This window comes from Arachis ipaensis, chromosome B8, assembly GCF_059453495.1.
Source record: "Arachis ipaensis isolate K30076 ecotype BB chromosome B8, ASM5945349v1, whole genome shotgun sequence".
In the NCBI taxonomy this organism is placed as follows: domain Eukaryota; kingdom Viridiplantae; phylum Streptophyta; class Magnoliopsida; order Fabales; family Fabaceae; genus Arachis; species Arachis ipaensis.
Window position 1 is genome coordinate 68,425,673 of NC_142443.1, and position 112,896 is coordinate 68,538,568.

The following is a 112,896-nucleotide window of genomic DNA, read 5'->3' on the forward strand; positions in this document are numbered from 1 at the left end:
TGGGTATCTGTATATTCTGTTAGCGGTTGACTACGTGTCAAAGTAGGTAGAAGCAATACCTACCCGCCTTGATGACACCAATACCGTCATTTTTTTATTAGAAATAACATTGTATGCCGTTACGGGTCACCACGAGCAATTGTGAGCGACCAAGGATCCCACTTTTGTAACAGGAAAGTAGGGGCATTGCTCAAGCGCTATGGGGTATTGCATAAGGTTGCCACTGCTTATCACCCACAAACTAACGGACAAGCAAAAGTGTCCAACCAAGAGATTAAGAGAATTTTAGAGAAAGTGGTGAATCCGCAGAGAAAGGATTGGAGCTTCCGGTTGGGAGATGCACTATAGACGTATAGGACGGCCTACAAGACTCCGTTGGGGATGAGTCCCTTCCGGATCGTCTATGGTAAGGCATGCCACCTTCCGGTGAAGATTGAGCATAAAGCCTATTGGGCGATAAAGTAGTGTAACATGGATTTCACCAAGGCGGGTGTGGCCAGGAAATTACAACTAGAGGAGCTCGAGTGTTTGAGGATGGAGGCATATGAGAATGCCCGGATCTACAAGGAAAGGACTAAAGCCTTTCATGATCATCACATCCGATGGAAGGATTTTCAAGTAGGTGATGAGGTTCTCCTCTACAACTCGGGGCTTCGATTCATGCCTGGCAAGCTCCGTTTTAGATGGGAAGGACCATTCAAGGTGAAGGAGATAAAGCCCTATGGAGTAGTGGAATTGTTTGACCCTCAAAGCGACACAACTTTCAAAGTGAATGGACATAGAGTGAAGAAGTACCACGGCTACAAGTCACCAAGGGAAGTGGAAGTGCTCCTACTTGAGGATGCACCAAAAGGAGAGGAAGCTTGAGCGAATGACCGTCCAACTTAAGGACATTAAAGAAAAGTGCTTGGTGGGAGGCACCCCACCGTGGTAAGATCTTCCTTGTGTATACTTTCTTGTTTCTAGCTTTAGATTCTTGTGAATTTTGTGATTTCTTGATGTTGTTGATTGCTTAGGAATGATAGTTTTGTTAATCTTGTTGAATTACTAGGATGTTCATATAGATTTCATCATTCTTGGTATGGATGAATTATTGAAGTTAGAGAAAATGCTTTGTTTTGAATAACGCATGAATTTGTGAGTGTTTTCTTGGCTATCTAGCCTAAATACCTGCTAAGAGTGTGTTAGAATACCTTTTTTCTATGTTAAAAAAAAAAAGAGAAAAGGGGGCATCCGTGCGTGAGCGTACTGTGTGCGCGCGCGCCGGTGCATTTCACACTCCTGGTACAAAAACCCGAGAGTTGTGCCTACCTTGTGCTTATTTCGTGCCAGGCACCCACGCGCACGCGTGCGTGACGCCTGCGCACCCTCGCAAATTCGCTATCGACGCGCAAGCGCACTGTGCGCGCGCGTCGTGTGTGTATTCTGAATTCTCTGGTACAAAAACCAGAGAGTTGTGCCAAACTTGGGCCTATTCTGTGCCCGCGACCTGACGCGCAGGCGTACTTGACACGTCCGCGCACTGTGCACGTCTGCGCCGCCTGTGCTGCATGCCAACTCTGGTACAAAAAATCTGAGAGTTAAGCCTACTTTGTGCCAACTCTGTGCCAGGAGCACCACTGCCTTCACGCGTACGCGCCCTTGACGCGTACGCACCCCTCGCTCAACCCTCATCGACGCGCAAGCGCACTGTGCGCGCGCGCGTCGATTGCTCGACCCAGTTTTAAAACTGGTGCGCCCTGCTTCTTCCTTTCTTTCACCTCTTTTCTACTTCTCTTTCTTCTTTCTTCCATCACCTCTTCTCCTTTCTCCCCCTTCCATACTCCACCACCACCATCTCCGGCCACTCACTGGCAACCACTACCACCCCCGATGGCACTACATCCCTTCTCTCTCTTTCTCATTTTTCACAAAAACTCCACCTCGTTCTGTTCTACCCCTCTCAAGGTTTTACTTCTTCTACATCTCATCTCTTGCTCTCTTTCCATAATCCCTTCTTCTAGTTGCATGTTTTTTATTGTTAATTCTCTTAATTTCTCTTTTAGTTGCATGATTACACTACTTGCTTTTTGCTTGTTTACTTTTTCTTTTTCTTGTTCTTTTCCATGGATGTTGAACTTGAGTTTAATTTGCTTTGATAGATCTTCTTGTTAGCTTCCATTATCTTTATAAGTAGGTGATGTTGTGTGATGATTGATATTTCATTTTAGGATTCTAATTGGTTGAGTATCTCATATTTGCTCATTGCTTGATAACTACATGCCAAGTGTTCGAGGAAATACACGAATGCCATTTTGGTTTATTTTGATCGTACACATTCAATTTGGTGCTTCCTCCTCATGCACTTGATCTCTTCTAAGTGTATTGAGTCCACTTTGCTTTATGCTTGCCAATTAGATACTCATTAAACATGACTTGCTCTTTGTTATGGATGCTTGAGATTATTCTTCTCATGCCATATTGAATGCTTTACTCACTCTTGCATCCCATGCCAAGTATTGTGACCCATGCCTCTATAATCATTTTGTTGCACAATTTCTTTTGGGCACTATTTTTCACTTGCATATTTTTGTTGAGATGATTCTTTGGGTTTAATGTTCTCCCTTTTCCCTTCCATTTTCAGGATGGCCACCAAGAAAGGCAAGGCAAAAATTCCAAGGAAACCAGCCACCAAGAGGGTGATGACATGTCACCATGTCATGTTTTTCTATGCTTTTTCATACAAGAAATTGATGATTTGTGCTTAAATATTGAATGATTTTGTACTTAATTGGTATATTTCTTTGATCTTTTAATTTTATAAATCTTGTAGGAAATAAGAAGAAAAATAAGCAAAGAAGCACAAAATAAGCTAAAAAGGAGAAAAAGTAGAGCTTTGGGTCACACTTTGAAGTTGAAGCACACTTTGGAGCCTTAGGCCACGCTTTTAAAAGCGTGGCCCATGACCAAATTAAAGGAGATTGGCAATCAGCACTCAAAGCTCAGTTCATGGGGAGAACCCAGCTTTATCGTGATGCAAAATGAGCTTGGAAGCAAAATTTTCGCTAAGTTAAAATTTGGGCGCTCACAGCATGACCATGCCTCCTTCAAAGGGCCATAACTTGAGCTACAGACGTCCAATTGATGTGTTTCTAATTGCATTGAAAAGCTGACATTCAAAGCTTTCTAACAATATATGGCAATTCATATTTGGCACAAAATTAAGGCACAAGTGAAAGGCATCTTTAAGGACCAAAAATAAGCAAAAATAAACCAAAGTGCAACCACCAAGATTCGAAGGGGGAGACACAAGGAAACCAAGGAAGTAGCGCTCACTTGGAGAGCTTTATCGGGCTCCCACACAAGAAAATGCAAAGGAAAATGTTTGCTAGTGAAGCCACAAGGATTTGAACCAGGGAGCTTGAGGGGCGCTACCCTTTAGTTATTCTCCAAAATTGAAGCTGAAATGCCTCCACCAAGGCTCGAAGGTGAGCCTCACTTGCAATAAAATAGCGCTCAGCTCTTGCCACCAACTGAGCGCTACCCTGGTGCTAATTGTCACGCATAAAAAGGGCCAAGGAAATAGGCACCAAAGCTCAGCTCTCCCCATGAACCGAGCCTTGTCCTGGGAGTGTCACCCATGGCCAAATTTTTGGTCCAAAAATCAAATTTAATTCAATCCTTCACCAATTTAAAAAGTCCATGGACATCACTTAGAGGCACAAGACACAGAGAAGCTAGATTAGAAATTTTATTTTGTAATTTATTTTTAATTTCATTTTCATTTTTATTTTGTAGAAAAGCCCTATATAAGGCATCATTTTTATTTTTGTAAGGAGGTTGGCTCCAATAGGGAGCAAGGAGAATAGAGAGCTCACTTTTACATCTTAACTTGAATTAGAGAATTGAAGGAATTCTGTTTCAATTCTCACTCTGAACTCTCTTTGTTCTTCTTCTAGATAATTCAAATTTCATTTGCTATTTTAAATCTTCTTCTTCTGAAACTTTAGCTTTTCTATTTTGGATCTTGAATTGCGGTTGAAGAGCTCCATTGATTCAAATTCTGAGAATCATCTTCCACTCTTCCTCTCAATTGATCTAAAGATTGGGTTTTAATCTTCTCTGCTATTTTTAAACCTCATTTTCTTCTGCAAATTGCTTTCTGTTTGATCAAGGAAGAAATTGAGATCTAGATCTACTTTCTAGTCTCATTGATCTCTTGAGATCTTTAATTTCTCTTTTAAATTTCACAATTGAGCTAAATTTACTTTCTGTTCTATTTCTTCAAGTAATTTTCCATATCTGTTTAGATCTTTTGCAATTTATCTCCATTTCTACTTCTCTGATTGATTGCACTTTACATTTTCTTGTTGAATTTTTATTCCCAGCACCCAATTCCTTTTACTTTTCATGCAATTTAATTCTTCTGCAATTGTTCTAAGTTCTGCTTACTGCTTCCTTTAAATTTCCTACACCCAATCCCCTTTACATTTGATTTAATTTACATTTCTTGTCATTTAAGTTTTTGTCAATTTACATTTCTTGCTCTTTAAGTTTTCTACCCATTTACATTCTGTCATTTACAATTCTTGTGAAGTTACTTTCTGTTGGCTACATTTCATCCAATTTCACTTCAATGTTAGCTTGACTAAACTAATCACCCACTAAAGTTGCTTGATCCATCAATCCCTGTGGGATCGACCTCACTCTAAGTGAGTTTTACTACTTGATGCAACCCGGTACACTTGCCGGTGAGTTTTAGGTGTTGGAATTTCGATTCCAACCCATCAGAGGGCACCACAAAAGTCAACCTCCAAGGCGCACCCTACACTAGGAGCCAAACCCCTATCTAAGAAGGCGAAGGCATTCGCTCTTATTGATGAAAAAGAGAAGAGCAAACTGGCAAAAGATTCTTCAAGGTTCCCCAACCGCTTCTGTGAACTTGTGTTTCCCACCATGGTTGAGAGAAACTATCATGCCGAGCATCTACTCACCCCACCGGACAAGGTTGCTCATTGTATCCTACCCCGCATTGAGTGGCGAGGATGGGAGTTTCTTTTGAGAAAGCCACAAGAGGTCAACCTCTCGTGGGTGGTAGAATTCTACAGTAACTACCATCTCTCCTCTCTTCAATCGGTATACGTACGCCGGAAGCAAGTCCCAATTTCAGAAGAGGCTATTCAGTAAGTGCTTAATGTTCTACCGATACCAAGCGACATGGATGGCTACCAAGAGGTCTTAGGTTAGCGGGATGAGTGTGGGTTTGATTGGGACTCGATTCTTTGAATCATTGCTGAACCAGAGACATTTTGGACCCAAGGTCGACTCCGGATGTGGCCCAAGTGCATTGACGCACGTTCCCTCACTGTAGAAGCTAGAGCTTGGACCCAGATCCTATCCCATTATGTGCTACCTAGTAACCACATGTCGTCCTTCATGGCGGATCTTGCCTTGTTTGTTTGGTGTGTTCTCACGGAGAGACCGGTGAACATTCCACTTCTTATCAAGCAAGCAATGGGTCAAGTCCACGCCCGGGGTAATTTGCCATTTCCAGCATTGGTGTCTGATTTAGTCACTACTGCAGGTGTTCCTTGGGAGACCATGGACGCGAAAGCTATGATTCCGGCTAAGGGCGATGTTGTCCCAACCGGAAGATACTTACAGCTTCCTATGAACACCAAAAGCCTCGACATAGCCCCTCGGCCTACTATTCCTTCCATATCATCATCACCACCACCACAAAGATCCACCAATCAACGGATTGAAGATCTACACCGGAAGATTGATAGATATGAGCGGCGCAACCAATGCCGGTACACTTACATCAAGAAGCTTTTGCGTTGTGTTACCCCTAGCATGGAGGAACCCGAAATATTCACGACCACCTCGAACCCAAGTGACGAGAGCTCTGATGAAAGGGATAGTGATGGTTCCGATCCCAACCACCCTTTGCGTATTGTTAGTAGCACGGAGGACCGTGCTAATTTCTAAGTGTGGGGAGGTCGTTCGACCGATCTCCATGGGTAACAATCTCTTTCTTTCAACACCCATGGATTTATCTTTTGTTTAGTAGTTAATACATTGCATGTGTAGTTAGTCTTTCTTGCATGATAGTTAGTCCCTATAGAATTACTTGGTCAAAAATAATGACTTGACTTCTTCCCCAAGAAACTATATTTACGGGGTACCCTACCGATTTTGAAAAAAAATTTTGCGATAAACTTGCTTAAAGAATGTATTTTGGAACATAGTGGTTGAGCTAAGAATACAAGCATGTAAGTTTTGAGCCTATTGTGTGGTTATATCTTCTAACCACTATTTCCCATTCTTGTGTGCATTACTCTCTCGCTATGATTGTAATCCTTGCTTTGTTTGATTCTATATGTCCATTACTTTGTGTATGAATGCATTTACATGATTGAGGTCATCATTTAAATAGTCACTTTTCCCAAACGGCCTTAACCCTTTTATCTACCATTGCTAACCAATTTTGCACCCATGATAAAACCTTTTCGTTCTTAATTAGAGCACATCAACCAACCTAAGTGAAAAACAATGAATGTCCCTGGATTTGGATCCTTGATTAGCTTAGGTGAGTGAGGGTGTGTATCATTCAAATAGGAGGGTGTGCTTGGGAACTTGGGTAAATGTAAAGGTGTGTATTTGTAGTTGTAATTGAAAATTTTGAGAATTGGAAACATACTCATGTATTAATGATTGAACCAGATGCACTGACACTTTTGTACCTAAAACCCCAAAAAAGGGGACAAACGAATATATATATATATATATATATATATATATATATATATATATATATATATATATATAAGGATGAAAGAAAAAGAATGTAAGAAAAAGAAATAGAAAAGTAGAAGAAACAAAAGTATGGAAAACAATAAAAAAAAAAGGGGGACAAAAATGCCCCAAAGTAGAGCAATAATAACAATGCATATGGGATGTGAATTCAAAAGAATGCATGAGTATGAGAAAAAGTGAAACCCATGGGTAGCTAGGTATTGTATTAGAATTGTATAGGGTGTTTATGTGCTTAGTGAGATCTTAGGTTAATCAAGGATTCAAATTTCAAGCTCAATTGACCATATACATCCCTACCTTTACCCTAGCCCCATTACAACCCATGAATAAGACCTCATGATACTTGTATGCATGCATTAAGTAATCGTTGATTGTTAGATGAAAGACAAATCTTGGAAAGCATGATTAGGAGAGGATTGAGTGACGAACCCTATACACTTGAGCGAATAGAGCGGATACACTTCCAGTGAGGGTTCGATGCTCAACTCCTTGTTCCCGGTTTTCACAAGCGTTCATCTAGCAAGTTATACGCACTTCATATGGATGTTCAAATTGGTAGGAATTATGGACTATATGTCATTTTCACCCTATATGCTCATATGTGTTCTTTGAGGATAGTTTTACCTTTGACTAAGTAGGTAGATGCTTTTACATTAGTTGTTGCATACATTCATTTAGGAAATTTGCACTTCATGAACCCTTTCTTACAATGGTCTTTGGTCTTTTTATTTTTAGCATGAGGACATGGTTGGTTTAAGTGTGGGAAGATTTGATAAACCCCAATTTTGTGGTTTATATTGAGTGGAATTTGAGAGGTTTTGTCAATGTTTTTCACACTTATTCACAAGAATTGCATGATTTTGTGTTCTCTTCCTAATATTGCTTCATGATGAAAAACATGCTTCTTTTGCCTTAGAATTGCTATATTTTGATCCTCTTTTATTGCTATTCGATGCCGTGACGTGTTTGTTGAGTGATTTCAGAATTTATAGGGAAAGAATGGCCTAGAAGAGAGAAAGAAAGCATGCACAAGTGGAAGGAACATGAAGATTTGGATTTTGGGAATTTTAGCATGGGCGCGCACGTGAACCTCGCGCGCATGCATGGGTGCAAACAGCTGGAAGCGGCGTGCGAAGATCGACGCGCGTGCGTACATGGCGCGCACGCGTGGATCGCAAAATCAATCGGCGCGCACGCGTGCATGGCGCGTACGCGCGACAAGCTGCACGTGATCTCATTAAAGGAAATCGTGCCTGGCGATTTCTGAGGCTGAAGAGGCCCAAATTCAAGCTAGTTCTGCATGGAAAAGACCCAAGGATGCTAGGGGAAAAGAGGGGATCATTCATTCACACTTAGACACAATTTTTAGCTGGTTTTTGGTTTTTGGTTCTTCTAGAGAGAGAAATCCTTGTTCATCTCTAGATCTAGTTTGATTTGATCTTCCCTTGTTGAATTATGAATTGGATTTTGTTAATTACTAGTTTTGATTACTTAATTTTGAATTCCTTAGTATAATTTTGCTTAGATCTTGTGTTAGATTTATGGTTTCTTGTCACTTGTCATTTTCTACCTATTTTGTGAATCTTATGGATCTTGAATTGTTAATATTACATTGATGATTTCCATGGTTAATTGTGTTGTTTGAGTGATTTTACATTGATAATTGTTAGTGGGTACTTGTTAATTTCAATTTAATTGCATTTTGAATATGTCCTTTAGTAATGCTTACCATGTGTTTGATGAAATGTTTCCTTTGATTATGGAGTAGTTTTCTTTACTCTTGGCCTAGGCTAAGAGAATTGAGTGACCTTGAGTCATTGGGTCTCATTGAATTGGTGATTTGAGAACCCTTGGTGATCAATTTGACACCCATTGACACTAACCCACTACTAATTTAATTAGTAGATAGGTTGGGACTTATGGGTTGATGTGATCAAACCTATTTGACGTACTTCAAGCTTAGGAGTAGACATTACATACTTTAGGCTTTTGGGAAGTAGACTTAATGGGTTGGTACCTCATAATTATCAATATTTGGTATGTAGACAAGGATGGCGATCTCAATTCCCATGCCTAGCCAAGAGTTGCTTTTATTATTCATATTTGAAAACCAAAATTTCAATTGCTTAACTCTAGTTATAGTTACTTGTTAGTTTGAGAGTAGAATTATATTACTTGTCCTCTTATTAGTTTGAATTGCTCATATCTTACTTTAGCCACTTGAGTTAGTTTTTTGCATCTTAAGATTTCTTGTTTGATTGAGTTTTTTAGTTTAATTTCTTGCTCATGACTTCCAACCCCGGAATTCTAACCAATGTTAAGGCACATGTTTGCTCGTTCCTTGTGAGACGACCCAAGGTTTGAATACTTCGGTTACTTTTATTGGGGTTGAACTTGTGACAACCAATTCCTTTCAAGTTTGATCGGGAGTTATTAGTTGGTTTGGAGCTATGTTCACAACGAAGTTCTATTTCTATTAAGAGAAATTCTAAACCAACAATAACCAACACATCAAACTCATGGATAAATTTGTTAAGAATCTAGAAATTTCTTACTCAAACACTCTTCCCTAATTTCAAAATTTAAAGTTTTAATTTTGAAAGATTTAGGTGGTTTTGATGTTCTAGGGTCGAATTAGCTCGTGGATAGTTTAGGGCTTTCTCCATTTGACTCGTCGATAACGGTAAGAAAATCCTAACCCTTGTGAATTGGTGATTCAGTGAGCTCAATGTTGATTATTGAGATATTGTATGAATTAGATCGTGTATCTTGTTAAATTGCAGTTAAATTAGTGGACATTGGAAGCTTGGAATTGAATCCTGGGAGCTGAAAATTCAATTGGTGAGGAGTTGGAGCATTGGAGCTTGAGAAATGGTGGAAAATTCAGGTGTTCTGAGCTTAGGGAGGAATCGGGCAAGGTATGGTTTTGGTTTCTCGTAGATAATATATAATATTTTGTGAAAATATAGGCTAGATAACCCTAGGATAAGTTGAAAATGTGGGAATATGTTAATGCTAGTAACCTTGATGGAAATGTGAAATTATATTGTGCATGAGTTGATTAGTGATGATTTTGTTGAGTTGGTTGTAGGAATTGTGTTAATTAATATTGTTGATGGGAGTTTATGAATAATTATTGATGAATGTGAGTATTGATGATAAAAGATTGAGGATTGGTTGAGTTTTGTGTGTGTATATATATATATATATATATATATATATATATATATATATATATATATATATATATATATGTGTGTGTGTGTGTGTGTGTGTATGTTGAATAATGAATGAATTAAGAGTTGGAAATGATTTTGATATTGTAACTAGTTTAGCGTATTGGAAATGCTTTGAAAAAGGTTTGAAAGGTGGTTTGGTTGGGACCCTTGAGGGCGGCAGAAGTCCAACTTTTAGAGGAGATGCTGCCAAAAGTTTTATGAAAATAGGAGGCTTCCTTTGAAGTGGTTATTTAGAAAGATTTGGATTTTTAAGGATTTTATAATTTGATTTAGAGTTATTAAGAAAAGATTATGTTTTGATTTTGCTTTATTTAGAAAAGAATGAATTGTGTTTGGAGTATAAATTGTTGATGAACAATATGGGAATATGGGAGGTGTGATAATAAGAAATAAAGGATATTGAGAATTAATTTTTCAGTCTAATTGTTGAAATGATTAAGTTTTTTGTTTTATCGAGAAAAGTATTATGTATGAATTTGATTTATCAAGTAAATGATATATGTGTGACCGAGTAAGAGGTAGTGGCGTTGTCCACATGCTCCGGGAAAGAGATGAGAAAGAAGAATTATGAGAGTTGAGTTTGATTATGAAGTGCTGAATGCTGAGGTTAAATGAATGAACTTGAATTGAAATTGTTTTGTGAGGATCGTGGTTATTTACTGCCCACCAGATTTTAAAGAGAATTGTTTTGTGGGGATCGTGGTTATTTACTGCCAATGTGTGTGCTATTTTCCAATTGAAAACGTCTGTGGGGATCGAGGTGGTTTATCTCCCGCAGATGGTGGGGATCGTGGTGGTTTACTGCTCACCAGATGAGAATCGTGGTACTGTACCGCTTGCCAGTTTTCAAGATGATGATGTCCGGTTTAGCTACCGGACATATCGGGTTGGCTTTCTAACTGACAGACGAGACTCATCAGCCATAGGACAAATATACATCATATGCATATGTGTGTTTTGTTTGATTGTGCATTAATTGGGCTTGCATATGTGATTATTATACTTACCTGCTAAATTTGCTATCTACTGTACCTGTATCCTACTTGTGTTTGCTTTGTCTATATTGTTTGTCTGTGCACCAGAGTTTTGGAGGATTGAAGGAAGGCAAAAATTAGGGCTTAAGTTAGAATGGAATTTGAAATAGGAACTTTAGATAACCTACCTTATTTATGGTTTTCATTTTATAAACTTTAACATTTAAATCTGAGTGTCGGAGTTCTAGGACTGCCTTTGGCTTTCCTGGAACCTTGTATCTTATGTACAACGCACCTTTACCATATTGAGAACCCCTGATTCTCATTCTATACATATATTGTGGTTTTCAAATGCAGGACACGAGGAACTATACTGAGCATTTTGGAGACTCTTGAAAGCGAAGAACTATCTTGGGACTTGGTTTTTGTATTTGGTTTATGTTTATATATGTGTATAGATTCTCCATCTTGTATATATTATATTTTGTCCCTCTTAGAGGTCAACTTGGAGAAACACGATTTAGATTTTTCTATTAGTTTATTTTTTGGGTTGTATATATATATATATTCAAGCCAACGTTTACTTCGCAGGTTGAGTCTTAATCTAGATTATATAACTGTTGGTTGGTACTCTATTTTTTTATATATTTGGCTTCTGATTTTCTATATAAGTTTTCTATCTTTCCGTTTCTCGTGAGTATTGTACCTTCGATTTTGTTTTCGTCGTACCCCTTTTCTTTCAAGGCTCCCAGATATATTATCCTTGTTTTGCACACATATTTTTGCTTTTAGAGGTTGTAGCGCCTCGCCACCTGTGTTTTACATCCTAGGTATAAAGCTCTATGTGGTAGGGTGTTAAATTTTGGTATCAGAGCAGTTCATTCCTGTAGAGCCTGGAGAACTAACAGACTATGCTTCTGAGCATACTCTGGCTGTGTGTATATGCTAGTTAGGATGTTTACTTGACATATATAGCATAGATTTTCATGAGCATACTTTTGGAGAATTGAAGTACTAGACTTGAGATATTGAGACTGATCACCTTAATATCAATTTTTCGTTGTGGACAAGATCCAAAGGGCTTCTTGTGGACGGGAGTGGATGATTTTAGGGCTACTACTATACGAGCTACTACTGAAGGGGATGGAGCGGATAGCTTAGGAATTGTGATGGAGGCGGTGATGGATTAGGTACTGGAGACAACAAGGATTAGAACTTGTGCAGCTAAACAAATGCTTGATAGCGTTTAGTTAGAGAGATAAAAGGATTCAAGGAATGTTCTGGCAGAGTAGACAAGTGATTAAGTTCTTCGTGGCTTATAATCAGAGTGGCGCTGCGGAAGCGCGGCGATTTTGGTGGTTCTAGAACTGTAGTGATGGGAGGAAGAGGTCGTGGGATATGAGAATGATTCTAGGATTGACATAGGAATGAGGAATAGAGAGTGTGAATGTGTGGTTTAGGTCATAACAGATTGACTCAGACTAAGAGATTGAGGAATTGTTTAGTGTTTGAGACAGCTGAGAAAGAATTGAGATTGATTTCATTTAGAGAGAACCCTTGAAGACTAAGGAAGTTTGTAGTCGTTGAGAAAGAGCCAAACGAAGTTAAAAGTGAAACAAATGGGTATCACTTAGACTTCAATTGGAAATAGGGTGCCAAATTGATGTTGGAGAATGGCAAAATGAATGGTAAGAGGTCAGTTGAATCTGAGGGAGCATATATGAAGATTTGAGAGCTAATTTTCGAGGGCAAAAATTTTTGTTAGGGGTGTAGGATGTAAACCCTGAGTAATTAGTAAATAATTAACTAATAAATTATTTATTATTTAAAGAAATTAGAAAATTAAATTTTATAGTTTAGAAAGGAAGAAATATATAAAATATGAATTTTGACACAAATTTTAAAGCTTTTGGCCTAAAATTGGACCAAACGGGCCGAACCAGTTAGACCGGACTCAAACCAGGCCCAAGGCCCATTATATAAAAACCAAGACTTGCACTCTTCTACCCCAAATGGCCTGAAACACATTGATGGAGGGAGCAATCAGCGTTGAACCCTAACCCTTCCACTTTCAATTTCAATCGTCCATAACTTTCAATCTGGAGCTCCGATTGACGAGCCATCAGCGGCTACGTGTTCGACTCGGAATTCTCTGCAAAATTAATACATCAATTTGGTTAAAATTTAGAAATTTCTTACTCAGCCACTCTTTCCTAATTTCGAAATTTAAAGTTTAAATTTTGAGAGATTTAGGTGGTTTTGATGTTCTAGGGTCGAATTAGCTCGTGGATAGTGTAAGGATTTGTAAATTTGACTCGTGGATAATGGTAAGGAAATCCTAACCCTTGTGAATTGATAATTTAGTGAGCTCAATGTCGATTATTTTGATATTGTATGAATTAGATCGTGTATCTTGTTGAATTGGAGTTAAATTGGTGGACATTGGAAGCTTGGAATTGAATCCTGAAAGCAGGAAATTCAATTGGTGAGGAGTTAGAGTATTGGAGCTTGAGGAATGGTGGATAATTCAGGTGTTTTAGGCTTAGAGAGGAATTGGCCAAAGTATGATTTTGGTTTCTCGTAGAAAATATATAATGTTTTGTGAAAATATAGGCTAGATGACCATAGGATAGGTTGGAAACATGGGAAAATGTTAGTAACTTTGATGAAAATGTGAAAGTATATTGTGAATGAGTTGATGAATGATGATTTTGTTGAGTTGCTTGTAGGAATTATGTTAATTAATATCGTTGATGGGAGTTGATGAATGATTATTGATGAATGTGAGTATTGATGATGAAAGATTAAGGATTGGTTTAGTTTTGTATGTGTGTGTGTGTGTGTGTGTGTGTGTGTGTGTGTGTGTGTGTGTATGTGTGTGTATGTGTGTGTGTGTTGAATAATGAATGAATAGCGAGTTGGAAATGATTTTGATATTGGAATTGGTTTGACTTATTGGAAATGGTTTGAAAAGGGTTTGAAAGGTGGTTTGGTTGGGACCCTTGAAGGGTGGCAGAAGTCCAAGTTTTAGAGGAGATGCTGCCAATAATTTTATGAAAATAGGAGGCTTCTTTTGAAATGGTTATTTAGAAAGATTTGGACTTTTAAGGATTTTATCATTTGATTTTGAGTTATTAAGAAAAGGATTATATTTTGAGTTTGCTTTATTTAGAAAAGAATGAATTGTGTTTTGAGTATGAATTGTTAATGAATGATATGGGAGGTGTGATAATAAGGAATGAAGGATGATGAGAATTGATTTTTTAGTCTAATTGTTGAAATGTTTAAGTTTTGAGTTTTATCGAGAAAAGTATTATGTTTGAATTTAATTTATCAAGTTAATGAGATATGTGTGACCGGGTAAGAGGTAACGGCATTGTCCACATGCTCCGGGAAAGAGATGAAAAAGAAGAATGATGAGAGTTGAGTTTGATTATGAAGTGATGAATGCTGAGGTTATATGAATGAACTTGATTTGAAATTGTTTTGTGGGGATCATGGTTATTTACCGCCCACCAGGTTTTAAAGAAAGTTGTTTTGTGGGGATCATGGTTATTTACCGGCCACGTGTGTGCTAATTTTCAATTGAAAACGTCTGTGGGGATCGAGGTGGTTTACTGCCCGTAAATGGTGGGGATCGTGGTGGTTTACCGCTCACCATGAGGATCGTGATACTGTACCGCTCACTAGTTTTCAAGAGAACGATGTCCGGTTTAGGTACTGGACATGTCGGGTTGGCTTTATAACCGACAGATGAGACTCATCAGCCATAGGACAAACATACATCATATGCATATGTGTGTTTTATTTGATTGTGCATTAACTGGGCTTGCCTATGTGATTATTATGCTTACCTACTATATTTGTTATCTACTGTATCTGAATCCTACTTGTGTTTGCTCTGTCTGTATTATTTGTCTGTGCACTGGAGTTTTGGCGGATTGGAGGAAGGCAAAAATTAGGGCTTAAGTTAGAAAGGAATTAGAAATAAGAACCTTAGATAACCTACCCGATTTATGGTTTTCAATTTATAAACTTTAAGATTTAAATCTGAGTGTCGGAGTTCTAGGACTGTCTTTGGCTTTCCCAGGACCTTATATCTTATGTACGTGGGCACCTTTACCATACTAAGAACCCCCGATTCTCAATCCATACATATATTGTGGTTTTCATATGCAGGACACGAGGCACCATACTGAGCATTTTGGAGACTCTTGAAAGCGAAGAACTATCTTGGGACTTGGTTTTTGTATTTGTTTTATGTTTATATATGTGTATAGATTCTCCATCTTGTATATATTATGTTTTTTCCCTCTTAGAGGTCGACTTGGTGAAACACGATTATATTTTTCTGTTGGTTTATTTTTGGGGTTGTATATATATATATATTCTAGCCGACCTTTCCTTCACAGGTCGAGTCTACATCTGGATTATATAACTGTCAGTTAGTACTCTATTTTTTTTATATATCTGTCTTATGATTTTCTATATAAGTTTTCTATCTTTTCGTTTGTCGTGAGCGTTGTACCTTCGATTTTGTTTTCGTCGTACCCCTTTTCTTTCAAGGCTCCCAGACATATTGTCCTTGTTTTGTACATATATTTTTTCCTTTTAGAGGTCGTAGCACCTCGCCACCTGTGTTTTACATACTAGGTATAAAGCTCTGTGTGTAGGGTGTTAAATTATGGTATCAGAGTAGTTCATTCCCGTAGAGCCTGGCGAATGGACTGACTATGCTTCTGAGCATACTCTAGCTGTGTGTATATGCTATCTAGGATGTCTGCTTGACATATATAGCATAGATTTTCATGAAAGGAATTTGGAGAATTGAAGCACTAGATTTGAGATATTAAGACTGATCAACTTAATATCAATTGTTCGGTGTGGACAAGATCCAAAGGGTGTCTCATGGACGCGAACGAGGTGATAAGGATGATATTAGGGCTACTGCTGAAGGGGATGGAGCGGATAGCTTAGGAATTGTGATGGAGCCGGTGATGGATTAGGTGGTGGAGACAACCAAGGATTAGAACTCGTGCAGCTGAACAAATGGTTGATAGCGTTTAGTTAGAGAGATAAAGAGATTCAAGTAATGATCTGGCAGAGTAGACAAGTGATTAAGTTCTTAGTGGCTTATAATCAGAGTGGCGCTGCGGAAGTGCGGTGATTTTGGTGGTTCTAGAACTGTAGTGATTGGAAGAAGAAGTCGTGGAATATAAGAATGTATGCATAGTAAACGAAATTAAGGAACGGGTCCACCTTAGTGAGGGTGGCGTCTTCCTCTTCTTGAAGAACCAATGGTACTCTTGAGCTCCTCTATGTCTCTTCCTTGTCTTTGTTGCTCCTCCCTCATAGCTCTTTGATCTTCTCTAATCTCATGGAGAATGATGGAGTGCTCTTGGTGTTCCATCCTTAGTTGTCCCATGTTGGAACTTAATTCTCCTAGGAAGTTGTTGATTTGCTCCCAATAGTTTTGTGGAGGGAAGTGCATCCCTTGAGGTATCTCAGGGATTTCATGGTGAATAATTTCCTCATGCTCTAGTTGAGGTCCATGATCTCTTGTTTGCTCCATCCTTTTCTTAGTGATGGGCTTGTCCTCATCAAAGAGGACATCTCCCTCTATGTCAATTCTAGCCGAATTGCACAGGTGGCAAATGAGGTGAGGAAAGGCTAACCTTGCCAAAGTAGAGGACTTGTCAGCCACCTTGTAGAGTTCTTGAGGTATGATCTCATGAACTTTCACTTCCTCCCCAATCATGATACTATGGATCATGATGGCCCGGTCTACAGTAACTTCAGACCGGTTGCTAGTAGGAATAATTGAGTGTTGAATGAACTCCAACCATCCTCTAGCTACAGGCTTAAGGTCCGGTCTTCTCAATTGAACCGGTTTGCCTCTTGAGTCAACTTTCCGTTGAGCTCCTTCTACACATATGTCCATGAGGACTTGGTCCAATCTTTGATCAAAGTTGACCCTTCTAGTGTAGGGGCGTACATTTTCTTGCATCATTGGCAAGTTGAACGCCAACCTTACATTTTCCGGACTGAAATCTAGGTATTTCCCCTGAACCATGGTAAGCCAATTCTTTGGATTCGGGTTCATACTTTAATCATGGTTCCTAGTGATCCATGCGTTAGCATAGAACTCTTGAACCATTAAGATCCCGACTTGTTGAATAGGATTAGAGAGAACTTCCCATCCTCTTCTTCTAATCTCTTGTCGGATCTCCGGATATTCGCTCTTTTTGAGCTTAAAAGGGACCTCAGGGATCACCTTTTTCTTGGCCACAACTTCATAGAAGTGGTCTTGATGGACCTTTGAGATGAATCTCTCCATCTCCCATGACTCAGAGGTGGAAGCAATTGCCTTCCCTTTCCTCTTTCTTGAGGTTTCTCTGGCCTTAGGTGCCATTAATGGTTATGGAAAAATAAAAAGCAATACTTTTACCACACCAAACTTAAAAGGTTTGCTCGTCCTCGAGCAAAAGAAGAAAGAAAGTGGTAGAGGAAGAAGAAGAATGGAGGAGATGGAGGGAGAAGGTGTATTCGGCCAAAGGGGAGGAGTGGTGGTTGTAATGTGTGAAAATGGGGTAGTGTTGAGGGGTTTATATAGGGGTGGGGGGAGGTTAGGTTTCGGCCATTAGGGTTGGGTTTGGGAGGGAAAAGAATTTGAATTTTAGAGGTAGGTGGGGTTTATGGGGAAGAGTGGATGGATGTGAGTGGTTAAGGGTATTTGGGGAAGAGGTATGAAAAGGTGTGAAGAGGAGAGAAGAAGAGGTGGGGTAGCTGGGGATCCTGTGGGGTCCACAGATCCTGAGGTGTCAAGGATTTCTCATCCCTGCACCATTTAGGCGTGCAAAACGCCCTTAGAATGCATGTCTGGCGTTAAACGCCAGCTTGCTGCCTGTTTTTGGTGTTAAACGCCCAAATGTAGCCTGTTTCTGGCGTTTAACGCCAGGTTGATGCTTGTTTCTGGCGTTTAAATGCCAGAATGCTCTTCCTCCAGGGTGTGCTATTTTCAATGCTGTTTTTCATTCTGTTTTTGATTTTTCAGTAGTTTTTGTGACTCCACATGATCATCAACCTAAAAAACATAAAATAGCAATGGAAAATAGATACATATAATTAGATAACATTGGGTTGCCTCCCAACAAGCACTTCTTTAATGTCAATAGCTTGACAGTGAGCTCTCATGGAGCCTCACAGATGTTCAGAGCAATGTTGGGACCTCCCAACACCAAACTTAGAGTTTGAATGTGGGGGTTCAACACCAAACTTAGAGTTTGACTGTGGGGGCTTTGGTTGACTCTGCAGTGAGAGAAGCTTTTCATGCTTCCTCTCCATGGTTACAGAAGGAGAACCTTGAGTTTTAAATACAAGGTAGTCCTCATTCAGTTGAAGGACCAACTCTCCTCTGTCCACATCAATCACAGCTTTTGCTGTGGCTAGGAAGGGTCTTCCAAGGATGATGGATTCATCCTCATCCTTCTCGGTGTCTAGGATTATGAAATCAGCAGGGATGTAAATGCCTTCAACCTTTACTAACACGTCTTCTACTAATCTATAGGCCTGTTTCATGGATTTGTCTGCCATCTCTAATGAGAACTTGGCAGCCTGTACCTCAAAGATTCCCAGTTTCTCCATTACAGAGAGTGGCATGTGATTTATCCCTGACCCAAGGTCACACAGAGCCTTTTCAAAGGTCATGGTGCCTATTGTACAAGGTATGAAGAACTTTCCGGGATCCTGTTTCTTTTGAGGCAAAGTGTGCTGAACCCAGATATTTAGTTCATTAATGAGCATTGGAGGCTCATCCTCCCAAGTCTTATTACCAAATAGCTTGGCATTCAGCTTCATGATTGCTCCTAAATACTGGGCAACTTGCCCTTGAACAATGTCTTCATCTTCTTCAGAAGATGAATAGTCATCAGAGCTCATGAATGGTAAAAGGAGGTTCAATGGAATCTCTATGGTCTCTAGATGAGCCTCGGATTCCTTTGGTTCCTCAAAGGGAAACTCCTTATTGGTCAGTGAACGTCCCAGGAGGTCTTCCTCACTAGGATTCATGTCCTTCTCTTCCTTTCTGGGTTCGGCCATGATGGTCAAATCAATGGCCTTGCACACTCTCTTTGGATTTTCTTCTGTATTGCTTGGGAGAGTACTAAGAGGAGTTTCAGTGACTCTTTTACTCAGCTGGCCCACTTGTGCCTCCAAATTTCTAATGGAGGATCTTGTTTCATTCATGAAACTTAAAGTGGCCTTAGATAGATCAGAGACTATATTTGCTAAGCTAGATGGATTTTGCTCAGAATTCTCTGTCTGTTGCTGAGTAGATGATGGAAAAGGCTTGCTATTGCTAAACATGTTTCTTTCACCATTATTAAAGCCTTGTTGAGGCTTTTGTTGATCCTTCCATGAGAAATTTGGATGATTTCTCCATGAGGGATTATAGGTGTTTCCATAGGGTTCACCCATGTAATTCACCTCTGCCATTGCAGGGTTCTCAGGATCATAAGCTTCTTCTTCAGAAGATGCCTCTTTAGTACTGTTGGATGTAGCTTGTAATCCATTCAGACTCTGAGAAATCATATTGACTTGCTGAGTCAATATTTTGTTCTGAGCCAATATGGCATTCAGAGTATCAATTTCAAGAACTCCCTTCCTCTGAGGCGTCCTATTACTCATAGGATTCCTTTCAGAAGTGTACATGAACTGGTTATTTGCAACCATGTCAATGAGTTTCTAAGCTTCTGCAGGTGTTTTCTTTAGGTGAATGGATCCACCTGCAGAATGGTCCAATGACATCTTTGATAATTCAGACAGACCATCATAGAATATATCCAGGATGGTCCATTTTGAAAGCATGTCAGAAGGACACTTTTTGGTCAGTTGCTTGTATCTCTCCCAAGCTTCATAGAGGGATTCACCTTCTTTCTGTTTGAGAGTTTGAACATCCACTCTAAGCTTTCTAAGCTTTTGAGGAGGAAAGAACTTGGCTAAGAAAGCCGTGACCAGCTTATCCCAAGAGTTCAGGCTATCTTTAGGTTGAGAGTCCAACCATATTCTAGCTCTGTCTCTTATAGCAAACGGGAAAAGCATAAGCCTGTAGACCTCGGGATCAACCCCATTGGTCTTAACAGTATCACAGATTTGCAAGAATTCAGTTAAGAACTGAAAGGATCTTCTGATGGAAGTCCATGAAGCTTGCAATTCTGTTGCATCAGAGAAACTAATTGAGGCTTTAGCTCAAAATTGTTTGCTCCAATAGTAGGGATTGAGATGCTTCTTCCATGTAAGTTGGAATTTGGTGCAGTAAAGTCACCAAGCATCCTCCTTGCATCTCCACCATTATTTTTATTTTCGGCCATGTCTCCTTCTTTTCCGAAAATTTCTGTCAGATTTTCTCCAGAGAGTTATGCTTTAGCTTCCCTTAGCTTCCTCTTCAGAGTCCTTTCAGGTTCAGAATCAGCTTCAACAAGAATGTTCTTATCCTTGTTCCTGCTCATATGAAAAAGAAGAGAACAGAAAATAATAGGGATCCTCTTTGCCACAGTAGAGATGTTCCTTTATGTGAGTAGAAAAGAAGAAAAATAATTCGAACACAGAAAGAGGGGGAGGGTTCGAATTTTTAAGAAGAAGAGAAGTGTTAGTAGATAAATAAAATAATTAAAAAGAGATGAGGGGGAGAGTTCAAAAATTAAACAAAATAAAAATAAAAATTAAAGTTAGAATTCGAAAATTTTAAGAAGAAAAACGAAATTAAATTAAATTAAATTTTAAAACAATTAGTTAATTAAAAAGAAATTTTGAAAAAGAGGTTAGTGATTTTCGAAAACAAGAGAGAGAAAAGTAATTAGGTGGTTTTGAAAAAGATAAGAATTAAACAAAAAGATAGGATTAATTTGAAAAAGATGATATGATTGAAATAGTGAACTTTTAAAATCAAACAAAAAGTTAAGTGGTTAATTGAAAAAAGATTTGAAAATCAAATTTGAAAGGGTGAGAAGTTAAGAAAGATTTTGAAATTGATTTTGAAAAAGATATGATTGAAATTTGATTTGAAAAAGATTTAAAAAGAAAATTAAAAAGATTTGATTTTTGAAAATTAAAGTTGATTACTTGACTAACAAGAAACTAAAAGATAGGATTTTAAAATTTAAAGAATGAACCTTTCTTAATAGGCAAGTAACAACTTGAGATTTTTGAATCAAAATATTAAAAGTTAGTATTAATTTCGAAAATATGAGATAAAAATAAGAAAAAAAATTTTGAAAATCAATTTGAAATTTTCGACAATATGAAAGAAAAAAAGATTTGATTTTTGAAAAAGATTTGAAAAAGATAGAATTTTTAAATTGAAAATTTGACTTGATTCATAAGAAACAATTAAATTTTAAAAACTTTTTGACTAAGTCAAACCAAATTTTCGAAAATTTATGAGAGAAAAAGGGAAAGATATTTTTTTTTTATTTTTGAATTTCTAATGAAGAAAGAGAAAAACAATAAAAGACACAAGACATAAAAATTATGAATCAAAACAAGAAAAATATGCAAGAACACTTTGAATGTCAAGATGAACACCAAGAACACTTTGAATATCAAGATGAACACCAAGAACTTATTTTTGAAAATTTTTAAGAGAAGACACACATGCAAGACACCAAACTTAGAAATTTTTAATGTTGAGATACTAACAAATTAAAAATGCATATGAGAAACAAGAAAAGATGCAAAACATGAAAATGCAAAGATCAAACAAGGGAAATCATCAAGAACAACTTGAAGAATATGATGAACACCATGCATGAATTTTTTTTTCGAAAATTTTTTTAGTGAAAATTAAAAATATGCAATTGACACCAAACTTAAAAATTGACACAAGACTCAAACAAGAGACATCAAATTTTTTGTTTTTATGATTTTATTAAATTTTTTTTTGTATTTTTTCAAAAATTATTTTGGGAAGAACGAAAAAGAAGAAATTTTTTTTGTATTTTTCAAAAATAAGAAATAAAAAGCTTAAAATTAAAATAAAATTACCTAATCTGAGCAACAAGATGAACCGTCAGTTGTCCAAACTCGAACAATCCTCGGCAACGGCGCCAAAAATTTGGTGCACGAAATCGTAATCGTTCATTCTTTGGTAACGGCGCTAAAAACTTAATACGCACGTTCTTAATCTTAGTTCTTCTTCACAATCTCGCACAACTAACCAGCAAGTGCACTGGGTCGTCCAAGTAATAAACCTTACGTGAGTAAGGGTCGATCCCATGGAGATTGTCGGCTTGAAGCAAGCTATGGTCACCTTGTAAATCTCAGTCAGGCAGATTCAAATGGTTAGAGAGTTTTAATAATTAAAATACAAATAAAACGTAAGATAGAATAGAGATACTTATGTAATTCATTGGTGAGAATTTCAGATAAGCGTATGGAGATGTTTAGTTCCTTCTGAATCTCTGCTTTCCTACTGCCTTCATCCAATCTTTCATACTCCTTTCCATGGCAAGCTGTATGTTGAGCATCACCGTTGTCAATGGCTACATCCCGTCCTCTCAGTGAAAATGGTCCAAAATGCGCTGTCACCGCACGGCTAATCATCTGTCGGTTCTCGATCATACTGGAATAGGATTTAGTAATCCTTTTGCGTCTGTCACTACGCCCAGCACTCGCGAGTTTGAAGCTCGTCACAGCCATCCCTTCCCAGATCCTACTCGGAATACCACAGACAAGGTTTAGACTTTCCGGATCACAGGAATGGCCATCCATGGGTTCTAACTTATACCACGAAGATTCTAATAGTACTTTGCATTAATTCATGAGGAACAGCAGAGCGCCACACCTTAATCTATGGTGTGTAGAAACTCTACCGTTGAAAATACATAAGTGAAAATAGGGTAGACATGGATGAGTGGCCAGCCTCCCATGGAGGTCTCAGAATGTAAAAGTTACATAATGTGTTCCCGAGATCAGCTCCAAATACAATAGTAAAAAGTTCTATTTATACTAACTTAGTTACTAAGGTTACAGAAATAAGTAACTGATGCAGAAATCCACTTCCGGGCCCACTTGGTGTGTGCTTGGGCTGAGCATTGAAGCTTCCACGTGTAGAGGTCTTCCTTGGAGTTAAATGCCAGTTTGTAAACTGTTTCTGGCGTTTAACTCCAGAATAGGGCAGAGAGTTGGCGTTAAATGCCAGTATGCGTCATCTAAACTCGGGCAAAGTATGAACTATTATATATTGCTCAAAAGCCCTGGATGTCTACTTTTCAAAGCAATTGAGAGCGCGCCATTTGGACTCTTGTAGCTCCAAAAAATCTACTTTGAGTGCAGGGAGGTCAGAATCCAACAGCATCTGCAGTCCTTCTTCAGCCTTTGAATCAGATTTTTGCTCAAGTCCCTCAATTTCAGCCAGAAATTACATGAAATCACAGAAAAATACACAAACTCATAGTAAAGTCCAGAAATATGATTTTTATTTAAAAACTAATAAAATATGCTAAAAACTAACTAAATCATACTAAAAACTATGTAAAAACAATGCCAAAAAGCGTATAAATTATCCACTCATCATTTGGCTTATTGGAAATGATTTGAAAAGGGTTTGAAAGGTGGTTTGGTTGGTACCCTTGAAAGGTGGCAGAAGTCCAACTTTTAGAGGAGATGCTCCTAAAAATTTTATGAAAATAGGAGGCTTCGTTTGAAGTGGTTATTTAGAAAGATTTGGATTTTTAAGGATTTTATAATTTGATTTTGAGTTATTAAGAAAAGGATTATATTTTGACTTTGCTTTATTTAGAAAAGAATGAATTGTGTTTTGAGTATGAATTGTTGATGAACGATATGAGAGGTGCGATAATAAGGAATGGAGGATGTTGAGGATTGATTTTTTAGTCTAATTGTTGAAATGTTTAAGTTTTGAGTTTTATCGAGAAAAGTATTATGTTTGAATTTGATTTATCAAGTTAATGAGATATGTGTGACCGGGTAAGAGGTAGTGGCGTTATTCCCATGTTCGGGAAAGAGATGAAAAAGAAAAATGATGAGAGTTGAGTTTGATTATGAAGTGCTGCATGCTGAGGTTATATGAATGAACTTGATTTGAAATTGTTTTGTGGGGTTCGTGGTTATTTACCGCCCACCAGATTTTAAAGAGAATTGTTTTGTGGGGATCGTGGTTATTTACCGCCCGCATGTGTGCTATTTTTCAATTCAAAACGTTTGTAGGGATCGAGGTGGTTTACCGCCCACAGATGGTGGGGATCGTGGTGGTATACCCCTCACCAGGTGAGGATCATGGTGTTGTACCGGACGTGTCGAGTTGGCTTTGTACTCGACAGTTGATACTCATCAGCCATAGGACAGAAATACATCATATCCATATGTGTGTTTTGTTTGATTGTGCATTAATTGGGCTTGCCTATGTGATTATTATGCTTACCTGCTATATTTGCTACATGCAGTATCTGTATCCTACTTGTGTTTATTTTTTCTATATTGCTTGTTTGTGAACCGAAGTTTTGGAGGACTAGAAGAAGGTGGAAATTAGGGCTTAAGTTAGAAAGGAATTAGAAATAAGAACCTTAGATAACCTACCCTATTTATGGTTTTCAATTTATAAACTTTAAGATTTAAATCTGAGTATCGGAGTTCTAAGACTGCCTTTGTCTTTCCTGGGACCTTATATCTAACATACGTGGGCACCTTTATCATGCTGAGAACTCACGATTCTCATTCCATACATATATTGTGGTTTTCAGATGCAGGACGCGAGGCACCATAATGAGCATTTTGGAGACTCTTGAAAGCAAAGAACTATCTTGGGACTTGGTTTTTGTACTTGGTTTATGTTTATATATGTCTATAGATTCTCCATCTTGTATATATTAAGTTTTGTCTTTCTTAGAGGTCGACTTGGAGAAACACGATTTATATTTTTCTGTTGGTTTATTTTCGGGGTTGTATATATATATATTCTAGCCAACCTTCGTTTCGCAGGTCGAGTCTAGATCTTGATTATATAACTGTCAGTTGGTACTCTATTTTTTTATATATCTGTCTTCTGATTTTCTATATAAGTTTTCTATCTTTCTGTTTCTCGTGAGCATTGTACCTTCGATTTTGTTTTCGTCATACCCCTTTTCTTTCAAGGCTCCCAGTTTTTAAGAGGACGATGTCCGGGTCAGCTACCGGACATGTCGGGTTGGCTTTATAACAGACAGTTGATACTCATCAGCCATAGGACAGACATACATCATATGCATATGTGTGTTTTGTTTGATTGTGCATTAATTGGGCTTGCCTATGTCATTATTATGCTTACCTGCTATATTTGCTATATGTTGTATCTGTATCCTACTTGTATTTGCTTTATCTGTATTGCTTGTTTGTGCACCGGAGTTTTGGAGGATTGGAGGAAGGTGGAAATTAGGGTTTAACTTAGAAAGGAATTAGAAATAAGAACCTTAGATAACCTACCCTATTTATGGTTTTCAATTTATAAACATTAAGATCTAAATCTGAGTGTCGAAGTTCTAGGACTGCCTTTGGCTTTCCCGGGACCTTTTATCTTATGTACGTGGGCACCTTTACCATACTGAGAACCCCCGATTCTCATTACATACATATATTGTGGTTTTCAAATGTAGGACGCGAGGCACCATACTGTGCATTTTGGAGACTCTTGAAAGCGAAGAACTATCTTGGGACTTGGTTTTTGTATTTGGTTTATGTTTATATATGTGTATAGATTCTCCATCTTGTCATATTATGTTTTGTCCCTCTTACAGGTCGACTTAGAGAAACACGATTTATATTTTTCTGTTGGTTTATTTTTAGGGTTGTATATATATATATATATACCACTTGTTAAGAATCTTGTAAAGGCTCAGGTAAAGGTTCAGGTGGTACTGCTTGTAAATGTTGCATCATTTGGACGTTTACTACTTGTATTCGTGACTATATCTCTTGCAAAGCGATCATACTTTGTCTATGAAGATAATGCATTCTTCTAACATGATGAATACGTTTATTCTTAATACTTTTCTTAACATTTTTTATTGATTTCATGTGTTTAATATGTTGTAGCAACTTTTTGGTTCTGACTATTTTCATGTTTATCTTCTTTATTTCTACTATTAATTCTGAATATTCAGTTGTTAACCTTCTTATTTTCATTGCTATTGCCATCATTCTTATTTTCATTTGTCTTCTAACAAGCTTCAAAGAAATAAGCCTTTTTTGAAACTCTTTCATGTTATAAGAATAGAAATAATAACTAGGAGAATAAATAAATTATAAGAAAAGAAAGAACAAGATAGTAAGCTTACAGAAATGAACTTGTACTCTTATTGCTTGTAAAGTTGATACAATCTTGGAGATGATTACAAATATTTAGAGAATTTATGAAGTAAGAAGATATAGAAGTAGAGAGAGCTTCGGAGCTTTCAAGTTTTTGATGTCTTGGAATGAATGAGGCCTTTGGTATTTATAGACCTCAAATGATTACTATTCGGTTACTATTTGCCGATAGTATTGTTTGCTTTTACTGTTTGCCGACATTTACTGTTTTGCCGACATGTACTGTTTGCTTTTACTGTTTGCCGACATTTACTCTTTGCTTTTTTTTACAGAGATCATTTTCCTTTTTTGTTTAAGTGAGCTTTTTATCTTGAGCTCATCTATTTGTTCTTATTGTTATAAAATTTCAGAAGGGTCTTGTGAATCTTGAAAATAATGAGCCGGACTGGATTGGACTTCTTCGTCTTCTTTGTCTTCTCCGAGTGGTACGGACTGGATTGCTTGTAGTGAGTTCTGGATATCTTCCTCTGATGTTGCTGCCGCTAGAGCTGCCATAATTTGTCGCTTCTGAGCTAAGAATTGGGTCTCTTTTCTATAGGCTATTTATTCATTAGTAGTGCTTGAAGCTTTTATTGCTGGACACTTTTGTGAGGTCGACAACCATTGGTCAATAGCTGCTTTCCTTAGCAAGTTTATGTCATATTTGTTCCACCATTTTATCTTTATTATTCTTACTAAGTATTGTATACTTGGGTATTCTTCATAAGCTGATGAATCATACTCCCAGGTCATAATCCAGCTTATTTCCATGGCTGCTATAAATGAAATAAATTTGTATTCTTGTAAAAATTATGAATTGCTTTTAAAATATTCATAAGCCAGGCTTGCTTCTTTTGGGAAAAAGGCTTCTACGGGTCCAAAGGTTTGGAACCATGATTAGAACCATTTGGGAAATTGTAGCGATATCCCTTTCCTAAACCAAATGAACCAGGAATGGGGACTTGGTGATAGGAATAATGTATGATTCTATGCCTCTTGGTAGTCATAATAAGTGTAACTCTGAGGTTCAAATTTTAATGAGAAGCTCTTAGACTGATATGGGGGTAATTCCCACTCTTGTAAAGATAATATTTTCATGATTTTTTTTAACAAATGGGCTGTTAGGTATTGAGATCTCTATAATGTGTTAATTCAATGCATCCGGTGTCTACTAATAAAAATTCATAAAATTTTTGGGGTTTTTGTGGGTTAACAGGAATATAATGAAAAGTGTTTGGGGAAATGGTTTTGTATAGGGTTTTTATATCTTTTTTGAACCACTCTTTTTTTATGGCTAATATTCTGATAGGATTAGGTTTTTCATAATATGGAAACTGTTCTTTCAAGGGTTAAGTGTTATAAAGATCAGATGGTTGTAGTAATGTGAATTTATTATTAGTAGTAATTAAAGAGCTCTTAGAAGGCGATGATGATGATTATGCTTTTACAACCTATGACATAGTCATAAGTCTTAATGATAATTTTTTGCTGGTACAGGAGTAATTGGTAATTTTCTTTCTTTTATTTGGTCAAAAGGTTGACCATAATCTTCACTGGAGGCTGGCTTTTGATCCATTCTTTCCCTGCAAAAATTCTCTAGTAAGAAAGCCAGGAAGTGAATTTAGTTCGTCTTTTATATGTTAAATGGTAAAATCGAAACATGATAGAATAGCCTGCCATCTTGCAAATATTTGTTTTGAAACTAGATTTTTGATATCATTTTTCAAAACGCTTGGGCCTGCTTTGCAATCAGTTCTTATTATAAATGTCTTATTAAATAAATCTTTTTGAAATTTTGAAACACGTAATACTATGGCAAGTATTTCTTTTTTAACCGTTGCATAATTCTTTTGAGCCTGATTCCAAATTTCTGAATGATATTTTAGTATTTGTTCTTTTGAGCTATTAGGAGGTATTTATTTAAGAATTCCTCCATATCCTAATTCTGATGCATCTGTTTCTACAATTAATTTGGCTAATGGATCTAGTATACTTATACAAGGTATTTCTTTTATCGCATTTTTTATTTTTATTATTATAGAAGTCATTTCTTCTGTCCATGGAGGTGGATTTTTTCTTAATCTCTTATAAAGAGATTCGCATGTGACTCTTATTCCAGGTAAGAATTCTGCTACATAATTTAAACATCCTAAAAATCCTTGCAACTGTTTTTTGTCAATTATTTCATTTGAAAATTTATCGGCAAATTCAATGGCTCTTTTGATAGGTACTATAGTTTCCTGATAAATTTCATATCCTAAAATCTTACTTTAGTTATAAAAATTTTCATTTTCTTTTCTGATAAAACTAATCCTTGTTCTTTTATAATATTCATAAATTTTTCCAGATCATATATATGCTGATTTATTCCTTTTGAATATACTAATACGTCATCAAGATATACTATAATAAATTCTATATGCGGGTAAAATATATTATTTATTATTTCTTGGAACTCGCTTGGAGCATTTTTTAATCCTTGGGACATTACATTCCATTCATAATGTCCAAAAAGTACTATAAAAGCTGTCTTATATCTATCTTCCTCTTTTACTGTAATCTGACAATATCCTGATTTCAAATCAAATTTTGAAAAGATATTTTTTTTATTTAATCTTTTAATTAAATCTCTTTTATTTGGTAAGGGATATCTAATCTATTTTAGTACTTTATTAAGAGGTTTATAATTGATGACTAATCTGGGAGCACCTCTTTCTATTTCAGATACTTTCATCACATAGAAGCATGTACAGTTCCATGGTGATTCTGAAGGCCTTATTAGTCCCTTATCTAAATATTCTTCTATATTTCTTTTACAATATTATAGATATTCTTTATTCATATATATTGGTTTTTCTTTTGTTGGTATATCTTTTTCATTAAACCCATCTTCATATGGTAAAGATATTTCTTGTAATTTTCTATGATGAAAATCCTTGGGGTTTAGGCTACATAGTTCTTTTTTAATATTTTCTTCAATTCCTTTTATTTTATTTTGTATTTCAGGATTTTGTAATTGTTCTTCTATTCTTTTGTATATAACTTCTTGATTTAAATAGTTAATTTGTCTTGTTTTTCTTTCTATAACATTAATTTGGATTGGTAGGTGTTGTAAAGTTTTTTCTTGGTTCTTATAGTTAATTTGTTTTGTTTCCCTTTCTATAACATTAACTTGGGTAGATAGATGTTGTAACATATTAAGTTCATGTTGTTTGGTTTAGTGAGAAATTCAAAATGAACAGGATGATTTGAAATGCGTAAACAAGTTATTCTGTCTATATCGACATTAAAGGGATATAATAATATAGTAAAAGGATTTCCTAATATGACTTGATGAGATATATTTCTTGCCAAAAAGAATGTAGTGAAAAAACATACTCGATTTTTACAAATTTTTGCTTTGGATATTTTATAGTCTATAGTCATTCTGTCATTTTCTGCTTTTAAAACTTTTTCCGTAGTTTTTTCATAATATTTTGTAGGTATTAACCCTTCTTGCATACAATTAACATCAGCTCCTGAATCTACCATAGCTATGAAATCAAATTTTTCTTCCGCTACAATTAAGGTTATCGTAGTGAACCACTTTTGGTTTACTAATAAAGTTAATATATTTATGTAATTTTATGGACCCATGTTAATATAATTCTCTGGAATTATTATGTTACTAGTCCCTTCTGTTTTAATACTATTTTGCAAAGTTTGTTCTTGGATTTTTATTATATTTTCTCCTTCTATTTTTAGTAATCTATAGTCCATATTAATATTTTATTATTTTAATTCTGAAACTTCTCTTTTTAACTTTTTTATCTCCTTTTTAAGAGAATTAAGAGAGACTTCTTCTTGTGGGTACTTAAACCGATTATAAATTTCTTTTATTTCTATTTGTGTTATTTCTTGCTTACTTTCTTCTTCTTTTTTAACTAATTCAGCAAATTGATTTATGAACTCATCTCTCAATGGGGTGTTGATGAGCGGATATTTTATACGCTTTTTGGGGTTAAATTCATGTAGTTTTTAGGATGTTTTAGTGAAGTTTCTAGTTTATTTTCATTAGTTTCTAGGAAAAATTCATATTTCTGGACTTTACTATGAGTTTGTGTATTTTTCTGTAATTTCAAGTATTTTCTGGCTGAAATTGAGGGAGCTGAGCAAAAATCTGATTCGGGCTGAAAAGGACTGCTGATGCTATTGGATTCTGACCTCTCTGCACTTGCAATGGATTTTCTGGAGCTACAGAAGTCCAATTGGCGCGCTTCTAATTGCGTTGGAAAGTAGACATCCAGGGCTTTCCAGAAATATATAATAGTCCATACTTTGCTTAAAGATAAATGACGTAAACTGGCTTCGTGTTGAACTATGGCGTCTAGCACCAGAAACAGGTTACAAGTTGGAGTTCAATGCCAGAAACAGGTTACAACCTGGCGTTGAATGCCCAAAACAGCCCAGGCACGTGAGAAGCTTAAGTCTCAGCCCTAGCACACACCAAGTAGACCCCAGAAGTGGATTTCTACACTATCTATCATAGTTTACTCATTTTCTGTAAACCTAGGTTACTAGTTTAGTATTTAAACAACTTTTAGAGATTTATTTTGGATCTCATGACAATTTTAAATCTGAACTTTGTACTCTTTGATGGCATGAGTCTCTAAACTCCATTGTTCGGGGTGAGGAGCTCTGCTTTGTCTCGATGAATTAATGCAAGTATTTCTATTTTCTATTTAAATACGCTTGTTCCGTTCTAAGATGTTCATTCGCGCTTCATTATGATGAAGGTGATGATCCGTGACACTCATCACCATTCTCAATCCATGAACGTGTGCCTGACAACCACCTCCGTTCTACATTAGATTGAATGAGTATCTCTTAGATTCCTTAATCAGAATCTTTGTGGTATAAGCTAGAATCCATTGGCAGCATTCATGAGAATCCGAAAAGTCTAAACCTTGTCTGTGGTATTCCGAGTAGGATTCAGGGATTGGATAGCTATGACGAGCTTCAAACTCGCGAGTGCTGGGCGTAGTGACAGACGCAAAAGGATAGTAAATCTTATTCCGGTATGATCGAGAACCTACAGATGATTAGCCGTGCGATAACAGCGCACCTGGACCATTTTCACTGAGAGGACGGATGGTAGCCATTGACAATGGTGATCCACCAACACACAGCTTGCCATAGGAGGAACGTGCGTGTGTGAACAAGAAGACAGAGGAAAGCAGAGATTCAGAAGACAAAGCATCTCCAAAACTCCAACATATTCTCCATTACTGCATAACAAGTAACCTTTAATTCATGCTCTCTTGTTCATTTGCAAGTCAACTGATAACCATAAATTAATATCCTGACTAAGAGTTGCAAGATAACCATAGCTTGCTTCAGACCAACAATCTCCGTGGGATCGACCCTTACTCACGTAAGGTATTACTTGGACGACCCAGTGCACTTGCTGGTTAGTGGTACGAGTTATGAAGAATTGTGATTCACAATTCGTGCACCAAGTTTTTGGCGCCGTTGCCGGAGATTGTTCGAGTTTGGACAACTGACGGTTTATTTTGTTGCTTAGATTAGGAAAAAAAATTTCTTTTAAAATTTTTCGAAATTTGTGTTCTTTGTTCATTCTTCATCTTCAAGTTGTTCTTGTTTATTTTTCTTGTTTGACCTTTAGTTTTTCTTATTCTGTTTCTTTTCTTGTTTTTCTTGTGCCTTTTCAAAACTTTAGTTTTCGAAAAAAAAAAAAATTTTTCCATTCTTAGTTATTTAAAAATACTTCTTCAAAACAAGTGTTACATTTACAGCCCAATTGGCTAGAGCGTTAGTCTATGTTCTTGGTAATTAGGTATATTCTTTTCAAAATCTTCGTTTTCAAAAATAATTTTTCTATTAAATCTTGTGCCAAACTTTAAGTTTGGTGTTTTCTTGTTGATTTTTCTTTGGTTTTCGAAAATTTTATTTTGGTTTTCTAAAAATTTTAAGTTTGGTGTTCTACCTTCATGTTCTTGTTGTTCTTGTGATTCTTCGAAGTGTCCTTGAGTATTCCTTGTGTTTTGATCTTAAAATTTTTAAGTTTGGTGTTCCTTAGTGTTTTCCCTCCAAAATTTTCGAAAACAAGGAGCATTAGATCTAAAAATTTTAAGTTGTGTGTCTTTTATGTATTTTTCTCTTTCATCATAAAATTCAAAAAATCAAAAAAATATCTTTTCTTCATTCCATTCATAATTTTCGAAAAATTAGCATTAAATTAGTCATCAAATTTAAAAATCATATCTTTTTCAAATCATATCTTTTCCAATCAAATCCTTTCAATCATATCTTTTTCAAAACTTCCTAACCATTTTTCTTCTTTCTCTCTCTTCATTTTTCGAAAATCTTCACCCATCTTTATTTATTTTATTTTAGTTTATTTTATTTTTGAAATAAATAAATAAAGATATTTTTTCTCTATTTTACATCATCTCCCTTTCTCCATCATGGATCTAAGTGGAAATGAACAGTCCAGAAGGACTCTGGGGTCATATGCTAACCCCACTACTGCTTCATATGGGAGTAGTATCAGTATACCCTCCATTGGAGTCAGTAGCTTTGAGCTAAATCCTCAGCTCATTATCATGGTGCAGCAAAGTTGCCAGTATTCCGGTCTTCCACAGGAAGAACCTACAGAGTTTCTGGCACAGTTTTTACAAATTGCTGACACAGTCCATGATAAGGAAGTAGATCAGGATGTCTACAGACTATTACTGTTTCCATTTGCTGTAAAAGACCAAGCTAAGAGGTGGTTAAATAACCAACCTAAGGCTAGCATAAGGACATGGAAACAGCTGTCAGAAAAATTCCTGAATCAATATTTCCCTCCAAAAAGGATGACACAGCTAAGGCTGGACATCCAAGGCTTTAAACAAGGAGATAATGAATCTCTTTATGACGCATGGGAGAGATACAGAGAGATGCTAAGAAAGTGCCCCTCTGAAATATTTTCAGAGTGGGTTCAGTTAGACATCTTCTATTATGGGCTTACAGAAAGGGCTCAGATTTCTCTAGATTACTCAGCTGGTGGATCTATCCACATGAGAAAGACAATTGAAGAAGCTCAAGAGCTCATTGATACAGTTGCCAGAAATAAGCATATGTACCTAAGCAGTGAACCTTCCATGAAAGAAGAGGCTAGAACAGTGACTGCTGAACTTAGTCCTGCAGAACAAGCTACTGAATTCAATCAGCAATTGGATTTTCTAACAAAACAGTTAGCCGAATTCAAGGAGAGACTACAAGAGACAAGAATGGCTAATATAAATATGGAAGAATGCCAAGCAGTTCAATTGAGAAGTGGGAAAACATTATATGCCCCACCTCAAGGTAGCAGGAAGCCAAGAAATGAGCAAACTACCCAAAATCCATCTGAGGATAGTAAGAGCCCGGAGAGGAATAATTCTGGCAATCAAACGCCAGAAATTGGGTGGAAAGCTGGCGTTGAACGCCCAAACCATGCTCAGTCCTGGCGTTCAACGCCAGAAACAAGCAAGGAATTGGCGTTGAACGCCCAAAAGAAGCACAGTCTTGGCGTTCAGACGCCAGGAACAGGTGAGGAGTTGGCGTCCAACATCACTCCAGCTTCTAACCCTGGCATTCAAATGCCAGTGAGGGATCAGACATACACAAGTGCTGATAACAACCCCTCTAAAAAGGCTTCTCCAACCACCTCTGTAGGAAATAAACATGCAGCAACTAAGGTTGAAGAATATAAAGCCAAGATACCTTATCCTCAAAAACTCCGCCAAGAGGAGCAGGATAAGCAATTTGCTCGCTTTGCAGATTATCTCGGGACTCTTGAAATAAAGATTCCGTTTGCAGAGGCACTTAAGCAAATACCTTCTTATGCCAAGTTCATGAAAGAGATCTTGAGTCATAAGAAGGATTGGAGAGAAACTGAAAGAGTTCTCCTCACTGAAGAATGCAGTGCAGTCATTCTGAAAAGCTTTCCAGAAAAGCTTAAAGATCTCGGAAGCTTTCTGATACTATGCATATTAGAGGGTAATTGCACCAAGAGAGCCTTATGTGATCTTGGGGCAAGCATCAACCTAATACCTGCATCAACTATCAGAAAGCTTGGTTTAACTGAAGAAGTTAAACCAACCCGGATATGTCTCCAACTTGCTGATGGCTCCATTAAATACCCATCAGGCGTGATTGAGGACATGATTGTCAGGGTTGGGCCATTCGCCTTTCTCACTGATTTTGTAGTGCTGGAAATGGAGGAGCACAATAGTGCTACTCTCATTCTAGGAAGACCTTTCCTAGCAACTGGATGAACTCTCATTGATGTCCAAAAGGGAGAAGTCACCCTGAGAGTCAATGAGGATGAGTTTAAGTTGAATGCTGTCAATGCCATGCAGCATCCAGACACACCAAAAGACTGCATGAAAGTTGATCTTATTGACTCTTTGGTAGAGGAGATCAACATGGCTGAGAGTCTCGAATCAGAGTTGGAAGATATCTTTAAAGATGTTCAGCCTGATCTTGAGGATTCAGAGGAATTGAAAGAGCCTCTGAAATTTCCTCAGGAAGAGGAGAAACCTCCTAAACCCGAGTTCAAACCATTACCACCATCCCTGAAATATACATTTCTGGGAGAAGGTGACACTTTTCCAGTGATCATAAGCTCTACTTTAAATCCGCTGGAAGAGGAAGCACTAATTCAAGTGCTAAGGACACACAAGACAGCTCATGGGTGGTCCATAGGTGACCTTAAGGGCATAAGCCTAGCTAGATGCATGCACAATATCTTATTGGAGGACAATGCTAAGCCAGTGGTTCAACCACAGAGGCGGCTAAATCCAGCCATGAAGAAAGTGATACAGAAAGAGGTCACCAAATTACTGGAGGCTGGGATTATTTATCCTATTTCTGATAGCCCCTGGGTGAGCCCTGTCCAAGTTGTCCCCAAAAAAGGAGGCATGACAGTGGTTCATAATGAAAAAAATGAACTGGTTCCTACAAGAACAGTTACAGGGTGGCGCATGTGTATTGACTACAGAAGGCTCAATACAGCCACCAGAAATGATCATTTTCCTTTACCATTCATAGACCAGATGCTAGAAAGACTAGCAGGTCATGATTATTACTATTTTTTGGATGGTTATTCAGGCTACAACCAAATTGCAGTAGATCCCCAGGATCAAGAGAAAACAGCATTCACATGTCCATCTGGAGTGATTGCTTACAGAAGGATGCCATTTGGGTTGTGTAATGCGCCTGCAACCTTTCAGAGATGCATGCTCTCTATTTTCTCTGATATGGTGGAAAAATTTCTGGAAGTCTTCATGGATGGCTTCTCAGTATATGGAGACTCATTCAGCTCCTGCCTTGACCATTTAGCACTTGTTCTGAAAAGATGCCAAGAGACCAACCTGGTTTTAAACTGGGAAAAATGTCATTTTATGCTGACTAAAGGGATTGTCCTTGGGCATAAGATTTCGAACAAAGGAATAGAGGTGGATCAAGCTAAAATAGAGGTAATTAAAAAATTACCACCACCTGCCAATGTTAAGGCAATCAGAAGCTTTCTAGGGCATGCAGGATTCTATAGGAGGTTTATAAAGGATTTTTCAAAAATTGCAAAACCTCTAAGCAACCTGCTAGCTGCTGACATGCCATTTGTGTTTGACACAAAGTGCCTACAGGCGTTTGAAACTCTGAAAGCTAAGCTGGTCACAGCACCAGTTATCTCTGCACCAGACTGGACATTACCATTCGAATTAATGTGTGATGCCAGTAATCACGCCATTGGTGCAGTACTAGGGTAGAGGCATGACAAGCTTCTGCATGTCATTTATTATGCTAGCCGTGTTTTAAATGATGCCCAGAAAAATTACACAACCACAGAAAAAGAATTACTTGCAGTGGTCTATGCCATTGACAAGTTTAGATCATACTTAGTAGGATCAAAAGTGATTGTGTACACTGACCATGCTGCTCTTAAATATCTAATCACAAAGCAGGATTCAAAACCCAGGCTCATAAGATGGGTGTTGCTTTTGCAAGAGTTTGATATAGAAATAAGAGACAGAAAAGGAACAGAGAACCAAGTGGCTGATCATCTGTCTCGGATAGAGCCAGTAGAAGGGACGTCCTTTTCCTCTCTTGAAATCTCTGAGACCTTTCCAGATGAGCATTTGTTTGCCATTCAGGAAACACCATGGTTTGCAGACATTGCAAACTATAAAGCTGCAAGGTTCATACCCAAGGAGTACAGCAGGCAACAAAAGAAAAAATTAATTACCGATGCAAAGTACTACTTGTGGGATGAACCCTATCTCTTTAAGAGATGTGCAGACGGCATAATCCGTAGGTGTGTGCCTAAAGAAGAAGCACAAAGGATCTTATGGCATTGCCATGGGTCACAATATGGAGGTCATTTCGGAGGTGAGCGAATAGCCACCAAGGTCCTCCAATGTGGTTTCTACTGGCCTACACTTGACAGTTGCCAGAAAGCTGGTAATTTGCCTCATGGTTACGCCATGCCTCAACAAGGAATCTTGGAGATTGAGCTGTTTGATGTATGGGGTATTGATTTCATGGGGCCTTTCCCACCATCATACTCAAACACTTATATTCTGGTGGCAGTTGACTACGTATCAAAATGGGTAGAGGCCATTACCACACCCACCAATTATACTAAAACAGTGCTGAAGTTCCTCCAGAAATATATCTTCAACAGGTTTGGTGTCCCTAGGGTACTAATCAATGATGGGGGCACTCACTTCTACAACAAACAGCTTTACTCTGCCATGGTTCGGTATGGGATTCACCACAAGGTGGCGACTCCATATCATCCACAGACAAATGGGCAAGTTGAAGTTTCTAACAGAGAACTAAAAAGAATCCTGGAATGGAATGTAAGTACCCGTAGAAAGGATTGGGCACGAAGCTTGGATGATGCTCTGTGGGCTTACAGAACAGCATCCAAGACTCCTATAGGGACCTCTCCATACCAACTTGTGTATAGTAAGGCTTGTCACCTGCCCGTGGAACTGGAACATAAGGCCTACTGGGCAACCAGATTCCTAAACTTTGATGCCAAATTAGTTGGAGGAAAAAGATTGCTCCAGCTGAATGAGCTAGAGGAATTCAGATTCACTGCTTTCGAAAATGCCAAGCTTTATAAAGAGAAATCAAAAAGGTGGCATGATAGAAAGCTGTCATCTAGAATCTTTGAACCAGGACAAAAGGTTTTGTTGTTTAACTCTAGGCTCAGGCTATTCCCCGGGAAACTGAAATCCCGGTGGAGGGGACCATATGTGATTACAAGTGTATCACCATACGGTTATGTGGAGCTTCAAGATATTGATTATGATAAGAAGTTCATTATTAATGGACAGAGAATCAAGCACTATCTTGAAGGCAATGTTGAGCAAGAGTGCTCAAGGCTGAGGCTAGATTAAAAGCTCAGCAAGGTCCAGCTAAAGACAATAAAGAAGCGCTTGCTGGGAGGCAACCCAGCCATTAGCTAACTTTTTCTGTTATTTGATTCTATTTTTTATTTTAATTGCATGAGCTTAATATTAACAAGGTAAAGAATCAATTGCATAAGTTCACAGGGCTACAGAAGGATTCAGAGTACAAAACAGGAAAAAGGAGCTCACTGGCAAGAAAACGCCAGTAAAAGGCTGTTTTAGGCGTTCAACGCCCAAAAGAAGCATCCACTGGGCGTTGAATGCCAGTAAGGATAGCCATCTGGGCGGTAAACGCCAGAAAGAAGCATCTTCTGAGCGTTGAACGCCAGAAAGAAGCACCTTCTGGGCGTTTAACGCCAGATTGACAGCATCCTGGGCGTTTAGAAAAACGCCCAGTGACAAAGGAGTTCCTGGCATTCAACGCCAGAAAGAAGCAACAGCTGGGCGTTGAACGCCCAGGAGAAGTAGCATTTGGGCGTTAAACGCCCAAAACATGCAGCATTTGGGCGTTTAACGCCTGGATGGTGGGGAGGAGGTAAATTCGTTTTTATTTCACATTTTTTATTTTAATTTTAATTTTCATATTTCAATTCATGATTTCTTGCATAAACATGTTACAAACCCTAATTTCTAAAATCCCTAATTTCTAAAAACCCTAATTTAAAAATATCAAATGTATGTTAATCCATAAACACAAATTCTTTTTCAATCCTATCCAACTCTTTTTCAAATTTTCCAAAACAAATCTATCTCTTTTCCTTCTAAAATCTTTTCAACTCATCAATATCTTTTTCAAATCTCCACATTATCTTTTTCAAAATCCAAATTTATCTTTTTCAAATATCTTTCATATCTTTTCAATTTTAAATCACATCTTTTCATATCATACTTATTTTTTATAAATCATATCCTCTATCTTATCTTTTTTTTCGAAAACCCACCCCCCTCCCTTTTAAATCCACATTCGGCCTTCCTCCTCTCATCCACCATTCGACACTAGCTCTCCTTCTATTCCTCTCCTTTCTTTTCTTTTGCTTGAGGACAAGCAAACCTCTAAGTTTGGTGTGTTTATCTGTGATCACTAAATTATACCCACTAAGATCATGGCTCCTAAAGGAAAACAACCCACTCCAAGAGGCAAGAAAGAGAGTATTCCAAAACCACTTTGGAATCAAGGGAAGTTCTTAACCAAAGAACATTCAGACCATTACTACAAAATAATGGGTCTAAGATCAGTGATCCCGGAAGTCAAGTTTGATCTGAAAGAAAATGAATATCTGGAGATCCAAGAGCAGATTCGAAACAGGAACTGGGAAGTCCTAGCTAATCCTGAAACAAAAGTGGGAAGGAATATGGTTCAGGAGTTCTACGCTAATCTGTGGCAAACAGACAGGCAGAGAATATCTGGAACCGCCCTCTATGACTATCGGACTATGGTCAAAGAAAAGATTGTTCACAACCATCCTGACAAAATCAGGGAGATCTTTAAGCTACCTCAGCTGAAAGATGACCCAGACTCCTTCAATAGGAGAATGATAAGAACAAACAAGGGCCTGGATAAGATTCTAGAGGATATATGCATCCTTGGAGCCAGGTGGACCACCAGCAGCAAGGGTGTCCCAAATCAACTCAAGAGAGAAGATCTCAAATCAGTCGCCAGAGGATGGCTGGACTTCATTGGGCGTTCTATATTGCCCACTAGCAACCGTTCTGAAGTCACCGTTAAAAGAGCAGTGATGATCCATTGCATTATGTTGGAAAAAGAAGTGGAAGTTCATCAACTGATCCCATCCGAATTTTATATACTTGCAAACAAGAACTCCAAAGATGCCAGGTTGGCTTATCCAAGCTTAATCTCTATGCTCTGCAAAGATGTTGGCGTAAGGATGGGAATAATGGAGTACATCTCAGTAGAGCAACCAATCACTAAAACTACAATGGAAAAACAACAAGTGCAGGATGACCCATCAAGAGGAGAGCACAGGAATTTCTCCCAGAAATCCCTCAATTTGAATATTGGGAACATCTTGAAGCATCTGTTACTAAATTGCAAGAAGCTATGGACCAAATAAAAGAAGAATAGCAAAACCAAAACAGCATGCTCTGCAAACTGCTCAGGGAACAAGAAGAGCAAAGGCGTGACTTAAAAGAACTGAAGCGTCAGAAGTTATCTCTTGAAGGACCAAGCACCCCACAGACTAGAAGAACATCCACATCCCAAATTCAAGGTTGTTGAGTTCTAATCTTAGCCTTAACTCTGTGATAATTGTTCTTATTTGAGTTTTACCTTAGAAGTTATAGTAGTAGTTAGTAGTTATTTTATCTCCAATTAAGCTATAATTTATTTTTCTCATCATCATTAAACATGAATAAAATAGAAGATTTTCTTTAGAATAAGGAGGCAATATTTTTCGAGTTTTAATAAAAGAAATTCTAATTATTTACATGTGGTGGCAATGCTTTCTGCCTTCTGAATGAATGCCTGAACAGAGCATATGTCTTTGGAATTTGATGTTCTTGAATGTTAAATATGTTGGCTCTTGAAAGAATGATGAACATGAGACATGTTATTGATAATCTGAAAAATCATAAAAATGATTCTTGAAGCAAGAAAAAGCAGTGAATACAAAGCTTGCAGAAAAAAAGTATATGCGGAAAAAAAAAGAGAGAGAGAAAAAGCAAGCAGAAAAAGCCAATAGCCCTTAAAACCAAAAGGCAAGGGTAATAAAAAGGATCCAAGGCTTTGAGAATCAGTGGATAGGAGGGCCTAAGGGAATCAAATCCTGGTTTAAGCAGCTAAACCAAGCTGTCCCTAACCATGTGCTTGTGGCGTGAAGGTGTCAAGTGAAAACTTGAGACTGAGCGGTTAAAGTCAAGGTCCAAAGCAAAAAGAAGAGTGTGCTTAAGAACCCTGGACACCTCTAATTGGGGACTTTAGCAAAGCTGAGTCACAATCTGAAAAGGTTCACCCAATTATGTGTCTGTGGCATTTATGTATCCGGTGGTAATACTGGAAAATAAAGTGCTTAGGGCCACAGCCAAGACTCATAAAAGTAGCTGTGTTCAAGAATCAACATACTGAACTAGGAGAATCAATAACACTATCTGAATTCTAAGTTCCTATAGATGCCAATCATTCTGAGCTTCAATGGATAAAGTGAGATGCCAAAACTGTTCGGAAGCAAAAAGCTACTAGTCCCGCTCATTTAATTAGAATCTGAGCTTCACTCAAAAACTCTGAGATATTATTGTTTCGTGACTTATTTGTATTCTATTTTATTTATCTAGTTGCTTGGGGACAAGCAACAGTGTAAGTTTGGTGTTGTGATGAGCGGATATTTTATACGCTTTTTGGGGTTAAATTCATGTAGTTTTTATGATGTTTTAGTTAAGTTTTTAGTTTATTTTCATTAGTTTCTAGGAAAAATTCATATTTCTAGACTTTATTATGAGTTTGTGTATTTTTCTGTAATTTCAGGTATTTTCTGGCTGAAATTGAGGGAGCTGAGCAAAAATCTGATTCGGGCTGAAAAAGGACTGCTCATGCTGTTGGATTCTGACCTCTCTGCACTCGAAATAGATTTTCTGGCGCTACAAAAATCCAATTGACGCTCTTCCAATTGCGTTGGAAAGTAGACATCAAGGGCTTTCCAGAAATATATAATAGTCCATACTTTGCTCAAGGATAGATGACGTAAACTGGCGTTCAACGCCAGTTCCATGTTGCAGTCTGGCGTCCAGCGCCAGAAACAGGTTACAAGTTGGAGTTCAACGCCAGAAACAGGTTACAACCTGGCGTTGAACGCCCAAAACAGCCCAGGCATGTGAGAAGCTTAAGTCTCAGCCCCAGCACACACCAAGTGGGCCCCAGAAGTGGATTTCTGCACTATCTATCATAGTTTACTCATTTTCTGTAAACCTAGGTTACTAGTTTAGTATTTAAACAACTTTTAGAGATTTATTTTGGATCTCATGACAATTTTAGATCTGAACTTTGTACTCTTTGACGGCATGAGTCTCTAAAATCCATTGTTGGGGGTGAGGAACTCTGCTGTGTCTCGATGAATTAATGCAAGTATTTCTGTTTTCTATTCAAATACGCTTGTTCCAATCTAAGATGTTCATTTGCGCTTCATTATGATGAAGGTGATGATCCGTGACACTCATCACCATTCTCAATCCATGAACGTGTGCTTGACAACCACCTCCGTTCTACATTAGATTGAATGAGTATCTCTTAGATTCCTTAATCAGAATCTTTGTGGTATAAGCTAGAATCCATTGGCAGCATTCATGAGAATCCGGAAAGTCTAAACCTTGTCTGTGGTATTCCGAGTAGGATTCAGGGATTGGATGGCTGTGACGAGCTTCAAACTCGCGAGTTATGGGCATAGTGACAGACGCAAAAGGATAGTAAATCTTATTCCGGTATGATCGAGAACCTACAGATGATTAGCCGTGCGGTGACAGCGCACCTGGACCATTTTCACTGAGAGGACGGATGGTAGCCATTGACAACGGTGATCTACCAACACACAGCTTGCCATAGGAGGAACGTGCGTGTGTGAACAAGAAGACAGAGGAAAGCAGAGATTCAGAAGATAAAGCATCTCCAAAACTCCAACATATTCTCCATTACTGCATAACAAGTAACCTTTAATTCATGCTCTCTTGTTCATTTGCAAGTCAACTGATAACCACAAATTAATATCCTGACTAAGAGTTGCAAGATAACCATAGCTTGCTTCAAACCAACAATCTCCGTGGGATCGACCCTTACTCACGTAAGGTATTACTTGGACGATCCAGTGCACTTGCTGGTTAGTGGTACGAGTTGTGAAGAATTGTGATTCACAATTCGTACACCAGGTGTCCTCTAATTTGTCAATTATTTTGATTAATGTAGAAGTTTGTTCTCTAGTTAAAACATTTACAATTTTTTCACAATATCTGCAGTTACATAATCCTATCCCTAAACAATTATTCTGTTAATTTTTTTCACTATTTTCTTCTAAGCTTTCTTCTTCTGAGTATGGTCTAATTGTTGTATAAAATAATCTTCAGTTTCAGAAGAGTCCTCATAAATTGATTCTTCTTCTGATTCTGAGTTGATTAATATAGCTGTTAAAGCATGTTTAATTTCTTTATTTTCTATTTTATTTTTTTCTGTTGTACACTTATTAGCGTAATATCCTTTTTTTTACATTTCCAACATGTTACTTGTTTTTTCTTACTAGAAGATTTAGGTTTTCCTTCAGGGGTTTTATAGACTTTTTTATAATGTTTCAGTTCATAATAAAGGGGTTTATCTATACAATATCTAGGTTTTTTATAGAATTTTTTCTTTTTAATTTTATGTTGACCACTGGGTACCTTTTCTGGAGTTATTCCGTATTGATAACAAAACGTTCCAAGTTCTCTTCTCCCCGTGATAGTTTCTTGTTTTATTTTTTGTTGTATCTTGGTATCTGTGCATACTTCTATACCTGTTTGTACTATTATGTTATGCTATTGTCCAAAAGTTAATGAGTTATAGGGAATCTGAATCCCAAACTGTGTTTGTAGTTTTTGTAATACTTTTTTAGAGAATAGTTTTGGTAAAGCTGCTACGAATCTTTCTTTCCAGAAAGGTGCATGTGCATCATCTCTTATCATAACTTTTGACATGAAGACATCTTTATACCATCTATAATCAGACATGGTTGGACATCGTAAATTCGTTAATTGGGTTCCTATCCTATCTTTAAAAGTACTTGAATCTCCTACAAAATTTTTAATAATGGTATATATCAATGTGGATGTAGCATGTGGTGACTGATCTTCTTGTTTAATGCTATTAATAATTAATTCTTTTTCTTGGATGTTGAGAAAATTATCCTACCAACCTTTTAATTGTCCTGTGAATCCTTGGGTTAACATAGTTGCTGCTTCTTTATCGGAAGCTTTTCTCATCTTATAAGCAGTTGCAGCCATAGTTATATTACACATTTGATCTAAAATGGATTGTTCACTTAATCCATCTATATTCCATTCTACTAAGTGTAAGACCCAGAACTTTTAAAAAAGTCTTATCATGATCAAGTCTCAAATCATATAGTTATTTATAGCCTTAATTTCAAAAATCAGTTTATTAAAGATGATTAAGGCAAGTTTTGATTTATTGGATTTGAGATAAGTTATGATTATCATCCAATTTTACAATTATTGGATTATTTTCTATATTTGAATTATAAAGTTGATAGTTATGAAATAATAAGGATTTTATATGATTTGGATTAGATAAGTAATATTTTAAATATTAATATTACTATTTTAGAAAAATGAAGAAATTAAGTATATTATTTCTAATTTTTAGATTTGGGCATTTTATTAAAAATAATTTGTGAAATTGATGAACAAGTAGTATTTTCTATATACCTCTAGTGTTGGATTTAATTTGGGTTTCAATTACCATATTATTCTCAACTTTATTTGAAATTACCAAAATGCCCCTAACCCTAGCTTTTGAAAATAAAACCCTAATTCCTAAGCATAGCAGCCGCCACCCCTTTTCTTCTTCCCTTCAGCAAACCTGCAACCCAACAATTTCCTAAGAGAAAAGGAAACAGAAGCAGAAAACGGACCAGAGAGAGAGGATGAGATGCGGATGAAGAGAGGAGGAGAGGAAGGAGATTCGCACCGGCGTGCTGGGCTCCACCGCCGCCGTCGCGTTGTCGCCGTCAGCACTGCGGGATGCCATCCGCGTCGCTGTCACTGAAGCTTCGCACCGCTGTCCAACCGCCGTGCCTCGCCGTCAGTTGCTGCTCATCCTCATCGCGACCAAAGGGGAGCGCGAGACCAAGGGAGAGAGAGAAAGCGTGGAGTTGGCATCGCGCGGAGAGGGATTCGCCGCTCCTTCCCACCGCCGCCGAGCTGCCATTGTCGACGCGTGTCACCGCGGCTGAGGGTGTCGCCACCACCAAACCCTGGCCGAAGATTCTTCCGCTGCACGCGAGAGGAAGAGGAGCGATGAGGCAGAACGCGTCCTGGCCGGAGTTCTTGAGCGCCGCCGTCGCTCGTGCCTCCTCCCGCCGCCAAATCTGCTCCCACTTCTGGGTTCTGGAATCTGACCCGGATGCCGCTGCCACCATCCGAGCTCGCTGCTGCTGATGATGGTAAGCCCAAACTGCCGCCGGCAAAAGGGATTCAGGCCGCTGCAGGTGTCGCTGCCGGAGAATAGAGTTGCATCTCTGTGATTCTGACCGCCAGGAGTGGTTCTGTGACGTTAGGGACCACTGCCGGAGCTGCTGGCTACTCCTGCAATCGCCGGAAAAGTATGCGGGTAAGGGTTTTAATTTGCGGTTTCTGTCCTTTTTGGATTTCGAAAAGAGTATTGACACTGCGTGGTTGTACAGCTGCTATTATCAGAAATTCGGGCCGCCGCCGTTATTCAGAATTTATTAATGGAGCCGCTGCCGAGTCGATTTGGAGTTGCGGCTGTTTCGTTTCGCTAATCTAATGAGTATCTCTATTTCGAAAGCCTTGCGTTAGTACCTTGTTGTGCTTGGTTAATGAATATGAGTTTTGATAACGTGGGGTCGAGTCCTGATTATTGTATGTTGCGATTAGTGTTGCTATGGTTATTGCGAAAGTGGCTGGGAGCTGAGGTCTTGGTTGCCGTCAGTTCGGGTTGAGGCGTAAAGGACTCTGTGAGACGTTTGGGTTATGGAATTTGCGTTTTGAGGTAGGGGCGCTTTCCAAAAACTACAGTTTATTATTGGAATTATTACATATGGATACTGATGTGAGATATGGTGTAATTAGTGATTGTATCTGCCTTATGTATTATTTGATTGACTCGAATGATTATGGATGTTGGCTTGGCTGAATTGTTGTGTGGCTTGTGAAATGTAATGTTTAAAGTTGATTCTTTAAATATTTGAAATGAGTTCAATCCGTTGAGGATTGGTTTGAATTGAGTCAATTATTTTGATAATATGAAAGATAGAATGCTCTTGAAATTCAGCCTGGGTTGCTTTAATTGCTCTGGTTTTGATAAATGATTTATTGTTGAACTGATTCTTTAAAGCTTTATAAATGAGTTAAATCGGTTGATATTGAGTTGATTTCTGAAATGGTTTCCTTGAGGTATGCCATTGAGGCGACTGTTGGATTTAGCTTGCTTTTGAATTGATTTCTGGTTTTGAGCTGTTGAAAAGGAATGAGAAACGGTTTAGTTGGGACCCGAACCGGGTGGCAAAAGTCCAAGTTTTAGGGGAGGTGCTGCCGAAATTTCTATAAAATCCGAGTCTTTATTGAAATGTTGTCTGGAAAATGATGAGTTAAAGACTTCTACTATTTTATTTGAATTGTCGAGAAAAGGATGATTCATGCTTTCGAAATGAATTAATAAAGAGGAAATTGTGATTTAGTCTTGCTTCTTAAGAAAGGCATTGTATCTCTTTCAGGAGAAGGTTATTTAGATGAAACTTGTGTTTTAAAGCTGTTTGGATGTGAAAAGGGTTTATGCCTTTGAATTTGACTTGGGGGTTTCAATTAAAGAAGTTTCAATGACTTTGAAAGAACCTGAATGTCTATTGACAAGTTTCATTTTGAAATGTTTTGAGAAAGGTTTTAAGTACTCTTTGAATTCTGAATTCTTGCAAGACTAAAACAATTTTGAACAGTTGAAACGTTCTAGAATTTATCATGGGGGTTGAAGTTGGTTTTGCCTAAGTAAAGGAAACGGCTTTGAAAGGAGTAAATGATTACATGACTCGGTTTGGCTTAGATCCTATTTGCTTACTCAAATTAGAAAGCCAATGTTTTAATGATTTTAAATGAATTTGGCGAAATGAGTTATGTTATTCTCCCCTAAAGACTTGGGACTCTGCCGAGAAACTTTTGTTATGAAATCCCATTGTTGTATGGGTGATTTTGAATACTTTGAAATAAATCCTTAACTTGCCATGATTTTGGAAGTTTTGGAAAGAGGAAGCCGAGAGTGGCTTATTTCAAAAAGGAAATTTTCCTTGAGTAAAATTGGCTTATGAGCCTGAGATAATTTGAGAAATGAGATCTTTAAAGCCAAGGCTGAAAAGAGTTGAAACTTGATTTCAAAGTGAAATGAATTGAGAAAACGATTTATGGCTTAAATGCCGATTTCATGAATTTGATGATTTTGAATGTGGAAGTGTTGTTTTATTATGAGCCGGAATGGCTATGTATGATTATGAATATTGACTGGTTCTGGATTGAACCGTGAGCCGGAATGGCTGTGTGTGATTATCAATATTGGCTGGTTCTGGACTAAACCGTAAGCCGGATGGCTGAGATGGATGTTGATCCATGGATGAGAATGAATGCATGTATATGCTGAATTATTGATAATTGTGATTTTTGCACTTCCACTATTGGAGATGAGGGTTTCCCTGGGTAGTAGCAATGGCTAGCCACCATGTGCTCCAGGTTGAGACTCGAAGCTTTGTTAACCCAATGTCGTAAGTGTGGCCGGGCACTGTGAAAGGCCCGGATGAGCTCGCCCCCATAAATATTCACCAGTGATGGTGATGGATAAATATTCACCAGTGATGGTGATGGATAAATATTCACCAGTGAGGGTGATGGATATGGATCATGATTATGATCAAGTTTATGATGAGTATAACTCGAGTTGGGGATGCACGACAGAGGGACAGTCCAATGGTTAGCTACCAGGACTTGTCGGGTTGGCTCTATAACCGACAGATGATATCATCAGCCACTAGGGACAGGCATGCATCATATGCATTTGTGTGACATTGGTTGGGTGTGCATATTATACTTGGTTTGCCTATGTGATTAATTGCTAACTGTTCTACTTGTAATAACTGTTTGTTTGTGCTTGAACTTCCTATCTGTGTTTGCATCTGGGACTCTGTTGGATTGTGGTGATTGGTTGTTGGTTGGATTGTTTGGGCCTAGGGCCGTGGTTGGAAAGAGATGAACTAACGGTTGATTTCGGTTTTGTGTTTCTGGTTTAGAATAAAATTATGAAAGGCTATTTTGGTTCCGCATAGATAAACCATTTTGAAAGGCTTTTGAGTTTTGAGAATTGAACGGTTCTTCTTTCCGAAAAGATTTCTGACTTTACTTTCATTGTAAACCGTTGTTTTTGAAAAGAGGCATAAGACGGTTATGAATCACTGGTGCGGTTATCTTCATGTATCCTATTACAGTAATTCCCAAAAACCCTCTACTGAGAACCCTTTCGAGGATGATGTTCTCACCCCCCTACATTTTTCCCCTTTCAGGATATGGGCGCAGAAGTTACGAAGAGTTTATTTAATTGTTGTTGTGATGCCCTGTATCGTTTTAGTTATGGTTTATTGTACCCTCGCCTTTATCTTGATATATTCTGTAAGAGGGATAGGAAATTGTATTGGATTATGCTTGTAATAATACTTATATATATGTATGTATATATATATATATATATATATATATGTACTCTTTATGAGTTGCTGTAAGTTGTATGGATGTATGTTGTATATCAAAAGTATTTTTGGGAGCGATTTTGCGGTTTAAAGTTTTAAAAAGGCTCATATTTTAGTATTAAATAGTATAAGTGTCATCGTAATGTCCGAGCTATCAGAGTCGTGCAGCCGGAAGTGTGAGCTTTGGTAGTTAGGGTGTTACACTAAGTTTGACCCTGTGAAACTATTTTATACTAATTGTGTTCTTTCTTCTAAGCCTACATCTACTGGTGATGGTCTAGAATAATAATTTCTTGTTTTAGGATAATCTCTTTTATGAGATATTTTGTTTATTTCTAATTCTTTTTCCTTTTTTAATGTATTAATCATCATTTTTCCCAGACTAATACTTCTAAGTTTTTCTTTTAATTCTTCAACTTCTGCTTCTACTTTAGATTTTAAACTAATATTATCTAAGCTCTGTAATTTATATATAGGTTTTTCTATAAGTTTTTCTACTGTAATAGTTTTTTCATATTTTTCATTCTTCCTAATTGATTTTTCATTATATCTAACATGGTATTAGTAAAGTTTAATTGTTGATGTAATTTCTTAATATCTCTTTCTTCTATGTTTCCTTCTGCATTGCTATCTTTATAGGGTGTTGCTTCAACTTCTAAATCTTTTCCAACTAGTATTTTAATAGTTTCTTTAGGAGGATATTCAGATTCTATTATTGATCCTGAACTAGTTTTCCATACAACAGTTGGTTTTGTTAACGAACATAATTTCTTGTTGCTTTCAGAGTAATAATTAACGTACCAGTCAAAGAAATATAAATTAATCTTATTTTCTTTCATAAAATCATAGAATAGTTCTCTTAGTCTAATAACTTCATTTTCAGAATAATTAGTAAAACACCAATCTCTTAACGGTTTATTATAATCAGCATTAAAATCTTGTCTTATCCATTCTTTATCAATCTCAAATGGTTCTTCCTTAATAATTACTGATAAAACTTGTGATTCCATTGGATCATATTCTGAAGGTGCTTTATATACAGGAGTAGCTATATGAGGCCTTATATTATTAATTCCTATAATATTATCCATATTTCCTATTGATGAATTATCTATAGAATTTCTATGACTAATGGTTTCAACACTATCAGGAATTCTTAATGATTGGGATCTATTCATCCTTATTCTAATATCCAGTCCTTCTCTTATTATTTCTCTTAATCTAGTGTTTTCTATTTGTGGCTCTTCAATAATATCAGGTATTACCCATTCTTCAGGCATTTTGTTTATTAATTGTTCATGTCTTAGCTTTCTAGGTGTTTGTATATTAGATCTTTTTAGATTTGCATGCATAATTATCATTTCTTCTTTTGAGGATTGTCTTAATGCTTTAAAGTTATAATTAACCTTAGTAATTTTATAATATATTCTATAGATTATTTCAAATGGATCATATTTTTCATTTATGATTTTTTCATCATATTGGACATGAAATTTTAAAGCTTGCCAAGTGTATTCATCTTTTAGATTCATAGCATAATTCAGATAACAATTGAAGAAAACTGGTCCATCATGACAGTTACTTTCTAATATTCCTATTAACAAGTCACTAAAATTTGGAAATCTTGTATCTCTTAATGTCAATAATATGGGAACATTTATTCTTATTCTAAAATTAGGTTTTACTACTACTTGTATTAATCCTATATGGATGAAGTTATACCCTTTGTTACTATGTTCTTTTAGCTTATCTTCTTCTAAGATGGTAATAGTCCTATTATTTCTTGTTCCTGGTTTACAGTATTCTAACAGATGAATTTCATAATCTCTTCCTTCCCAGAAATTTCTTTTTTTATATACTTCATTTTTATCTATTATAGGTATGCTACAATTATGAAAACTTTCTTCTAACTTGGCTATTTCTACTTCATTTTTAGTTCTAGAGGTGGATGCTTCACCTATCTATTTTTACTACTAAAAAATTATTTTTTCCGAGATTTAAACTACTCATCATTCTCAATAAACTAGCCATTTTATGGTTAGAACTTTGTGAGTTACGGGACCACCCTCGTTAACCAACGGATCCACTGCCTCACTAGGACTTACAACCGGGACCACAATCTAGGATGACCAACGTATTAACAGTTCTCACTGCTACTTCAAAGTTTTAACTATAAAATTTTTAGTTTATGAAAAAGATGTGTAATAAAAATCCGGTTAAAAATATTCTTTATAAATGATACCACTCGTACAGAATCTTGTAAATGCTCAGGTAAAGGTTCAGGTGGCACTACTTGTAAAGGTTGCATCATTTGGACGTTTACTACTTGTATTCGTGATTGTATCTCTTGCAAAGCGATCATACTTTGTCTGTGAAGATAATGCATTCTTCTAACATGATAAATACGTTTATTCTTAATACTTTCCTTAACATTTTTTATTGATTTCATGGGTTCAATATGTTATAGCAACATTTTGGTTCTGATTATTTTCTTATTTATCTTCTTTATTTCTACTATTAATTCTGAATATTCAGTTGTTAATCTTCTTATTTTCATTACTATTAACATCATTCTTATTTTAATTTTTCTTCTAACAAGCTTCAAAGAAGTAAGCCTTTTTTGAAACTTTTTCATGTTATAAGAATAGAAATAATAACTAGGAGAATAAAGAAATTATAAAAAAAGAAAGACTAAGATAGTAAGCTTATAGAGATAAACTTGTACTCTTATTGCTTGTAAAGTTGATACAATCTTGGAGATGATTACAAATATTTAGAGAATTTAAGAAGTAAGAAGATATAGAAGTAGAGAGAGCTTTGGAGCTTTCGAGTTTTTTACATCTTGGAATGAATGAGGCATTTGGTATTTATAGACCTCAAATGATTACTATTTGGTTACTATTTGCCGACAGTAATATTTACTTTTACTGTTTGCCGACATTTACTATTTTGCCGACATGTACTATTTGCTTTTACTGTTTGCCGACATTTACTGTTTGCTTTTTCTTTACAGATATCATTTTCTTTTTTTTTAACTGAGCTTTTTATCTTGAGCTCATCTACTTGTTCTTATTGTTATTACATTTCAAAAGGGTCTTGTGAATCTTGAAAATAATGAGCCGGACTGGATTGGACATTGTCGTCTTTTTCGAGAGGTACGGCCTGGATTGCTTGTAGTGAGTTCTGGATATGTAAAACTCAGTTAATTAATTGCTAATTAATCCATAAATTAAAATATATTCTCGAAACTGAGAAATGAGATTTTTATGGTTTAATGTGATAGAGAAAATTAAAACGAGAATTTTGACACTAATTTTAAAGAAATCGGCCCAAAATTGGGCCCAAGGAACCAGCCAAGCCCTCATTCATTAAAGAGTTCAGCACACTCTCTTCCCTCTCAACAAACACACACGCTGAATAGAAAGAGAGAAGGGGGGAAACATGAAACCCTTGCTTCAAATCACTCCAATCTTCCATTGATAATAACTTGTGATCCGGGGCTCCGATTGACGCACCATTTACGGCCACGCGACCGCGGCGTCGAGCTCTACAAAACCCATACCATTATTCTTGAGGTAAGCCACGTTTTCTTCTTCAAATTCCCATCCCATAGTTTTGAAAATTTTGGGTGAAAAGTGTTGGAGATTTTTGAGTTTGGATGTTATAAGCTCAATTTAACTTGAAGGAAAAGCTTCTTCTTGCCTCTTTTGATCCTTGGGCTTGGTAAGTACCTCAAACCCTAGTGAAGTCTCTGAATTTGAGGTATTGGGTATTGAGTTATTGTGTTTGGGTATGATAATTGTGGCTTAGGAAGTGTGTATGTGCATATTGAAGCTTGATTGATACCTTGGAAAGCTTAGAAAGGAGCTTTGTGCTTGGAAATATGATTTTTGGAAGCCTTGATAGCTTGAAAGTTGAATTTGAGGGTGTTCCGGGCGAACGGGAATCGGCCAAGGTATGATTTTGATTTCCTGTATCTAAAATGTAATGTGGTGTGAAAACTTAGGCTAGAGACCCTAAGATAGGATTTGAACTATTGATGTTGTTGTTTGATTGTGATAAATTGTGTTGTTATGCATGTGTTTAGTGGATTGTGGAATGTGATGAGGATTAAGTTGAAAATGTATAGATAATGATAGAATGATTGTGAATGGTGATAATTATTGGTAAGGCATGTGAAGTTGTATGTGATATGGATTGGTATGCTTAAATATTGGTAAGATTGGTGCCTTGTTGGTAAGTATGATTGGGAGTGGGATATTGATATGTGCATATGTAAGATGATTGATGAAATTGAATGTTTGTTTGGAAATTGAGATAGAGAAGGATGATTATGAAATAAATTATTGAATTGAGATTGGTTAAATATGGAAGAATTGGTGGGTTGAGGGTTGAATGAGGTTTGGAAATGATTGATGTTGGAATGGTTGAGTTTTGGTTGATTTTGAATGAATTTGGGAAGTGTATGCTTTGGAAAATTTGAGGTTAATGAAATTGGTAAAAATGAAATTTTGATGAACTTCAACGGATCATATCTCAAGCTATTATTTTTGGAATTTGATGATTTTTATATCAAATGAAAGATAATTTCATAAGCTTTAAAATGGTTTAAATTTGATAGAAATTCGAATTTTATGAAAGGAGATATGATCGTTGAAAGTTTGGGCCTGAAATCTAAATTCTGTAAATTCTGCAGAATTTGTGATTTCTGGTTTGTGTGCGCACGCACAGGCCTGTGTGCACGCACACCCCGTAGGTTTTTTGACCTGTGCGCATGCACAGCCTTGTGCGTATGCACACACGGGGAAAGGGCTACTAATGGGAGCACTAGCATGCCCTGTGCGCGCACACAATCAATAAGGATTTGCAAGCTGTGCGTACGCACAGCCCTATACGTACGTACATGTTGGAAATGTCATTCTGTTGGTGGCGCTAGCACACCTTGTGCGCGCACTCAATAATGGATATTTTACTTTCTGTGCATATGCACAAGCCTGTGCGCACGCACACTTTTAAAAATACTTCTGGGCGTGCGCACGCACACCCCTGTGCGTACGCACATGACCTTGTTCTTTTCTAAAGCTTTTGTTTTCAAGTCTTTTACATTCCCAACAAGCTTGCGACCTTCCAAGACACTGTTTCAGGCTTATAAACCCCCATTTTCATCTTTTAAATCTTAAATTAATGTAAAATGCCTAGTGATTAAGAGGAAGCTAGGGAAGGGGGTAACTTGTGGATGAAGAAAGGGGATATTATGATGAGTTATGATTAAAAATGAGGATATGAGTTATTGAGGAGGATGGTGGAGTGCTGTATATGATATGAGCCGAAGGGTTGAGTATGATATGAGCCGAATGGCTGTGTGTAATGATGGTTATGGCTGGTTATCAATTATGATTTATAAGCCAGATGGTTGAGATGAATGTTAATGTATGGCTGTGATTGAATGCATATATGCTGAATTGTTGATTATTTTGACTATTGCACTCAACCTATCTGAGATACGAGTTTCCCTGGGTGAAAGCAGTGGCTAGCCACCACGTGCTCCAAGTGGAGACTCGATACTCTGCTGATCCTATGTCGTAACTGTGGCCAGATACTGTGAAAGTTCCGAATGAGCTCGGCCTCGTGAATATACACCAGTGAGAGTGTTAGATGTGAATTTATATTGTGAATAGCTCGAGTTGGGGAAGCACGACAGAGGGACAGTCCAATGGTTAGCTACCAGGACTTATCGGGTTGGCTTTATAACCGACAGATGAGACTCGTCAGCCACTAGGACAGGCATGCATCATATGCATTATATGTGATTTGTTTGGAATGCCTATTTGTCTGCATATTTACTTGCTAATTGTCTAACTGCCATGTCTGCTTCCTACTTGTGCATTTCATGTGTGTTATACTTGTGTTTACATATCATTACTGTTGGCGGTTGGGAGGTTCGAAGGACTTGGAAAGGGGATATTTACTTAGATTGAAGATCCTTAAGTTAGTTGTGTACTTTCACTTTCTTATCGTTTAGTTACATTTTTACGCTTTGATTATAATTGAAAGTACTAGGATTGCCTTCGGCTTTCCCAGGACATTACATGTTAGATATTTGGGCACTGTTACCATGCTGAGAACCTCCAGTTCTCACCCATGCGGATTTTGTGATTTTTAGATGTAAGACATGACACTCCTCGCTGAGGCATGTTGGAGAGTTCTATTTTGGCAAAGATCATTAGCTCTTGGGAATTTATTTTGTTCTTATATACTTGTTCAGATACCTTTTATTCTCCATTGTATATATATTTTATATTAAATACTCTTAGAGGTTATTTTGGAGAAACAGGTTTTGTATTTTTTCTTTTGGGTTCTTTTGGGATTTCCTACTATATATGTATGTATACCGTTATGCTCGGACCGGTTACCTTCGCAAACTGAGTCTCGAGCCTTGATATTTGTATTGTTGGCACTCTTTTGTATATCTTCTCATGTTAGCTTATCCTGTATCTGTTTCGTTTACGTTACCGATCGGAGTGTTACGCTTTTCGATTTACCAGTTTTGATTTACCCCTTTTTTCTTCAAAGGCTCCTAGTTATAAATCTTTTTACACTACTATATGTACTAAATTTTATTTTTAGAGGTCGTAATACCTCGCCACCTCTGTTTTATGACTTAAGCATAAGACTTTGTGTGGTAGGGTGTTACATTATAGTATCAGAGCATTCTCTGTGTCTGTTTTATGTGCTATTAGGATATCTGACTGATATAATTGGCATAAACGTTCTTGAGCATGCATTTGGGACTTTGAAGCACTAGACTTTCGATATTGACACTGATCAACTTGAAATCAATTGTTTGGTGTGTATGGGAACCAGATGGCGCCTCGTGGATGCGGTCGAGTCCATGAGAGAGGACGTGCCGGTACTCAAGGGCCGGAAACCAATCTGAATGACCCGGCTTATTTAATGGCTGTATTGCAAAACATGACTGCTGCTATGTAGGCCACTGCTGAGGCACTCGGGCAGCAGATGAACAATAATCATAATGGGGAAAATCGCAGAAATGGGACTCAAGGTCCGACGACATTGGCGACCTTCCTAAAGGTTAATCCGACAAAGTTCAAGGAAACCACCAATCCGACTGAAGCCGATACTTGGTTTCAAGCTATGGAGTGAGCACTGCAAGCGTAGTTGGTGCCGGAAGAGTAGTGTGTCGAGTTTGCTACCTATCTGCTCACGAGGAAAGCATCGCATTGGTGGCAGGGAACCCGACGACTCCTGCAGCAGGGTGATGACCCGATAACCTAGGATGCCTTCTAAGTGGAATTCTACAAGAAGTACTTCCCAAATTCTGCCAGGACGGCCAAGGAATTGGAGTTATTGCAGCTGAAGTAGGGTGCTATGTCTGTATCTGAGTATACAGACAAGTTTGGGGAGCTGTTCAGGTTTTCCCGCATGTGTCAAGGAGCTCCAGGAGACTTCGAGGAGTGGAAATGCATTAAGTATGAAGGAGGGCTCCGAAGCGACATTTTCAGTTCAGTAGTGCCTATGGAGATCAGGACATTCTCCGAGTTGGTAAACAAGAGCAGAGTGGCTGAAGAGTATGTGAAGAAGGCAGCTGGAGATAGAGGAAGCCGTTGGGGACCATTCCCACAGAACCGAGGGAAGAGCTTTGCTCCTAGAGGTTCGCCTTTCAAGCTGGGAGGCTTCGTACCACAGAGGACTCAGGGTCAAAATAACTTCAGAAGGCCTAACAACAACAATGTCCCATGGAGGAGATTTGGAAAGCAGCATCTGAATGAGCAGGCTTGTGCGAGATGTGGGAGTTACCATCCTAGTGTTTTGTGTAAAGCTGGATGGGGTTTGTGTTACTCATGTGGTAAGTCGGGGCATAAAGCCTCCAACTATCTGGAAAAGAGATAGGTTGCTGGGAGAGCACAGCAGCCTGGTCGAGTGTTTACTACCTCAGCTGTGGGTGCCGAGGGGTCTGAGACACTGATCCGAGGTAAATGTGAAATGGCTGGTCATATTTTAAATGCCTTATTTGATTCTAGAGCATCACATTCATTCATTGAATTTGAAAAGGCTAGTGAGTTAGGATTGAAGATTGTGGTCTTGGGCTACGATCTGAAAGTGTATAATGCTACCCATGAAGCCATGGTAACTAGGCTAGGATGTCTGCAAGTTTTATTTAGGGTCAAGCAACGTGATTTTATCCATGATTTAATCTGTTTGCCGATGACCAGTCTTGATCTTATCTTAGGGTTGGACTGGTTACCTAAGAACCATGTTCTGCTCGACTGTTCTGCAAAATCCGTGTACTTTATGCTAGAAGATACAGAAGAGCCGGTTGTGGTGAATAGATATTACTTGAATTCTATGATGGTGAATTGTTCTGGGGCCGAATGTCAGTGTATTTTGTTGTTAACCGCGGGTGTCTCAGGTGATGATCAAAGCTTGGAGAAAATTCCGGTTGTGTATGAGTTTCTGGAGGTATTTTCCGACGATATTGATGAATTCCCACCTAACCGAGAGGTTGAGTTTACTATTGAGTTGGTACCTGGAACGGGGCCAATCTCGATTGCCCCTTACCGAATGTTACCTTTAGAAATGGTCGAGCTAAAGCCTCAGCTAGAGCATCTATTGGGTAAGAACTTTATCTGACCAAGTGTTTCTTCGTGGGGCGCGCCAGTGTTACTGGTGAAGAAGAAAGATGGGAGTATGCGGCTTTGTGTAGATTACGAACAACTGAACAAGGTCACAATAAAGAATAAGTACCTACTGCCAAGGATTGACGATCTTATGGATCAGTTACAAGGAGCCGGGTTTTTCTCCGAGATCGATTTACGATCCGGTTATCACCAGATAAGGGTGAGAGATGAGGACATCCCTAAGGCCGCTTTTAGGACTCGTTACGGTCATTACGAGTACACTGTAATGTCTTTTGGGCTGACAAATTCTCCTGCAGTATTTATGGATTATATGAACAGAACCTTCGGCCCATTTTTGGATAAGTTTGTTGTCGTCTTCATTGATGACATACTAATTTATTCTAAGACTGAAGAAGAGCATGCTGAGCACTTGCAAACCGTACTACAAATTCTGAAGGAGAAAAAATTGTACGCCAAGTTAACTAAATGCGAGTTCTGGAAGAGCGAGGTGAAGCTTTTGGGTCACATAGTGAGTAAACAGGGGATAGCAGTAGATCCTTCCAAGGTAGAAGTAGTGATGGATTGGGGGCGACCGACCTTAGTAACTGAGATAAGGAGTTTTCTGGGCTTAGCTGGTTACCATCGGAGATTCATCAAAGGCTTTTCGCAAATGGCTTTACCATTGACAAAGTTAACCCGCAAGGACGCGCCATTTGTGTGGACTTCTGAACGCGAGGAAAGCTTTCAAGCGTTGAAGCAAAAGTTGACTACCGCGCCTGTGTTGGTGTTACCCAAGCCGAATGAACCATTTGAGGTGTATTGTGATGCCTCACTAAAGGGTCTAGGGTGCGTACTGATGCAGCACCAAAATGTGGTGGCTTATTCTTCACGACAATTGAGACCTCACAAAGTTAATTACCCAACGCTCGATCTGGAACTTGCTGCAGTTGTCTTTGCGCTAAAGGTGTAGAGGCATTACCTCTTTGGGGTTAAGTTCCAAGTTTTATCTGATCACAACAAGAGCTTGAAATACCTCTTTGATCAGAAAGAGCTTAATATGCGACAGAGGAGGTGGATGGAGTTACTGAAGGACTATGACTTTGAGTTGAATTACCAACCGGGAAAAGCAAATGTTGTGGCAGATGCACTAAGTCAGAAATCATTGTATGCTGCTTGGATGATGCTTCGAGAAGAGGAGTTGTTTAAGGCATTCAAGAGTCTGAAGATCGGTGTTCAAGAAGTGTCTGGAACTCTGTGTTTGAGTCAATTATAGGTCTCAAGTGATTTTAAATCCGAACTCCTAAAGGCTCATCAGAACGATGACGTGTTAACGAAGGTGTTGCCAGCTATTGAGCAAGGAAAGCAGTGGAGAGTGTCAGAGGATCAAGATGGGCTATGGAGATTCAAGTGTAGGATCATCGTGCCCGATGTTGGGACTCTGCGGCAGTAATTCTAAAGGAAGCGCACAAAAGTTGATTTTCTATTCACCTTGGGAGTACTAAGATGTACAATGATCTAAAGGCTATGTTCTGGTGGCCTGGTATGAAGAATGATGTGGCGGAATACGTCTCAAAGTGCTTAACTTGTCAAAAGGTGAAAATTGAACATCAGATACCTTCTGAGACGTTGCAACCTTTGGAGATTCCGCAATGGAAGTGGGAGAGCATTGCGATGGATTTTGTGTCGGGATTGCTGAGGACTAGAACCAGTTTTGATGTTGTCTGGGTAATTGTGGACCGGCTGACGAAGTCAGCTCACTTTCTACCCATTCGAATGAACTATACTCTTGAGGAGTTAGCACGCTTGTACATCAAGAAGATTGTGAGACTTCATGGTGTGCCTACTACTATAATTTCTGACAGAGATCCCCGTTTCACTTCGAGGTTCTAGGGTGCATTTCAGAAAGCTTTCGAAACCCGTTTGAGCTTGAGTACAGCTTACCATCCTCAAATAGATGGTCAATCTGAGAGGGCAATCCAAACCCTAGAGGACATGTTGAGAGCTTGTGTTTTAGACTAGCCGGCAAGCTGGGATCGGTATATGCCGCTAGTGGAGTTTGTGTACAATAATAGCTACCATGCGAGCATTAGAATGGCTCCGTATGAGGCTCTGTATAGGAGAAAATGCCAATCTCCGCTATGCTGGTATGAAGCTAGGGAGAAAAGTCTATTGGGGCCTGAGATGATAGCTAAAACCACTGACCAAGTTAAGAAAATCAGAGATAGGATGCTCACTGCTCAGAGCCGTCAGAAAAGTTATGCTGATTAGAGGTGGAAGCCCTTAGAGTTTGAGGAAAGAGACCATGCTTTCCTTAAGGTTATTCCGACAACGGGAGTAGGTATAGCGATTAAGACGAAGAAGCTGAATCCCTGATACATCGGTCCGTTTCAGATTCTAGAGAGGGTTGGACCGATGGCGTATCGGATGGCTCTACCACCTCACCTTTTGAACATGCACGACATATTTCACGTGTCGCAGCTTCAGAGGTATACTCCTGATGCTAGCCATGTGTTAGAACCTGAATCAGTCCAGTTAAAGGAAGACTTGACTCTGCCAGTGACCCCGGTTAGGATTGATGACACAAGTATTAAGAAGTTACGCAGAAAAGAGGTTTCATTAGTGAAAGTGGCATGGAGTCGAGTCGGTGTTGAGGAGCACACATGGGAACTTGAGTCGGAAATGCGAGCAGACTACCCGTACCTATTCTCAGGTAACTGAAATCAGGTAACTGAAATCGAATTTTGCGGGCAAAATTCCCAATTAGGTGGGTAGAATGTAAAACCCGGTTAATTAATGGCTAATTAATCCATAAATTAAAATATATTCTAGAAACTGAGAAATGAGGTTTTTATGGTTTAATGTGATAGAGAAAATTAAAACGAGAATTTTGACACCAATTTTAAAGAAATCGGCTCAAGATTGGGCCGAATGGGCCAAACCAGGCCAACCGGACCCATATTGGGCCCAAGGGCCTAGCCAAGCCCTCATTCATTAAAGAGTTCAGCACACTCTCTTCCCTCTCAACACACACACATGCTGAATAGAAAGAGAGAAGGGGGAAACATGAAACCCTTGCTCCAAATCACTCCAATCTTCCATTGATCATAACTTGTGATCTGGGGCTCTGATTGACGCACCATTTATGGCCACGTGACCGCGGCGTCGAGCTCTACAAAACCTACACCATTATTCTTGAGATAAGCCACGTTTTCTTCTTCGAATTCCCAGCCCTTAGTTTCGAAAATTTTGGGTGAAAAGTGTTGAGATTTTTGAGTTTGGATGTTATAGGCTAAAATTAACTTGAAGGAAAAGCTTCTTCTTGCTTCTTTTGATCCTTGGGCTTGGTAAGTACCTCAAACCCTAGTGAAATTCTGAATTTGTGGTATTGGGTATTGAGTTATTGTGTTTGGGTATGATAATTGTGGCTTAGGAAGTGTGTATGTGCATATTGAAGCTTGATTGATACCTTGGAAAGCTTAGAAAGGAGCTTTGTGCTTGGAAATATGATTTTTGGAAGACTTGATACCTTGAAAGTTGAATTTGAGGGTGTTCCGGGCGAACAGGAATCGGCCAAGGTATGGTTTCGGTTTCCTGTATCTAAAATGTAATGTGGTGTGAAAACTTAGGCTAGAGACCCTAAGATAGGATTTGAACTATTGATGTTGTTGATTGATTGTGATAAATTGTGTTGTTATGCATGTGTTTAGTGGATTGTGGAATGTGATGAGGATTAAGTTGAAAATGTGTGGATAATGATAGAATGATTGTGAATGGTGATAATTATTGGTAAGGCATGTGAAGTTGTATGTGATATGGATTGGTATGCTTAAATGTTGGTAAGATTGGTGCCTTGTTGGTAAGTATGCTTGTGAGTGGGATATTGATATGTGCATATGTATAATGATTGATGAAATTGAATGTTTGTTTGGAAATTGAGATAGGGAAGGATGATTACGAAATGAATTATTGAATTGGGATGGTTAAATATGGAAGAATTGGTGGGTTGAGGGTAGAATGAGGTTTGGAAATGATTGATGTTGGAATGGTTGAGTTTTAGTTGATTTTGAATGAATTTGGGAAATGTATGCTTTGGTTGGAAAATTGGAGGTTGATGAAATTGGAAAAAATGAAATTTTGATGAACTTCAACGGATCATATCTCAAGCTATTGTTTTTGAAGTTTGATGATTTTTATATCAAATTAAATATAATTTCATAAGCTTTAAAATGGTTTAAATTTGGTAGAAATTCGAATTTTGTGGAAGGAGATATGATCGTTGAAAGCTTGGGCCTGAAATCTGAATTCAGCAAATTCTGCAGAATTTGTTATTTTTGGTTTGTGTGCGCACGTACAGGCCTGTGCGCATGCACACTCTGTGAGTTTTTGGACCTGTGCGCACGGACAGCCTTGTGCGTACGCACACACGGGGAAAGGGCTACTAATGGGAGCGCTAGCACGCCCTGTGCACGCACACAATCAATAAGGTTTTGCAAGCTGTGCGTACGCACAGCCCTGTGCGTACGCACACGTTGGGAATGACATTCTATTGATGGCGCTAGCACACCTTGTGCACGCACTCAACAATGGAGATTTTACTTTCTGTGCATACGCACAAGCCTGTGCGCGCGCACACTTTTAAAAATACTTCTGGGCGTGCGCATGCACACCCCTGTGCGTACACACACGACCCTGTTCTTTTCTAAAGCTTTTGTTTTCAAGTCTTTCACATTCCCACCAAACTCGCGACCTTCTGAGACGCTGTTTCAGGCTTATAAAACCCTGTTTTCATCTTTTAAATCTTAAATTAATGTAAAATGCCTAGTAATTGAGAGGAAGCTAGGGAAGGGGATAACTTGTGGATGAAGAAAGGGGATATTATGATGAGTTATGATTAATGATGAGGATACGAGTTATTGAGGAAGATGGTGGAGTGCTGTATATGATATGAGTCGAAGGGCTGAGTATGATATGAGGCAAATGGCTGTGTGTGATGATGGTTATGGCTGGTTATGAATTATGATTTATAAGCCAGATAGCTGAGATGAATGTTAATGTATGGCTGTGATTTAATGCATATATGCTGAATTGTGGATTATTGTGATTATTGCACTCAACCTATCTGAGATACGAGTTTCCCTGGGCAAAAGCAGTGGCTAGCCACCACGTGCTCCAGGTGGAGACTCGATACTCTGCTGACCCTATGTCGTAAGTATGACCGGACACTGTGAAAGTTCCGGATGAGCTTGCCCCCGTGAATATACGCCAGTGAGGGTGTTGGATGTGAATTATGATTTATATTGTGAATAGCTCGAGTTGGGGATGTACGACAGAGGGACAATCTAATGGTTAGCTACAGACTTATCGAGTTGGCTTTATAACCGACAGATGAGACTCATCAGCCACTAGGACAGGCATGCATCATATGCATTATATGTTATTTGTTTGGAATGCCTAATTGTCTGCATATTTACTTGCTAATTGTCTAACTACCATGTCTGCTTCCTACTTGTGCATTTCTTGTGTATTGTGCTTGTGTTTGCATATCATTATTGTTGGTGGTTGGGAGGTTTGAAGGACTTGGAAAGGGGATATTTAGTTAGATTGAAGATCCTTAAGTTAGTTGCCTACTTTCACTTTCTCATCGTTTAGTTACATTTATACGCTTTGATTATAACTGGAAGTTCTAGGATTGCCTTCGGCTTTTCCAGGACATTACATGTTAGATATTTGGGCATTGTTACCATGCTGAGAACTTCCAATTCTCACCCATGCGGATTTTGTGGTTTTCAGATGCAGGACATGAGACTCCTCGCTGAGGCATGCTGGAGACTTCTATTTTGGCGAAGATCCTTAGCTCTCGGGATTTTATTTTGATCTTATATACTTGTTCATATACTTTTATTCTCCACTGTATATATATTTTGTATTAAATACTCTTAGAGGTTATTTTGGAGAAACAGGTTTTGTATTTTTTCTTTTGGGTTCTTTTGGGATTTCCTACTCTATATGTATGTACACTATTATGCTCGGACCAGTTACCTTTGCAAACCGAGTCTCGAGCCTTGATATTTGCATTGTTGGCACTCTTTTGTATATCTTCTCATGTTAGCTTATCATGTATCTGTTTCGTTTACGTTATCGATCGAAGTGTTGCTCTTTTTGATTTACCGGTTTTGATTTACCCCTTTTTCTTCAAAGGCTCCTAGTTATAAACCTTTTTACACTACTATACGTACTAAATTTTATTTTTAGAGGTCATAATACCTCGCCACCTCTGTTTTATGACTTAAGCATAAGACTTTTTGTGGTAGGGTGTTACATTATGGTATCAGAGCAGTTCGTTCCTGTAGAGGCTGAGGGACAGACTGACTATACTTCTGTGCATTCTCTGTGTCTGTGTTTATGATCATTCTTTCCCTACAAAAATTGACCATAATCTTCACTGGAGGCTGGTTTTTGATCCATTCTTTCCCTGCAAAAATTGTCTAGTAAACAAAGTCAGGAAGTGAATTTAGTTCGCCTTTTATATGTTCAATGGTAAAATCGAAATATGATAGAATAGCCTGCCATCTTGCAAATATTTGTTTTGAAACTAGATTTTTGACATCATTTTTCAAAACGCTTGGGCCTGCTTTGCAATCAGTTCTTATTATAAATGTCTTATTAAATAAATCTTTTTGAAATTTTGAAACACGTAATACTATGGCAAGTATTTCTTTTTTAACCGTTGCATAATTCTTTTGAGCCTGATTCCAAATTTCTGAATGATATTTTAGTATTTTTTCTTTTGAGCTATTAGGAGGTATTTATTTAAGAATTCCTCCATATCCTAATTCTGATGCATCTGTTTCTACAATTAATTTGGCTAATGGATCTAGTATACTTATACAGGGTATTTCTTTTATTGCATTTTTTATTTTTATTATTATAGAAGTCATTTCTTCTGTCCATGGAGGTGGATTTTTTCTTAATCTCTTATAAAGAGGTTCGCATGTGACTCTTATTCCAGGTAAGAATTCTTCTACATAATTTAAACATCCTAAAAATCTTTGCAACTATTTTTTGTCAATTATTTCATTTGGAAATTTATCAGCAAATTCAATGACTCTTTTGATAGGTACTATAGTTCCCTGATAAATTTCATATCCTAAAAATCTTACTTTAGTTATAAAAATTTTCATTTTCTTTTCTGATAAAACTAATCCTTGTTCTTTTATAATATTCATAAATTTTTCCAGATGATATATATGCTGATTTATTCCTTTTGAATATACTAATACGTCATCAAGATATACTATAGTAAATTCTATATGCGGGTAAAATATATTATTCATTATTTCTTGGAACTCGCTTGGAGAATTTTTTAATCCTTGGGGTATTACATTCCATTCATGATGTCCAAATGGTACTATAAAAGTTGTCATATATATATCTTTCTCTTTTACTGCAATCTGATAATATCCTAATTTCAAATCAAATTTTGAAAAGATATTTACTTTATTTAATCTTTTAATTAAATCGCTTTAATTTGGTAAGGGATATCTAATCCATTTTAGTACTTTGTTAAGAGGTTTATAATTGATGACTAATCTGGGAGTACCTCTTTCTATTTCAGATGCTTTTATCATATAGAAGTCTGTACAGCAGCTCCATGGTGATTTCGAAGGCCTTATTAGTCCCTTATCCAGATATTCCTGTATTTCTTTTTTACAATATTCTAGATATTCTTTATTCATATGTATTGGTTTTGCCTTTGTTGGTATATCTTTTTCATTAAACCCATCATCATATGGTAAAGATATTTCATGTAATTTTCTATGATGAAAAACTTTGGGGTTTAGGCTACATAGTTCTTTTTTAATTTTTTCTTCAATTCCTTTTATTTATTTTGTATTTTAGGATTTTGTAATTGTTCTTCTATTCTTTTGTATATAACTTCTTGATTTAAATTGTTAATTTGTCTTGTTTTTCTTTCTATAACATTGGTGCACAAAAATTGTGATTCACACTTTTCACATCTCCGCACAACTAACCAGCAAGTGCACTGGGTCATCCAAGTAATAAATCTTGCGTGAGTAAGGGTCGATCCCACGGAGATTGTCGGCTTGAATCAAGCTATGGTCATCCTTGTATATCTCAGTCAGGCGAATTTAACTGGTTATGATGTTTTGATAATTAAAAGATAAATAAAGCATAAAATAAGATAAAGTTACTTATATAATTCATTGGTGGGAATTTCAAATAAGCGTCTGGAGATGCTTTGTTGCTTCTGAACCTCTGCTTTTCTATTGCCTTCTTCCAACCATGCGTGCTCCCTTCCGTGGCAAGCTGTAAGATCCTCTCAGTGAAAATGGTCCTCTATGGTTTCTGCACGGCTAATCAACTGTCGGATTTCTCGTCTCGGATGAAAAATACCAGGCACATCTACCACATGGCTAATCATCTGTAGGTTCCTGCTAGCGTCGGAATAGAATCCATTGATCCTTTTGCACACTGTCACTTGCGCCCAACATTCGCAAGTTTGAAGCTCGTCACAGTCATCCCTTCCCGGATCCTACTCAGAATACCACAAACAAGGTTTAGACTTTTCGGATCCCAGGAATGCTGCCAATAATTCTAGCCTATACCACGAATATACTAATCTCACGGACTCGGTCCGTGTATTAGATATCTAAGAGAATATACTCTGGCTATCGTCCAATGACTACGTTGATCATCATGTAGACCGCTTTGTGGTTGTCAGGCACGCGGATTTTGGCTAAGCGAGTAACGAAAATTGGGTGATTGTCACGAGTCACCCCTTCATTCTGACTTAACTGAATTAAGTACAAGAGTATATCTTGGAGAAGAAGTAGGCATGAATTGAATAGAAAACAGTAGTAATTACATTAATTCATGAAGAACAACAGAGCTCCACACCTTAATCTATGGGGTGTAGAAACTCCACCGTAGAAAATACATAAGTGAAAAAAAGGTCTAGGCATGGCCGTGAGGCCAGCCCCCAAATGTGAACAATCGTCTATGATAGCATAAGATTGTCTCCACTCTAAAATAAATCTCTAAAAGTAGTTTTTATACTAAACTAGTAACTTAGGTTTACAGAAAATGAGTAACTAAGTGCAGATAGTGCAAAAATCCACTTCCGGGGCCCACTTGGTGTGTGCTTGGGCTGAGCATTGAAGCTTTCACGTGCATAGGCTGTTCCTGGAGTTAAATGCGAGCTTTGGTGCCAGTTTGGGCGTTTAACTCCAATTCTGGTGCCAGTTTGGGCGTTTTACGCCAAGATGTTTTAGGCTGGCTTTGGACACCAGTTTGGGCCATCAAATCTCGGGCAAAATATGAACTATTATATATTTCTGGAAAGCTCCAGAAAATCCATTTCGAGTGCAAGGAGGTCAGAATCCAACAGCATCTGCAGTCCTTTTTCAGCTTCTGAATCAGATTTTTGCTCAGGTCCCTCAATTGCAACCAGAAAATACCTGAAAACATAGAAAAACACACAAACTCATAGTAAAGTCCAGAAATGTGATTTTTGAATGAAAACTAATAAAAATATAATAAAAAGTAATTAAAACATACTAAAAACTATGCAAAAACAATGCCAAAAAGGGTATAAATTATCCGCTCATCACAACACCAAACTTAAATTGTTGGTTGTCCCCAAGCAACTAAAAACAAAATAGGATAAAAAGAAGAGAATATACAATGAATTCCAAACTTATCAATGAAGATTAGCTTTAATTAGGTGAGCGGGACTTGTAGCCTTTTTGCTTCTGAACAGTTTTGGCATCTCACTTTATCCTTTGAAGTTCAGAATGATTGGCATCCATAGGAACTCAGAATTCAGATAGTGTTATTGATTCTCCTAGTTCAGTATGTTGATTCTTGAACACAGCTACTTTATGAGTCTTGGCCGTGACCCTAAGCATTTTGTTTTCCAATATTACCACCGGATACATAAATGCCACAGACACATAACTGGGTGAACCTTTTCAGATTGTGACTCAGCTTTGCTAGAGTCCCCAGTTAGAGGTGCCCAGAGCTCTTAAGCACACTCTATTTTTTTCTTCGGACCACGACTTTAACTGCTCAGTCTCAAGCTTTTCACTTGACACCTTCACGCCACAAGCACATGGTTAGGGACAGCTTGGTTTAGCCGCTTAGGCCAGGATTTTATTCCTTTGGCCCTCCTATCCATTAATGCTCAAAGCCTTGGATCCTTTTTACCCTTGCCTTTTGGTTTAAAGGGTTATTGGCTTTTTCTGCTTGCTTTTTCTTTTTCTTTCTTTTTTTCTTTATTCATTTATTTTTTTTTGCCATTTTTTTCTGCAAGCTTTGTGTTTACTGCTTTTTCTTGCTTCAAGAATCAATTTTATGATTTTTTAGATTATCAATAACATTTTTTCTTTTTCATTATTCTTTCAAGAGCCAATAATTTTAACATTCGTAAACAACAAATTAAAAAATATGCACTGTTCAAGCATTCATTTAGAAAACAAAAAGTATTGCCACCACATCAAAATAATTAAACTAATTTCAAGATAGAATTCGAAATCATGTACTTCTTGTTCTTTTGCAATTAAAAATATTTTCCATTTAAGAAAGGTGATGGATTCATAGAACATTCATAGCTTTAAGACATAGACACTAGACACTAGTGATCATGTAATAAAGACACAAACATAGACAAAACATAAAGCATCAAAACCGAAAAACAGAAAAATAAGAACAAGGAAATTAAAGAACGGGTCCACCTTAGTGATAGCGGCTAGTTCTTCCTCTTGAAGATCTTATGGAGTGCTTGAGCTTCTCTATGTCTCTTCCATGCCTTTGTTGCTCCTCCCTCATGGCTCTTTGGTCCTCTCTGATTTCATGGAGGATGATGGAATGCTCTTGGTGCTCCATCCTTAGTTGCCCCATGTTAGAACTCAGTTCTCCTAAGGAGGTGTTGATTTGCTCCCAATAGTTTTGTGGAGGAAAGTGCATCCCTTGAGGCATCTCAGGGATTTCTTGATGAGGAATTTCCTCATGCTCTTGTTAAGGTCCATAAGTGGGCACTCTTGTTTGCTCCATCCTCTTCTTAGTGATGGGCTTGTCCTCATCAATGAGGATGTCTTCCTCTATGATAATTCCAGCTGAATTGCATAGGTTACAAATGAGATGAGGGAAGGCTAACCTTGCCAAAGTAGAGGGCTTGTCCGCCACTTTGTAGAGTTCTAGAGGTATGATCTCATGAACTTCTACTTCCTCTCCAATCATGATGGTATGGATCATGATAGCCCGGTCTATTGTAACTTCAGACCGGTTGCTAGTAGAAATGATAGAGCGTTGGATGAACTCCAACCATCCCCTAGCCACGGGTTTGAGGTAAAGCCTTCTTAGTTGAACCGGCTTGCCTCTTGAGTCTTTCTTCCATTGAGCTCCTTCCACACAAATGTCCCTAAGGACTTGGTCCAACCTTTGATCAAAGTTGACCCTTCTAGTGAAAGGATGAGGATCTCCTCTCATCATTGGCAAGTTAAATGCCAACCTTACATTTTCTGGATTGAAATCCAGGTAATTCCCCCGAACCATTGTGAGCCAATTCTTTGGGTTTGGGTTCATACTTTGGTCATGGTTCCTAGTTATCCATGCATTAGCATAGAACTCTTGAACCATTAAGATTCCGACTTGTTGGATTGGGTTGGTGAGAACTTCCCAACCTCTTCTTCGAATCTCATGTTGGATCTCCGGATATTCACCCTTTTTGAGCATAAAGGGACTTCAGGAATCACTTTTTTCTTGGCCACAACTTCGTAGAAGTGGTCTTGATGGACCTTTGAGATGAATCTCTCTATCTCCCATGACTCGGAGGTGGAAGCAATTGCCTTCCCTTTCCTCTTTCTAAAGGTTTCTCTGGCCTTAGGTGCCATTAATGGTTATGGAAAAATAGAAAAGCAGAGCTTTTTCCACACCAAACTTAAAAGGTTTGCTCGTCCTCGAGCAAAAGAAGAAAGAAAGGAGTAGAAGAAGAAGAAATAGAGGAGATGGAGGGTAGTAATATTTTCGGCCAAGGGGGGTAGTAGTGTGTATGATGTGTGAAGATGAAGGTAGTGAGGAGGGTATTTATAGGGTAGGAGAGAGAGGTAATTTGGTCATGAAGGGGTGGGTTTGGGAGGGAAATGGTTTGAATTTGAATGGTGAGGTAGGTGGGGTTTATGATAGATGGATGTGAGTGGTGAAGAGAATATGGGGAAGTGGGTAGGATTTGATAGGTGAAGAGTATTTGGGGAAGAGTTATTGAGGGGATTGATCAAGGGTATTTGGGGAAGAGTGTTATGGAAAAGTATAAAGAGGAGAGAAGAAGAGGTGGGGTAGGTAGGGATCCTGTGGGTCCACAGATCTTGAAGTGTCAAGAAATTCTACTCCGTGTACCATTCTGGCATTCAAACGCCCTCTGTGTGCCAATTCTAGCGTTAAACGCCAGCTCTGGTACCTTTCCTGGCGTTAAACGCCAGTCTGCTGCCCCTTTCTGGTGTTTAACACCAGCCAGACACCCTTTTTTGGCGTTAAACGCCAGTCTGTCTACCATTTTTGGCGTTTAACGCCAGCCAGATGCCAGACACCCCTTTCTGGCATTAAACGCCCAGATTGTTGCCTATTCTGGTGTTTAACGCCCAGAATGCTGCCAGGCTGGGCATCAAACGCCCATTCTGCTATCGTTACTGGCGTTTAAACGCCAGTAAGCCTGTTCTCCAGGGTGTGCTATTTTTTATGCTATTTTTTATTTTGCTTTAATTCTGCAGCTGTTTTTATGACTTCACATGATCATCAACCTAAAGAAAACATAAAATGACAATGGAATATAAATAAATATAATTAAATAACATTGGGTTGCCTCCCAACAAGCGCTTCTTTAATGTCAATAGCTTGACAGTGAGCTCTTAGAGAGCTTCACAGAGACTTAGAGCTTTATGATGGCCTCCCAACACCAAACTTAGAAGTTGAGTGTGGAGGCTCTGTTTGACTCTATATTGAGAGAAGCATTTCATGCTTCCTCTCCATGGTTACAGAAGAAGATCCTTGAGCCTTAAACATAAGGTAGTCCTCATTCAATTGGAGGACTAACTCTCCTCTGTCCACATCAATCACAGCTCTTGCTGTGGCTAGGAAGGGTCTTCCAAGGATGATGGATTCATCTTCATCCTTCCCAGTGTCTAGGATTATGAAATCAGCAGGGATGTAAAAGCCTTCAACCTTCACTAAGACATCCTCTACAAATCCATAAGCCTGTTTTCTTGAATTGTCTACCATCTCTAATGAGATTCTTGCAGCTTGTACCTCAAAGGTCCCTAGTTTCTCCATTACAAAGAGTGGCATGAGGTTTATACTTGAACCAAGGTCACACAGAGCCTTCTTAAAGGTCATGGTGCCTATGGTACAAGGGTATTAAGAACTTTCTGGGATCCGGTTTCTTCTGAGGTAATTTCTGTTAAACTAAGGTATTCAGTTCATTGATGAGCAATGGAGGTTTATCCTCCCAAGTCTAATTACCAAATAACTTGGCATTCAACTTCATGATTGCTCCTAGATACTAAGCAACTTGCTCTTCAGTAATATCTTCATCCTCTTCAGAAGAAGAATACTCATCAGAGCTCATGAATGGCAACAGTAAGTTCAGTGGAATCTCTATGGTCTCTGTATGAGCCTCAGATTCCTTTGGTTCCTCAATAGGGAACTCCTTAGAGGCCAGTGGACATCCATTGAGGTCTTCCTCAGTGGAAATCACTGCCTTTTGACTCTCTCCAGGTTCGGCCATGTTGGACGTGTTTATGGCCTTGCACTCTCTTTTTGGATTCTCTTATGTATTGCTTGGGAGAGTACTAGGAGGGATTTTAGTAACTCTTTTACTCAGCTGACCCACTTGTGCCTCCAAATTTCTGATGGACGACCTTGTTTCAGTCATGAAACTGAGAGTGGTCTTACTTAGATCAGAGACTATGGTTGCTAAGTCAGAGTGGCTCTGCTTAAAATTCTCTGTCTGTTGCTCAGAAGATGATGGAAAAGGCTTGCTATTGCCAAACCTATTTCTCCCACCATTATTATTGAAGCTTTGATTAGACTTCTGTTGATCCTTCCATGAGAAATTAGGGTGATTTCTCCATGAAGGATTATAGATGTTTCCATAAGATTCTCCCATGTAATTCACATCTTCCATTGCAGGATTCTCAGGGTCATAGGCTTCTTCTTTAGAGGAAGCTTCTTTAGTACTACCGGATGCAGCTTGCATTCCAGTCAGGCTCTGAGAAATCATATTGACTTGCTAAGTCAATATTTTATTCTGAGCCAATATTGCATTCAGAGTATTAATCTCAAGAACTCCTTTCTTTAGAGTCACCCCATTATTCACAGGATTTCTTTCAGAAGTATACATGAACTGGTTATTTGCAACCATTTCAATGAGTTCCTGGGATTCTGCAGGTGTCTTCTTCAGATGAAGAAATCCACCAGCAGAGTGGTTCAATGACATCTTGGACAATTCAGACAGACCATCATAGAATATACATAGGATGCTCCATCCTGAAAACATGTCAAAAGGACACCTTCTGATCAATTCCTTGTATATTTCCCAAGCTTCATAGAGGGATTCACCTTTCTTCTGTCTGAAGGTTTGGACTTCCACTCTAAGCTTGCTCAACTTTTGAGGTGGAAAGAATTTGGCCAAGAAAGCATTGACCAACTTTTCCCAAGAGTTCAGGCTTTCTTTAGGTTGTGAGTCCAACCATGTCCTAGCTCTGTCTCTTACAGCAAAGGGGAAAAGCATAAGTCTGTAGACCTCAGGATTAACCTCATTGGTCTTAACAGTATCACAGATTTGCAAGAATTCAGCTAAAAACTGATGAGGATCTTCAAATGGAAGTCCATGAAACTTACAATTCTGTTGCATTAGAGAAACTAATTGAGGCTTAAGCTCAAAGTTGTTTGCTCCAATTGCAGAAATTGAGATGCTTCTTCCATAGAAGTCAGAAGTGGGTGCAGTAAAGTCACCAAGCATCTTCCTTGCATCTCCACCATTGTTGTTATTTTCGGCTGCCATGTCTTCTTCTTTTTTGAAAATTTCTGTTAGGTCCTCTCCAGAGTGTTGTGCTTTAGCTTCTCTTAGCTTTCTCTTCAGAGTCCTTTCAGGTTCAGGATCAGTTTCAACAAGAATGTTCTTATTATTGCTCCTGCTCATATGAAAAAGAGGAGAACAGAAAAGAATAGGAATCCTCTATGTCACAGTATAGAGATTCCTTTATGTGAGTAGAAGAATAGAAGAAATAGAATGAAGAAAGGAGAAGAAGAATTCGAACACAGAGAGAGAGAGGGTTCGAAAGTTAATTAAAAGAAAATAAAAATATTTTTGTTTTTATTTTAATTATTGGTTAGTATTCGAAAATATTAAAAGAAATAAAATAAAATTAAAACTTAAAACAACTAATTAATTAAAAAGAATTTTGAAAAAGGGGTTAGTTATTTTCGAAAATTGGAGAGAGAAAAGTAGTTAGGTGATTTTGAAAAAGATAAGAAATAGTAAAACAATAAATAAGTCAAGTAGTTAATGGAAAAAGATTTGAAAATCAATTTTGAAAAGATAAGAAGTTAAAAAAAGATTTGAAATTAAGTTTTGAAAAAGATATGATTGGAATCTATTTTGAAAAAGATTTGAAAAGAAAATTTAAAAGATTTGATTTTTGAAATTAAAGTTGATTACTTGACTAACAAGAAATTAAAAGATATGATTCTAGAATTTAAAGATTGATCCTTTCTTAATAGGCAAGTAACAACTTGAAATTTTTTTTTGACTCAAAACATTAATTGTTAGCATTAATTTCGAAAATATGAAATAAAAATAAGAAAAAGATTTTGAAAATCACTTTTGAAATTTTCGAAAATATCTAGAAGAAAAATGAAAAAGATTTGATTTTTGAAAAAGATTTGAAAAGATAAAATTTTTAAATTGAAATTTTGACTTGACTAATAAGAAACAACTAAATTTTAAAAAATTTTTACCAAATCAACTCAAAATTTCGAAAATTATGAGCAAAATAAGGGAAAGATATTATTTTTTATTTTTGAATTTTTAATGAGGAGATAGAAAAACAACAAACAGACACAAGACATAAGAAATTAAAATCAAAATAACTAATGCTTGCAAGAACACTTTGAATGTCAAGATGAACACCAAGAACACTTTGAAGATCATGATGAACATCAAGAACATATTTTTGAAAATTTTTAAGAAAAGAAACACATGCAAGACACCAAACTTAAAAATTTTTAAACTTTGGACACTATGAATTCAAAAATGCACAAGAAAAACAAGAAAGGACACAAAACAAGAAAAATTAAAGATCAAACAAGGAAAATCATCAAGAACAACTTGAAGATCAAAGAAGAACACAATGCATATATTTTTCGAAAATTAAAGAAAAATTAAAACATGCAATTGACACCAAACATAAAATTTGACACTAGACTCAAACAAGAAACATAAAATTTTTTGTTTTTATGATTTTATTTTTTTTTGTATTTTTCAAAAAAAATTAGACATGGCTTAGCAGCCAGCCAGGCTTCACATATCATCTGAAACTCTAGAATTCATTCTTAAAAATTCTGAAGAACAAATATATATTTTTTTCAATTTTTCAAAAATTAAAATAAAAAGCTTAAACATAAAATAAAATTACTTAATCTAAGCAACAAGATGAACCGTCAGTTGTCCAAACTCGAATAATCCCCGGCAACGGCGACAAAAACTTGCTGCACGGAAATCGTGATTCACACTTTTCACATCTCCACACAACTAACCAGCAAGTGCACTAGGTCATCCAAGTAATAAACCTTATGTGTGTAAGGATCGATCCCACGGAGATTGTCGACTTGAAGCAAGCTATGGTTATCCTTGTAAATCTCAGTCAGGCGGATTCAATTGGTTATGATGTTTTGATAATTAAAAGATAAATAAAGCGTAAAATAAGATAAAGTTACTTATGTATTTCATTGGTGGAAATTTCATATAAGCGTCTGGAGATGCTTTGTTTCTTCTGAACCTCTGCTTTCCTATTTCCTTCTTCCAACCATGCGTGCTCCCTTCCATGGCAAGCTGTAAGATCCTCTCAGTGAAAATGGTCCTCTACGGTTTCTGCACGGCTAATCAACTATCGAATTTCTCATCTCGGATGAAAAATACCAAGCACAGCTACCGCATGGCTAATCACCTGTCGGTTCCCGCTAGCGTCGGAATAGAATCCATTGATCCTTTTGCACACTGTCACTTGCGCCCAACATTCGCAGGTTTGAAGCTCGTCATAGTCATCCCTTCCCGAATCCTACTCAGAATACCACAGACACGGTTTAGACTTTCCGGATCCCAGGAATGCTGCCAATAATTCTAGCCTATACCACGAAGATACTAATCTCATGGACTCGGTCCGTGTATTAGATATCCAAGAGAATATACTCTGGCTGTCATCCAATGACTACGTTGAACATCATGTATACCGCTTTATGGTTGTCAGGCACGCGGATCTTGGCTAAGCGAGTAACGAAGATTAGGTGATTATCACGGGTCACCCCTTCATTCTGACTTAACTGAATTAAGTACGAGAGTATATCTTGGAGAAGAAGTAGGCGTGAATTGAATAGAAAACAGTAGTAATTGCATTAATTCATGAAGAACAGTAGAGCTCTACACCTTAATCTATGGGGTGTAGAAACTCCACTGTAGAAAATACATAAGTGTAAAAAAGGTCTAGGCATGGCCGTGAGGCCAGCCCCCAAACGTGAACAATCGTCTATGATAGCATAAGATTGTCTCCACTCTAAAATAAATCTCTAAAAGTAGTTTTTATACTAAACTAGTAACTTAGGTTTACAGAAAATGAGTAACTAAGTGTAGATAGTGCAGAAATCCACTTCTGGGGCCCACATGGTGTGTGCTTGGGCTGAGCATTGAAGATTTCACGTGCATAGGTTGTTCCTGGAGTTAAACGCCAGCTTTGGTGCTAGTTTGGGCAATTAACTCCAATACTGGTGCCAGTTTGGGCGTTTTACGCAAAGATGTTTTAGGCTGGCTTTGGACGCCAATTTGGGCCATCAAATCTCGGGAAAAGTATGGACTATTTTATATTGCTTGAAAGCCCAGGATGTCTACTTTCCAACGTAATTAAGAGTGCGCCAATTTGGTATCCGTAGCTCTATAAAATCCACTTCGAGTGCAGGAGTGTTAGAATCCAACAGCATCTACAGTCCTTTTTCAGCCTCTGAATCAGATTTTTGCTCAGGTCCCTCAATTTCAGCCAGAAAATACCAGAAATCAAAGAAAAACACAAAAACTCATAGTAAAGTCCAGAAATATGATTTTTGAATAAAAACTAATAAAAATATAATAAAAAGTAATTAAAACATACTAAAAATTATGCAAAAACGATGCAAAAAAGGGTATAAATTATCCGCTCATCAAACATTAATTTGGATTGGTAGGTGTTGTAAAGTTTTTTCCTGGTTCGAATAGTTAATTTGTTTTGTTTCCCTTTTTATAACATTAACTTGGGTAGATAGATATTGTAACATATTAAGTTCATGTTGTTTTGGTTTAGTGAGAAATTCAAAATGAACAGGATGATTTGGTATGCGTAAACAAGTTATTCCGTCTATATCGATATTAAAGGGATATAATAAATAGTAAAAGGATTTCCTAATATGACTTGATGAGATATATTTCTTGCCAAAAAGAATGTAGTGGAAAAACATACTCGATTTTTACAAATTTTTGCTTTGGATATTTTATAGTCTATAGTCATTCTGTCATTTTCTGCTTTTAAAACCTTTTCCGTAGTTTTTTCATAATATTTTGTAGGTATTAACCCTTCTTGTATACAATTAACATCAGCTCCTGAATCTACCATAGCTATGAAATCAATTTTTTTTCTCCTACAATTAAGGTTATTGTAGTGAACCACTTTTGGTTTACTAATAAAGTTAATATATTTATGTAATTTTATGGACCCATGTTAATATAATTCTCTAGAATTATTATGTTACTAGTCCCTTCTGTTTTAATATTATTTTGCAAAGTTTGTTCTTGGATTTTTATTATATTTTCTCCTTCTATTTTTAGTAATCTACAGTCCATATTAAAATTTTGTTGTTTTAATTCTGAAACTTCTCTTTTTAACTTTTTTATCTCCTCTTTAAGAAAATTAAGAGAGACTTCTTCTTGTGGGTTTTTAAACCGATTATTGTAACTCCCTACCATACAGAGTCTTATGCTTAAGTCATAAAACAGAGGTTGTGAGATATTACGACCTCTAAAAATAAAATTTAGTACATGTAGTAATGCAAGAGTATTCATAACTAGAAGCCTTTGAAGAAAAAGGGATAAATCAAAACCGTTAAATCGAAAAGCGCAACACTCCGATTGATAACGTAAACGAACAGATAGAGAGCAATCTGATGCTAAGAGAAATAAAAAGGAGTGCCAAAATACATATATCAAGACTTGGGACTCGGCTTGCGAAGATAACCGGTTCGAGCATATAAGTATACATACATATATATAAGGGGATTACCCAATGACAACCCCAGAAGACAAAATACAAAACCTGCTTCTCCAAAATACCCTCTAAGAGGAGTTAATACAAAATACATATGCAGTGGAGAATATAAGCATCTAAACAAGTATATAAGATCAAAATAAAATCCCAAAAAGCTAAGGATCCCCGCCAAAAGGAAGTCTCCAGCATGCCTCAACGAGGAGCCTCACGTCCTACATCTCAAAACCACAAAATCCACATGGGTGAGAACCGGAGGTTCTCAGCATGGTCACAGTGCCCAAATATCTAACATGTAATGTCCTGGGAAAGCCAATGGCAATCCTAGAACTTCCAGATTAAAATCAAAGCGTATAAATACAACTAAACCATAAGCAATAAAAACAGGCGACTAACTTAAGGATCTTCAGGCTAACTACATATCCCCTTTCCAAATCTTGCAAACCTCCCAACCGCCAACAGTAACAGAGATGCAAGCACAAATGTATCAACACAAAGAAATGCACAAGTAGGAAGCAGATAAGACAATTAGGGAATTAGCAAGTAATGATGCAGTCAATTAGGCAATCCGGACAAATCACATATAATGCATATGATGCATGCCTGTCCTAGTGGCTGATGAGTCTCATCTGTCGGTTATAAAGCCAACCCAACAAGTCCTGGTAGCTAACCATTGGACTGTCCCTCTGTCGTACATCCCCAACTCGAGTTATTCTCAACACAAATCATAATTTCATATATATCCAACACCCTCACTACTGTATATTTTCGGGGGCGAGCTCACCCGGAACTTTCACAGTGTCCAGCCACACTTACGACATAGGGTCAGTAGAGCATCGAGTCTCCACCTAGAGCACGTGGTGGCTAGCCACTGCTTTCACCCAGGGAAACTCGTATCTCAGATAGGTGGAGTGCAACAATCACAATAATCACAATTAGCATATATGCATATAAATCACAGCCAAATATTAACATTCATCTCAGCCATCCGGCTTACAAATCATAATCCGTAATCAGCCTTAATCATCACTACACACAGCCATTTGGCTCATATCATATACAGCACTCCACCATCCTCCTCTACAACTCATATCATCATCATTCATCATACTCATCATAACATCCCATTTCTTTCTTCACAAGTTACCCTCCCCCCTAACTTACCCTCATTCACTTGGAATTTTACATCAATTAAAGATTTAGGGAATGAAATTGGAGTTTTATAAGTGTAAAATAACACCTCAGAAGGTTACAAGCTTCTTGGGAATGTGAAAGACTTGAAAACAAAAGTTTTAGAAAAGGACTGGGTCGCTTGCGTATGAACAGGGGTGTGCGTGCGCACGTCCAGAAATAATTTTAGAAATGTGCGTACGCACAGGTCTATGCGTACGCATAGAAAGCAAATTCTTCGGGGTTGAGTGTGTGCACAAGGTGTGCTAGCCCCACCAACATCATGACATTCCCAACGTGTGCGTGCGCACAGGTCTGTGCGTACGCACAGCTTGTAAGACTTCCTTGGCCATGTGCGCGCACAGAGCGTGCAAGCGCTGCCAGCAGCAGCCCCATTTCCGCGTGTGCATACGCATAAAGCTGTGCATGCGCATAGGGCTGTGCGTGCGCAAACAAACCAGAAATCATAAATTCTGCAGAAGTTGCAGAATTTAGATTTTTGACCCGAACTTCCAACGATCATATCTCCTTTCTCAAAAATCAGATTTCCACTAAATTTAAACCATTTTGAAGCATGTGAAATCATCTTTCTTTTGATATAAAAATCATCAAATTCCGAAAACAATAGCTCAAGATATGATCCGTTGAAGTTCGCCAAAATTTCATTTTTACCAAAACTCATAAACTCCCCAATTTTAAAACATACATTCCAAATCCATTTAAGATCAACAAAAAACTCAACCATCCCAACATCAATCATACCCAAACATCTTTCAATCATCAACCCATCAATTCTACCATATTTAACCAAATCTCAATTTAACAAATCTCAATTCAATAATCATCCTTCCCTCTCTCAAATTCCAAAACAAGCAATCAATTTCATCAATCACCATATATATTCACATACCAATATCATACCCCAAAACATGCTCATCAACAAGAGCTTCAACATTTTCATCAATTTAAACACATCAATCCATAACACATACAACCCCACATGCTTGCAAACAATTATTATTACTCACAATCATTCAACCACTATCCATATATCCATTTCAATCCAATTCAATCATCAAGTATATCAACATATCAAAATCCACTAATTTCATACATAACAACGCAACTTATATCATTCATCAACCATATTAATAGCTCAGAAATCTTATCCTAGGGCCACTAGCCTACGTTTTCACAACCATATTAGATTTTAGATAAAGGAAACCGAAACTATAACTTGGCCGATTCCCGTTCAACCCGGAACACTCTCAAATTCCACTTCCAAAGTTCCCAAACTCCACAAACAGATTTTCAAGCTTGGGGCTCCACACCAAAGCTTTCCAAAACCACCAATCAAGCTCCAACACTCATGTATACAAGGCCTAAGCCACAATATCACACCAATACACAATAACTCAATACCCAATACCTCAAATTCAACATTTTCACTAGGGTTTGAGGTCTCTTACCTTACCCAAGGATCAAGAGAGTAAGAACAAGCCTTCACTTCAAGTTAATTTGAGCCTACAACATCCAAACTCAAAAATCTTAATACTTTACACACTAAAATTTGAAAGCTAAGGATTCGAGGATAAAACTATAGCTTAACTCATGAATCTTGGTATGGGTTTTGTAGAGCTCAACACCGTGATCGCGTCGTCACAAACGGTGCATCGATCGGAGCTCCGGATCAAAAGTTATCAATAATTGAAGATTGATGTGAATAGGAGCAAGGGTTTTCTTGTTTCCCTCTCCATAACCAGCATGTGTGTGTGTGTGTTTTGAAGAGAAAGAAAGCTGAGCTCTCTTTAATGAATGAGACTTGGATGGGCCCTCGGGCCCAACTTAGGTCTGGTTGGCCCGGTTTGGCCCGTTCGTCCCAATCTTGGGCCGATTTCTTTAAAATTGGTGTCAAAATTCTCGTTTTAATTTCCTCTATCATATTAAACCATAAAAACCTCATTTATCCTTTTCTATAATGTATTTTAATTTATTGGTTAATTAGCCATTAATTAACCAGGTTTTACATTCTACCCACCTAATTGAGAATTTTGCCCACAAAATTCGATTTCAGTTACCTGAGAATAGGTACGGGTAGTCTGCTCGCATCTCTGAATCAAGCTCCCAAGTGTGGTCCTCTACACCGGCTCGACTCCATGCCACTTTCACTAATGAAACCTCTTTTCTGCACAACTTCTTAACACTTGTGTCATCAATCTTGACCGGAGTCACCGACAGAGTCAAATCTTCCCTTAACTGAACCAATTCTGGTTCTAACACATGGCTAGAATCGGGAGTGTACTTTCAAAGCTGTGACACATGAAATACGTCATGCAGGTTCGAAAGGTGAGGCAGTAGAGCCATCCGATACGCCACCGGTCCAACCCTCTCAAGAATCTGAAATGGGCCGATGTATCAAGGATTCAGCTTCTTCGTCTTAATCGCTCTACCTATTCCTGTTGTCGGAGTAACCTTGACGAAAGCATAGTCTCCTTCCTCAAACTCTAAGGGCTTCTACCTCTGATTGACGTAACTCTTCTGACAGCTCTGAGCAGTGAGCATCCTATCTCTAATTTTCTTAACTTATTCTGTGGTTTCAGCTATCATCTCAAGCCCTAATAGACTTTTCTCCCCAGCTTCATACCAGCATAGCAGAGATTGATATTTCCTCCCATACAGAGCCTCAGACGGAGCCATCCCGATGCTCGCATGGTAGCTATTATTGTACGCAAACTTCACTAGCGGCATGTACCGATCCCAGCTCACCGGCTGGTCCAAAACACAAGCCATCAGCATGTCCTCTAGGGTCTGGATCGTCCTCTCAAACTGACCATCTATTTAAGGATGGTAAGATGTACTCAAGCTCAAATGGATTCCAAAAGCCTTCTGAAAGGCACCCCAGAACCTTGAAGTAAAACGGGTATCTCTGTCAGAAATTATAGTAGTAGGCACACCATGAAGCCTCACAATCTCCTTGATATACAGGCGCGCTAACTCCTCAGGAGTGTAGTTCATCCGAATGGGTAAAAAGTGAGCCAACTTTGTCAGTCGGTCCACAATTACCCAGACAACATCAAATCCAGTTCTAGTTCTCGGTAATCCTGACACAAAATCCATCGCAATGCTCTCCCATTTTCATTGTGGAATCTCCAAAGGCTGCAACGTCCCTGAAGGTCTCTGATGTTCAATCTTCACCTTTTGACAAGTTAAGCACTTTGAGACATACTCCGCCACATCATTCTTCATACCAGGCCACCAGAACATAGCCTTTAGATCATTGTACATCTTAGTACTCCCAGGGTGAATAGAAAATCCGCTTTTGTGCGCTTCCTTCAAGATATCTTGTCGCAAGGTCCCCACGTCCGGCACAATTATCCTACCCTTAAATCTCCATAGCCCATCTTGATCTTCTAACACTCTCCACTGCTTTTCTTGCTCAATAGCTGGCAACACCTTTGGTAACACCTCATCGTTTTGAAGAGCCTTCAGAAGTTTGGATTTGAAATTGCTTGAGATCTGTAATTGGCTCAAACACAGGATTCCAGACACTTCCTGAACACCAACCTTCAGACTCTCGAATGATCTAAGCAACTCCTCTTCTCGAAGCATCATCCAAGAAGGATACAATGATTTCTGACTCAGCGCATCCGCCACAACATTCGCCTTTCCCGGATGGTAATTCAATTCAAAGTCATAGTCCTTCAGTAACTCCATCCACCTCCTTTGCCGCATATTAAGCTCTTTCTGATCAAAGAGGTATTTCAAGCTCTTGTGATCAGAGAAAACTCGGAACTTAACCCCATAGAGGTAATGTCTCCACACCTTTAGCGCAAACACAACCGCAGCGAGTTCCAAGTTGTGTGTCGAATAATTAACTTTGTGAGGTCTCAGTTGTCGTGAGGCATAAGCCACCACATTTCGGTGCTGCATCAGCACGCACCCCAGGCCATTTAGTGAGGCATCACAATATACCTCAAATAGTTCATTCGGTTTAGGTAACACCAACATAGGCGCGGTAGTTAACTTTTATTTCAACGCATGAAAGCTCTCTTCACACTCAGAAGTCCAGACAAAAGGCGCGTCCTTGCGGGTTAACTTCGTCAATGGCAAAGCCAATTGCGAGAAACCTTTGATGAATCTCCGATAGTAGCCAGCTAATCCCAGAAAACTCCTTATCTCAGTAACTGAGGTCGGTGGCTTCCACTCTATCACTGCTTCCACCTTGGAAGGATCTACTGCTATTCCCTGTTTACTCACTACGTGACCCAGAAACTTCACCTCACTCTTCTAGAACTCGCACTTTGATAGTTTCTCATAGAGTTTCTTTTCCTTTAGTATCTGCAACACGGTCCTCAAGTGTTCTGCATGCTCTTCTTCAGTCTTGGAATAAACCAGTATGTCATCAATGAAGACAACAACAAATTTATCCAAAAACGGACGGAAAATTCTATTCATATAATCCATAAACACTGTAGGAGCATTTGTCAGCCCAAAAGACAATACAGTGTACTCGTAATGACCGTAATGAGTCCTGAAAGCGGTCTTAGGGATGTCCTCCTCTCTCACCCTTATCTGGTGATAACCGGATCGCAAGTCGATCTTGGAGAAAACTCCGGCTCCTTGTAACTGATCCATAAGATCGTCAATCCTTGGCAGTGGGTACTTATTCTTGATTGTGACCTTGTTCAGTTGCCTGTAATCCACACAAAGCCGCATACTCCATCTTTCTTCTGCACCAATAACACCGGCGCTCCCCACGGAGAAACACTTGGGCGAATAAGGTTCTTACCCAACAAATCCTCTAGCTGAGACAAAAGCTCAGCCATTTCTAAAGGTGACATTCGGTAAGGGGCAATCGAGATTGGCCCCGTTCCAGGTACGAACTCAATAGCAAACTCAAGCTCTCGGTTAGGTGGGAATTCATCTATATCGTCGGGAAATAGCCCCGAAAACTCACGCACAACCAAAATCTGCTCAAGCTTTGCTCATCACCCGAGAGTCTCACGGTTAACAACAAAATACCCTGACATTTGGCCCCAGAGCAATTCACTACCATAGAATTCAAGTAATAGTTATTTACCACCACCGGCCCTTCTGTATCTTCCAGCATGAAGTACACTAATTTTGCGGAACATTCGAGTAGAACATGGTTCTTAGATAACCAGTCCAACCCCAATATAAGATCAAGACCGATCATCGGCAGACAAATTAAATCATGTATGAAATCACGCTGCTTGACCCTAAACGAAACTTGTGGACATCCTAGCCTAGTTACCATGGCTTCATAGGTGGCATTATACACCTTCAGGTCATAACCTAAAACCACAATCTTCAATCATAACTCACTAGCCTTCTAATATGAAATGAATGAATGCGATGCTCCAGAATCAAACAAGGCATTTAAAATCTGACCAGCCATTTCACATTTACCTCGGATAAGGGCCTCGGACCCCTCGGCACCCACAGCTGAAGTAGTAAACACCCGACTAGGCTGTTGTGCTCTCCCAGCACCTTGTCTCTGGTTTTCTGGACAGTTGGAGGCTTTATGCCCCGGCTTACCACCTGAGTAGCATAATCCCCATCTAGCCTTGCACGGAACACTAGGATGGTAACTCCACATTTGGTACAAGCCTGCTCATTCAGAGGCTGCTTCCCAAATCTCCTCCCCGAAGCATTGTTGTTGTTATTGTTAGGACTTCTGAAACTGTTCTGACCCTGAGCCCTCTGTGGTACAAAGCCTCCCCGCTTGAAAGGCGGACCTCTAGGAGCAAAACCCTTCCCTCGGTTCTGTGGGAATGGTCCCCTCTGACTCCCTCTCTCAGCAGCTGCCTTCTTCACACACTCTTCGGCAACTCTGCTCTTGTTTACCAACTCGGAAAAAGTCTTGATCTCTATAGGCCCCACTGAACAGTAGATGTCGCTTCGGAGCCCTCCTTCATACTTGATACATTTCCACTCCTTGAAGTCTCCCGAAGCTCCTTGACACATGCGGGAAAATCTGAACAGCTCTTCAAACTTGTCTGTGTACTCAGATACAAACATAGTTCCCTGCTTCAGCTGCAGTAACTCTAGTTCCTTGGCCGTCCTAGTAGAGTTCGAAAAGTATTTCTTGTAGAATTCTTCCTGGAAGGCATCCCAGGTGATAGGGTCATCACCCTGCTGTATGAGACGTCAGGTACCATGCCACCAATGCGACGCTTCCCCAGTGAGTAGATAAGTAGCAAACTCGATGCACTGCTCTTCGGATACCAACTGTGCTTGTAGTGCTCGCTCCATAGCTTGAAACCAAGTGTTGGCTTCGGTTGGATTGGTAGTTCCCTTGAACTTTGGCAGATTGACCTTTAAGAAGGTCGCCAATGTCATTGGACCTTGAGTCCTGTTTCTGCCATTTCCCCCACTGTGATTATTGTTGTTCATCTGCTGCCCAAGTGCCTCAGCAGTGGCCTGCATAGCAGTAGCCATGTTCTGCAATGTGGCCATGAAGTTCATAGTGTCATTCGGGTTGGTTTCCAGCCCTTGAGTACCGGCACGTCCTCTCCCACGGCCTCAACCACATCCACGAGGCGCCATCTGGTTCCTATACACACCAAACAATCGATATCAAATTGATCAGTCTCAATATCGGAAGTCTAGTGCTTCAAAGTCCCAAATGTATGCTCATGAACGTTTATGCCAGTTATATCAGTCAGATATCCTAATAGCACATAAACACAAACACAGAGAATGCACAAAAGCATAGTCAGTCCGTCCCTCAGGCTCTATAGAAACGAACTGCTCTGATACCATAATGTAACACCCTACCACACAGAGTCTTATGCTTAAGTCATAAAACAGAGGTGGCGAGGTGTTACGACCTCTAAAAATAAAATTTAGTGCATGTAGTATTGCAAGAATGTTCATAACTAGGAGCCTTTGAAGAAAAAGGGATAAATCAAAACCGTTAAATCGAAAAGCGCAACACTCTGATCGATAACGTAAACGAATAGATAGAGAGCAAGCTGACGCTAAGAGATATACAAAGGAGTGCCAAAATACATATATCAAGACTCCGGACTCAGCTTGCAAAGGTAACCGGTCCGAGCATATCAGTATACATACATACATATATATATATATATATATATATATATATATATATATATATATATATAAGGGAATTACCCAATAACAACCCCAAAAGACAAAATACAAAACCTGCTTCTCCAAAATACCCTCTAAGAGAAGTTAATACAAAATACATATACAGTGGAGAATATAAGCATCTAAACAAGTATATAAGATCAAAATAAAATCCCGAAAAGCTAAAGATCTCCGCCAAAAGGAAGTCTCCAGCATGCCTCAGCGAGGAGCCTCACGTCCTGCATCTGAAAACCACAAAATCCACATGGGTGAGAACCGGAGGTTCTCATCATGGTAAAAGTGCCCAAATATCTAACATGTAATGTCTTGGGAAAGCCGAAGGCAATCCTAGAACTTCAAGATTAAAATCAAAGTGTATAAATACAACTAAACCATAAGCAGTAAAAACAGGCGACTAACTTAAGGATCTTCAGGCTAACTAGATATCCGCTTTCCAAATTCTGCAAACCTCCCAACCGCCAATAGTAATAGAGATGCAAGCACAAATATATCAAACAAAGAGATGCACAAGTAGGAAGCAGATAAGACAATTAGGCAATTAGCAAGTAATGATGAAGTCAATTAGGCAATCTAGACAATTCACATATAATGCATATGATGCATGCCTGCCCTAGTGGCTGATGAGTCTCATTTGTCAGTTATAAAGCCAACGCGACAAGTCCTGGTAGCTAACCATTGGAATGTCCCTCTATCGTGCATCCCCAACTTGAGTTATTCTCAATACAAATTATAATTTCATATATATCCAACACCCTCACTGGTGTATATTGATGCCAAGGCATCTTAGTCTAGTTTTACTAGTCTTTTTCCTTTGTTTCTAATAGGTTTTATACACTTTCTTGAGTTACAAGTAAGCCATTTGGGTGGAAATTCATGTGTATTTGGATTTAATCAACCATGAGTAAATTGATGCATTTTCACGAGGTTTTGTGCTATAATTGCTTATATGTCAAGGATGATAATAAGTCTCATGATTTTAGCATAGCTTTGATGCATTTGTTGATTGATGACAGGTGACAAAAGGCTTGGAGGAAGGTTGAAGAAAAGGGATGGCAGAAGACAGCAAAACCACCCTGGGGGAAGCTCAAGTTTGTGCCAATGTTTGCCTCAAACTTGAGGTCAAACGTTGGCTTAAGAAAGAATCCAGGAGGTGCCAAAGTTTGCGCCAACATTTGTCTCAAACTTGAGGTCAAACGTTCGCACAATTACTACCAGGGGAGGAGCAACGGTTGCCTCAAACTTGAGGTCAAACGTTGGCACAATTACTACCCAGGGGAGGAGCCAACGTTCACGCCAATGTTTGCCTCAAACTTGAGGTCAAACATTGGCACAATTAATACCCAGGGGAGGAGCCAACGTTCACGCCAACGTTTGCCTCAAACTTGAGGTCAAACGTTGGCTTCACAATGTTCTTGGAGGGAGCACGTTTGAGCTCACGTTTGACCTCAAACATGAACTCAAACGTGAGTGACAGAAAGAGCACCGTTCTGCATAATTTTTAACACTCCAACATTTGAGTTAAAGTTTGCCTCAAACTTTGACTCAAACTTAAAGGCTCCAAAGTCCAAATTGCAAACGGATTTCTTCTCAAGTCCAAGAGCAACCAACTGAGGCTATCTTCCATCCAATTTCATCATGGCCAAGGCCCAAATTCAAGGCTTCAAGACCATTAGAAGAAAGTGTATAAATAGAAGTTAATTTGATTTAGAAGGGGGAACTTTTACTTTGAACATTTGTACCTCTTTTAGAATTTTTCTTTCTGTAACTTTGATTTTGGATCTAGGAGGAGAATTGAATTTTCTTCCTCTCTGGGTTTCTTGTTTTCTTTTCTGTAAATCTTGCTTGAGTCTTGGGTGTTGAGAATTGAGGAAATTCTGTCTCAATCTCACCTTGAGATCTCTCTCTGTTTTCGTTTCACTGCACCATTTGAGAAATTGAAATTTGAATTTACTTTTTCTACTGTTTGATCTTTAATTCTCTTGCAATTGATATTTGAATTGGATCAAGGAAGGTAGTGAGATCTAGACTTGGATTTCTAGTCTCTTGACCCCTAAGATCTGCATTTTTATTTTAGTTCATTTGCTGAATGCTTCTTGAAGCTGATTTATTTTTCTGTTTGAAATTAATCTCAATTTACTTCATCATCTGCTCTTCTACTTGTTGCAATTTTACTTTCTCTTGCTTAATTTCTGCAATCCCAATTCCCAATTCCTTTTATAATTCAAGCAATTTACATTTCTTGCACTTTAAGCTTCAGTCATTTATATTTCTTGCAATCTAAGTTTCTGCAATTTATATTACTTGCACTTTAAGATTCAGCTCTTTTAACTCTTCTGTACTTTAAATTCTTGTCAATTATCCCTATCCCTTTAAATTTCAAGCAATTTAGCTTCTGTTGGATACAAATCACTCAAATTAATTCTTGTTCGCTTGACTAAATCAACCAGTAAAATAAAATTGCTCAATCCTTCAATCCCTGTGGGATCGACCTCACTCACGTGAGTTATTATTACTTGATGCGACCCGGTACACTTGCCGGTGAGTTTTGTGTTGGATCGTTTTCCACACATCAAGTTTTTGGCACCGTTGCCGGGGATTGATTAGATTGACAATGATAAAGTGAGGTGGTGGTCTAGATCAAGCACTTTTTTCTTTTCTGTTACTTTACTTTTTGATTAACCCACTAACTGTTTGAATTTTTGCCTAAACTAACCAAAACTTCACTCTAGCAATGGATTGAAGTGTTACTATTTTTCTGGGTTTTGTGTGATTTTCTTTGTTTTAGTTGTATGTCCGGAACAAGGGGAGCTATACCCACTTTTTGTGAACAAGACGAAAGGACCCTCAGGAGATTAAGAAGAGCTGAAAAAGGGAAAGGCATTGTTGGAGAAGAGGATTCAGAAGAAGAATTCTAGGACATGGAAGAACACTCAACAAACCCAACAAATCCACCAGGAGGAGCAGCCAACAACAACAACAACAATCCACCACAGAGAAGAGTTTTGGCTTCCTACACATTTTGCAAATCCTAGACATTGTGGGGGTAGCATCCTTACCCCAAATGTCAATGCAAACAACTTTGAACTGAAGCCACAACTCATCACCTTGGTTCAAAACAACTGCTCCTATGGAGGAGGACCACTTGAAGACCCAAATCAACACTTGTCCACCTTTTTGAGGATTTGTGATACTGTAAAAACCAATGGTGTACATCCTGACATTTACAAGCTGCTGTTATTTCCATTTTCCCTCAGAGACAAAGCTACTCAATGGTTGAAATCATTCCCGAGAGATAGCGTCAACAATTGGGAAGATCTAGTGAGCAAGTTCCTTGCCAAATTTTACCTGCCTCAGAGGATTATTACATTGAAGACTGAAGTACAAACATTCACACAGATGGATACTGATGGATATTTTGGAAAATGAATTCCAACACCCTAAACTCACCGGCAAGTGTACCGGGTTGTATCAAGTAGTAAAACTCACTTAGAGTGAGGTCGATCCCACAGGGATTGATGGATCAAGCAATTTTAGTGGGTAATTAGTTTAGTCAAGCTAACATTGAAATGAATTGAGTGAAATGTAGCCAACAGAAAGTAAATGACAAGAAAATTTAAAGTGCAGAAAGTAAAATTGCAAGTAACTTAAAGAACAAGAAAGTAAAATAGCTGAAACTTAAATTGCAAGATATGTAAATTGCAGTGAATTGTAAAGGGGGGGTTGGGATGTTGGAAATTAAAGAAAAGCAGTAAACCAGTAACTTAGAATAAGTACAGAAAATGTAAATTTGCAGGAAATGTAAATCAAGCTCACAGTCAACATCAAATGTAAAATGCAGAGGAATCTAATTGCAGGGAAAGTAAAAGGAATTGGGTGCTGGAAATTAAAAGTTCAACTAGAAAGTGTAAATAGCAATCAAACAGAGAAGTAAAAGATGCAATAACATGCAATAGATCTAAACAGAAAAGGGAAATTGCTTGAAAAATTTAAAACAGCAAGATATCTCAACTTAATTGCAAAATCCAAAAAGACAAGTGAAGATCTCAGGGGATCAATGAGACTAGAAAACAAGTCTAGATCTCAACCCCTTCCTTGATCCAGCAGAAAACAATATTGCAGAAGAAAGAAAGATGAAGCAGTAAATGAAAACTCAGGTTTAATTCTCAATTCACTAAGATTATGCAGGAGAAGAACAAAGAGAAGCTTCAGATCAAGAATGAAACAGAATTTCTTCACTCTCAATCCAAAACTCAAATTCAAAAAGGAAAGAGAGAGAGCTCTCTATTATTACTCTCTATTGGAGCCAGCCTCTAATGCTCTCTAATGGAGCTCACCTCCTATGCTCTTTAATGGAGCTCCTCTCTTTTGAAAATGAGAATGATGCCTTTATATAGGCTTTCTACAAAATAAAATGAAATTGAAATGAAAAACAAATTAAATGAAAATCCTAATTCTAGCTTGTTCTTGTGCCTTTGAGTGATGATGTGGGCTTTGATTGCTTTGGATTTGAAGAGAGAAGGGTTTGGTTGGCCTTGGTTTAATTGGTTTGGAGCATGGGTCAAGCTTGGTTCAAGTTGGTTTGGTGTGGGACACCTCCCAAGGCAATGCTCTGCTCTCCACAAGAGCGCAGCATTTAAATTGTGTCCCTGGCCGTGTCAATTTTGGTGCGTGACAAGGTGACGTTAGGTTTTTTGCCAGTAAAGAATGTCATAAAAACAGTCGCATTGTAGATATAGTCTCTAAACCAACAAAAATCCCTTCATACAAACGTTTTGGTTGTCACAAGTAACAAACCCCTTTAAAATTGATAACCGAGTATTTAAACATCGGGTCGTCTTCTCAAGGAATTGCAGGGAGGTGTTCTTATTATTGGTTATGAGTCTTGTAAACTGAGGTTTTGAAAGTGAGGAGGTAGTATGTTAAATGATAAGAAAAATAAAATAAATAGATAAAATAAACTCTTGGCAAGGTATTAGAACTGGAAGTCCTATCCTTATCAATTGTGATGAAAATTAGATTTTAATCTCACTTTGTTAACCTCTAACTATGAAGGTAAATCAAGTGAATTAATTAGCTTAATCCTCAGGTCCTAGTCAATTCCTTATGGAAAGACTAGAGTTATTGGAGCAACTCCCAATTTCAACCACTGTTTTAATTGATAACTCAAGTACTACCAATCACTTGACCAAAGCCAAAAGGGAGAAAAATATCTAAATTAAATTAAAAGCATCAATATAAGCAAAGCAATCTTAAATCTGAAAATACCTCGAATTGCATTAACAAAAGAAATTAAATCTGGCATAGATGTTCATAAATTAAATTGAGAAAATAAATAAAAATAAAGAACCTGGGATTGAGAGTCACTCCTAAAACTAAGAGAAATCCTAAATCCTAATCCTAAGAGAAAGGAGAGAACCTCTCTCTCTAAAAACTACATCTACTCCTAAAATTGTAAATATGAGAGCCTCCTTTTGAATGGATGCAGTCCCCCACTTTATAGCCTCTAATCTGTATTTTCTGGGCCGCAAACTGGGTCAGAAACAGTCCAGAATTTGCTGATTTCGGATTTTGCCACGTTGGTTTTTCGTCACTGCGACGCGGCCGCACGGATCACGCGGTCGCATCGCCTAGAGTCAGAGGAACTCTAGCATATTATATATCAAATCGAAGCCCCGGACGTTAGCTTTCCAACGCAACTGGAACTGCATCGTTTGGACCTCTATAGCTAAAGTTATAGCCGTCTGAGTGCGAAGAGGTCAGGCTGGACAGCTTAGCAATTTCTTCAACTTCTTGTATTCCTTCCACTTTTGCATACTTCTTTTCCATCCTCCAAGCCATTCCTGCCCTGTAATCTCTGAAATCACTCAACACACATATCAAGGCATCTAATGGTAATAAGAGAGGATTAATATTAGCAATTATAAGTCCAAAGAAGCATGTTTTCAATCAAAGCACATAATTAGGAAGGTAAATGTAAAACTATGCAAATAGTATGAATAAGTGGGTAAAGAGTAGATAAAAACCACTCAATTGAGCACAAGATAAACCATGAAATAGTGGTTTATCAACCTCCCCACACTTAAACAAAAGCATGTCCTCATGCTAAGCTTAAGAGAACTATAAAGATGAAGAGGAGAGGTAGGATGTATGAAATGCAACCTATCTATATGAATGCAACTACATGCAAAATATTTTTACTTACTTTGTTAAGAGTAAATAAGTTCTCCAAGAATAAATATGAACTGGATTTCACTAATTCAAATCATAAAAAATGAAGTACAAATAGACTTGTAGAAGAAAATAGCTCATGAAAGTAGGGAACAAGGAATTGAGCATCGAACCCTCATTGGTAGTGTATACACTCTAATCATTCAAGTGTTTAAAGTTCGATCTCTGAATTCTCCACTAACCTTGCTTTCTAAGGCTTGCTCTTCATCTAACAATCAACACTTAAAGATTGCACCGTCCTTGGTGCATGCTGAGATGTGCAGGTGGACGGGTTGCTCCAACTGACGCTTGTAGATGGAGGTGCCTTAGTTGGAGATCTCTTGGTTCCTTTCCTTGCTAGTGTCTTGCCAGTGGCCTTCTCTTTTTCTTTCTTGGTACCCATGCCTAAGGAAGAAGAAAAAAGGAAGAGTGTAAAATATAGAAAACTAAGACTGGAAGGGAGAAAATTTCAAGTGATAAGGAATGCTAAAGGAAAGATGATAGCTCAACTACATGGTAGCTACAACATGTAGGAAAGACAACAATAAAGATCAAAAAGGGGCAATTCAAAATAATAAGATGCAAGAGGATTAAAACATGCAAATAATAGGCATGAGAAGCATAGCTCAAGCATCAAGTAATAAATGTGATGAATTAAAGAGCATGTGTAATGATGACAATTGTGAATGATAATCCCAAATACATGTGGAGCACAAATGTTGTGAAAAAGAGGCATGCAAGTGAAAGAGTAAAATAAAATAAGATTTAAAATGCCATAAAAGCTTTTTTCACAAACACTGGGTGTGAAAGTTAAAATAGGGATGAAAATAATGTAATCCAAATGTATAAGAGAGCCATGAATAAATGTCAATTGTCAAATCTCTCCTCAGAATAGCCATCTGCTCAAATAAATTAAGGCACTTATCTAAATAAAACTCCAACACCAATGAGAATAATGCAATGAATAAAATATGCAAATAAATGAAGTAAAATAAAATGAGAGGGAAAAAGGATGAAAAGAAGAAAAAGAAAGTGAGAAAGGAGAGAGAAGGAAGAAATTAGGATTAGAAAAGACAAGATAAGAAAATTGGCACTAATCCGGATAGGTTGTGCGACGTTGGCGACGCGGTCGCGTGGGTGACGCGGTCGCGTGGTGCGCAAATAAGGTTAGGCGACGCGGACGCGTGGGGCACGCGATCGCGTGACTTGATTTGTGCTAGTGGCGCGAGTGCAGCCTCGTGGTCGCACAACTCTCTGTTCAAAACTTAGTATTGCCAAAATCCAGGGTGACGCGATCGCGTGGGGCCTGTGATCGCGTGAGTGGCCATTATGAGTATATGACGCGGTCGCGTCGGTCACGCGTCCGCGTGGAAAGGTCTGTGCGTCTAGCGCCAGTCCAGCATCACTCCAGCTCATCTTTCGGCCATGCACCCTTTTTACGCGGATTTCAGGTCACGCGGCCGCGTGGGTGACGCGGTCGCGTGAGAGGCCATTATTCCCATATGACGCGGTCGTGTGGGTCGATTTGTGCCATTGGCACGCCTCCAGCGCTGCTCCTGCGTAACTCTCTGTTCATATTAATATTGTCTCCCATCTCCTTGCGACGCGGACGCGTCGCTGATGCGATCGCGTCGCATGCTCGCTTTTTTTTTTTTTTTAAATCTGAAAAATGCAGAATGCAGTGTTAATATGAATGTGATGCAAAACTCCAGGTTCAATATAACAAAATAGAATAAAATTCAAAAACAAATAAAACTAAATAAAAATAAAAAAGGACGATCATACCATGGTGGGTTGTCTCCCACCTAGCACTTTTAGTTAAAGTCCTTAAGTTGGACATTTGATGAGCTTCCTGTTATGGTGGCTTATGCTTGAACTCATCCAGGAATCTCCACCAGTGTTTGTGATTCCAGTAACCTTCGGGGTCCCAAACTAGGCATGTAAAACCCTTGAGCAGCTTCAAAAAGATTCTTAGGCTCCCGGGGTAACAAGTGTCAGAGCAGATTCCAGGATCCCAAATCTTGCTTTTACACCCATCCTTGTCGGGATCTGTGTTTTTCCTTCCGGGTGAAAGGTGATCTGAATTCTCACTGCAGCGACCAAACAGTTTCCTAGACCCATTCAGTTGAGCTTTATACCAACCTTTGCATTTGAACTTAAAGCTTCCAACCATGATGAACCTTGCTTGACAATTCTTATCACTGGCTATCTTCCTCTTACTCTTAATGCCACAAAGAGCTCTAAGTTGACCATCCGTCTCCAGTAGCCCATATTCAAGTGGGATTAGAAAGCTATGGGATATGAATTTTGCCCACTTGAATGTTGTGAAGGATGATGGCAACTTAGGGGGAGGTATTTTTAATGAAATTGCAAGCTCCACTCCCTTGTGCTCTTTTCTGATAACTACCACCTCTTTGCAAGCTTCTTTAATTTCAACCTCTTCCTCTTGGTAGCTCTCTTTAAATTCAATCTCCTCTTCATTGCTTTCCAAGGGCATGGGAGGTTGTGCTTTTTCTTCTTGAATCTCCATCTCTTGATCAACCTCTTCCAAGTCTTCAACTATGATATGCTTTGGAGGTTGTACACCCTCCTCAGCATCAATTACAACCGTCTTGGAAGGAGGCTCTATGTCTTGACTTTTCCATGGAGGTTCTGCATCTCCTAAGTCTTCAACCACTTCTTCTTCTTCTTGAACAATGACAGCTTCTTCTACTTGTTCTAGTACGAATTCATTCTCTGTCTTGCCCACTGGGGTTTCTGGTATCTCCTTCATGCTATGCTCTTCACTAGACTGTCCACATGGGGCTGTGGCTGATCCTTGTGTATTTAAGCGTCTAGAAGCCCATTGAATTAATACTTGCCCCAGTTGTTGAACGGTTGCCTGAAATTTAATTACTGTTTCCCTTAGGCGATCCTCTGCTTATTGGGTTGCCGGACTTGGACATGATACAAAAGAAAGTGGTGGTGGTTGGGAGTGATTGGATTGGAATTGGGGTGGTTCTATATATGGTTCATATGGCTCATAAGGTGGTTGGTATGGTGGTTGAGGGTTAGGGTCATATGGAAGTGAATGGTGGTAGTTGGCTTGTGAGTGTGGTAGTTCAAAGTTGTGTTGAGGAAAGGGTTCATAGGCATATGGTGGTGGTTGTTGATAGTCCATTGGAGGTGGTTGTTGCCATGAAGGTTGATCAAATCCTTGTGGCTCCTCCCATCTTTGATTGTTCCAACCTTGATACCTGTTCTCATTGTAATTTCTTCTTCCTGCAACATTATTGTAACCAGACTCATAGCCAAAGGGGTGAGAGTTCATAGTAGCAAAATAAAAATTAAAAATGAAAATAAAAACAAATTTAAATTAAAAGGTTATTTAAATTTTGAAATTGAAAATTAAATTTTGAAATTTGAATTTTAAATTTTTGAAATTTGAAATTTGAAAATTGACTTTTGAAATAAGATAAGATAAGATAAAAATTTTAAAATAAAAATCAATAACCTCTTAATTTAATAAAAATAAAAATAAAAACAAATCAAAAAGCAAATATTTACAATAACCAATAATAAGGCACACGTTTGCAATTCCCCGGCAACGGCGCCATTTTGACGTTAGGTTTTTTGCCAGTAAAGAATGTCATAAAAACAGTCGCGTTGTAGATATAGTCTCTAAACCGACAAAAATCCCTTCGTACAAACGTTTTGGTTGTCACAAGTAACAAACCCCTTTAAAATTGATAACCGAGTATTTAAACCTCGGGTCGTCTTCTCAAGGAATTGCAGGGAGGTGTTCTTATTATTGGTTATGAGTCTTGTAAACTGGGATTTTGAAAGTGAGGAGGTAGTATGTTAAATGATAAGAAAAATAAAATAAATAGATAAAATAAACTCTTGGCAAGGTATTAGAATTGGAAGTCCTATCCTTATCAATTGTGATGAAAATTGGATTTTAATCTCACTTTGTTAACCTCTAACTATGAAGGAAAATCAAGTGGATTAATTAGCTTAATCCTCAGGTCCTAGTCAATTCCTTATGGAAAGACTAGAGTTATTGGAGCAACTTCCAATTTCAACCACTGTTTTAATTGATAACTCAAGTACTACCAATCACTTGACCAAAGCCAAAAGGGAGAAAAATATCTAAATTAAATTAAAAGCATCAATATAAGCAAAGCAATCTTAAATCTGAAAATACCTCGAATTGCATTAACAAAAGAAATTAAATCTGGCATAGATGTTCATAAATTAAATTGAGAAAATTAATAAAAATAAAGAACCTGGGATTGAGAGTCACTCCTAAAACTAAGAGAAATCCTAAATCCTAATCCTAAGAGAAAGGAGAGAACCTCTCTCTCTACAAACTACATCTACTCCTAAAATTGTAAATATGAGAGCCTCCTTATGAATGGATGCAGTCCCCCACTTTATAGCCTCTAATCTGTATTTTCTGGGCCGCAAACTGGGTCAGAAACAGTCCAGAATTCGCTGATTTCGGATTTTGCCATGCTGGTTTTTCGTCACTGCGACACGGGCGCATGGATCACGCGGTCGCGTCGCCTAGAGTCAGAGGAACTCTAGCATATTATATATCAAATCGAAGCCCCAGACGTTAGCTTTCCAACGCAACTGAAACTACATCGTTTGGACCTCTGTAGCTAAAGTTATAGTCGTCTGAGTGCGAAGAGGTCAGGCTGGACAGCTTAGCAATTTCTTCAACTTCTTGTATTCCTTCCACTTTTGCATACTTCTTTTCCATCCTCCAAGCCATTCCTGCCCTGTAATCTCTGAAATCACTCAACACACATATCAAGGCATCTAATGGTAATAAGAGAGGATTAATATTAGCAATTATAAGTCCAAAGAAGCATGTTTTCAATCAAAGCACATAATTAGGAAGGTAAATGTAAAACCATGCAAATAGTATGAATAAGTGGGTAAAGAGTAGATAAAAACCACTCAATTGAGCACAAGATAAACCATGAAATAGTGGTTTATCAACCTCTCCACACTTAAACAAAAGCATGTCCTCATGCTAAGCTTAAGAGAACTATAAAGATGAAGAGGAGAGGTAGGATGTATGAAATGCAACCTATCTATATGAATGCAACTACATGCAAAATATTTTTACTTACTTGGTTAAGAGTAAATAAGTTCTCCAAGAATAAATATGAACTGGATTTCACTAATTCAAATCATAAAAAATGAAGTACAAAAAGACTTGTAGAAGAAAATAGCTCATGAAAGCAGGGAACAAGGAATTGAGCATCGAACCCTCACTGGTAGTGTATACACTCTAATCATTCAAGTGTTTAAAGTTCGATCTCTCAATTCTCCAATAACCTTGCTTTCTAAGGCTTGCTCTTCATCTAACAATCAACACAAATTTAATGCACAGATACACATATCAAGAGGTCTTTTAAGGGTTGTAATGGGGTTAGTGTCAAGGTAGGATTGTATTTGGCCAAGTGGACTAAAATCTGAATCCTTAATTAACTTAAACTTTTCACCTAACTTAAACAATCCATGTAATCATAATACAAAAACCTAACTGTCCATTAACCATGTTATCCATGTATTCATGCATTCAAATTTCAAGTACAGTACATATGCATTGCTTTCAACACTTAACTTTGGGGCATTTTGTCCCTTTTTTATTGTTTGCTTTTTTTTTCTTTTTTTTTTCTCTTTTTCTTTTTCTTTTCTCTTTTTTTTTATTTTTTTTTTATTTTTCTCAATGCATATGATTAAATTATTGAATGTATGAATCATGTTCTAAACATTTCTTTCACATTTTCATAAAGATATATAATACCCAATTCTTAAACCAAATATTTCCAAACCCAATTTTCCCACACTTAATTCATGAGCACTCTCACTAGTCTAAGCTAACCAAGGATCCAAATTAAGGACAATATTATTTTTCTGCTTAAAGTTAGTGATGAGCTAAAGTAAAGAACAAAGGGATAAAATAGGCTCAAATTGGTTTGCAAAGGATAATGAAAGGTAAGGCCATATGGGTATGTAAGCTCAGTGAAACAAAGGCCTCAATCATATAAGTGCATGTATACATCAAACAATGGAAATATAGAATTAAGCAAGACAAAGATCACAATTTTTGAGAGAAAAACACACATCAAAAATAAAATATTGGTTGAAAAATGCAACCAATTCAAATAGGCTCAAAATCTCACAGGTTTTGTGTGTTCGAGCTCTAAACCATGTTCCAGTATAATATTTCTTCAAACAAGTGTAATATTAAATTTTATTCAAATTAGTGAAATGCTCTAAAAGGTTTCTTGAAAAAGAAAATATTACTTCAACCAAGTGGTAAAATATGCAAAAAATCAAACAAATATGCAATTAAACATGCAAATGCAACAATGAGCAAACAAATAAAATAAAAATTTTGGTGTTGAGTCAGGAAATAACTAACCCATGGAGATCGGTATCGACCTCCCCACACTTAAAGATTGCACCGTCCTTGTTGCATGCTGAGATGTGCAGGTGGACGGGTTGCTCCAACTGACGCTTGTAGATGGAGGTGCCTTAGTTGGAGATCTCTTGGTTCCTTTCCTTGCTAGTGTCTTGCCAGTGGCCTTCTCTTTTTCTTTCTTGGTACCCATGCCTAAGGAAGAAGAAAAAAGGAAGAGTGTAAAATATAGAAAACTAAGACTGGAAGGGAGAAAATTTCAAGTGATAAGGAATGCCAAAGGAAAGATGATAGCCCAACTACATGGTAGCTACAACATGTAGGAAAGACAACAATAAAGATCAAAAAGGGGCAATTCAAAATAATAAGATGCAAGAGGATTAAAACATGCAAATAATAGGCATGAGAAGCATAGCTCAAGCATCAAGTAATAAATGTGATGAATTAAAGAGCATGTGTAATGATGACAATTGTGAATGATAATCCCAAATACATGTGGAGCACAAATGTTGTGAAAAAGAGGCATGCAAGTGAAAGAGTAAAATAAAATAAGATTTAAAATGCCATAAAAGCTTTTTTCACAAACACTGGGTGTGAAAGTTAAAATAGGGATGAAAATAATGTAATCCAAATGTATAAGAGAGCCATGAATAAATGTCAATTGTCAAATCTCTCCTCAGAATAGCCATCTGCTCAAATAAATTAAGGCACTTATCTAAATAAAACACCAATGCAATGAATAAAATATGCAAATAAATGAAGTAAAATAAAATGAGAGGGAAAAAGGATGAGAAGAAGAAAAAGAAAGTGAGAAAGGAGAGAGAAGGAAGAAATTAGGATTAGAAAAGAGAAGATAAGAAAATTGGCACTAATCCGGATAGGTTGTGCGACGCTGGCGACGCGGTCGCGTGGGTGACGCGGTCGCGTGGTGCGCAAATAAGGTGAGGCGACGCGGACGTGTGGGGCACGCGATCACGTGACTTGATTTGTGCTAGTGGCGCGAGTGCAACCTCGTGGTCGCACAACTCTCTGTTCAAAACATAGTATTGCCAAAATCCAGGGTGACGCGATTGCGTGGGGCCTGCGATCGCGTGAGTGGCCATTATGAGTATATGACGTGGTCGCGTCGGTCACGCGTCCGCGTGGAAAGGTCTGTGCGTCTAGCGCCAGTCCAGCATCACTCCAGCTCATCTTTCGGCCATGCACCCTTTTTACGCGGATTTCAGGTCACGCGGCCGCGTCACCGCGTCGGTGACGCGGTCGCGTGGGAGGCCATTATTCCCATATGACGCGGTCGCGTGGGTCGATTTGTGCCATTGTCACGCCTCCAGCACTGCTCCTGCGTAACTCTCTGTTCATATTAATATTGTCTCCCATCTCCTTGCGACGCGGACGCGTCGCTGATGCGATCGCGTCGCGTGCTCGCTTTTTTTTTTTTTTAAATCTGAAAAATGCAGAATGCAGTGTTAATATGAATGTGATACAAAACTCCAGGTTCAATATAAAAAAATAGAATAAAATTCAAAAACAAATAAAACTAAATAAAAATGAAAAAGGACGATCATACCATGGTGGGTTGTCTCCCACCTAGCACTTTTAGTTAAAGTCCTTAAGTTGGACATTTGATGAGCTTCCTGTTATGGTGGCTTATGCTTGAACTCATCCAGGAATCTCCACCAGTGTTTGTGATTCCAGTAACCTCCGGGGTCCCAAACTAGGCATGTAAAACCCTTGAGCAGCTTCAAAAAGATTCTTAGGCTCCCGGGGTAACAAGTGTCAGAGCAGATTCCAGGATCCCAAATCTTGCTTTTACACCCATCCTTGTCGGGATCTGTGTTTTTCCATCCGGGTGAAAGGTGATCTGAATTCTCACTGCAGCGACCAAACAACTTCCTAGACCCATTCAGTTGAGCTTTATACCAACCTTTGCGTTTGAACTTAAAGCTTCCAACCATGATGAACCTTGCTTGACAATTCTTATCACTGGCTATCTTCCTCTTACTCTTAATGCCACAAAGAGCTCTAAGTTGACCATCCGTCTCCAGTAGCCCATATTCAAATGGGATTAGAAAGCTATGGGATATGAATTTTGCCCACTTGAATGTTGTGAAGGATGATGGCAACTTAGGGGGAGGTATTTTTAATGAAATTGCAAGCTCCACTCCCTTGTGCTCTTTTCTGATAACTACCACCTCTTTGCAAGCTTCTTTAATTTCAACCTCTTCCTCTTGGTAGCTCTCTTTAAATTCAATCTCCTCTTCATTTCTTTCCAAGGGCATGGGAGGTTGTGCTTCTTCTTCTTGAATCTCCATCTCTTGATCAACCTCTTCCAAGTCTTCAACTATGATATGCTTTGGAGGTTGTACACCCTCCTCAGCATCAATTACAACCGTCTTGGAAGGAGGCTCTATGTCTTGACTTTTCCATGGAGGTTCTGCATCTCCTAAGTCTTCAACCACTTCTTCTTCTTCTTCTTGAACAATGACAGCTTCTTCTACTTGTTCTAGTACGAATTCATTCTCTGTCTTGCCCACTGGGGTTTCTGGTATCTCCTTCATGCTATGCTCTTCACTAGACTGTCCACATGGGGCTGTGGCTGATCCTTGTGTATTTAAGCGTCTAGAAGCCCATTGAATTAATACTTGCCCCAGTTGTTGAACGGTTGCCTGAAATTTAATTACTGTTTCCCTTAGGCGATCCTCTGCTTATCGGGTTGCCGGACTTGGACATGATACAAAAGAAAGTGGTGGTGGTTGGGAGTGATTGGATTGGAATTGGGGTGGTTCTATATATGGTTCATATGGCTCATAAGGTGGTTGGTATGGTGGTTGAGGGTTAGGGTCATATGGAAGTGAATGGTGGTAGTTGGCTTGTGAGTGTGGTAGTTCAAAGTTGTGTTGAGGAAAGGGTTCATAGACATATGGTGGTGGTTGTTGATAGTCCATTGGAGGTGGTTGTTGCCATGAAGGTTGATCAAATCCTTGTGGCTCCTCCCATCTTTGATTGTTCCAACCTTGATACCTGTTCTCATTGTAATTTCTTCTTCCTGCAACATTATTGTAACCAGACTCATAGCCAAAGGGGTGAGAGTTCATAGTAGCAAAATAAAAATTAAAAATGAAAATAAAAACAAATTTAAATTAAAAGGTTATTTAAATTTTGAAATTGAAAATTAAAATTTTAAATTTGAATTTTAAATTTTTGAAATTTGAAATTTGAAAATTTTTTTTTAAATTTGAATTTTTTTTTTTAAATTTTTAAATTTGAATTTTGAAATTTGACTTTTGAAATAAGATAAGATAAGATAAAAATTTTAAAATAAAAATCAATAACCTCTTAATTTAATAAAAATAAAAATAAAAACAAATCAAAAAGCAAATATTTACAATAACCAATAATAAGGCACACGTTTGCAATTCCCCGGCAACGGCGCCATTTTGACGTTAGGGTTTTTGTCAGTAAAGAATGTCATAAAAACAGTCGCGTTGTAGATATAGTCTCTAAACCGACAAAAATCCTTTCGTACAAACGTTTTGGTTGTCACAAGTAACAAACCCCTTTAAAATTGATAACCGAGTATTTAAACCTCGGGTCGTCTTCTCAAGGAATTGCAGGGAGGTGTTCTTATTATTGGTTATGAGTCTTGTAAACTGGGATTTTGAAAGTGAGGAGGTAGTATGTTAAATGATAAGAAAAATAAAATAAATAGATAAAATAAACTCTTGGCAAGGTATTAGAACTGGAAGTCCTATCCTTATCAATTGTGATGAAAATTGGATTTTAATCTCACTTTGTTAACCTCTAACTATGAAGGAAAATCTAGTGGATTAATTAGCTTAATCCTCAGGTCCTAGTCTATTCCTTATGAAAAGACTAGAGTTATTGGAGCAACTCCCAATTTCAACCACTGTTTTAACTGATAACTCAAGTACTACCAATCACTTGACCAAAGCCAAAAGGGAGAAAAATATCTAAATTAAATTAAAAGCATCAATATAAGCAAAGCAATCTTAAATCTGAAAATACCTCGAATTGCATTAACAAAAGAAATTAAATCTGACATAGATGTTCATAAATTAAATTGAGAAAATAAATAAAAATAAAGAACCTGGGATTGAGAGTCACTCCTGAAACTAAGAGAAATCCTAAATCCTAATCCTAAGAGAGAGGAGAGAACCTCTCTCTTTAAAAACTACATCTACTCCTAAAATTGTAAATATGAGAGCCTCCTTTTGAATGGATGCAGTCCCTCACTTTATAGCCTCTAATCTGTATTTTTTGGGCCGCAAACTGGGTCAGAAACAGTCCAGAATTCGCTGGTTTCGGATTTTGCCACGCTGGTTTTTCGTCACTGCGACGCGGCCGCATGAATCATGCGGTCGCGTCGCCTAGCGTCAGGGGAACTATAGCATATTATATATCAAATCGAAGCCCCGGACGTTAGCTTTCTAACGCAACTGGAACCGCATCGTTTGAACCTCTGTAGCTAAAGTTATAGCCGTTTGAGTGCGAAGAGGTCAGGCTGGACAGCTTAGCAATTTCTTCAACTTCTTGTATTCCTTCCACTTTTGCATGCTTCTTTTCCATCCTCCAAGCCATTCCTGCCCTGTAATCTCTGAAATCACTCAACACACATATCAAGGCATCTAATGGTAATAAGAGAGGATTAATATTAGCAATTATAAGTCCAAAGAAGCATGTTTTCAATCAAAGCACATAATTAGGAAGGTAAATGTAAAACCATGCAAATAGTATGAATAAGTGGGTAAAGAGTAGATAAAAACCACTCAATTGAGCACAAGATAAACCATGAAATAGTGATTTATCACAAGGTCCAAGCATCAAAGTAGCGCTCCGCTCTCACCAAGAGCGCAGCATCCTTGCTTCCTTGGTGAGGTATCCGTGTTCAAGCCTTGGGGTTGCACTCTTGCCTAATTTCCTTGCATTTTCTTTGGGAGAGAGCACGATAATGCTCTCCATGAGAGCGCAGCACTCTCTAAGTGAGCGCTACTTTGCTTTGGAGTGAGGCTCCAGCTTCGAACCTTGGTGGGAGCATTGGCTGATTTTTTTGCTTGTTTTTTGTCCTTAAAGATGCATTTCATTCGTCCCTTAATTTCCTGCCAAATATAGATTTCCATATATCGTTGGAAAGCTCTAAATGTCAGCTTTTCTTGGCAAGAGCGGAGCTTTGTGTGCTGATTGCCAATTTCCTTTAATTTGGTCATGGGCGACGCTTTTAAAAGCGTGGCCTAAGCCTCCAAAGTGTGCTCCAACTTCAAAGTGTGCCCCAAAGCTCTTTTTTTCTCCTTTTTAGCTTATTTTGTGCTTTTTGTTTCTTTTTCTTCTTATCTCTTACAAAATTTATAAAATCAAACGATCAAAAAAATATACCATTTAAGTACAAAAGCATTCATTATTTATGCACAAATTATTAATTTCTTGTATGAAAAAGCATAGAAAAACATGACATGGTGACATGTCATCAGATACTGAACCCATCTATGAGGCATGGGAGAGATACAAGGCTCTAATCAGGAAGTGCCCACCTGAAATGTTCAATGAATGGGACATATTGCAGAATTTTTATGAAGGCTTAACATTGAAATCTCAGGAGGCTCTGGATCATTCAGCTGGAGGCTCTTTGCAACTCATGAAAACTGCAGAGGAGGCCCAAAATCTCATTGATATGGTGGCTAACAACCAATATTTCTTTTCTCACCAAAGGCAACGCCAACCATCACAAAGGAAAGGAGTGATGGAGTTGGAAGGAGTGGACTCAATCCTAGCTCAAAATAAATGATGCAGCAACAGATTCAACAACAATTTGAGCAAATGGCCAAAAGGATTGACAGCCTCCAAGTTGCAGCAGTAAATACAAGTCAGCCATCAACCACATAGGGGCAAGGAGAAGAAACTTGTGAAGAGCAACAGCAAGAACAAGTGAATTACATGCATAATCAAGGCTCTGGACACAATGAGGTCTATAGTGACACTTACAACCCCTCCTGGAAAAACCACCCCAACCTCAAATGGGGAGAGAATCACACTCAGACTCAACAGCCATGGCAAAGAAATTCAACCCAAAACAGTTGGAAAAACATAAACCACAACAACCAGCAGAATAACAACCAAAATACATACACCCCAAAACACTTACCCCAACTCTAACCATCATCCATCTAATAATCAAACCACCAACCAAAACACTTACCATCAACCCTCAACACCCCACTACCAACCAATCTCACAAGACTCTCAGAGGATCACCAATTTGGAGCTCTTAATAGAGAAAATGATGAAGCATCAAGAGATGACAACAAAGAACCAGGAAGCTTCCATGAAGAATATGGAGAGGCAGATTGGACAGCTTTCCAAGCAAATTGCTATTGAGAGACCATCAAGCTCACTACCAAGCGACACTATTCCTAATCCAAAAGAATAGTGCAAAGCTATATAGCTAGGAGTGGAAAGACATTGGTAGACAACAAAGAAGCAACCAAGAAGCCTAAGGAAAGTGACAAAGAACCAACAGAAAAAGAGGAAGCTAGCAACAAGGATGTGACAACAGGCAAGCAGGCTCAAAAAAAGGAAGACCAACCACAAATCTCAAGAAAGGGGAAGGAAGCAATGGAGGAACAAACCTAAGGACAGCAGAAAGCAGAGAAAATCTTTACACCTCCACTGTCATATCCCCAAAGGTTCAACAAAGAAGTAAAGGATCAACACTTTCATAAGTTCCTTGAGACTTTCAAGAAGTTGGAGATAAACATTCCATTGGCTGAGGCACTAGAGCAGATGCCTCTATATGCCAAATTTCTGAAAGAGCTCATTAACATGAAGATGAGTTGGCATGAGAACAAAACTATAATGCTCATTGAAGAATGCAGGGCATTAATTCAAAAAAGACTTCCACCCAAACTTGAAGACCTTGGAAGTTTCTTTCTGCCTTGTACCATTGGAAGATTGATCATCAACAAGGCAATGTGTGATTTAGAGGCAAGCATCAACCTAATGCCCTCTTCTCTGGTAAAAAAGCTTTGTATAGAGGAAGTGAAGCTAATACAAATGTCTCTGGAACTGGTGGATAAATCAGTGATATGTCCCAGGGGTGTGATTGAAAACCTTCTAGTTAAGGTGGACAAATTCATATTCCCTGTAGACTTTGTGGTCTTAGACTCAGATGAGGATGAAGGTGATTCCATCATACTTGGAAGACCATTCTTGGACACAGCTAGGGCCATTATAGATGTGGAGCAAGGAGAGCTGACCCTCAGAATGCATGATGAAAGCATCACTCTGAATGTATTTCCAAAAACACAACTCATTGATGAAAAGAAGAATTGCATGGAAACTGACAAGGAAGACTTGCAATGGAAGGAAGGAAGCAACAAGACAACCAGTAATCACCTTCCAAAGCAAGAAACAAACAACACAGCAAGAAGGAAAGAGAAGGAGACGATGCAGAGTGATGAAGGAACTCAAGAAGAAATTGAAGTGTTGACCACTAATAAGGAAAATCCCAAAACAAAGTCCACTGTCAAAGAAGAAAGATCAACAAAAAGGAGAAAGAAAAGCAAGAAAAAGACTCAGAAGGGGTGGAAGAATAAGAAGATCCCAACTGAGGGATTTTCCAAAGGTGATAAAGTGCAATTAGTCTACCAACAGTTGGGAACAAACCAACCATTTGATGACTACTATACTGTCAGCCAACTACTCTCACTTGAACATGCTGAAATTGAGCACCAAGGCACAAAAAGAAGGCTCACAGTGAGGGGGGACAAGCTGCGACATTTCAGTCATCAACCACCTTAAGGGGGCCAATGTCAAGCTAGTGACAATAAAGAAGCGCTTGTTGGGAGGCAACCCAACCTGAGGAAGTTCACTTTTCATAGCTATTTCAATAAAAGGGTTAATTAGACTTATCTATATTGCAAGGAGCTAAGTTTGGTGTTGCACACCAAAATAAATTAAGGGAGAATGAAGGATTCTAAGTTTGGTGTTCCGCCAAAATCTCATTTAAAAGCACATTCTCACCTTCTGCATACATAGCTGCTAGCTCCGAGCAATTAGATAAACCAATTAACCAATTGTTTACCTTTTAGTTTTTCTAGTTTTTATTACCTTTAGTAAAGACAAAAGGATTTCACATATGGTTAACCTGTTGCATCAAAAGCATTGGCAAGAAATTAAGTTTGGTGTTCCCACACCAAAATAAGTTTGAAAGCCGTCTTAAATTCATGCATATTAACCATATACTTAAGGGCTTGAGAAGCCACTTTTGAGAACTATGCAGGAAAACATTCAATCGGTGGAGGGAACCTGCATCATTGTCCAAAGGAAATGCAACAAGGAGAGATAATGATGACAGAAAAGAGCTGAGAAGACATTCCCAATAGGTTGTATTGATACTTAACCCTTGCTGCTTTGAAGTACTTTAATTTGGAAATTCCTATATATCTTACTAAAGTATTCATTTGGTTGCAAGTGAAATTGTTTGTCAAGAATGCTGATATGCATAATAATTGTCATCCTTCATTACCTTGAATTTTGTTTTGTTTCCCATGTGCCTGAATAAAAGAGAAATGTTTGAATTAGGAAGTCGATATCCAATGTTGCAAAAGTGAGAATGAAAGTTAGTGGTGGTATTTGTTGATTTAATGTCTGACTCATAAAATAAATGCTGCATAATGATATGTTCTTTGAAGAATGAACTAGTTTGCTATTATAAAGGCTTGTATCATTTAGGATCCCTTGAGAATGAAATAACAAAAAGAAAAAGGAAGAGAAAAAGCCAAAAGTGGCAAAGAAAATAAACAATAAGGCTAGGCACCAATAGCTTGGACCCTAGGACACATGCCTGTGGTGTTTTTGTATTAGGATATGCTTGGACAAGTAAGTTCTGAGGAGTATTTCAAAACTTGGCAACTTAGATCAACTGATTTGGGATTGCCAACTGAAAGTCCACAATAAAGAGCAACCTAGCTACAGAACACTTAGTTATCCAAAGAGATGCTGGGCATCAATGATCCTAGGAAGAAAAGGGTGAGCCATGTGTTTGTGGTGAAGGAATGTTGAGCAAAAATTAAGCTAAAGGCTGCTGCAACATTTGCCACTAAGCCTTCAAAGAACAATAAGCTCTCTGAGCAAAACAAAAAAGGAAAAGTTAGCAAGGGAACAAGCCAAAGTAAAGCCTTATAGCAGCAAACTTAGTGAACCTTTGAGGAAACATTTCTTATGTAACAGCAAGCAATAAATGAACCACCATTGTCTGCATACAAACCCCATGGACTAAATTCAACTATATGCTCAATAAGGATATGCACACTTCTCTATTTCATGTCATTCTCTCTTATGTTTGATGCTTGCTTGGGGACAAGTAAGATTTAAGTTTGGTGTTGTGATGCCAAGGCATCTTAGCCTAGTTTTACTAGTCTTTTTCCTTTGTTTCTAATAGGTTTTATACACTTTCTTGAGTTACAAGTAAGCCATTCGGGTGGAAATTCATGTGTATTTGGATTCAATCAACCATGAGTAAATTGATGCATTTTCATGAGGTTTTGTGCTATAATTGCTTATATGTGAAGGATGATAATAAGTCTCAGGATTTTAGAATACCTTTGATGCATTTGTTGATTGATGACAGGTGACAAAAGGCTTGGAGGAAGGTTGAAGAAAGGGGATGGCAGAAGGCAGCAAAACCACCCTGGGGGAAGCTCAAGTTTGTCCCAACGTTTGCCTCAAACTTGAGGTCAAACGTTGGCTTAAGAAAGAACCCAGGAGGTGCCAAAGTTTGCGCCAACGTTTGCCTCAAACTTGAGGTCAAACGTTGGCACAATTACTACCAGGGGAGGAGCCAACGTTCACGCCAATGTTTGCCTCAAACTTGAGGTCAAACGTTGGCACAATTACTACCCAGGGGAGGAGCCAACGTTCACGCCAATGTTTACCTCAAACTTGAGGTTAAACGCTGGCACAATTAATACCCAGGGGAGGAGCCAATGTTCATGCCAACGTTTGCCTCAAACTTGAGGTCAAACGTTGGCTTCACAATGTTCTTGGAGGGAGCACGTTTGAGCTCACGTTTGACCTCAAACGTGAGTGACAGAAAGAGCACCATTCTGCATAATTTTTAACACTCCAACGTTTGAGTTAAAGTTTGCCTCAAACTTTGACTCAAACTTAAAGGTTCCAAAGTCCAAATTGCAAACGAATTTCTTCTCAAGTCCAGGAGCAACCAACTGAGGCTATCTTCAATCCAATTCCATCAAGGCCAAGGCCCAAATTCAAGGCTTCAAGACCATTAGAAGAAAGTGTATAAATAGAAGTTAATTTGATTTAGAAGGGGGAACTTTTACTTTGAACATTTGTACCTCTTTTGGAATTTTTCTTTCTGTAACTTTGATTTTGGATCTGGGAGGAGAATTGAATTTTCTTCCTCTCTGGGTTTCTTGTTTTCTTTTCTACAAATCTTGCTTGAGTCTTGGGTGTTGAGAATTGAGGAAATTTTGTCTCAATCTCACCTTGAGATCTCTCTCTGTTTTCGTTTCACTGCACCATTTGAGAAATTGAAATTTGAATTTAGTTTTTCTACTGTTTGATCTTTAATTCTCTTGCAATTGATCTTTGAATTGGATCAAGGAAGGTAGTGAGATCTAGACTTGGATTTCTAGTCTCTTGACCCCTGAGATCTGCATTTTCATATTTTAGTTCATTTGCTGAATGCTTCTTGAAGCTGATTTACTTTTCTGTTTGAAATCAATCTCAATTTACTTCATCATCTACTCTTCTACTTGTTGCAATTTTACTTTCTCTTGCTTAATTTCTGCAATCCCAATTCCCAATTCCTTTTATAATTCAAGAAATTTACATTTCTTGCACTTTAAGCTTCAGTCATTTACATTTCTTGCAATCTAAGTTTCTGCAATTTACATTACTTGCACTTTAAGATTCAGCTCTTTTAATTCTTCTGCACTTTAAATTCTTGTCAATTATCCCTATCCCTTTAAATTTCAAGCAATTTAGCTTCTGTTGGATACAAATCACTCAAATTAATTCTTGTTCGCTTGACTAAATCAACCATTAAACTAAAATTGCTCAATTCTTCAATCCCTGTGGGATCGACCTCACTCACGTGAGTTATTATTACTTGATGTGACCCGATACACTTACCGGTGAGTTTTGTGTTGGATCGTTTTCCACACATCATATATTAACGGGGGCGAGCTCATCTGGAACTTTCACAGTGTCTGGCCACACTTACAACATAGGGTCGGTAGAGCATCGACTCTTGGTGCACAAATTGTGAATCACACTTTTCACAACTCGTACCACTGACCAGCAAGTGCACTGGATCGTCCAAGTAATACTTCACGTGAGTAAGGGTCGAATCCCACGGAGATGGTTGGTTTGAAGCAATCTATGGTTATCTTGTAAATCTTAGTCAGGAAGTCAATTATGTTTATCAGTTGAATTGCAAATAAACAAGAGAGCATGAATTAAAGGTTACTTGTTATGCAGTAATGGAGAATATGTTGGAGTTTTGGAGATACTTTGTCTTCTGAATCTCTGCTTTCCTCTATCTTCTTGTTCACGCACGCACGTCCTCCTATGGCAAGCTGTATGTAGGGGTTCACCGTCGTCAATGGCTACATCCCATCCTCTCAGTGAAGAATATGCTCACATGCTCTGTCACAGCACGGCTAATCACCGGTTGGTTCTCGATCCGGTTGGAATAGAATCCCTTGATTCCTTTGCGTTTGTCACTAACGCCCAGCCTTCAGGAGTTTGAAGCTCGTCACAGTCATTCAATCCTTGAATCCTACTCAGAATACCACAGACAAGGTTTAGACTTTCCGGATTCTCATGAATGCCACCATCAATTCTAGCTTATACCACGAAGATTCTAATTAAGAGATCTAAGAGATACTCATTCAATCAGATATAGAACGGAGGTGGTTGTCAGGCACACGTTCATGGTTTGAGGAAGGTGATGAGTGTCACAGATCATCACCTTCATCACAGTTAAGCGCGAATGAACATCTTAGATAGGAACAAGCGTGTTTGAATGGAAAATAGAAATACTTGCATTAATTCATCGAGGCACAGCAGAGCTCCTCACCCCCAACAATGGAGTTTAGAGACTCATGCCGTCAAAGAGTACAAAGTTTAGATCTAAAATATCATGAGATGCAAAATAAGTCTCTAAAAGTTGTTTAAATACTAAACTAGTAGCCTAGGTTTACAAAAAATGAGTAAACTATGATGGATGATGCAGAGATCCACTTCTGGGGCCCACTTGGTGTGTGCTGGGGCTGAGATTTAAGCAATTCATGTGCAGAGGCGCCATTCAATCATTGAATCCTACTCGGAATACCACAGACAAGGTTTAGACTTTTCGGATTCTCTTAAATGCCGCCATCATTCTAGCTTACGCCACGAAGATTCCGGTTAAGAGATCTAAGAGATATTCATTCTAGCTTATTTCATGTAGAACGGAAGTGTTTGTCAGGCACGTGTTCATAGGGGAGAATGGTGATGAGCGTCACACATAATCATCACCTTCATCACGTTCTTGGGTGCGAATGGATATCTTAGAAGCGAAATAAGATGAATTGAATAGAAAACAGTAATACTTTGCATTAATCTTTGAGGAATAGCAGAGCTCCACACCTTAATCTATGGAGTGTAGAAACTCTACCGTTGAAAATACATAAGTGAAAGGTCCAGGCATGGCCGAGATGGCCAGTCCCTAAAATGTGATCACAGGATCAAAATACAATCCAGGATCCAGGATGGTCAAAAGGACGTCTAATACAATAGTGAAAGGTCCTATTTATAATAAACTAGCTACTAGGGTTTACATGAGTAAGTAATTGATGCATAAATCCACTTCCGGGGCCCACATGGTGTGTGTTTGGGCTGAGCTTGAGTGTTGCACGTGTAGAGGTCCTTCTTGGAGTTGAACGCCAGTTTTTGTGCCAGTTTGGGCGTTCAACTCTGGTTTTGGCTCCTTTTCTGGCGCTGGACGCCAGATTTGGGCAGAAAGCTGGCGTTGAACGCCAGTTTACATCGTCTATTCTTGGCCAAAGTATGGACTATTATACATTTATGGAAAGCCCTGGATGTCTACTTTCCAACGCAATTGGAAGCGCGCCATTTCGAGTTTTGTAGCTCCAGAAAATCCACTTTGAGTGCAGGGAGGTCAGAATCCAACAGCATCAGCAGTCCTTCTTCAACCTCTGAATCTGATTTTTGCTCAAGTCCCTCAATTTCAGCCAGAAAATACCTGAAATCACAGAAAAACACACAAACTCATAGTAAAGTCCAGAAATGTGAATTTAACATAAAAACTAATGAAAACATCCCTAAAAGTAACTAGATTCTACTAAAAACAATGTCAAAAAGCGTATAAATTATCCGCTCATCACAACACCAAACTTAAATTGTTGCTTGTCCCCAAGCAACTGAAAATCAAATAGGATAAAAAGAAGAGAATATACTATAAATTTCAAACTATCAATGAAACATAGCTTCAATCAGATGAGCGGGACTTGTAGCTTTTTGCCTCTTTAATAGTTTTGGCATCTCACTCTATCCATTGAGGTTCAGAATGATTGGCATCTATAGGAACTCAGAGTTCAGATAGTGTTATTGATTCTCCTAGTTCAGTATGATGATTCTTGAACACAGTTTCTTTATGAGTCTTGGCCGTGGCCCTAAGCACTTTGTTTTCCAGTATTACCACCGGATACATAAATGCCACAGACACATAATTGGGTGAACCTTTTCAGATTGTGACTCAGCTTTGCTAAAGTCCCCAATTAGAGGTGTCCAGGGTTCTTAAGCATACTCTTTTTTTTTTGCTTTGGACCTTGACTTTAACCGCTCAGTCTCAAGTTTTCACTTGACACCTACACGCCACAAGCACATGGTTAGGGACAGCTTGGTTTAGCCGCTTAAACCAGGATTTTATTCCTTTAGGCCCTCCTATCCACTGATGCTCAAAGCCTTGGGATCCTTTTTATTTGCCCTTGCCTTTTGGTTTTCAGGGTTATTGGCTTTTTCTGCTTGCTTTTTCCTTTTCTTATTTTTCTATTTTTTTTTTCGCCTATATTTTTTTTTTCTGCAAGCTTTGTTCTTTGCTGCTTTTTCTTGCTTCAAGAATCATTTTTATGATTTTTCAAATTATCAAATAACATGTCTCCTAGTCATCATTCTTTCAAGGGCCAACATATTTAACATTCTTAAACAACAACTTCAAAAGACATATGCACTGTTCAAGCATTCATTCAGAAAACAAGAAGCATTGTCACCACATCAATATAATTAAGCTAAGTTCAAGGATAAATTCGAAACTCATGTACTTCTTGTTCTTTTGAATTAAAACATTTTTCATTTAAGAGAGATGATGGATTCATAGGATATTTATAACTTTAAGACAAAGTTACTTACTACTAATGATCATGTAATGAAGACACAAACACAGATAAGCACATAATCATAGAAACGAAAAACAGAAGAAACAAGAACAAGGAATGAATCCACCTTAGTGATGGTAGCGTTTCCTTCTTGAGGAACCAATGATGTCCTTGAGCTCTTCTATGTCTCTTCCTTGTCTTTGTTGCTCCTCCCTCATTGCTTTTTGATCTTCTCTTATTTCATGAAGCATGATGGAGTGCTCTTGATGTTCCACCCTTAGTTGTCCCATATTGGAACTCAATTCTCCTAGGGAGGTATTGATTTGCTCCCAATAGTTTTGTGGAGGAAAGTGCATTTGAGGCATCTCCGGGATCTCATGGTGATGAGCTTCATACGCCTCCTGAGCTCCATGAATGGGCTCTCTTGCTTGCTCCATCTTCTTCTTAGTGATGGGCTTGTCCTCTTTAATGAAGATATCTCCCTCTATGTCAATCCCAGCCGAATTGCATAGGTGGCAAATGAGGTGAGGAAAGGCTAACCTTGCCATGATGGAGGACTTGTCAGCCACCTTGTAGAGTTCTTGAGGTATAATCTCATGAACTTCCACCTCTTCTCCAATCATGATGCTATGGATCATGATGGCCCGGTCTATAGTAACTTCAGACCGGTTGCTAGTGGGAATGATTGAGCATTGAATGAACTCCAACCATCCTCTAGCTACAGGCTTGAGGTCCAATCTTCTTAGTTGAACCGGCTTGCCTTTGGAGTCAATCTTCCATTGAGCTCCTTCTACACATATGTCCATAAGGACTTGGTCTAACCTTTGATCAAAGTTGACTCTCCTTGTGTAGGGGCGTGCGTTCTCTTCCATGTTTGGCAAGTTGAACGCCAACCTCACATTTTCCGGACTAAAATCCAAGTATTTCCCCCGAACCATTGTAACATAGTTCTTTGGATCCGGGTTCTTACTTTGATCATGGTTCTTGGTGATCCATGCATTAGCATAGAACTCTTGAACCATTAGGATGCCGACTTGTTAGATGGGATTTGTTAGAACTTCCCAACCTCTTCTTTGAATT

The 112,896-nt window shown here is 38.3% G+C and overlaps 2 protein-coding genes and 2 non-coding genes across 4 annotated transcripts; 3 read left to right on the forward strand and 1 right to left on the reverse strand.

Annotated features, from left to right (window-relative positions):
- The first annotated feature begins 19,870 nt into the window (after positions 1-19,870).
- On the forward strand, positions 19,871-19,978 carry LOC148548447 (small nucleolar RNA R71). The gene has a single exon (XR_015897809.1). It is a non-coding gene; the product is annotated as a small nucleolar RNA R71 (small nucleolar RNA).
- Positions 19,979-55,637: 35,659 nt separating this feature from the next.
- LOC148548448 (uncharacterized) lies at positions 55,638-80,072 on the forward strand. The gene is made up of 7 exons (XM_088495619.1): positions 55,638-56,115; positions 56,500-56,883; positions 56,974-57,203; positions 57,294-57,851; positions 58,499-58,770; positions 59,392-59,597; positions 79,969-80,072. The coding sequence occupies exons 1-7, from the start codon at positions 55,638-55,640 to the stop codon at positions 80,070-80,072; spliced, it is 2,232 nt and encodes a 743-aa protein (XP_088351745.1).
- On the forward strand, positions 71,455-71,558 carry LOC148548449 (small nucleolar RNA R71). Its single transcript, XR_015898066.1, has one exon. It is a non-coding gene; the product is annotated as a small nucleolar RNA R71 (small nucleolar RNA).
- Positions 80,073-82,316: 2,244 nt separating the features above from the next.
- Positions 82,317-84,120, reverse strand: LOC107611143 (uncharacterized). The gene is made up of 4 exons (XM_088495620.1): positions 83,881-84,120; positions 83,044-83,790; positions 82,712-82,933; positions 82,317-82,610 (listed from the first exon to the last, which is right to left on the reverse strand). Exons 1-4 carry the CDS (start codon positions 84,118-84,120, stop codon positions 82,317-82,319), a joined length of 1,503 nt encoding a protein of 500 aa, XP_088351746.1.
- Between the last annotated feature and the right edge of the window lie 28,776 nt (positions 84,121-112,896).

Bases quoted from the DNA above. Each gene is read 5' to 3' on its own strand.
- LOC107611143 (XM_088495620.1), bottom strand. From the start codon at position 84,120: ATGAACTTCATGGCCACATTGCAGAACATGGCTACTGCTATGCAGGCC. The intron at 82,934-83,043 runs GTCAGATTTTAA...TATGACCTGAAG, and splicing joins AGGTAAATGTGAAATGGCTG to GTGTATAATGCCACCTATGA. The intron at 82,611-82,711 runs GTAAATAACTAT...TGATGAGCAAAG, and splicing joins ATACAGAAGGGCCGGTGGTG to CTTGAGCAGATTTTGGTTGT.
- LOC148548448 (XM_088495619.1), top strand. From the start codon at position 55,638: ATGTCTGTATCTGAGTATACAGACAAGTTTGGGGAGCTGTTCAGGTTT. The intron at 56,884-56,973 runs GTAAGAACTTTA...GGCTTTGTGTAG, and splicing joins TCAGCTAGAGCATCTATTGG to ATTACGAACAACTGAACAAG. The intron at 57,204-57,293 runs GTATTTATGGAT...ATTTATTCTAAG, and splicing joins GGCTGACAAATTCTCCTGCA to ACTGAAGAAGAGCATGCTGA.